Source organism: Ranitomeya imitator, chromosome 1, assembly GCF_032444005.1.
Source record: "Ranitomeya imitator isolate aRanImi1 chromosome 1, aRanImi1.pri, whole genome shotgun sequence".
NCBI classification, from domain to species: Eukaryota; Metazoa; Chordata; class Amphibia; order Anura; family Dendrobatidae; genus Ranitomeya; species Ranitomeya imitator.
The window spans coordinates 598341094-598485272 of NC_091282.1; the positions used below are offsets into that span (position 1 = coordinate 598341094).

The window sequence follows — 144179 nt, forward strand, 5'->3', positions numbered from 1 at the left end:
GGGGTCTACTGTGCTGTAGTACCTCTTTCAGCACCCCCCGTGTTTCAGGAGGTCCATTCTGCTTTTGCTGGATTCTGAATGAAGGACGCTGGCTAGAATTTCTTCATTACATGGGAGCATATAAAAGCTGACTGCTACTCCAGGTATTTCCAGTCTAAAAGAACACTCTTTATTTTCAGCACACAGAATATATAACACAGATACACAGGACAGGCCAATAAGAAAACAGCTGGCCAGACATACATTACAATAGCCGCAGGGGGCCGGAGCCTGCCGCTATTTACTGTGGGAATTACAAAGGTGGGGGGAGGTCAGAAAGAGAATATCTTGTCCAGGGGCGCAGCCTGTGGACTTATGCATTTCACATGGAACCTATTATACATATGTATAGCATAACATTCTTGGTGCTGGGGGGTTCTGTAACAGCCTGTAACAGAGTGGACTTGTGAGATTTGACAGACTTCCAGGTGCAGCAAGAGTGGCTGTCCTGTGTGAGTTTGAGAAGCCACGAACATACCGAGAAAGGGATTTACAGTTTCCAGGAGCACCTCCAGGACCCAGAAGCAAGGAGAAGACCACGCTTCACGGAGCTGGCAGAAAGCCGTGCGCACCATCGTACTGGACTGTTGGGGGACCCCCGGGACTGGATCTGAGTCCCCAACATCACCGTGAGTTTATTCCTGTTTTGTGCACATGTTAGGGCCTGGTGTAGGCTTCAATAGCCAGAACACGGCAGCCGTGAGGCCTGCTTAGTAAAGGCCAGGGAGGTTATATGTAGAGTAGCATCATTATTTGTTTATTGTTTGCATTTACTTGTGTGACGTATGTTGATTCTGTAAGTTGGAGCACCGTACTATTTTACGGATAAGCTAAAGAATATAACTATTGTAAATTATGTTTTGCCATTGCATACCCTTGTTTGGATCTTCCTCATCCACTTCATTCCTTGCCTTCCAATACATCTACCCTTTGTTATTTGCACCCCATCTTGTGTTCGGTAGTCTTCCTGCACCATGGTGGTCCCCCGGCCATCGCTTCACATACATATATACATAGCTTCACATACATATATACATACAGTACATACAACATACTCACCATCACTTTGATCCACCTGTAAAAAATATTAAACAAATAACACTCCCTGATCCGCAGATATCCAATTAAAACGAGTGTCCCACAACGATCTCCCGTAGAGAGCTGCCACATCAGATGATGCGACTGCTCTCCAGGGGCTCCAGCAATACAATGACAGAGGGTATCCTTCCGCAATGTATTCCTCTGCCGCTGTGTGAAAATTCCGACGCAGCTTTGCCATAAAGTGAGACCCTGAACTCAGGTAACCTCTTCTGTGATGCACTACAGGAGCCATTGTCTCCTGTCAGTGTGTCACTGAAGGTCTATAGAGCAGTAACATCACCTGATGTCACTGTTCTATAGGGGAGATCATCATGGGATACTCGTTATTAATTGGACTACGGCAGAAAGGGAGTATATGGTTGGTTTATTATTTTTATTTTTTTTGCAGGCGATCGAGTATGGTAAGTATTGTGAAATTAGGAATATTAATATACTTTTTTCTTTGTCTTTTTTTTTTTTTTTTTTTTACTCTTTCACTACTATAGGATTAGTAATGGATAGGCGTCTTATTGACGCCTCTCCATTACTAACCGGGCTTAATGTCACCTTACATTAGCAAGGTGACATTAACCCCTTATTACCCTATATCCCACTGCTACAGGGGAGTGAGAAGAGAGGGGCTAAGTGCCAGAGTTGGCGCATCTTACAGATGCGCCATTTTTGGGGCAGCTGGTATTTGTAGCCAGGGGGCAAATATCCATGGCCCCTCTCTAGGCTATGAATATCAGCCCGCAGCTGTCTGCGTAGCCTTTCTGGCTATAAAATATAGGGGGACCCCCTGTCATTTTTTGAGTGGTCCCCCTATTTTAATAGCCAGTAAAGGCTACGCAGACAGCTGCGGGCGGATATTCATAGCCTGGGAAGGGGCCATGGGTATTACCCCCTTCCCAGGCTACAAATATTGGCCCCCGGCTGTCGGCTTTCCCCCTCTGGCGCAGAAAATAGCGCGGGAGCCCACGCCATTTTTTTTAAAAAATTAAATATGTTCATTAATCAACATGAGCCTTGCTATTATATATTTATGGATAAATCTATATATCTATGGATATGTCTATAGATATAACTATGGATATATCTATAGATATAACTATGGATATATCTATAGATATATTTATAGATAGGTATATCTATCCATATATCTATCCGGCTACTTTCACACATCAGGTTTTTGCCATCTGGCAAACTGATGGCCACACTTTTCATCCGTTTTTAGCCGGATCCGTCAAAAAAGCTGCTTCCGGCAGATGGAGAAAACGTACAGAGGAGCGTTTTTTCTGTCCAGCAAAAAAATGCCCAGGGGCTGATCCGGCGAAAAACGTATGAAAGTGAGATGTGAAATAATGAATCCAGCCTCCGAATCCGGTTTTTCATGCATTTTTCCATTCAAATAATGCACATTTTCCATTCACTCTCTCTCTCAAAAAACGGATCCACTACATCAGTTTTTCACCATTTGCAACGGATCCGTTTTTTCAAAAATTTGCCGGATCCTGCCTGACGGAAAAAACCTGATGTGTGAAAGTAGCCTAACTATCCATATATCTATCTACATCTATCCATAAATATATCTATCCATACATATATCTATAGATAGATACATATTCCCGCCCACCATTCCCAGGAGTAAGCTGCATTTGACATGGGTTCCTGAAATTTAAGCAATTTATACCTTGTAATGGGCAACCTGTAAGACGAAACTTGGAAAATACGTGATCCATGGAAGGCAAAAGCGAGCAGGACTAAAATACACCCAAGAAAGAAAAATATAAACCAGGATAAAAGAGGAATTTCGACGATAAGGAAGATCTACCCCCTGCACAGGATTCAAGCAGCAGAGCATATGAAAGCTGGAAGACCCCAGAGCTAAACACCAAGAGGTAAGGCCATCTCTCTGCATCTCAAACCCTTTAGCATTGAACTCTATAGAATCAAAACCTATAGAATCTCCCCAGAAAACAAGCACAATATAAAATAAGCAACATGGAAAGAAATAATATTTTGGATAATGAAAATCCCAGCACTATAGCTAAGCCCCCTATAGAGGTCAGTGCCTCAGCCCCAGCAGATGGCAGGGTCTCAGGCGTCAAGGAGATAACATATCCCAGAGATCACAGGAGCATGGGAGAAAAAAAGGCCATAAAACATTTCATCATCAAAGAGGAACCAGAAACTCTCTTTGCAGACTTTACTAAGAAAGAGAATAGAAAAACAAATTATCTCTTCTATAGTGAGCAGCCTGAGGCATGGCACACAGCCTTGTGCAAATACTATAAAAACATTCTAAAAAATGGCATCAACAGGGGCCGACAAATCAGAGTAAAAGACCCACAAAACGAGGATATCTCACTCACCATCAATCTATACCACTCTGGCATAATAGTCATACAGGGCAATGAGGACAACCTCGAGGCATTTGAGGAAATCTTCCCTCATATCAAACTCAAGGCTCAAAAATATAAAATAGTAAAGCCAGCACGTAGAAAGAGTGATGGGCCCACACGTACAGAAAAGACCACCAGGGACCCCCCTGCAGCCCAAAGCCCTAATAATGCACTCCCCTCATTGGACACCCTCAGAGAATGCCTATCCCAGCTGGAGAGGGACTTCATACTGCTTAAGGAACAGATCCAAAGACAGACAAATGACCCAACAGATGCAGAGATAACCAGACTGAAGTGTGCACTGGACTCAGCGGTGCAGGAAATCAAACATGAACTATATGAACTACGGCAAGAAAATGCTAAATTAAAAGGAGAAATAGAAAACCTAAAGAGCCAGACACCACCCCTAACACAGGAGGGGGACCCAGGGAAGGAGACAGGTGAAGACACAATGAGAGCTAACAGCCAAACCACCACTAACTTAAAGAACTGCCTAAATATTGAGGGCAAAAGAGAAAATAACCAAGAACCACAGGATGGGCCAGACCCAAGCACCAAACAAACCCCAAGTCTAGAACAAAAGCAGACCACAACAACAGGACAGAGCAACAAGAAGAACGTAAACAGAATCTCCCAGAGGAGCAGCCAACCAACATGTCCTGATATAGTCCTGATTATAGACTCCAACGGAAAATACCTCAATACAAGGCGACTCTTCCCAGGAAAAAAGGTCTCCAAAATCCGCTGCTCAACTATAGAACAAGCAAAGGCCGTAATTGACAATCCATATTTCACCAACCCAAACCACATCGTCATACATACTGGCACCAACAATCTCCATAACCAACACCAGCAGGTAGCAGGACAATTGTGTCAGCTGGCAGAGACCACACAACAGAAGTTCCCCAGCAGCAAGATCATCCTGTCATCTCTGCTGCCAAGAAAAGATTCCTTCCAATACATCACCCAAGACGTCAACAGAGAACTAATAGCCAAGATCAATACGATGCTAGACATCACCCTGGCACAACATCCCATCATAAACCTCCACCACCTGTATGATGACAAACATCTTAACAACCAAGGAGTCAGCCTTCTTGCCAAAGAACTTAAAGACATTATACTCAGAGTCCCTGGACCAAGAACCCATACAAACCGAAAACCTATAGGAAGAGCACCAACTAACAGACCTAAAATGGAATATGCTCAACGAACTGAAAACTGCAACCTGTATGGAAAACCAGTCTATGAGAGACACAAACCATGGAAGACACCACCCTCTCCACACAGAGTGAAACAGGGCAGTGAGCTGGCAGAAATAAAGACCATGATCAGCTCCATATGCAAGAAACTGACGCGACTGGACCAATTGCCTACAACAAGGTCACCAGTCAGCAACCCAAGATGTCCTATGCAGGACAGCCCATTACAAGGTATACAGCTACACAATGTCAACTCTAATCATTAGTAGCTGGAACATCCAGGGCCTGAACACCTCAGCCTTTGGATACAAGACAAATGACCCAGACTTTAACCAAAGACTGAAAGACATTGATATACAGATCCTCCTTGAAACATGGACTAAGGCCAATAATGAATCCTATGTCCCCATCGGATACAGGGAATTCTCTGTCTCCGCCCTGAAAAACAAAAACATCAAACAGGGCCGGAGCTCAGGAGGAATATTAGTATGGTACAAAGAAGAGCTCCATGAACATATCAGAGCAGTGAAGAGAGGAGACAGCCATATCTGGATAAGAATAAGCCGCTCCATCCTCACATCCGTGGCCGACATCTACCTCTGTGCAGTGTACGTAGCTCCTCCAGAGTCTCCATACTTCAACCCAGACAGCTTTGAGACCCTAAAGACTGAAGCTGCCCATTTCCAGACTCTTGGGAACGTTCTCATCTACGGAGACCTCAACGCAAGAACGGGAAGAGAAAGAGACTACCTGACCACTGATGGAAACATCCTTCTCAAAAAATTAGCATATAGTGTTAAATTTCATTATTTACCATAATGTAATGATTACAATTAAACTTTCATATATTATAGATTCATTATCCACCAACTGAAATTTGTCAGGTCTTTTATTGTTTTAATACTGTTGATTTTGGCATACAACTCCTGATAACCCAAAAAACCTGTCTCAATAAATTAGCATATTTCACCCATCCAATCAAATAAAAGTGTTTTTTAATAACAAACAAAAAAAACATCAAATAATAATGTTCAGTTATGCACTCAATACTTGGTCGGGAATCCTTTGGCAGAAATGACTGCTTCAATGCGGCGTGGCATGGAGGCAATCAGCCTGTGACACTGCTGAGATGTTATGGAGGCCCAGGATGCTTCAATAGCGGCCTTAAGCTCATCCAGAGTGTTGGGTCTTGCGTCTCTCAACTTTCTCTTCACAATATCCCACAGATTCTCTATGGGGTTCAGGTCAGGAGAGTTGGCAGGCCAATTGAGCACAGTAATACCATGGTCAGTAAACCATTTACCAGTGGTTTTGGCACTGTGAGCAGGTGCCAGGTCGTGCTGAAAAATGAAATCTTCATCTCCATAAAGCATTTCAGCCGATGGAAGCATGAAGTGCTCCAAAATCTCCTGATAGCTAGCTGCATTGACCCTGCCCTTGATGAAACACAGTGGACCAACACCAGCAGCTGACATGGCACCCCACACCATCACTGACTGTGGGTACTTGACACTGGACTTCAGGCATTTTGGCATTTCCTTCTCCCCAGTCTTCCTCCAGACTCTGGCACCTTGATTTCCGAATGACATGCAAAATTTGCTTTCATCAGAAAAAAGTACTTGGGACCACTTAGCAACAGTCCAGTGCTGCTTCTCTGTAGCCCAGGTCAGGCGCCTCTGCCGCTGTTTATGGTTCAAAAGTGGCTTTACCTGGGGAATGCGGCACCTGTAGCCCATTTCCTGCACACGCCTGTGCACGGTGGCTCTGGATGTTTCCACACCAGACTCAGTCCACTGCTTCCTCAGGTTCCCCAAGGTCTGGAATCGGTCCTTCTCCACAATCTTCCTCAGGGTCCGGTCTCCTCTTCTCGTTGTACAGCGTTTTCTGCCACATTGTTTCCTTCCAACAGACTTACCATTGAGGTGCCTTGATACAGCACTCTGGGAACAGCCTATTTGTTGAGAAATTTCTTTCTGGGTCTTAGGGTACCGTCACACTATAACATTTCGATCGCTACGACGGTACGATTCGTGACGTTCCAGCGATATCGTTACAATATCGCTGTGTCTGACACGCAGCAGCGATCAGGGATCCTGCTGAGAATCGTACGTCGTAGCAGATCGTTTAGAACTTTCTTTCATCGCTGGATCTCCCGCTGTCATCGCTAGATCGGTGTGTGTGACACCGATCTAGCGATGTGATCCAGCGATGCGTTCGCTTGTAACCAGGGTAAACATCGGGTAACTAAGCGCAGGACCGCGCTTAGTTACCCGATGTTTACCCTGGTTACAAGCGTTAAACTAAAAAAAAAAAAAACAGCACATACTTACATTCTGATGTCCGTCAGGTCCCTTGCCGTCTGCTTCCCGCACTGTGACTGCCGGCCGTAAAGTGAAAGCAGAGCACAGCGGCTGTGCTTTCACTTTCACTTTACGGCCGGTTGTCACTGAGTGCGGGAACCAGACTGCAAGGGACCTGACGGACACCAGAATGTAAGTATGTGCTGTTTTTTTTTTTTTAGTTTAACGCTTGTAACCAGGGTAAACATCGGGTAACTAAGCGCGGTCCTGCGCTTAGTTACCCGATGTTTACCCTGGTTACCCAGGGACCTCGGCATCGTTGGTCGCTGGAGAGCTGTTTGTGTGACAGCTCCCCAGCGACCACACTACGATTTACCTACGATCACGGCCAGGTCATATCGCTGGTCGTGATCGTAGGTAAATCGTATAGTGTGACGGTACCCTTACCCTCTTGCTTGAGGGTGTCAATGATGGCCTTCTTGACATCTGTCAGGTCGCTAGTCTTACCCATGATGGGGGTTTTGAGTAATGAACCAGGCAGGGAGTTTATAAAAGCCTCAGGTATCTTTTGCATGTGTTTAGAGTTAATTAGTTAATTCAGAAGATTAGGGTAATAGGTCGTTTAGAGAACCTTTTCTTGATATGCTAATTTATTGAGACAGGTTTTTTGGGTTATCAGGAGTTGTATGCCAAAATCATCAGTATTAAAACAATAAAAGACCTGACAAATTTCAGTTGGTGGATAATGAATCTATAATATATGAAAGTTTAATTGTAATCATTACATTATGGTAAATAATGAAATTTAACACTATATGCTAATTTTTTGAGAAGGACCTGTACTTGGAGCAGATACCGACTGTGACAACCCAGTGCACACCGACAGGAACAGCTATGATTGCACAGTTAATAAAAGTGGCAGAACGCTGTTGAACCTACGCCGAAGCCTTGGACTTCGTATCCTCAATGGCCGCACCAAGGGAGACTCACTGGGAAGACATACCCTAAACTCCCATGTGGGCAGCAGTGTGATAGACTATGCCATCACAGATATGGACCCTACAAATATTGGCGCCCTTAAAGTCACCCCACAAACACATCTGTCAGACCATAACCAACTGCTCCTATACATCAAATCCACAAAGAAATCACCCTCACAAACCCCGCAAAAGACCGGCCTCTTTAGCCTGCCACCATCCTTCAAATGGTCCAAGATGTCGGCCCCAAAATACAAAGATGCCATCAACAGACCAGAGATCAAAGAGAAGCTCCAATGTTTCCATAATAACGTGTATGAACTCAACCCAGAAGTAGTACACCTAGCGGTAAGAGACCTTAACGACATTCTATATGCCATGGCAGAAATGTCTGACCTGAAAAGAAGCATCAACAAGAGACCGAGTAAACAAAATCCCAACAACTGGTTTGACAAAGAATGCAAGACCATACGGAAGGCCCTAAGAATGGCCTCAAATAAAAAACACAGAGACCCCAATAACCCCACTCTGAGAGAAGCCTACCACACCGTACAACGAAATTACAAAGCCATCCTCAGAAAGAAAAAGCAAAACGACATCTCTACCAAACTCCTCCAACTCCAAGATGCCCTTGAAGACAACAAATTTTGGGAACTGTGGAATCACCTTGGATCCAACCAGAAAAGCAACAGCCTCCACATCCAGAGTGGCAACATCTGGCTCCAGTACTTCAAGGACCTCTACAATGACATCCCAAGTGAAGACCTGAACCTGGCACAAAAAGAGCTTGTGAATAAACTGAAAGATATGGAGGAAAAGTTCAAAGATTTCCAAAATCCTCTGGATACACCAATCACACTGACAGAAATAACAGAAAGGATCACACAGATAAAAGGTAAAAAAGCCAGTGGTCCAGATGGGATCCTCCCAGAAATGCTGAAATACAGCCCTCCAGACATCCAGGCTGCAATAACAAAACTATTTAATATTGTACTGCAGGCCGGCTGCTTCCCCAAAAACTGGAACCAAGGCCTCATAACCCCTATACACAAAAATGGGGACAAGTACGACCCAGCAAACTACCGAGGGATATGTGTCAGCAGCAACCTGGGTAAACTCTTCAACTGCATCCTGAACAAGAGGATCCTCACCTTCCTCACCGAGCACAACGTCCTCAGCAAGAGCCAAGCAGGGTTCATGCCAAACCACCGCACCACTGACCACATCTACACTCTGCACAGCCTCATCAAGAGCCACGTCCACAATACAAAGAACGGGAAGATATACGCTTGTTTTGTGGACTTCAAGAAGGCCTTCGACTCAGTGTGGCACCCAGGACTATTCCTAAAATTGCTGGGGAGCGGAATAGGAGGCAAAACATATGTCATCCGAAGCTCCTACACAGAGAACAGTTGCAGTGTGAAGGTCAACGGAAGGAGGACAGCCTATTTCCAACAAAGTCGAGGAGTGAGACAGGGCTGCAGCCTCAGTCCAACGCTCTAACATCTACATCAATGAGCTGGCAGTGGCCCTAGAGTCCTCCTCAGCACCAGGACTCACCCTCCATGACACCCAGGTGAAATTTCTGCTGTATGCAGATGACCTCGTGCTGTTATCACCAACTGAGAAAAGCCTCCAAGATCATCTGAAAATCCTAGAGACCTTCAGCAGCACATGGGCACTGCCAATCAACGAGAAAAAAACTAATATCATGGTGTTCCAGAAAAGAAAGCAGAAACCCACTGGCAATCCTACCTTTATGATAGACAACCGTCCACTTACTGAAACCAACAGGTACACCTACCTGGGCCTAGAACTCAGACAGTCAGGGAGCTTCAAGTAAGCCATAGAGTCACTAAAAGACAAGGCATCCAAAGCCTTCTATGCCATCAGAAGGCGTCTGTACCACCTCAAGGCACCAGTAACCGTATGGCTAAAATTTTTTGACTCCATCATTGCCCCAATTCTTCTATACGGTAGTGAGGTCTGGGGCCCAGTCTCATACCCAAACTGGTCAAAGTGGGACGCTGGGCCGACAGAAATATTCCACCTAGAGTTCTGCAAGCATCTTCTCCAAGTCCATCGGAGCACATCAAATAGCGCCTGCCGAGCAGAGCTGGGCAGATTCCCACTACACATCGCAATAAAGAAGGCGCTGTCATTCAAGGCTCATCTACAAAGTAGCAGTCCCAGCTCCTACCATCACAAAGCCTTCCTACACCAGGAAGCCTCAGGAAGCCTCCCAAGTAAAAGTACCCAAAGCCAGTCTGACCAAGCCATCAACCTCCATGGCCTGACAAAAGGTGAAATCCAGAAAATGGTACACAAAGTCAAAGAGGAATATCTCAGCATCTGGAGGAACGACATAAACAAATCCCAGAAACTGACAATATACCGGAATCTACAGAGGGAGTACAAACTGGCCCCATATCTAGAGAAACTAGAAAACCCCAAAGATCGACAGATCCTGAGCCGGTACAGACTGAGCGCCCACAGCCTACTCATCGAATCCGGGCGGCACCGACAGAACTACAAGCCTCGAGAGAACAGACTCTGCCAGCAGTGCCCCCAGGAGGCCGTGGAGGATGAGGCCCACTTCCTGCTAAGGTGCCCCAAATACTCCGCAGTGAGGGACACTCACTTCAAGAGGCTGTCTGATCTCCTCCCAGATTTCACCTCAAAGGAGGAGGAAGAGAAACTGCCGATAATACTGGGGGAAGAGGAAAGTGCAGTGGCCGTAGCAGCGGAATATGTCAGTGCCTGCCACAGACTAAGAGGAGCCTGATATGTCATGGACTCCCGTACCCCAACACTTGACATATCCCTATCCCCCGACTAAAGAGCCCGATATGTCATGGACTCCTATACCCCACCCTGGAAACATCCCCTATCCTCTAAAAGGAATTTGATATTCCCTGGACCTCTATATGCCCCCCTCCCCCACCCCCGTATTTTTACCATATGCTTTGGCAATGCTAACATGTACTTAGTCATGCCAATAAAGCTCATTTGAATTTGAAATACATATATCTATCTATTCATATATCTATAGATCTATCTATATGTAGATCTATTATCTATCTATCTATCTATCTATCTCATTCCTTCTATACATAGATAGATATGGGATATAAAGATATGGGATAGAGATAGATAGATAGATAGATAGATAGATAGATATAGATAGATATAGATAGATATAGATAGATAGAAAAAAAAAATAAGGCAGCACTATTTTCTTTGGGTGAAAAACCTGTGATTTACTTCAAACCCACATGGCAAGCGACGTTTTGGCTCCTGTGGAGCCTTTCTCAAGCCACAGGAGCCGAAGCGCCGCTTGCCATGTGGGTCTGAAGTAAATCACAGATTTTTCACCCAAAGAAAGGAGTGCTGCCTTATTTTTCTAATGTTATTGGAATTTTTGCATAGTGGATAGATTGCAGTAAAGGCCTGTGCACCCGACAGTATATATTGTGCTGTTCCGCTTTATTTCTTTTAGATAGAAGGAATGTGATAGATATTTCTATTCATATATCTATCTACAGATATACTGTATCTATGGATAGATGTAGATAGATATATGGATAGTTAGATAGATCTATGGATAGATATATCTATCCATAGATCTATCTACATCTATCCATAGATATATCTATAGATAGATATATGAATAGAAATATCTATCTATCTCATTCCTTCTATCTATCGAAGGAATGAGATACACTGTGTGCAGAATTATTAGGCAAGTTGTATTTTGATCACATGATACTTTTTATACATGTTGTCCTACTCCAAGCTGTTTAGGAGCTTGGACAAGAAATGACATCACAAATTTTTTTTTTTGTTCAATAATACATCTTTATTTAGCTTTCAAAAACGTATACAAAAACGCATAAAAAAACGCATCAATAAACGCATCAAAAACCGCATCAAAAACGCGTAAAGAGCTGCGGATTTAGTGCAGAAAAATCTGCATGCAAATCTGCAACGTGTGCACATACCCTAAGTACTTTTAATCGTTAATCCCTTTTATTTTGTAATCGTTCTGTACATACTATAATTGTCTCCTCTTGCAATATCGTTTTTTATACCTTTTGTAAACACTGCCTAATCTTTTTGGAGTAAAAGTTATAATTTTTACTAGCTTCGTTTTCCTTGCTCTAAAACGTACCTCCAGTGTCCTCTGAAGTAAATTATGCTACTGATTGGGTTGGTTCCTGACCCACTATTAATCAAAGTAATAGGAGCTGGTGGCAGCGGAGCGTACTGAGCTTTTCGGGTATAGCTGGCAGTGACGGAAAGGAGTTTATAAAAGTATTGCCCAGCTGCGGCGGGTAATAGGTATATCGCCCTCACTGCAGCATGACCAATAGCCAATACACGACCGGGCAGCCTTTCTGGGACAAATTACTCTAGGAGCAGTTTGCTGACTGACCTGAGGGTAAGGGGGGTGACAGAGAGCTGCCAGTTCCAAACCGGAACTGGGAAGTGGGATATAAATAAATCCCTGAAGAAAAAACTGGGGCAACCAAACACCCCCGGTTCATGACACTTTCCTTGTATAACTAGGCGTTACTCTGCACTTCCCTTATGCGTACATTAGGTGCACTAATAACTGCCAGCTTTGCCTGCAGTTTGCTTTATTTCATGTATGATGCAATCATGGTCGCCTTTTATTCTTGACATATATAATTTGAAATGTTATCTTTCTTGGTGCATTGTTTGCATACTTATTGCACATAGATCCAATGAAGATAAAGAAAGGCAGCACTCACCGATCCTTCCAAGACAGGTATCTTTATTGATTCAGGGTAAAAGTCTTCACGGACGGGGGTACAGGTATAGAGTGTGGCAGGCCTGATGACGGCCGCTTCGCGCCCTCCTGGCGCTTCTTCGGGTCAGTGAATGAGCGCTCGCCATGCCGGGTGAAAAAGGCGATTGGAGGCAAAACACCTCCTCTCGCCGCTTCCTCCCACCACCCCCCTTCACGTGCAAGACAGTTAAAATCAAGTTAAAAAAACAACTTTGTAATCAAATCGCTAATACAAACGTTCTGAAACCAACTGCATCGGTCTGCATGAGAGATAATTACAATAAATGTTACAATGACCTGATAATAGTTCATGATTATACAAATAGACATAACGCCTTCTTGACTGGTGACCATATCGAAAAATCTCCCATATTTTTGCTCCACTGACGGTGGAAACTAGTTCACCCCTCATCTATCATCCGCACATCTTTTCTATGTTTTATTGCAATTTTCACCTAATGATCTTACCAATAGGGACAGTTTAAACAAAACAGACTAAAGATTGTCATCCAGCATAATTTTCCGCGTCATCATGTTCCTCAACTTTTAAAGAAAAATGGACATATCTACTCGGTCGTTTAGCCCCAAGGGGCCCATAGCTCTTGCCTCCATTATCCATCTGGCTTCTTTTCTTAACAATAAATTGTACAGGTCACCTCCCCTTGCTGCCAGACTAACTCTCTCTACCCCTGCAAATCTCATGACATTTGGGTCCCCTCCATGAGTATCGTGAATATGGGTGATCAGTCTGGGCACTCCCTTACCTGAGGCTATTGATTTAAAATGTTCTCGAAACCGCACGTAAAGGCACCGTATAGTTTTGCCTATGTAAAACCGCCCGCAAGGACAGTATACTACGTAAACTACGTACTTAGTCTTACAGGATATGAAATCGTTGACTGTGTGTTTAATGGGGCCTATATTGAGGACTTGACCTGTGATATGATATTTACAATAAGCGCAATGTCCGCACCTATGATTACCCTTCGGGGCACTTTGTTCTAACAAATTGTTTTTATCTGTTGATATTCGATTGCGAACCAATATGTCCCTCAACCTTGTGCAACGTCTGTTGGATATTAATGGACCTTTTTCGACTATCTCTGCTAAATCCCTATCCTTCTCTAAAAGATGCCAGTTTTTCCGTATAGCTGCTCGTATGTGATGGTCCATAGGACTATACTTAAAACAAAACGTGAATCTTTTGCCTATGGAGTTACCAGCTTCCCGTCCTACACTACTATCGCAAGCTCTGTTATTAGCCTCCTGTAAGACTCTTTGTGGGTAGCCTCTTCTTTTTAATCTCTGGCACAATTCCACTGATTGAGATTCTACTCCCTCTTGGGTGCTATTAGCCCTACGTACTCTAAGGAGTTGACTATATGGTAACGACTGTTTCGTATGGGGTGGGTGGTAACTGTTATAATGCAGCATTGAATTGGATGCTATTGGTTTACGGTATAAGGTCGTACATAATAATTCCTCCTTAACGTCTAGAAAATTGAGTCATGAACCCCCAAATTCCGATGTAAATGCCATGTTCAGTGTATTGTCATTAAGATATGTGACAAACTCAGTAAAGCTGTCCTCTGATCCGTCCCACACAAAGAACATGTCGTCCACATAACGACAATATAATTTTATGTGTTTTAAAAACGCATTGTTGGTGGCATATACATATTTTTCCTCGAATAGGCCTAAGAATAAATTGGCGAAAGTGCATGTTGCCAGAGTCCCCATAGCAGTCCCGGTTGTCTGAATATACCACTGATCCATAAACGTAAACGCGTTGTGCGTCAAAATGAATTTTAGTCCATCACAGACAAAATCAATGAAGATCTTGCTGCGTTTTGTGGTATTTAATATATATCGAATTGCCTCTACTCCAACCTCTTGTGGTATGCGCGTATATAGACTGGCTACATCAACTGATGCCAGTGCAAACCCTGGTTGCCACTGAAACTGTCTGATATTTTTTAGAAATGCATCAGTGTCCTTCGTATACTACGGAATACTTGTTAACCCCTTAAGCCCTAAGGGTGGTTTGCACGTTAATGACCGTGCCAATTTTTACAATTCTGTCCACTGTCCCTTTATGAGGTTATAACTCTGGAATGCTTCAACGGATCCCAGTGATTCTGACATTGTTTTCTCGGGACATATTGTACTTCATGATAGTGGTAAAATTTATTTGATATTACCTGCGTTTATTTGTGAAAAAAACGGAAATTTGGCGAAAATTTTGAAAATTTCGCAATTTTCCAACTTTGAATTTTTATGCAATTAAATCACAGAGATATGTCACACAAAATACTTAATAAGTAACATTTCCCACATGTCTACTTTACATCAGCACAATTTTGGAACCAAAATTTTTTTTTGTTAGGGAGTTATAAGGGTTAAAATTTGACCAGCAATTTCTCATTTTTACAACACCATTTTTTTTAGCGACCACATCTCATTTGAAGTCATTTTGAGGGGTCTATATGATAGAAAATACCCAAGTGTGACACCATTCTAAAAACTGCACCCCTCAAGGTGCTCAAAACCATATTCAAGAAGTTTATTAACCCTTCTGGTGCGTCACAGGAATTTTTGGAATGTTTAAATAAAAATGAACATTTAACTTTTTTTCACAAAAAATTTAATTCAGCTCCAATTTGTTTTATTTTACCAAGGGTAACAGGAGAAAATGGACCCCAAAAGTTGTTGTACAATTTGTCCTGAGTACGCCGATACCCCATATGTGGGGGTAAACCACTGTTTGGGCGCATGACAGAGCTCGGAAGCGAAGGAGCGCCATTTGACTTTTCAATGCAAAATTGACTGGAATTGAGATGGGACGCCATGTTGCGTTTGGGGAGCCCCTGATGTGCCTAAACATTGAAACCCCCCACAAGTGACACCATTTTGGAAAGTAGACCCCCTAAGGAACTTATCTAGAGGTGTGATGAGCACTTTGACCCACCAAGTGCTTCACAGAAGTTTATAATGCAGAACCGTAAAAATAAAAAATCATATTTTTTCACAAAAATTATCCTTTCACCCCCAATTTTTTATTTTCCCAAGGGTAAGAGAAGAAATTGGACCCCAAAAGTTGTTGTACAATTTGTCCTGAGTACGCTGATACCCCATTTGTGGGAGTAAACCACTGTTTGGGCGCATGGGAGAGCTCGGAAGGGAAGTAGCGCCGTTTGACTTTTCAATGCAAAATTGACAGGAATTGAGATGGGACCCCATGTTGCGTATGGAGAGCCACTGATGTGCCTAAACATTGAAACCCCCCACAAGTGACACCATTTTGGAAAGTAGACCCCCTAAGGAACTTATCTAGATGTGTTTTGAGCGCTTTGACCCACCAAGGGCTTCACAGAAGTTTATAATGCAGAGCCATAAAAATAAAACAAAAATTTTTTCCCACAAAAATTATTTTTTTAGCCCCCAGTTTTGTATTTTCCCGAGGGTAGCAGGAGAAATTGGACCCCAAAAGTTGTTGTCCAATTTGTCCTGAGTGCGCTGATACCCCATATGTGGAGGGGAACCACCGTTTGGACGCATGGAAGGGCTCGGAAGGGAAGGAGCGCCATTTGGAATGCAGACTTAGATGGAATGGTCTGCAGGCGTCACATTGCGTTTGCAGAGCCCCTAATGTACCTAAACAGTAGAAGCCCCCCACAAGTGACCCCATTTTGGAAACTAGACCCCCCAAGGAACTTATCTAGATGTGTTGTAAGAACTTTGAACTCCCAAGTGTTTCACTACAGTTTATAACGCAGAGCCGTGAAAATAAAAAAATCTTTTTTTTTCCCACAAAAATTATTTTTTAGCCCCCAGTTTTGTATTTTCCCAAGGGTAACAGGAGAAATTGGACCCCAAAGGTTGTTGTCCTATTTGTCCTGAGTACGCTGATACCCCATATGTTGGGGTAAACCCCTGTTTGGGCATATGGAAGAGCTCGGAAGGGAAGGAGCACTGTTTTACTTTTTCAACGCAGAATTGGCTGGAATTGAGATCGGACGCCATGTCGCGTTTGGAGAGCCCCTGATGTGCCTAAACAGTGGAAACCCCCCAATTATAACTGAAACCCTAATCCAAACACACCCCTAACCCTAATCCCAACAGTAACCCTAACCACACCTCTAACCCTGACACACCCCTAACCCCAATCCCAACCCTATTCCCAACCGTAAATGTAATCTAAACCCTAATCGTAACTTTAGCCCTAATCCTAACCCTAACTTTAGCCCCAACCCTAACGGTAGCCTTAACCCTAGCCCCAACCCTAGCGCTAACCCTAGCCCTAACCCTAGCCCCAGCCCTAACTGTAGACCTAACCCTAGCCCCAACCCTAACCCTAGCCCCAACCCTAACCCTAACCCTAGCCCTAACCCTAGCCCTAACTCTAGCCCTAACCCTAATGGGAAAATGGAAATAAATACATTTTTTTTATTTTTCCCTAACTAAGGGGGTGATGAGGGGGGGTTTGATTTACTTTTATAGCGGGTTTTTTTAGCGGATTTTTATGATTGGCAGCCGCCACACACTGAAAGACGCTTTTTATTATTGTTTTTTGCGGGACGAGTTGACGTTTTTATTGGTAACATTTTTGGGCACGGCACATTTTTTGATCGCTTTTTATTCCGATTTTTGTGAGGCAGAATGACCAAAAACCAGCTATTCATGAATTTCTTTTGGGGGAGGCGTTTATACCGTTCCGCGTTTGGTAAAATTGATAAAGCAATTTTATTCTTCGGGTCAGTACGATTACAGCGATACCTCATTTATATTATTTTTTTATGTTTTGGCGCTTTTATACGATAAAAACTATTTTATAGAAAAAATAATTATTTTTGCATCGCTTTATTCTGAGGACTATAACTTTTTTATTTTTTTGCTGATCATGATGTATGGCGGCTCGTTTTTTGCGGGATAAGATGACGCTTTCAGCGGTACCATGGTTATTTATATCTGTCTTTTTGATCGCGTGTTATTCCACTTTTTGTTCGGCGGTATGATAATAAAGCGTTGTTTTTGGCCTCGTTTTTTTTTTTTTTCTTACGGTGTTTACTGAAGGGGTTAACTAGTGGGCCAGTTTTATAGGTCGGGTCGTTACGGACGCGGCGATACTAAAATATGTGTACTTTTATTGTTTGTTTGTTTTTATTTAGATAAAGAAATGTATTTATGGGAATAATATTTTTTTTTTTTTCATTATTTTGGAATATTTTTTTTTTACACATTTGGAAATTTTTTTTTTTACTTTTTTACTTTGCCCCAGGGGGGGACATCACAGATCAGTGATCTGACAGTGTGCACAGCACTCTGTCAGATCACCGATCTGATAGAAGTGCAGGCTGCTTCACAGTGCCTGCTCTGAGCAGGCTTCTGTGAAGCCACCTCCCTCCCTGCAGGACCCGGATCCGCGGCCATCTTGGATCCGGGCCTGGAAGATGCAGGAAGGGAGGTAAAACCCTCGCAGCAACGCGATCACATCGCGTTGCTGCGGGGGTCTCAGGGAAGCCCGCAGGGAGCCCCCTCCCTGCGGGAAGCTTCCCTATACCGCTGGCACATCGCGATCATCTTTGATCGCGGTGTGCCGGGGGTTAATGTGCCGGGGGCGGTCCGTGACCGCTCCTGGCACATAGTGCCGGATGTCAGCTGCGATAGGCAGCTGACACCCGCCCGCGCTCCCCCCGTGAGCGCGGCCGATCGCATATGACGTACTATCCCGTCACTGGGAATTAAGTCCCAGGGCACCTCGACGGGATAGTACGTCATATGGGATAAAGGGGTAATATCGGATGTAGTAGCCAATCTATATAACGTGACAGTGGTTCAGTCACTGATCCAACCCCCGACACAATGGGCCGTCCAGGTGGGTCAGTTGTAGATTTCTGGATCTTTGGGACGTGATACCAGTTGGGGAACTCCAGCAGCAATTTAATGGCCTTATTCTGGGTGATAACGTGATCCTCTACTGTTTGTTTTAGAAAGGACCACAAATCTCCCTTGAACCTTTGTGTGTGATCTTTCAATAATTTCTTATACGTGTCTGTATCTGACAATTGCCTCATGGCTTCTCTGACGTACATGGTTCTAGGAATCAAAACCGTCTTGCCTCCTTTATCTGCCTGTGTTACTATTGTGTCAGACCAATGAGAGATTTTACCAAGTGCCTTCTTTTCTAACACTGACAGATTTGGTGGAGCCTTACGGTAGACCAGTGCCTCTACCTCTTTAATTACTTGTAGCTCGAAAAGGTCTATCACGTTCCCAGGTGACACGGGGGGCATGTATCTAGAAGGTATTCCTCCCATGAAGGCTCCTGTCGATTCTGTGGAATCATCACTTAAACTCGAACTCTCATCCGCTATACTTAATAGCAATTTAGCGTCATCCCTGTAATCAGCCAATGCTTGTGCCCCCGCTCCCGCTAAGAACCCAAGTGGGCCGATAGTTACCGGTCTCCCCCTCCTTTACTGCTGGTACATTCTGGTTGGATGCAAAGGCTTTGTGCAAATGCATTTTCCCAACCGCTTGAAAGAGGTCAATTTTGAAATTTGTTAGGTTGAACTCATCTGGAATGCAATAGGAAAGTCCTTTATTTAACAAAGAAATATGTACCGGGCCCAATTGGTGGTCAGTCAAATTCAGTACATTCTGGTCCACTGCGGTTTCTACCATCTCTGCCTCCAAGATACGCTCTATGTCGCGTCCTCCTCCTAAAGGGAACCCCGGTTCTATATTATCTGTTTGGGGTGTCCCTTCCAGTGAACCCAATGAGGCAGCCGCCCCCTCACTTAAACTCGAGTCCTACTCTGTTGTCAGGTAATCTTTCCTGCGGTACTGTCTGTGTTTCTTATATCTATTGTTTGTCCGCGATGTTCTATCAGTCCCTCGGTTTTCACCTGTGGCCTATTCCATGTAAATATTCGACCTGTTTCGAAATCACTTTTGTCGCGGTAAATTTATCCCGCTTGCGTTGTTTTATTTCTGCCTGTATTGGGGTCATTCTAGTGTCCAATTTTTTGTTCAGCTGTGTCCACTGATTTTCTGTCAGCCTGCTCTTTAGTTCATCCTGCGTTTTCCGCATCTCCATATTTACTTGTTCATAATTCTGTATGTTGGATTTAAGTACTAGCTGCAACAGATCTTGTGAACATTTAAGCATTATTTTTTCCCATTCAACTTTAAATGTGGGATCATCAGTGAAGTGTGCAACTTCCTTCCAGACTCTTAAGCCCCGAGGGACTCTGTCCGTGTCTGAATCTCGTTCGCCTGCTCGCACTCTTTAAAATAATGCCCAACATCCTCCCGGCCGGCTTGTAAACCTGATCTCAGAATCCAGTACAAAACTACTACCCTCATCCACAAAGCACTCCATGGCTCAGCACCACCCTACATCTCCTCCCTGGTATCAGTCTACCACCCTACCCGTGCCCTCCGCTCCGCTAATGACCTCAGGTTAGCATCCTCAATAATCAGAACCTCCCACTCCCGTCTGCAAGACTTTACACGTGCTGCGCCGATTCTTTGGAATGCACTACCTAGGTTAATACGATTAATCCCCAATCCCCACAGTTTTAAGCGTACCCTGAAAACTCATTTGTTCAGACTGGCCTACCGCCTCAATGCATTAACCTAACGATCCCTGTGTGGCCTATTTATAAAAAAAAAAAAAAACAATCAGGTTCCTCGCATCATGTTCTCATACATTTTTTTTAGCCCTCTGTGTCTGTACAGCTACATACTTAGGTAGTTAACTGGTTCATGCAGCTTTACATGAACACCCGAGCCTTACACTATGGCTGGTCCGAATAACTAAAGCAATTGTTACCATCCACCTCTCGTGTCTCCCCTTTTCCCCATAGTTTGTAAGCTTGCGAGCAGGGCCCTCATTCCTCCTGGTATCTGTTTTGAACTGTATTTCTGTTATGCTGTAATGTCTATTGTTTGTACAAGTCCCCTCTATAATTTGTAAAGCGCTGCGGAATATGTTGGCGCTTTATAAAAATTATTATTATTATCTCACGGCCATATCTTCTGTCTCCATATGCTCAATGGATATCCGCCAGAATATTAAGAATGAATGGCTACAATGGCTGATGGCAAACAGCTAAGGGTCGGTGTGCTAGGTCATAGACAATACGGGAAAATCAGTCTCTGAGAAACGCAGTAGACCGCACCACCTCCTGTAATCACAGCTGAGCCTTCACGCCTGCAACGGAGATACAGCCGCCGGATCTCGGGTGCTCCTGCCGACAACACATGCCAATAGATCCAATGAAGATAAAGAAAGGCAGCACTCACCGATCCTTCCAAGACAGGTATCTTTATTGATGCAGGGTAAAAGTCTTCACAGCCGGGGGTACAGGTATAAATATATATATAATATAAATATAAAAGTATAAAGATATTAAGCATGCGCTTTGCCTGGCTCTTCCCACTTGCCCTGCAGCGGTGGCAAGTGGGGTTCATATTTTTGGGATTGATGTCACCTTTGTATTGTCAGGTGGCAACAAACCCATGGCTTAGTACTGGAGAGGGGTCTATAAAGACACCTATCCATTACTAATCATATAGTTGTTATGTAAATAAAGACACAGCCAGACTAAAGTCCTTTATTACAAATAAAACAAAACACGCTTTTCCATTTTTATTTAAAAAGAAACTCATCTAACGCCTAATTCCACCGAAGCCCTCGTTCTCCTGTGAGAAAACAAAAATAACACTGTAGTTTACCTAAATAGTTTTTAACCTGGACGGTGCCAAGATGAGACAGTCCTGACTGAGAACCACTGGTGAATGAGCTGCTGCGAGCGCAGCTTCAGTGGCTAGCGGTGACATCATCGAGGTCACTGAGGCTGCATCCCCAGCAGGGCTAAACTGCTGTGACCACAGCACCGTGGGAAAAAAAAAATCAGCCATGAGGTCACAGCAGTTCAGCTCAGTGAGTTTTTACAGCAGATCACTTTTAGAATTTCTCATGGTGATTTGCGGTGAACTCGGCGACTTTTTCCCATGATGCTGAGGTCACCAGTTCATTGGTCCTGCTGGGAAAGCAGCCTCAATGACCTGCAGTAACCTCAATGACGTCACTGCTGCTCTTATAGATGTGCCTTTTCTGGACAGCTGCAGGCTGATATTTTTAGGCTGGGGGGGGAAACAGCCCTCAGCTGTGAGTTTTGCCTGGCTGGTTACAGAAAATACAGGGGAACTCACGCCAGAATTTTTATTTATCTTTAGAGCAGGTGGCGGGTGATGAATAATTCCGATCAGCCACTGCCTGCTGTCACTGGTATTCGTGGCAGCAGGTGTACGCTGATGGGAGTAATAGTCCAATCAGTCACCTGCTGTCGCTGTTATCAGTTGAATACAACTCTCAACATTCTGCCCTGATTGCCAGCAGAGCAGGGGAGAATGATGAGAGCAGTCTTCAAAACCCAGCGGCGGGGAACAGGGCTAACTGTACCGCTACATCTTAGGCACCGATACATGTCACACAGATGACATCCCTGTGTGTCATCTGTGTGTGGGACGTTTTACAGCCCATGCTGCTGATAAAAAAAAAAATGGGTATGTCAGCGTATTTTGCCTACGGACACAGGGTTCGCAGAAACACATTGGTAGAGTTCCTGCTCTAGGCCAGAATGACCCTCGTAGCCCATTGGCCAGGCAGAGCTCCTCCTCTAGGTCAAACGGATCCTCATAGACCATTGGCCAGGCAGAGCTCTTCCTCGAGGCTAGACTGACCCTCTTAGACCATTAGCCAGGCACAGCTCCTCTTCTAGACGAGACTGACCCTTGTAGACCACTAGCCAGGCTTTGCTCCTCTTCTAGGCCACAAGGACCCTCCTAAACCAAAACCAGACAAGACTAACTCTCAGACTATTCCATGCTTCTTCTCCTCCTCTAGGTCAGACTTACATTTGTAGATTATTTTTCTGGCTCCAATCCTCTTTTAGGCCAGACTAACCTTGATAGACCATTCCACCAGCTTTGGTCTTCTTACAGGCCAGACTGACCCCCATAGTCCATTTCTACGCCTCTGCTCCTCTAGGCCAGATAGACTCTCGTAGACGATTAGCCAGGCTCTCCTCTAGGCCAGATTGACTCTCACAGACCACTGGCCAGGCTCTACTACTAAACCAGACTAGAATTACCATTGTAGACCATTCCTAGTCTCTAGTAGACTGGAATGACCCTAACTGACCATTGCCTCAGCTCTGCTGCACCCCTAGGCCAAACTGACTTTCCTGAAACAAGACTAGTTTGACTCAGACTATTCCTCGACTCTGTTCCTCCTCTAGGCCAGAATGACCTCTGTAGTACAAAGCCCTGGCTCTGCTCCTACTCTAGGCCAGAGTGATTCTCGTGGACCATAACCCTGGTTCTGCTCCTTTTCTCTAGGCCAGAGTGACCCTCGTAGACCATAGCCCTGGCTCTGCGTCTCCTCTAGGCCAGAGTGTCCCTCGTAGAACATAGCCCTGGCTCTGCTTCTCCTCTGGGCCAGAGTGATTCTCGTAGACCATAGCCTGGCTGTCACGATAATGGGAATATGCCATGTTTGGGATCTACCTAAAAGTTCCATGGCTTTCAGACACACGCTGTGAACCTTTTCGACCCCTTTCCCCCCCTCTTCCCACTCTGCCTGAGTGTGTAACCCAAAACCCTTCATTACCCTCCTCCCTCAAGATTTTATGCGGCTATGCTGCAGGCAGACAAGTCTCCCTTCCCCATTCATTCCCCCTCCCACCTTGTACTGGTTAAAACTGGTATAGAAAGTCTGAGCTTCTATTGTTCATTTAAGGTTATATATATTGGCACCGATCAGGGTTAGAGATATAAGAATTATATATTCCGGATGTCCATCTAGGGTTCTATAACTCCCTGAAATCGCTAGAAGCTAAACCCAATGAGTGCAAAGTGTGGGTTTTTCCGTAAGCGGGTCATGTAAGTACGCAGTGTTTACACTTAAAAAAATCGTCCTGACGTGGTGCACCTCTTGATCATGGTGTCTTTCGTATAAGAGATTTATACAGCGAGCTAGGTAGAAAAATGGTTGCCATAACGCCAAGTAAAAGGGGAGGTTTCAGCCTCTAAGTGAGGTCACCACGGGGGGAGTGCCTTGTGTTTAGGCTAGGAAATAAGTGAGTGAAGCAAACAGTCTACACGTTTCTTTGGGGTCTAGCTGCTATACAGGGGTGATGCATCTGGATATATACTCGTCCTTCCCCACAGCACACGGTCAGCGAAAAGATGACATAACGAAATGTAAGTGATTTTTCAACGCTAATCCCATTTTATTTGTAATTGTATTGTACATACGATATTTGTCTTCTTTCTAATATCTTTTATACCTTTGTAAACCCTGACTACCTTTTTTTGGAGTAAAATATAAAATTACTAGCTTGTCTTTCCTTGCTCTATAACGTACGGTCGCGTCCTCTCAAGTGAATTACACTACGAATCTGGGTTGGTTCCAGACCCGTTAATAATTATGAAATCGGAGCTGGTGGCAGCAGAACTTGTCCTGTGCAATTGGGAGGCTTTGTAGCGACCGGCGGTGTTAATTATTTTTCCCGCCTGAATGGGAGTAGTTATATCGCCCTCGCTGCAGTGTGCCCATTAGCCAGTACAAAGTAAGGCAGCCTTTCTGGCGACTAATTATCCTAAGTGCAGTACCCTGACTGACCTGAGGGTAAGGGGACGCCAGTGAGCTGCAAGTTCCAAACCGGAACTGGGAAGTGGGATATAGATAAATCCCCTTCACAAAAAACCAGGGGCAACCCAACAACCCCGGTTCATGACAAATTGGTGTGATTGGTGGGGATTGTAAAGGTATCATCCCCATGAATCGTGACATATTGGTGGCAGCGCGGTGGGATTCCTGACACTGGCTCTGCTCCTTCTCCAGGTCAGAGTGACCCTCATACACCATAGCCCTGACTCTGTGTCTCCTCTAGGCTAGACTGACCCACATAGACCATAGCCCTGGCTCTGCTCCTCCTCTAGGTCAGAGTGACCCTCATAGACCATACCCCTGGCTCTGCTTCTCCTCTAGACTAGAGTGACCTTGTAGACCATAGCCCTGGCGCGGCTCCTCCTCTAGGACAGTGACCGCCATAGACCACAGCCCTGGCTCTGCTCCTCCTCTAAGTCAGAGTGACCCTCGTAGACCACAGCCCTGGCTCTGCTTCTCCTCTGGCTAGAGTGATTCTCGTGGACCATAGCCCTGGCTCTGCTTTTCCTATAGGCCAGAGTGACCCTCATAGACTATACCCCTAGCTCTGCTTCTCCTCTAGGCTAGAGTGACTTCGTAGACCATAGCCCTGGCTCTGCTCCTCCTCTAGGACAGAGTGACCGCCGTAGACCACAGCCCAGGCTCTGCTTCTCCTCTAGGCTAGAGTGACCCTCATAGACCATAGCCTTGGCTCTGCTCCTCCTCTAGGACAGAGTGACCCTCGTAGACCATAGCCCTAGCTCTGCTTCTCCTCTGGCCAGAGTGATTCTTGTAGACCATAGCGCTGGCTCTGCTCTTCCTCTAGGCCAGAGTGACCCTCGTAGACCATAGCCCTGGCTCTGCTTCTCCTCTGGGCTACAGTGATTCTCATGCATCATAGCCCTGGCTCTGCTCCTTTTCTAGGCCAGAGTGACCCTCATAGACCGTAGCCGTTGCCCTGTTTCTCCTCTAGGTTAGACAGACCCTCGTACACCATTGGTCAGGATCTGCTTCTCCTCCAGGCCAGACTGACCCCCAAAGACCACTGACCGGTTCTGCTTTTTTATGTTGACAGACACTATACTCGAGGTTACAGGTATCATTATGACCCACATTTTTAGAGTGTCGGATATTTTATTAACCTTCTATTTCCTCATTGAATATTGCTAAAAACGGCACTAAGTTCCTTCAGTGAATGAAGTAAACACTTTTATTTCCAGTATCCCTAGCCCCGTCCTGCATACAAATGTATACTGAGCTCTATGGGTGATAGTAATGATGTCGAATGGCCTCCCCTGCCACTAGGGGGTACAGTGGGATTAAAAACAGCAAAAAAAAAAAAAAAACTAAAATAGAAACAATAAAAAATGATATAATCTATACATCACCCTGGTTATAAAAGAATGGTCGGAAATAATTAGAAAATGCTACAGATGCAGAGGTCTCCACAGCGCAGTCATGTGACATAATACAGGATGCCTCAACACTGTACGGTAAACACAAGGACCCCGGGGGCCCACAATAATAAATAACAAAATATAAACCTCTGTAACACTGATGGCATCCTGCGGGTGGTGCTGCTCCCCCCCATCCAGAAACGTAAAACACAGTTGACCTAGGCTGCAACGGGTTTCCTGCCCTGCCCAGTATCTTTGGAAGACAGACCCTTGGCAGTAATGGGAAGTGGGAAAAAGAAAAATCTTTGGCGCTTGAGATTAACGCCCTCTTGGACCTAAGCAGGAAAAAGCAGGGAGGGCTATCAGCATGGGTCGTGGCTCCAGAAAACTGAGCTCACAGCATTAAAAATGGTGAAGAGTCCAGTGGAGCGTCCTGGCGGCGAGCACTGGTTGGCACGCGTCTGATGAGATGCAGGAAAGGGCTGGCAGCTGTCACTCTGCTCAGCCGGTGAGAGGGTGGAGAGCGAGGACAGGAGGGGGTGGCAGGCGTACAATGCTGGCATGGTGCCCGTGACAAGATTACAGTGCTGCCTACCCACCCCAGCTCTCTGTGCGCACAGTCTCCGACTAGAACAGAGACGACGCTCCATATTACACTTTCCACGTAGCGAGGAGGCCTAGCATTCCAGGTTTGCGCCAAAAGTCTTGCGGCAGTCCAAGGCTTTGGTGCTGGGGAGCTGAGCCCGCCGTTTGCGCAGTTCCTCCTTTCCCAGTGAGTTGCTCAGTTTCTTACACGCCATCTTGTATCGGCTGTCGAATGCGGCTGCGGGTTATAAAGGGGATCTATAGATTAAGGGCACATACGGTTCCACATGTATCCCAACCTCAGATGTGACCAGTCACTCACCTACATCCATGTGCTCCCTCCCCAGGGCAGCCATTGTCAGCAGCAGCATCTCGCGGTAGATCCCCCTGTAGGAGGTCAGGGCACGGGTTGGAGGCAGGGTGCTGTGAGGTGGACCCCCATTAATAATCACCTACCTCTGGATGATCTGCGGTGGGGAGTTCTGCTCCTGGAGGACATTTAATAGCAGCTGAATTGCTTTATGGACCTCAAAGAGTCCAATGAAATTCAGGATCTTTTCCAGGAACTCCAGGGTAAAAGGATGAGAGTGGGAGCGCCAGCCGTGCAGGTGATTTGGGAGGTTTCCTGTGCAGGACAGAACGCACGAGTTTATGGAACCTGCCCACCAGGTGGCACTGCTCCATTGCATGCTAAAGGAGCCAATAACTTACGGTGAAGCTTCCATAGGGAGTACATGGGCGGCCATCGGTCAGGGTCCTGCAGCAAGACATCCCATAATAAACGGACTCTGACGTGTGGATGGTCCATAACCTGCAGGGCATGAAGAGGCTGTCAGGGATACCTCAGTGCCCCTCCTTAGTAATGCGCCACCACTCGGCCTGATTCCCACCTGTGCAGACAGCTGTACATGCTTTGACGCCAAAACTAGCTGCGGTAGGTTACTGGGCAGAGCCAGGCGCTGGAAATACCAAACCAGATTCCAGTAGATAATGGGATGACTGTCCACCAGTTCCGGTTGGGACAGGAAGTCGCCGCCCTCGTTCTCCAGAAGGCTCTCCATCTCTTTGCGGAGGACCAATGGGCAGAGATACGCCACCGTCACCATCTCTGAGTTCACATCGCTGGCGCTGTGCTGAAAGGAGGGAAACAGAATGAGAAAAAGGGACTGATGTCCACTCTGCCAGTAGGGATGCCCAGCACAGTACCTGGATCTGAGGGTAGCCATTACTCGGGACATGAGACCCGTCCTCGTCCAGCACCAGACATTGGTAGCGGTCGCTTAATACAGGGCCGTGGCTCACAGCGCCTCCTTTTGTGGCTGCTTCACAGGAGTCATCAGTGCTGCCAACACAGAGGGCAACATAATGAGCAGCTGCGGGTAATTTGAATATTGGGGCTTTGCTCCCTATATCCTAGCACACACATTGGGTGTAGTATAGCATAGTAAGTGACGGGACTTTATGTCCCGCTATCTAGCATTTAGGCACTTTATCTCCTAATACAAGTAAGGCCCCTGATGATTCAGCTTGGAAGAAACGAGTTGGAACAATCCATGAGGGAGAGTGCAGGTCATGCTTAATACAGGGGTAGATGTGGACTGCCCTTGTAAGGGCGGGAGTCTTGGGGATAGATTACCGCTAGCCACATAGGGATTGACAGGGTATTGTCTTCCCCACGCATTGTTCCATGGATCATCCCTAAACCCAGGAATATCCATTTCTCCCGTGCCTGATCTTGGTGAGATCGTTCCTCTTTATGATTTAATCTCACAGGTTGCATATTTTATATCATGTCATTGTTTGTGACATTTATGTGATAACTGATATTTATTTATGCAGCCAAGGGTATAAGAACTATTGCTGTCACCTGCATGAGTGATTTGCATGTGCAGTAACGCTCTTGACACCATACCTTGGTCCAAATTGATTTCGCTATAGCCACTGCAAGAGAAATCTTTTTATCCTAAAGGGGTTTTCGTTTCTGTATTGGCTTGGTTTTACATGATTGAAACTTTACTCCCCCCCCCCCGTTTTACTCCACTTAGGGTGACACTTTTTTTTGTGATATCTTTTAAGCTCACATTAAAAGTTATGTTTTAATTTTCACCTATGCTGTATTATATTTATCGTTAGATGGGATCATTCTAATCACTGGTAGTTATTCTACATTTTTTGCTTTTTTCAGTGCAGCCAAGTATGCAGTGCAGTCACCTCTACTGGCCTCCAATAGTCCGCTGGGTTGTGCCTGTGGGTACAGATCATGTGCGCTGCATTCCTGTTATATGACTGCAGGATACAGAGAGTTAAAAGACAGGAAACTGCGGTAGCGCATCACAGTTGTGGACACGGTGCCCACATAGGTCAACACGGGTCATCAGGAGACCACGAGCCCTGGATCACTGCAGTACCCCACAGAGGGGTGCGCCAGCCCTCACCTATGCGGTCTCTGCAGGTCAGTGATCTTGACGTTCAGGAAGGGCACAAAGTGTTGTCCGCAGAACGTACACGTAGTCTTGAGGTTGGAGTCATCGGACGTCCAGCCAGCCATGATGTCCTCATCATAGATCAGGGAGTGACAGGCATGACATAGGGAGCAGCTGGACAGCAGGACCTAAGGAGCGGGAAAGGAGCAGTCACATGCCGAGGTCAGCAACAGCTGGCATCCTTATAGATATGACGCCCACCTCCACAGTGGCCACATCCTGGTAGCCATCCAACAGACGCTCCATGGACTTATGGATCGCAAAGTTACAGACTGAGGCATCGGAGCAGTCGGCCTCACTTCCCAGGGACACCGAGCTCTGGAAGAAGAGTGAACAGGACTAATAACCACCATCAGAACATGAGACCCCCCTACAACTACTGCAGCAGCTGCCCACCTCAGAGGCCGTGGACTCAGGTCTCCTGTGGACCCTCCATCCAGAATTGTGCTCCAACATTAGAGAAGGTGTCTCGGACACTCTGCCGGCCTTCCGCAGTAGCGAGGTCCTGGGCAGCTTCCTGGAGGGAGTAAGCAGCTGCTGGATTTTCCCGGCCAGGCTCCGTCTATGCAGCCCATCCCTGTAGCTGCCACTGCTGCCCAAGTCATCCCGGCTCCTGCTGACAGTGGAGCTCTCTGTCAGGAGCAGCTCAGAGTCATCGGATGTGACCGTCCCACTGCCTGTGCCGTCTGTGACAAAGCTGACATTGGATAAGCTCCCATTTTCTGAGGGTCCGAGAATCAGCGGCACCTCACCAGGTCTGGTGTCTGGATCTATGGGAACCGATTCCACTTCCAGATCCTCCATCACTACGGGAAAAAAAACACATGGTGGTTAAAAAACAGCTCAAAGGGATTCTCCATCCAAACTGAGACTCCCAAAATGCACTGTGCTCTGCATGTCACTTACGGTTCGTCACCCGTTCCAGCATACACGCGTCACTCCGTGTACAGCTGACGCTCCAGCTTTTCACCAGTTTCCCCGTAGTGATGCCCTTAGGAACCCGACTTGGGGGCCCGGACCAAGAGGTCTGTCGCAGTAGGCTGAGCTGTGGGGGGAAGTCTCCCGAGCAGCTGCTGTCTGTCCAGGTATCTGCAGAGCAACACAAAGAACAGATACATTATCAGGTGGCCACTATCGGGAAGCAGCGACGTCCCCTCCATACGTTACACTCCACTATCGAGGGGGCAGTGAGGTCCCCTCCCTACGTTACACCCCACAGTCAGGAGGGCAGCGATGTCCCCTCCGTACGTTACACACCACAGTGGGGGGCAGTGACATCGCCTCCGTACGTTACACACCACAGTAGGGGGCAGGGACGTCCCCTCCGTACGTTACACCACACTGTCGGGGGGCAGGGACGTCCCCTCTGTACGTTACACTCCACAATCGGTGGGGGGGGGGGGGCTTGATTGGGTCAGTGATGGCCCCGCCATACGTTACACCCCATAATAAGGGGGGCAGCAACGTCCCTTCCATACGTTACACCCCACAATAAGGGGGGCAGCGACATACCCTCCGTACGTTACACCCACAATAAGGGGGCAGCAACATCCCCTCCATATGTTAAACCCCACAGTCGGTGGGGGGCAGAGACATCCCCTCCATACGTTACACCCCACAATAAGGGGGGCAGCAATGTCCCTTCCATACATTACTGAGATTCTGGTGCTCCAGGGCAGCCTGTAGGGGAGGGGGGTTGCGGGCGGCCTGTGGAGGGGGCTTTAGGTAGTGCTTTGCTTACATATGCATCCTTATGGTTATGAGAGGTCACTTATCACTCAGTCACCTGCCTCCTATTTTACATAGTGCACTTGCACAGTTCATATTGTGGTCTTTGTTAAAAAAAATAATGTATGTACAGCAAAATGGAGCAGTTGACTAGCTATGTGCAGTAGCACCCATCGGCAACAGATGCTGAAAAGACAGCATTTGATCTTAACCCCTTTTACCCCCAAGGGTGGTTTGCACGTCAATGACCAGGCCAATTTTTACAATTCTGACCACTGTCCCTTTATGAGGTTATAACTCTGGAACGCTTCAACGGATCCTGGTGATTCTGACATTGTTTTCTCGTGACATATTGTACTTCATGATAGTGGTAAAATTTCTTTGATATTATCTGCGTTTATTTGTGGAAAAAAAACGGAAAATTTTGAAAATTTCGCAATTTTCCAACTTTGAATTTTTATGCAATTAAATCACAGAGATATGTCACACAAAATACTTAATAAGTAACATATCCCACATGTCTACTTTACATCAGCACAATTTTGGAACCAACATTTTTTTTTGTTAGGGAGTTATAAGGGTTAAAAGTTGACCAGCAATTTCTCATTTTTACACCATTTTTTTTTTAGGGACCACATCTCATTTGAAGTCATTTTGAGGGGTCTGTATGATAGAAAATACCCAAGTGTGACACCATTCTAAAAACTGCACCCCTCAAGGTGCTCAAAACCACATTCAAGAAGTTTATTAACCCTTCAGGCGTTTCACAGGAATTTTTGGAATGTTTAAATAAAAATGAACATTTAACTTTTTTTTCACAAAAAATTTACTTCAGCTCCAATTTGTTTTATTTTACCAAGGGTAACAGGAGAAAATGTTGTTGTACAATTTCTCCTGAGTACGCTGATACCCCATATGTGGGGGTAAACCACTGTTTGCGCGCATGGGAGAGCTCGGAATGGAAGGAGCGCCGTTTGACTTTTCAATGCAAAATTGACAGGAATTGAGATGGGACGCCATGTTGCATTTGGAGAGCCACTGATGTGCCTAAACATTGAAACCCCCACAAGTGACACCATTTTGGAAAGTAGGAACTTATCTGGATGTGTGGTGAGCACTTTGACCCACCAAGGGCTTCACAGAAGTTTATAATGCAGAGCCATAAAAGTAAAACAAAAATTTTTTCCCACAAAAATTATTTTTTAGCCCCCAGTTTTGTATTTTCCCGAGGGTAACAGGTGAAATTGGACCCCAAAAGTTGTTGTCCAATTTGTTCTGAGTATGCTGATACCTGATATGTGGGGGGGAACCACCGTTTGAGCGCATGGCAGAGCTCGTAAGAGAAGTAGCATCATTTGGAATGCAGACTTAGATGGATTGGTCTGCAGGCGTCACATTGCGTTTGCAGAGCCCCTAATGTACCTAAACAGTAGAAACCCCCCACAAGTGACCCCATATTGGAAACTAGACCCCCCAAGGAACTTATCTAGATGTGTTGTGAGAACTTTGAACCCCCAAGTGTTTCACTACAGTTTATAACGCAGAGCCGAGAAAATAAAAAATCCTTTTTTTCCCACAAAAATTATTTTTTAGCCCCCAGTTTTGTATTTTCCCAAGGGTAACAGGAGAAATTGGACCCCAAAAGTTGTTGTCCAATTTGTCCTGAGTTCGCTGATACCCTATATGTTGGGGTAAACCCCTGTTTGGGCACACGGGAGAGCTCAGAAGGGAAGGAGCACTGTTTTACTTTTTCAACGCAGAATGGGCTGGAATTGAGATCGGACGCCATGTCGCGTTTGGAGAGCCCCTGATGTGCCTAAACAGTGGAAACCCCACAATTATAACTGAAACCCTAATCCAAACACACCCCTAACCCTAATCCCAACGTTAACCCTAACCACACCCCTAACCCTAATCCCAACCCTATTCCCAATCGTAAATGTAATCCAAACCCTAACTTTAGCCCCAACCCTAACCCTAACTTTAGCCCCAACCCTAACTGTAGCCTTAACCCTAACCCTAGCCCTAGGCCTAACCCTAATGGGAAAATGGAAATAAATACATTTTTTAATTTTTTTTATTTTTCCCCAACTAAGGGGGTGATGAAGGGGGGTTTGATTTACTTTTATAGCGGGTTTTTTAGTGGATTTTTATGATTGGCAGCCGTCACACACTGAAAGACGCTTTTTATTGCAAAAAATATTTTTTGCATTACCACATTTTGAGAGCTATAATTTTTCCGTATTTGAGTCCACAGAATCATGTGAGGTCTTGTTTTTTGCGGGACGAGTTGACGTTTTTATTGGTAACATTTTCGGGCACGTGACATTTTTTGATCGCTTTTTATTCCGATTTTTGTGAGGCAGAATGACCGAAAATAAGCTATTCATGAACTTCTTTTGGGGGAGGCGTTTATACCGTTCCGCGTTTGGTAAAATGGATAAAGCAGTTTTATTCTTCGGGTCAGTGCGATTACAGCGATACCTCATTTATATCATTTTTCTATGTTTTGGCGCTTTTATATGATAAAAACTATTTTACAGAAAAAATAATTATTTTTGCATCGTTTTATTTAGAGAACTATAACTTTTTTATTTTTTCGCTGATGATGCTGTGTGGCAGCTCGTTTTTTGCGGGACAAGATGAGGTTTTCAGCGGTACCATGGTTATTTATATCCGTCTTTTTGATCACGTGTTATTCCACTTTTTGTTTGGCGGTATGAGAATAAAGCGTCGTTTTTTGCCTCTTTTTTTTACGGTGTTCACTGAAGGGGTTAACTAGTGATATAGTTTTATAGGTGGGGTCGTTACGGACGCGGCGATACTAATCGTGTACTTTTATTGTTTGTTTTTTTAATTTAGATAAAGAAATGTATTTATGGGAATAATATTTTTTTTTTTTCATTATTTAGTAATTTTTTTGTTTATTTTATTTTTTTTTTTACACATTTGGAAAAAATTTTTTTTACTTTTTTACTTTGTCCCAGGGGGGGGACATCACAGATCGATGATCTGACAGTTTGCACAGCACCGATCTTACTTACAACACTGCAGGCTTACCAAGCGCCTGCTCTGAGCAGGCACTTGGTAAGCCACCTCCCTCCCTGCAGGACCCGGATGCCGCGGCCATCTTGGATCCGGGCCTGGAGCAGGGAGGGAGGTAGGGAGACCCTTGCAGCAACGCGATCACATCGCGTTGCTGCGGGGGTCTCAGGGAAGCCCGCAGGGAGCCCCCTCCCTGCGCGACGCTTCCCTATACCGCCGGCTCACCGCGATCATTTTTGATCGCGGTGTGCCGGGGGTTAATATGCCGGGGGCGGTCCGTGACCGCTCCTGGCACAAAGCGCCGGATGTCAGCTGCGATATCGATCGGCCGCGCTCCCCCCGTGAGCCTATGACGTACTCTCCCGTCGAGGGTCAGATAGGCCCAGGGCACCTCGACGGGATAGTACGTCATAAGGTCAGAGAGGGGTTAATAAACCAGATGCCCATTTTCAGGAAGACAGGAGGAATACACTAATCTATATGTTGACTTTTGAATGTGTTTCTTTCTAGTTGGTCAAAAAAACTGACTTTTGTTCGTGTAAGCCAATAATATTGGCTTGTAAGTTGATAATTTGTTGTAACATATTGTGCTTTTATCCTGGATGACTAGTGATACAGAGTCATGGAACAATGATGTTTGCTGATAAGTTGAATTCACATTGTTCAGGCCAGCCAGCTTGTTGAATTGCAAAGTAGAGGAGGAAAAACTGTGCAAATAAATTAACATTGTAAAACAATGACAGTTCACTACATCACATCTTTCTCCTGACCTCTGGATGCTGGTTTGAAGGTCAGTTGTTTACTATAAAAAAGGAGACGCTTCTCTGTAACAATTATACCTCCAGTCAACCAAAGTATAGAGATCCAAAGAACCAGAGACTCTTTATAGGACAGCAGCCAAGACATCGTGGCTTCATTACGAGGGGACGCAGATTAGTCATTCTACAGGATGCCGGCTTAGGCTACTTTCACACTAGCGTCGCACTGCGACGGGCCGAGGTTCCGATGCTAGCAGTGAAACGGAGGCACAACGGAGGCAGCGGATGCATTTTTCCTGCGCATCCGCTGCCCCATTGTAAGGTGCGGGGATGTGGGGGAAAAAGCGGTCCGTCGGCAGCAAAAAACGTTACATGTACTGGGCTGGAATAATACAGATCTGCTCCACTAATTATCACAAATCCATGGATATGTTAGAGGTAGTCAGGATTTGTATCCATGGGGCTCAGGCAACCGGTGGGTCCATTTGTAGTGGCCAGGAATGGCCTGGCTTCATGGAGATGTTCGGAGAAGCGAGGTTGTGAGCCTCCGGTTATCTGGCCTTGTACCTGAATGAACTGTCCGCTTCTTAAGCTTCTTGTTACCTCCTCTTTGTGCATGCCACATGTGGGTTAGTCGGCTCTGGAAGTCCCAGCTGTTCCCCGGCGAGTCAGCAGACGGATGAGACTCTGTAATTTTACACCATTTTGGATATTTTGCTGGGACTGTTCCATGTGTTATTTTCCCTTGTGTATCCACAGATGCTACTGCACATACGCTGCCGCCAGTTCCAGTTTGCTGTACATACATTTTTTGTAGATACTTTTTTATTTTTAACAAAGTCCACAATATAAACTGTGTAAGTGCAGTATGTAAAATAGGAGGCAGGTGACTGAGGGATCAGTGACCTGTCATAAGCCTATAAGGATGTGTATGTAAGCAGAGCACCACATAAAGCCCCGCCCATAGCCAGTTCCAAAAAAGGAGGTGGCGGCAAGGGGAGGAATTAGGGAAAATATCTGATCTAAAACCAAAATGTTAAAGTGGAAGGGTAATGGGGGAATAGGTAAATGGGACACACAAAACAAAGGAAGCTGTGAACACACAGTATGTGGCCAAGAAGTGGCCACTGTACCCACAGTAAACGTAGTTTCCGTTGCATTTGAGAATGAGTGAGCTTACCATGTATTACACCAAGTTACTGCTGCTGACAGATGGGACAGGCCCATAAACGCTACTGGAAAGGGCTTAACACAAAGAAGTGGCAAATTTCTTGTTCCAAAGACACCAAGCGTTTTCAAAGCCTGATTATGCTAGGATTGTGCGGCTACTCGTTCCGGGATATCCTCGGGGTGATCCTCGACTCTGCCCTCTCCTTCAAGCCACATATCCAAGCCCTTGCCTCCTCCTGCCGTCTCAAACTCAAAAATATTTCCCGGATCCGTGCTTTCCTTGACCGCGACACCGCAAAAACTCTAGTGCATGCCCTTATCATCTCCCGCCTCGACTACTGCAACCTCCTACTCTCTGGACTCCCCTCTAGCACTCTGGCACCGCTCCAATCCATCCTACACGCTGCTGCCCGACTAATCTACCTGTCTCCCCGCTATTCCCCAGCCTCTCCCCTATGTCAAGCCCTTCACTGGCTTCCTATCGCCCAGAGACTCCAGTTCAAAACCCTCACAATGACATACAAAGCCATCCACAACCTTTCTCCTCCATACATCTGTGACATGGTCTCCCGGTACCTACCTACACGCAACCTCCGATCCTCTCAAGACCTCCTTCTCTACTCCCCTCTCATCTCTTCTTCCCACAACCGCATCCAAGACTTCTCCCGTGCTTGCCCCATACTCTGGAACTCTCTACCCCAACACATCAGACTCTCGCCTACCATAGAAACCTTCAAAAAGAACCTGAAGACCCACCTCTTCCGACAAGCCTACAGCCTGCAGTGATCCTGAAGTTACTGAACCGCCGCGCAACCTGCCCTACCCTCTCCTAGTGTTTCATCACCCCTCCCCTGCAGACTGTGAGCCCTCGCGGGCAGGGTCCTCCCTCCTTATGTACCCGTGTGCCTGTTATCTGCTCATGTTTAATGTATTTGTCTATATTTGCCTCGTATTCACATGTAAAGCGCCATGGAATAAATGGCGCTATAAAAATGTATAATAATAATAATAATAATAATAATAATATCCTCGATAGGAGGGTCTGTACAGCCCCACAATATAGATATTGCTAGTAATTAGGGTACGGGAGACAATGTATTGCTTCTCTTAACAGTTTGGCGATGCCCAAAGATAGAATTGCTAGGGAAGGGGCGAGTGAGGTTTAATTACCTATGACTTTAGTAATAAGAGATTTAACCTTTTTCCAAAGTACCCGGATACTGCAGCAATCCCAAAACAAAAGGTTAAATGTCCTCTGTGTCCACTTGGTGTCCAACAAAGGTGAGACTGGGATGAAGAGAACTCAATCTTTCAGGTGTCATGTAAGTGATGCAAGGCTTGATTTGTAGGAGATTTTCAGAGTCCTCTCCCACTCCTTATTATAATCTTTTTCCTAGTTGTGAACACTAGTGGGTTTAGTAAAGTTAATTGTAGTGCTACATGTAGAGGAGCTGTGCGGCTCCTGAGTGAGGCGGCCAGAGATCACTGCTGGTGAAAGGATTCTTGGCAAATGTTTCCTGAGATTTGTAGTGCTCCATGTATAGGAGCTGTGCGGCTCCCGAGTGAGGCGGCCGGAGATCACTGCTGGTGAAAGGATTCTTGGCAAATGTTTCCTGAGATTTGTAGTGCTCCACGTAGAGGAACTGCAGGGCTTTCGAGTGAGGCGGAGATCACTGCTGGTGAAGGGATTCTTGGCAAATGTTTCCTGAGATTTGTAGTGCTCCATGTATAGGAGCTGTGCGGCTCCCGAGTGAGGCGGAGATCACTGTTGGTGAAAGGATTCTTGGCAAATGTTTCCTGAGATTTGTAGTGCTCCACGTAGAGGAACTGCAGGGCTCCTGATTGAGGTGGCCGGAGATCACTGCTGGTGAAAGGATTCTTAACAAATGTTTTCTGAGATTTGTAGTGCTCCACGTAGAGGAACTGCGGGGCTCCTGAGGGAGACAGAGATCACTATTGGTGAAAGGATTCTTGGCAAATGTTTCCTGAGATTTGTAGTGCTCCACGTAGAGGAACTGCGGGGCTCCTGAGTGAGGCGGAGATCACTATTGGTGAAAGGATTCTTGGCAAATGTTTCCTGAGATTTGTAGTGCTCCACGTAGAGGAACTGAGGGGCTCCTGAGTGAGGCAGAGATCACTAATGGTGAAAGGATTCTTGGCAAATGTTTCCTGAGATTTGTAGTGCTCCACGTAGAGGAACTGAGGGGCTCCTGAGTGAGGCAGAGATCACTAATGGTGAAAGGATTCTTGGCAAATGTTTCCTGAGATTTGTAGTGCTCCACGTAGAGGAACTGAGGGGCTCCTGAGTGAGGCAGAGATCACTAATGGTGAAAGGATTCTTGGCAAATCTTTCTTTTTTGGTGAAGGTCTCTCTTTCTAGCTAAGTAAGGGACAAAGTCATCAAATTTGAATTTTTCTTACAAGAGATAAAAGGGAAAAAAGTGTTTAGAATCTAGAAATAAATCTATAACTAATATATGTCACCTTTCTTTTTCCAGTTTTCCATATTTATATGCAAGATGATTACCGCTAACATTTCACTTGGCATTTCAGTTTCAAATCCTATCGGAGACCATCTTAGTGATTTATATAGGGATTTCCCAGCATTCCTACTCCCTGGCATCGTCAGATATCTTGGGGATGGTAACTTATTGTCGCACAGATGGGCAAAGGTCAGGGTTTTTAACCAGACATTTTTCTAATAATGACCAACTGGAGAAATTACTGGCCGTTATCCATTGAAAGCTCAGGGATGTTACAGATGGGAAGAAATATTCCACACTCACAGACCCATATTTTTTTTCCTTTTTTGAAGGGTTTTGTTAGCAACACATAGATTTTATATTCCTCCACACAAATATCAATAACTGAGCTTGAAATGTAGAGATCTATTCCTGACTAATTAGCAGAGGGATCCCTTTTGTGAGTTGTGGTTCTTCCCAACCATGACATTTAGGGAATGTGCACACGTTAGGATTTCATGCAGAAATTTTCCTGACAAAAAACGGACATTTGTGCCAGAAATCTGCATGCGTTTTTTCATGCGTTTGACGTGTTTTTTTTGTACATTTTTTCCCAAATGCATAGAATAACTGGAAAAACGCTGAAAATCCGCAAAATTAATGAACATGCTGCTTTTTTACCGTGATGCGTTTTTTTCACAGAAAAAAACGCATCATGTGCACAAAACATGCAGAATGCATTCTAAATGATAGGATGCATAATGTATGCGTTTTTAATGAGTTTTTATAGCGTTTTTACCACGAAAAAACGCAAAAAAAACGCAAAAAAACCTGAACGTGTGCACATAGCCTCATGGTTGGATATTTTCAATAAATCTTCTTGAATAGTTTACAGTCATTTCTAGGTTTTCTCTATCAATTTGTTGGTAATGTAAGGAGGTGGCAGTGACCCTCGTGTGCTTCCTCTCTCCTGAACAGTTATTCATGTTAACTAATGCTAATGTAATGTGCGGTTCCCTAATGTTCATTAATGCGTGTCATGTATTGTAATGTGATGCATTTGTGTATATATATATATATATATATATATATATTGTAGCATGGCTAAAGGGTTTGTGGTCGATGGGAGGTATGTGCCACATAAGTGCCTGATTGCTGTAATGTAGCCCGGAGTATTCCTTTCTTGCACATAATCTTGTATATGTGTTTCAGGACCTGTGGTAATGTCAGACCACATGGCTAATCATGTGATGGGTTACTGGGTGGGGTTAGCTCTTTATAAGACTGGCTAATCCTTTACACAGCAGATATGTGTGGAGGTGAAACCCTCCTGAGTGTGTTACGGCTTCAGGACTGAGCCGGATGAACTGGACATTTGCTTTTCTTTGCCTGAACCAAAGGCCCATTTTGCTTTCTGTTATTTGCCACATGGTTTATGAAGCAATAAACCCAGTGAACTTTAAAGGAACACGTCTCCTGAGTGTCAGCCGTCGCAGCTGAGTGAGTGAAATCCTTACAATTGGTGGTAGACGTGCGAGCAGCGTTCCCAGCGGAGACGTGAGTTTATTTTTGAATGTCCTGGGTCAAGGCTGTTGCAAGCCAGCAAGCATTGCCGGAGAAAATGGAGGACTTGCTGAAACACTTGGTCCAGCAGGAGCAAAGGCAGCAAGAGACCAACAGGCTGTTGATGCAGCAGATACAACAGAGCCAGCAGGAGCAACGGCAGAGTCAGCAGGAGCAACGGCAGAGTCAGCAGGAGCAACGGCAGCAGATGCAGCAGAGCCAGCAGGAGCATCAGCAGCAGATGCAGCTTCTGGCAACCGCCATCCAGGGCAAGGCGAGCGCCCCAACCCCAGGTTTGGCTGATGACACCCACGTCCGGAAGACGGTAAGACGCGCATTGCAGAAAATGACTCCCGGGGATGATGTTGAGGCCTTCCTGACGGTGTTTGAGAGGGTCACTGAGAGGGAAAAACTTCCGCCAGAGCAGTGGGCAGAGGTACTTGCGCCATACCTGACGGGAGAACCCCAGAAGGCGTACTATGATTTGACCTTGCAGGATGCCAAAGAGTATCACAAATTGAAAGCCGAGATTCTCGCACGTTTGGGGGTGACACTGACTGTCAGGGAACAGCGAGTTCACTCCTGGGGCTATCACCGGGACAAACCACCTCGTTCCCAAATGTTTGATCTGTTGCACCTGGTCCAGAAATGGCTGCAGCCAGAATCCTCTGCGCCTGCACAGATGGTAGAACGGGTGATGATGGATCGGTTTGTCCATTCCCTCCCGAGGCCTATACAGTCTTGGGTTGCCCAGGGTGATCCCCAGAATGCCGACGAGCTGATCGGACTGGTTGAGAGATACCAAGGGTTGGAAGGCTCCTTCGGGAGGCAGCCCATGCCGTACTGGGGGTCCCAGAAGGCAGCTGAGTCCCAAAAAGGGGTGGTGCGTCCAAGGTCACAAAGGGCGGGGGAGGTGGTGCCCAAGGTCCCCACGGGTGATATTATTTGTTGGAGGTGCCACAAGCCAGGACATATAGCTGCCCGTTGTTCCCAAACCACTGAGCAGATGGACTGCAGCATGGGACGCCGTTGTTCATACTATGCGTATCCAGCCTGTAGTGTGAACTCTCCATCCAACGAGGGACCTCAAGCGTGTCCCGTAAAGGTGAACGGTCGAGCAGTAACGGCACTGTTAGACTCGGGGAGCCTAGTGACCCTGGTGAGGGCCACTTTTCCTCTCCACCTGCTCCCAGGAAAGAAGGTCGGAGTGCGGTGCATACATGGTGATGCAAAGGACTACCCTATGGCCAGGGTGGACATTGAAACGGCATGTGGCACTGAGTCCCACATAGTCGGCGTGGTTCAGGACTTGTTGCACCCTATAATTATTGGCCGGGATTTCTGTTTGTTTTGGGATTTGTGGGGAAATGGTTCTAAGCTCCCTGGCAGGGAACCAGTGAACCCTGGAAGGGTATCGCCACACCCAGAGGCAGACAGTTTTCCTTTTTGTGTTCTGGTTGGGGATGAGGAGGAAGTATCCCCTACATCTGACATTCTGGAGTTAGAAGTTACCGGTGAAAATTTTGGGACTGCCCAACATAGGGACCCCACTCTGAGGGAAGCCTTTAATAATGTCACAGTTATTGACGGGGTGGTACAGGAGCCGGGGGCAGACACAAGATTTCCCCATTTTCTGTTGAGGGGGGAGTTGTTGTACCGTGTCACGAAAATACGGGAGGAGTTGGTAGAGCAGTTGATAGTGCCGGGTCCGTATAGACGGAAAGTGTTGGACATGGCCCATTCACACATCTTGGGTGGACACCTGGGGGTGGAAAAAACGCAGGAACGGGTTGTGCAGAGGTTCTATTGGCCTGGGTGTCACCGGGAAATAGTGAACTATTGCAGGTCCTGCCCTACATGTCAGCTAACTGCTCCTACTCCTCATTTCCGGAACCCCCTTGTGCCACTGCCCATTATTGAGGTACCGTTCGAGAGAATTGCCATGGACTTGGTCGGTCCCTTAGTTAAATCAGCTCGGGGCCATCAGTATATATTAGTCATCCTGGACTATGCCACACGCTATCCTGAGGCCATTCCCTTGAGAAATTCTTCCTCAAAAAGCATAGCCCGCGAGTTGGTCCATGTCTTTTCCCGGACAGGTCTGCCAAAGGAGATCCTGACTGACCAGGGTACACCTTTCATGAGCAAGGTGATGAGGGAGTTATGCAAAGCCCTGAAGATCTCCCAGTTGAGGACCTCGGTGTACCATCCCCAGTCAGATGGCCTTGTTGAGAGGTTTAACAAGACCCTAAAGAGCATGCTGAGAAAAGCTATAGAGAAAGACGGTAGAGACTGGGATTGTCTCTTACCCTATCTGATGTTTTCCATTCGTGAAGTTCCACAGGCCTCCACAGGGTTCTCACCGTTTGAGCTTCTATATGGCTGACATCCACGAGGACTCCTGGATATAGCCAAGGAAACCTGGGAGGCCGAAGTCACACCCCACAGAAGCGTCATTGAGCATGTGGCCCTGATGCAGCAGAGGATTGCAAAGGTGATGCCTATCGTGAAAGAACACCTTCTCCAAGCACAAGAAGCTCAAGCCAGGGTCTACAACCGGTCTGCAAGAGTGAGGCAGTTCAATCCGGGAGACCGAGTTCTTGTGTTAGTTCCAACGGTGGAAAGCAAGTTCTTGGCCAAATGGCAAGGGCCATATGAGGTTGTCGAGAAACTTGGTGAGGTAAATTATAAAATTCACCAACCAGGAAGACGGAAACCATTCCAAGTTTACCATGTCAACCTCATCAAGCCATGGCAAGATAGAGAGCCAACAGCAACTCCATCATTGTTAAGCAACCCAGAAGGTGAGGTTGGAGCGGTTACTATAGCAGAGACGCTATCAAAGACCCAGAAACAGCAGTGCCGGGAGTTACTCCAGAAAAACAGGGACCTGTTTTCAGAATTGCCAGGATACACGAAGGTCATAGAGCACGAGGTCCTAACAGAGCCACATGTGCGGGTGAATGTGAAACCTTATCGTATTCCTGAGGCTCGTCGAGAAGTTATCTCCAAGGAAGTGGAGCGTATGTTGAGGCTTGGGGTCATTGAGGAATCCAAGAGCGGTTGGTCGAGCCCAATTGTCCTGGTCCCAAAACCTGATGGAGAGTGGAGGTTTTGCAACGACTATCGGAAGTTGAATGAAGTCTCCAAGTTCGACGCTTATCCCATGCCCCGTATTGATGAGCTCATCGAAAGGCTTGGGCATGCCAGATATATATCCACCTTGGATTTGACAAAGGGGTATTGGCAGATCCCCATGGCACAGGAAGCCAAGGAGAAGACGGCCTTTTCGACACCTGATGGATGCTTCCAATATGCCCGGATGCCGTTTGGCCTACAGGGAGCTCCGGCGACCTTCCAGAGGGCTATGGATAGAGTCCTTGCACCCCATAAGGCCTACGCTGCTGCGTACCTAGATGATATCGTCATCTTTAGCCCGGACTGGGAGAGTCATCTGGAGAAAGTCCAAGCGGTGTTGGATGCTATAAGAGAGGCCGGATTTACTATAAACCCGAAGAAGTGCGCCTTGGGTAAAGAAGAAGCTAAGTACCTTGGATACATAGTGGGTCATGGAGAAATAAAACCCCAAATCAATAAAGTGGAGGCAATCCAAACATGGCCAAAACCAGTTTCCAAGAAACAAGTTAAAGCCTTCCTGGGAATCGTGGGATATTACAGGAGGTTCATCCCAAACTTCGCCACGATGGCTGCGCCTCTGACTGACCTGCTAAAAGGGACAAAATCAGTAATGGTTAAGTGGTCCGAAGAAACAGAGTCAGCCTTCCAAGAAATGAAAAACGCTTTGTGTAAGCAACCCGTTCTGATGGCCCCAAACTTCAAGAAAGAGTTTATTCTTCAGACAGATGCCTCAGATGTTGGGGTGGGAGCAGTCCTTTCCCAAGAACTACATGGGGAGGAGCATCCTGTTCTCTATCTGAGTAGGAAGCTGTCCTCATCTGAAAAGAACTACTCAGTAGTTGAGAAGGAGTGCTTGGCCATAAAATGGGCAGTGGACACATTGCGGTACTATCTGCTGGGACGTAAATTTAGACTGGTATCTGACCATGCCCCGCTTAGGTGGATGAGAGAAACGAAAGGAAGAAATGCTAGAGTCACCCGTTGGTTCTTAGCCCTGCAGGACTTCAGTTTCCATGTGGAACATAGGGCCGGAAAGCTGCACGGTAATGCGGATGCCCTATCGAGAATCCCTTGTTTAGTGGGGGAAAGTGCCAAGCCCCACGGCTTTAGGCAGAGGGGGGAGGTATGTAGCATGGCTAAAGGGTTTGTGGTCGATGGGAGGTATGTGCCACATAAGTGCCTGATTGCTGTAATGTAGCCCGGAGTATTCCTTTCTTGCACATAATCTTGTATATGTGTTTCAGGACCTGTGGTAATGTCAGACCACATGGCTAATCATGTGATGGGTTACTGGGTGGGGTTAGCTCTTTATAAGACTGGCTAATCCTTTACACAGCAGATATGTGTGGAGGTGAAACCCTCCTGAGTGTGTTACGGCTTCAGGACTGAGCCGGATGAACTGGACATTTGCTTTTCTTTGCCTGAACCAAAGGCCCATTTTGCTTTCTGTTATTTGCCACATGGTTTATGAAGCAATAAACCCAGTGAACTTTAAAGGAACACGTCTCCTGAGTGTCAGCCGTCGCAGCTGAGTGAGTGAAATCCTTACAATATATACATACATACATATACATATACACACACACACACACTGTGTGTAAGCTTAGGGACCGTATAGGTCCATAGGGGGACAGTAGAGGAGGCACATTAGAGATCGAGAATAGGATAGATAAGAGTAATAGTTTAGGCAAAGGCAGCAAGGAGTTAAGTAGATGGGAGGGGCACAGAGCAGAGCAGCACAGAGCAGGGAGATATAGGACAGAGACTTCCTGGTTCTGTCAGACACCAGAGTAGTCTGCCCGAGGGGCAGAACGCATACAGTGAGACATTTAAAGGCTGTGGGGGATAAGTTGGCAGATGGCAGCAAGCCCCCCCCCCCCCCCCCCCCCCCAGCTGAAGAATAGTGCAGTCGAGCATCAGCTCAACAGGACTAGAGATGAGCGTGTTCGTGTCGAACTGTTCGCCAATCTCAAATTCGAGCTGTTTTGGGTGGTGTCTGAGTCGTTCGACGAACCCGAACAATTTGCTTAAAATTTGGCTGTTCGAGTTTCTGCTCGATAACTTTTCGTTCAGCAAAAGCCTCGCTTGATTTGCACATTAACACTGTTTATCATTGTTAATAGACTGTTTCAGTGTATAGTGGGCGGGGGATAGATCTGTGCTGAAATAACGCTGATCTTTTTTTATTTCTTTCCCGCATTTACAGTGGGGCGGTGCAGTTTCTCAGCCTATCAGCAGTGCGCATGCACACAGCAATGTGCATGTGATGCACGCAAGCAAGGGCATGTGTCATTGGCTGTGTATGTCACATGTCCTTGCCCTATAAGAACCAGCCATTTGCCCCGTCGCCACCATTTCCTCACTGCTGCAGCTTAGTGTTAGACGGCACCGCTGCTGCTGAGGCCGCTATACAGACAAAGAGTGTTTTTTTGGAGGGAATTGTCAGAGAGATAGGTTTAGGGAGTCGGGAGGCGTCGGGACTAGTTGTAATATCAGCCCTTTTCAGGGTAGGTTACAGCAGTTCATAGCACTGTTTGCCAGGCAGGTCTGTGCCAGTGCTGTGCAAGTGTTTGTCACAGCATTTGGTGTAATCTAGCTCAGCCAATCCTTTTGGGCTAGTAGCATTGTCTGATAGTCATCTGAGTAGCCCGCCTGTGAAACTAACTACACCGCCTGTGTATCTCTATTTTCACTGCATCTAATCCAGTTATTGGTTTAGAGCCTAGGAGCAGTGTCTGCACGTCAGCAGAGTAGTCCGCCTGTGAAACAAACTATACCGCCTGTGTATCTCTATTTTCACTGCATCAAATCCAGTTATTAGTTTTGGGCCTAGTACCACAGTTTGGCCACTCCGTTCTGCTCGGTTTTCATCCATCGGTTGTTGTGCCAACAACTACAGATACAGAGTTGCCAATTAGTTAAGCACTAAAATGAGTGGCAAAAGGCCTGCTGCTGGTGGAAAGGGGAATAGGCGTGTTAGAAAGGGAAAAAAAGGTTGTGTCCGTGGGGTAGGTGGTAAAGCAACAGTAACATCTGCAGAAGAAAGACCATCTTCCAGCCAAAGTAAGATGTCTAGTTCTTTTCGTGGACAATCTGATATGATCCCTTTCTTACGACCATCGCTACAAGCATCGCCAAAAATTCCAGATGAGGCACAAAAACAGCAGGTGCTTGAACGGATATCAAGTGCTCGTTCAAGTGGGCTCTCCTCCATGTCAACTTCAACATCACAACTACTCCAGTCCTCAGAGTTGTCTCCCCAATCGCACTTTCTTCCTCACAGCTCCCAAGTCTCCAGCTGCCCATCTGAGCATGGGGTAACACACATGGTTGAGTCTGTAGAGCTGTTTACGCATTCTACAGCCTGGGAATCAGAGGTCAGCTCCAGAGCTTCTGTGAATCCAGACGAGGAAATGATCTGCACTGATGCCCAGAATCTTTGAGTCGGATCCAGGCCCAGATGAAGAAGGTTCTGAGCATAATGTAGACCCTCGTTCCCAAACTGTAACTCCTGTTGGTGGAGACAAAGAGGAAGATGATGATGAGACAGATACCTGATTGGAACGAAAACTTGACTTTTCGGTCGGGGCAGGAAGAGGTTGGCTCTGAGGACGACAGGTGTGAGAACACACAGGATGATGATGACGAGGTTGTAGACCCCACTTTCTGTCAACCCCCAGTCCATGAGGTCAGCAGAGGAGGTGGTGGAGGATGCTAGTGACGAGTCTGACGACGAGGTAACGGTGCGCCTTCCTGGACAAAGACGGAGTACTGGAAGCATGTCAACAACTGCATCCTCAACTCCAACTGTGCCTCAGACCAGAAGTCGTGGTGGCTCTTCAGGTCGCACGGGCTCTAAGCCTTGCATAGCCTGGGCATTTTTTGACATCACAAAGGATGACCCAACTCATGTTGTCTGTAAGATTTGTCAACAAAATCTCAGTAGAGGCCAAAAAATCACTAGCTTGAGTACTTCATGCATGAACCGTCACATGGATATGAGGCATAAGTTGCAGTGGGAAGCTCACTGTGCTACAATGCGGCCTAGTGGGCCGGGTCAACCACCGTCTGCCCCATCAAGTGCATCCGCGTCCTCTTCATCCTCTGTGACTGTGGGGACAGCAGTCGCACATGGTTTTGGATGCAGACCTTCCACCTCTTTACCCGCAACAGCCAGTGTGATTGGCAGGTCGTCAGGACATTTGCAAGTGGAAACACCTGCTGGTGTTGAGCGCTCTCCGACATCGACACCACATTTTGATCAAGGCAACATAACATCTCCGCCTGCACCTTCCTCACAGACCAGCAGTTTGCCGGGGACACCCTACTCAACTCCGTCTAAGCACGGCAGCCAGCCCTCAGTCCCTCAGATGTGGACAAGTAAAAGACCATTTCCTCCTAGCCATGACAAAGCTAAGAGGTTGAATTTCTCAATCAGCAAGCTGTTGGCTACAGAAATGCTGCCTTTCCGCCTGGTGGACACAGAGGATTTTCGGGACCTTATGTCCGTCGCAGTGCCCCAGTACCAGATGCCCAGTCGCCGCTACTTCTCAAAGAAAGCTGTGCCTGCGCTACACCAGTATGTCGCACACAACATCACCACTTCCTTGAGAAACTCTGTGTGACAGGGTGCATTTCACCACAGACACTTGGACGACTAGACATGGACAGGGGCGTTACATGTCGGTGACTGGGCACTGGGTAACTACGGCGACATCAGGAGAAAGGGCTGCTGTCCAAGTCTTGCCGTCGCCACGAGTTGCTCGTCGATCCTCTGTATCTAGAAGTTCCTCCACTGCTTCTGCCACCTCAACCTCCTCTCGGTCCTCCACCTGCACCCAAAGCCTCTCTGGTAATGCCACCCGCGTTGTAACTGAGCAGAAAGAATCCTGCACACCTCCTCACTATGCTGTCACCAGGGCTCAACGGCATCAGGCAGTGTTTACATTGAAATGTCTGAAAAATGTGAGTCTCACAGCAGAGGAGTTGTGGTCAGCTCTGGAGACCGAGTTCCATCAATGGTTGTCTCCACTCAACCTGCAGCCAGGGAAGGCTGTGTGCGATAATGCTGGTGCAATATGTTATGACGTATAGCCTGGGCCAACGAGATCAAGAGGTGGGGCAAATCACGTTGCAGGAGTGGTCTCAGATCAGAGACCTATGCACCCTTCTGCACAGTTTTGAAATAGCAACGAAGATGTTTAGTGCTGACGATGCCACTATCAGCATGACCATTCTGGTGATTTACTGACAGTGTTCGGAGTCAGGTGGTGGAACAAGAGGAGGAGGTGGAGGAGGAACAGGAGGAGTTTATGCGGAAGGGATCATATCTCCAAGGTCAAGAAAGTTGGCAGCACCAAGGCGGCTGGCATTGGAGGCTGGGGGAGAGGGGTTACAGAGGGCGCATGGTAGCAGCCAAACTGTTGAGGAAGGTGCAGGAGGCGAGGAAGAAGTGGAGGACGAACTGGCGCTGGGCATGGAAGACTCATCAGATGAGGGAGACCTTGATCAAATTTCTGTTGTGCGAGGTTGGGGGGAGAGGGCAGACGAAGGAAGCATGATTCTCACCACGCCACCACCAAGACAACAAGGACTTGGTCCTCCTGGATGTGCAAGACACGAGTGCCTTCTTGCTGCACTACCTGCAACATGACCCTCGGATTGTCAGAATCCGAAGTAATGCTGACTAGTGGGTTGCCACACTCTTAGATCCCCGGTACAAAAGCAAATTTGGCTAAATAATTCCTGCCATAGAAAGGGATTCACGCATGCAGGAGTATCAGCAGAGACTGTTACAGAATCTAACATCTGCTTTTCCACAAAACACCAGTGGTGCACGTAGTCAATCTCTGAGTTCTAACTTGCCAACCGTGGGACTATCGAGTCATCACTCAAACCGTAACAGTAACATCGTATCGTAATTGCTTTTTGGAAGTGCATTTGGACAGCAAGGTGGATTGCTGTTAAGGGAACTAAAGAAAAAAAAAATCTATAAATCTTCAGCAGAGCGAGTGTGAGCGAGCTGAGTGTGATCTGAGCGTAAGTGTGAACGGCGGTAAGTATGACTTGTGATTCAGTGAAGAGGTATTTGGAAAGCCTTTAAAAGATACCTGTGTGAATTGGTGCGAGTTGCTGAATTGGGGGTAGCTATATTCATAAGGGGTTAACTTAGGGTGGGGGCTCATAATTAAGGGTTTATAAGGGGCAGCTGTTTGGGGCTCCAGTCCTTTTTGGAAGTGCATTTGGACAGCAAGGTGGATTGCTGTTAAGGGAACTAGAGAAGAAAAAAAATCTATAAATCTTCAGCAGAGCGAGTGTGAGCGAGCTGAGTGTGAGCTGAGCATAAGTGTGAACGGCGGTAAGTGTGACTTGTGATTCAGTGACTTTGGATTCAGGGAGTTTCCAAGGGAGGAATTACTGAATTGCTGTCTTTTTTTTTTTTTTTAATTAATACTTTGTATTTATTTTATTTATTTTTTTTATTTAACTTTTCTGTCTGGTGCAATCCCCATTAGGAAATGTGCTCCACTCTTGTTAATGCCATCCAGTGCACATCTTGCCACATGTATGCAATCCTTGAGCAGCAAGTCGAGGGTGCATACTGCTGTGCGAGATGTGAGCACGTTGTGCATTTGGAAAACCAGATTCTGGATCTAAATGTGCAGCTGGCAACACTGAGATCCATAGAAAATATGGAGAGGAGTCTTCTGCTCACTGAGCAGACATTCAATGGGACAGATGAGGGGGGGATGGTGGGATGGAGCTACAGGACGATGAAGTAGCAAGCTGGGTGACTGTTAGGAAGCGGGGTAGAGGGAAGAGTGCCAGGGAGGCTAGTCCTGATCTGGAACACCCCAATAAGTTTGCTAAGTTGGCAGATGAGGGGGGTGCCAGTACAGGGGTAGCACTGCTGCAGCCAGGCATGTCCTCTGAAAGCCGGAGGAGTGACTGCTCCAGTAAGGAGGGAAATAGGAGAGCAGGGCAGGCCAGACAGGTGCTGGTAGTGGGCGACTCAATTATTAGGGGAACATATAGGGCAATCTGTCACAAAGACAGGGATCGTTGAACGGTGTGCTGCCTTCCTGGCGCTCGAGTCCGACACATCGCTGATCGGGTGGACAGATTACTGGGAGGGGCTGGTGAGGACCCAGCAGTCATGGTGCACATTGGCACAAATGACAAAGTTAGAGGTAGGTGGAAGGTCCTTAAAGATGATTTCAGGGAATTAGGCCGCAAGCTGAAAGCAAGGACCTCCAACGTGGTATTTTCCGAAATACTGCCTGTACCACGTGCCACGCCAGAGAGGCAACGGGAGATTAGGGAGGTTAATAAGTGGCTCAAGAATTGGTGTAGGAAGGAGGGGATTAGGTTCCTACAGAACTGGGCCGACTTCTCAGTTGGCTACAGGCTCTACGCTAGGGACGGGCTGCACCTCAATGGGGAGGGTGCAGCTGTGTTGGGGGAGAAAATGGCTAGAAGGTTGGAGGAGTGTTTAAACTAGGGATTGGGGGGAGGGTATTCATTTTATAGGAGGGGAAGATAGTGCAGATAGAGACCTGGGCACAAATAAGGAAGTTGGGGGTGGCGGTGGCATGGGGTTAGAACAGTTAATAATTTAAGAAAGAATAGAGGTGCAGAGAGATGCATAAAATGTATGCATACTAATGCCAGAAGCCTCGCCAACAAAATGGACGAATTAGAACTAATGTTGTTGGAACATAATTATGACATGTTAAATCACGATTGTCCCATTTATATCACTGGCACTTCCTAATAGACATCAAAACACTTTTCGGACTGACAATCAGTCAGCCGAATAAATTGAAGAGATCCAGAATTTAAATTTTAAAATAAGGCTTTATTCATGGACAACATATCCCGTGCCATAGTGCACAAGCACCAAAACTGAAGATGGGGGGGTCACATAAGTATAACAAGCTAAAAGCGTATAGTGCCACATAGCAGAAAATAGTGCTGCATATAAACTTATTCCATCACACTTTAGCTGCCTAAGCATACACACAGTGGATCCAATTAAAATGAAAATATAGAGAACAGTAACAATAGCTACCTGTGGCTGACCCAGCGCCCCACCTCACCTGAGTCACAGGTCAGCCACAGGTAGCTATTGTTACTGTTCTCTATATTTTCATTTTAATTGGATCCACTGTGTGTATGCTTAGGCAGCTAAAGTGTGATGGAATAAGTTTATATGCAGCACTATTTTCTGCTATGTGGCACTATACGCTTTTAGCTTGTTATACTTATGTGACCCCCCCATCTTCAGTTTTGGTGCTTGTGCACTATGGCACGGGATATGTTGTCCATGAATAAAGCCTTATTTTAAAATTTTAATTCTGGATCTCTTCAATTTATTCGGCTGACTGATTGTCAGTCCGAAAAGTGTTTTGATAATTATGACATGGTGGGGATATCTGAGACATGGCTGGATGAGAGCCATGACTGGGCTGTTAACTTGCAGGGCTATAGCCTGTTCAGAAATGACCATACAGGTAAGCGAGGGGGAGGGGTGTGTCTATATGTAAAATCATCCTTAAAACCCATCCTGTGTGATAATATAGGTGAATTTAATGAACATGTAGAATCCCTGTAGGTGGAGATAAGGGGAGGGGGAAAAATAATAAATTACTGATAGGGGTTTGTTATAAGTCTCCAAAAATAATGGAAGCAATGGAGAATATCATCGTTCCCTCTCCTAGTATATCCTCACCCACCCCCTGCAGACTGTGAGCCCTTGCGGGCAGGGTCCTCCCTCCTTATGTACTCGTGTGCCTTGTTATCTGCTCATGTTTAATGTATTTGTCTATATTTGCCCCGTATTCACATGTAAAGCGCCATGGAATAAATGGTGCTATAAAAATGTATAATAATAATAATAATAATAATAGTAAAGCAAATAGATGAAGCTGCGACTCAAGGAGAAGTCATTATTATGCTATACTGGAGTATCTGAAGAGGCATAACCTCATGACCCAGTATCAGCACGGGTTTACTAAGGACCGTTCATGTCAGACTAATTTGATCAGCTTCTATGAAGAGGTAAGTTCCGGACTGGACCAAGGGAACCCAGTGGACGTAGTGTATATGGACTTTTCAAAAGCTTTTGATACGGTGCCACACAAAAGGTTGATACATAAAATGAGAATAATGGGGATAGGGGAAAATATGTGCAAGTGGGTTGAGAGCTGGCTCAGGGATAGGAAACAAAGGGTGGTTATTAATGGAGCACACTCGGACTGTGTAGCAGTGGGGTACCACAGGGGTCAGTATTGGGCCCTCTTCTTTTTAACATTTATTAATGACCTTGTAGGGGGCATTCAGAGTAGAATTTCAATATTTGCAGATGACACTAAACTCTGCAGGGTAATCAATACAGAGGAGGACAATTTTATATTACAGGATGATTTATGTAAACTAGAAGCTTGGGCTGATAAATGGCAAATGAGCTTTAATGGGGATAAATGTAAGGTCATGCACTTGGGTAGAAGTAATAAGATGTATAATTATGTGCTTAATTCTAAAACTCTGGGCAAAACCGTCAATGAAAAAGACCTGGGTGTATGGGTGGATGACAAACTCATATTCAGCGGCCAGTGTCATGCAGCTGCTACAAAGGCAAGTAAAATAAAGGGATGCATTAAAAGAGGCATAGATGCTCATGAGGAGAACATAATTTTACCTCTATACAAGTCACTAGTTCGACCACACTTAGAATACTGTGCACAGTTCTGGTCTCCGGTGTATAAGAAAGACATAGCTGAATTAGAGCGGGTGCAGAGAAGAGCGACCAAGGTTATTAGAGGACTGGGGGGTCTGCAATACCAAGATAGGTTATTACACTTGGGGCTATTTAGTTTGGAAAAACGAAGACTAAGGGGTGATCTTATGTTAATGTATAAATATATGAGGGGACAGTACAAAGACCTTTCTGATGACCTTTTTAATCATAGACCTGAAACCGGGACACGGGGGCATCCTCTGCATTTGGAGGAAAAAAGGTTTAAGCATAATAACAGAAGCGGATTCTTTACTGTAAGAGCATTTAGACTATGGAACTCTCTGCCGTATGATGTTGTAATGAGTGATTCATTACTTAAATTTAAGAGGGGACTGGATACCTTTCTGGAAAAGTATAATGTTACAGGGTACATACACTAGATTCCTTGATAGGGCGTTGATCCAGGGAACTAGTCTGATTGCCGTATGTGGAGTCGGGAAGGAATTTTTTTCCCCAATGTGGAGCTTACTCTTGCCACATGGGTTTTTTTTTGCCTTCCTCTGGATCAACATGTTAGGGCATGTTAGGTTAGGCTATGGGTTGAACTAGATGGATTTATAGTCTTCCTTCAACCTTAATAACTATGCAACTATGTAACAGCAATTTTTTCCAATCATTTCAAGATTTTTTTAGACCTTCCTTTGCAAGGCCACAGGAGACAAGAAGTCTGACGCACAGCCAATGCCTAGAGAGGATGGTACAAGAGTATCTTCAAGTTAACATCGATGCCATGACTGTGGAACTGGACCCTTGCTCATTTTGGGCTTCCAATCTTGAAAAATGGCCTGAGCTCGCCACTCACGCCTTGGAGATCTTGTCGTGCCCCGCAGCCAGCGTTCTCTCTGAACGTGTGTTCAGCGCTGCTGGTGGTGTGCTGACAATGTAGACAGACTAACGTTCATCAAGATGAACAAATCCTGGATCCGCAAGGACTTTTCTACCACTGTGTCTTCTTGGGGAGACTAAAAGCTTGATGATTTTTGAAAATCACCTCACCAACCGTTTTAAAAAAACTCTTAAGTGGTGTCTATGGCCGAAGTTTTGGAAAAAATGGAGACTCTCTTATTTAGTCCCCTTGCTGAGTTTTACATGACGTTGCCATCGTCAAATCCAGGTGGGTGGGGTCATCTGCAGAGTTGTTTCCTCATACTATGGCCTGGGATTCAGAGGTCTGCTCCAAAGCTTCAGTGTCTGCTAGACAGCAGAGTAGCCCAACCATCCACCAACTGTTTACCTAAGTACTATTTTTAACGGCATGTAGCCCAGGAAATCCTTATGGGCCTAATAGAATTTGGTGCTACTTAGCAGCATACTTCACCCATGAAGCAAGCTACACCGCCTGTTTACCTATCTACTATTTTTAACGGCATCTAGCCCAGGAAATCCGTTTGGGCCTAGTAGAATTTAGTGATACTCAGCAGTGTACCTCACCCATGAAGCAAGCTACACCGCCTGTTTACCTAAATACTATTTTGTAACGGCACCTAGCTCAGGAAATCCTTTTGGGCCTAGTAGAATTTAGTGATACTCAGCAGCGTACCCCACCCATGAAGCAAGCTACACCGCCTGTTTACCTAAATACTATTTTGTAACGGCACCTAGCTCAGGAAATCCTTTTGGGCCTAGTAGAATTTAGTGATACTCAGCAGCGTACCCCACCCATGAAGCAAGCTACACCGCCTGTTTACCTAACTACTATTTTGTAACGGCATCTAGCCCAGAAAATTCAAAAAGCTTCAGTGTCTGCTAGACAGCAGAGTAGCCCAGCCACCCACCGCCTGTTTACCTAAGTACTATTTTTAACGGCATGTAGCCCAGGAAATCCTTTTGGGCCTAATAGAATTTGGTGCTAAATTAGCAGCGTACTTCACCCATGAAGAAAGCTACACCGCCTGTTTACCTAAATACTATTTTGTAACGGCATCTAGCTCAGGAAATCCTTTTGGGCCTAGTAGCAATTTCTGCTACTCAGCAGAGTACCCCACCCATGAAGCAAGCTACACCGCCTTCTTTCTTTCTCAATCTAACCCCTCGGCTCTGGGGTGTCCACTCTCCCTCCAGCTCTCTCCTTCTCACAGGTGGACTACCGTGTGTTTTCACACTGTGGCGAATCTTTTGGGCGAGGTAATGGATAATATGTGCCGCCTTACAAAAGGTCCATGACGACACATTCGAGGAAGCAACTAAAAGCCTCAAATAGTGAGCAGGATATGGAGCACCCCATGGGCAAACAGCGATCTATGTAGTATGCGCCTTCACAGAAGCAGCCCAATGGGAGGACACTATTCGGAGGCACAGGTAGTAACTGGAACGCCCCTTCAATGTCTGTTTTGGCCATTAGGGTGCCCCTTACCAACTTCTTGACCCGCCTGATTGCCTCGTCAAAGGAGGTATAGTACATAGTACTGTACTTGGTTCCGCGCCGATGTTGTCGTTTACTGACCTGCCCCTTGGATATGACAAATAGTGGATTAGTCTGAATGTACTGGGTTCATTTTTTGGCACAACTCCCAATAGGGGTACCACTACGTCTTCTAAGGAAAGTGTTTTGAATGGACCCGACGCCATTCTACCTAAAGATATTTATTTTTTTATTTTTTTTTGTCAAGACGTCTGGGTGTTGGTAGAGTGAGTTTAGATTTTTACTCCAGCCTTTCTTGATTTTAGAAGGGCATGACATGCCTATATCTGTGTCTCCTCCTCCTTTTACTCCTCCACCTCTTTTCTTTTCGCATGACTATATGTAGTTGTGACTTTTCCATGTGTTTGTTGTGTCTTCTGAGCAGTTTGCCAGCTTTTGGACACCTTTTAAGGTGTTTTCTATGTGTTTGTATGTGTTTGTGTTTGCCGGCCATTTCAATGGGGTTCGACGGTGTTCGTCGAACGTTTGACGAACAGTTCGGCGAACACCTCCCTGATCGACGAACCGAACCTGAACACTAGGGAGGTGGCTCAACACTATCTACGACCGGGGAGGGAGCAGCCAAGATGGAGTTACAGAACCTATCCCTATTGGAACCAGACAAAGGGCTGACAAGGAGCTGGTGATGCTGAAGGTACAGATGGGACACGAACTGTCCAAAGATGCTGCCCGCATGGCAGAGGAAAGCGCAGACAGGACAGAGTCTGGCTAGAGGTATGGCCATAAATGCTGAGAGTACAGAGAGAGAAATGACAGATACTAGAGTCTGCCCGTATGGCAGAGGAAGGGGAAGTACAGGAAACATTGCTCTGTGTGAACTGTGTTGCTGATGTGAAAAATGCAGATGAGAAGATGTCTCTGTGTTTGACCTGTGCTGTCTGTGAAATGAATACGCTGCTGTCTAGTAAAGTTAAGCTGTTGGAACAAGGCCTCATCTCTGAAGTGATATGTGGGGCTCATGAATGTGGAGTCAGCATGGCACCCGCTGAGGGGAATCTAACAGAGCTTGTGAGTGTGCTGTGGTGCAGGTTGCACATGCAGCACAAGGGACATTATTCATCTTTTCATGTACAAGGTGTCGGGGCGCTCACTGACTGTTGCTTAGTGAAAGCAAAGCAAAAATAAACTTGGCACTCAAATTGATGAAAGATGAGGAAATTTCATTTATTTTGCATCCAGACAAAAAACAGAAGAAATAACTGAACGTATCATGCTGAATGCTATTTAAGGAGGCAAGATTGAATGTGGCTAAATTAAATGTAGCGAGTCCATAAATGGCGACTGCCATCGCTGTAGTAGAGTACTGGATGCTGCGTGGGGAATCAGAATTCAGTTAAGCATGTCCATTATAGGTAATCACTATCGTTGTGACCAAGTGCTGGTTGCTGTATATGTAGATTAGATTATGGACGCGCTACATTTAATTTAGTCACATTCAATCTTGCCTCCTTAAATAGCATTCAGCAAGATACTCTGATGAAGGTCCAATGTGAGACCGAAAACATTCAGTTATTACTTCTGTTTTTTGTCTGGATGCAAAATAAATGAAATTTCCTTATCTTTCATCAATTTGAGTGCCTAGTTTATTTTTGCTTAGATTACGGGTTGGATACCTTACTTGAGCACCATCCACAAGTCATTTTTGTTGAGTGCCTTGTTGTTTTCTACTTGTTGCTTAGTGAACTCGCCCACGACTACCACCCCGTACCACCTTGTTACAGTAACTCTTGTAATTTCCATTCTCACATATGGGAAAGTCCCATTCAGAGTCAAACTCATCCTGAATTATTTCTTTTAGCTCACTGTTTGTTTAAGTCTAAAATTTCGGATTTCGATAAAAAAAAATTATAATACAAGACTTTCGCAAATTCCTCAAATTCTTTAGAAATTTCTCTCAAGGATGATGGTGGATTTGTCACTGAAAGAATAAACTGATTTTATAAATTTCTAATTTCAGTAGGCACCCCATTAATAATGAGACTATTTCTTATTATTTCAGCAAATGGCTCCAGAATTAAAACAAAAGGAATAGGGGATTATGGAGAAGGGCCTTGTCTGGTTACATGAGAAGAAATAAATGATTACGGAGGACAGTCTCGTCTGGTGCGGTCATGAAATATGACGTAAGCCTCATTGTGCCATGACTCATACAGAGCTCTGCTACATCTTTTAGGTTCACTGGTCCAAACGCACAGCTGCATAGCCCCCTCAGTCTGCCTCTGTATTTCTAAACCACTCATTCCTCCTCCCTCCTGTGCAGCTGTGAAACTGGCTGAAAGCAGTTCTACTAGCCATGTGCTTCTTTATGTTAGAGAGAGTTATTCCAGATGAAATAACTAAACCCCAAGTTGCGATATAGGGGTGAAGCTGACATTTTTGGACTGTGCATTAATAGACCGACACACCAGTGCGTTTTCTAATTTTCCGAACCAGCAGAATTCGAGAAATGTATTACTGCTTAACCGAGGCACATAGCCAAAACGTTCATTTGATGCTGAGAAACATGATAATTTTGTCAGCCTTCTTCGGGCTTCTCCCCAGGAGTTATGGCTAATAGCCGTATTTCATAACTTTTGGTAAGGGGAGTGGAGTCCATGGCGCAGCCCTCTCAGTGATGTCATGACCAGAAGGGTATAAGATAGCGGGACCTCATTTTGCACTAGTCTTGGCCCAGGGAACTAGCCAAGAGAAGCTCTGCGATGCATTTTGATATCACCTCTCCCCCATGCCGCATGGTCAGCCATGATATGAGACCTGTAAGTGTTTTTTCACCTTTAATCCCTTTTATTTTGTAATTGTCTGTACATACTAGATTGTCTCATTTTGGTAATATCTTTTTATATACTTTTGTAAACACTGCCTAATCCTTTTATAGTAAAAGTTATAATATTTACTAGTCTCGTCCTCCTTGATCTAAAACGTACTTCCAGCGTCCTCTGAAGTAAATTTTGCTACTGATTGGATTGGCTCTTGACCCGCTATTAGTTATAAAAATAGAAGCTGGTGGCAGCAGATCGTAGGGAGCTTGTTGGGTAACGCTGGCAGTGACAGAACGGGGTTTATAAATGTACTAGATGGTAGCCCGATTCTAACACATCGGGTATTCTAGAATATGTATGTCCACGTAGTATATTGCCCAGCCACGTAGTATACTGCCCAGTCACGTAGTATACTGCCCAGTCACGTAGTATACTGCCCAGTCACGTAGTATACTGCCCAGTCACGTAGTATACTGCCCAGTCACGTAGTATACTGCCCAGTCACGTAGTATACTGCCCAGTCACGTAGTATACTGCCCAGTCACGTAGTATACTGCCCAGTCACGTAGTATACTGCCCAGTCACGTAGTATACTGCCCAGTCACGTAGTATACTGCCCAGTCACGTAGTATACTGCCCAGTCACGTAGTATACTGCCCAGTCACGTAGTATACTGCCCAGTCACGTAGTATACTGCCCAGTCACGTAGTATACTGCCCAGTCACGTAGTATACTGCCCAGTCACGTAGTATACTGCCCAGTCACGTAGTATACTGCCCAGTCACGTAGTATACTGCCCAGTCACGTAGTATACTGCCCAGTCACGTAGTATACTGCCCAGTCACGTAGTATACTGCCCAGTCACGTAGTATACTGCCCAGTCACGTAGTATACTGCCCAGTCACGTAGTATACTGCCCAGTCACGTAGTATACTGCCCAGTCACGTAGTATACTGCCCAGTCACGTAGTATACTGCCCAGTCACGTAGTATACTGCCCAGTCACGTAGTATACTGCCCAGTCACGTAGTATACTGCCCAGTCACGTAGTATACTGCCCAGTCACGTAGTATACTGCCCAGTCACGTAGTATACTGCCCAGTCACGTAGTATACTGCCCAGTCACGTAGTATACTGCCCAGTCACGTAGTATACTGCCCAGTCACGTAGTATACTGCCCAGTCACGTAGTATACTGCCCAGTCACGTAGTATACTGCCCAGTCACGTAGTATACTGCCCAGTCACGTAGTATACTGCCCAGTCACGTAGTATACTGCCCAGTCACGTAGTATACTGCCCAGTCACGTAGTATACTGCCCAGTCACGTAGTATACTGCCCAGTCACGTAGTATACTGCCCAGTCACGTAGTATACTGCCCAGTCACGTAGTATACTGCCCAGTCACGTAGTATACTGCCCAGTCACGTAGTATACTGCCCAGTCACGTAGTATACTGCCCAGTCACGTAGTATACTGCCCAGTCACGTAGTATACTGCCCAGTCACGTAGTATACTGCCCAGTCACGTAGTATACTGCCCAGTCACGTAGTATACTGCCCAGTCACGTAGTATACTGCCCAGTCACGTAGTATACTGCCCAGTCACGTAGTATACTGCCCAGTCACGTAGTATACTGCCCAGTCACGTAGTATACTGCCCAGTCACGTAGTATACTGCCCAGTCACGTAGTATACTGCCCAGCCACGTAGTATACTGCCCAGCCACGTAGTATACTGCCCAGCCACGTAGTATACTGCCCAGCCACGTAGTATATTGCCCAGCGACGTAGTATATTGTCCAGCCACGTATGTCACAGGTTAAAAAATAAACATACTCACCTTTGAATCCGAGGGCCCCTTGTAGCGCGCGGCTGCCGCCATCTTCCCTTCCCAGGATGCATTGCGAAATTACCCAGATGACTTAGCAGTCTCGCGAGGCCGCTAAGTCTTCTGGGTAATTTCGCAATGCATCGCAGGGAACGGAAGATGGCGGCCGGCTCTACGGACAACGGAGGGTGAGTATAGCAGGTTTTTTGTTTTTTTTATTATTTTTAACATTACATTTTTTACTATTGATGCTGCATAGGCAGCATCAATAGTAAAAAGTTGGGGACACACAGGGTTAATAGCGGCGGTAACGTGGTCCGTTACCGCCGGCATTAACCCTGTGTTAGCGGTGGCTGGAGGGGAGTATGCGGGCGCCGGGCAGTGACTGCGGGGAGTAAGGAGCGGCCATTTTCTTCCGGACTGTGCCCGTCACTGATTGGTCGTGGCTGTTTTGCCACGACCAATCAGCGACTTGGACTTCCTTGACAGACAGAGGCCGCGACCAATGAAAATCCGTGACAGAAAGAAGGAAAGACAGAAAGACAGAAGTAACCCTTAGACAATTATATAATAGATTGCTCAGCTGAGGCTGGGAATAATTCTATAACCTTCACTGCAGTGTGCGCCCAATAGCCAGTACATAGCAGGCAGCCTTTCTGGCGACTGATTATCCTAGGTGCAGTTCCCTGACCGAGGGTAAGCGGGCGTCAGAGAGCTGCAAGTTTCAAACCGGAACTGGGAAGTGGGATATAAATAATTCCCTGCAGAACGAATTGGGGGCAACCAAACACATCAAGTTCATGACAGGTGCCATGAGAAGGAATAGAGGATTACGCAGGACAGCCTCGTCTGGTGACATAAGAAGGAATAGGGGATTACGGAGGACAGCCTTGTCTGGTGCCATGAGAAGGAATAGGGGATTACGGAGGACAGCTTTGTCTGGTGCCATGAGAACGAATAGGGAATTACGGATGACAGCCTCGTCTGGTGCTATGAGAAGTAATAGGGGATAACGGAGGACAGCCTGGTCTGATGCCAATGAGAAGAAATTGGGAATTAAGGATTACAGCCTGGTCTGGTGTCATGAGAAGGAATAGGGTATTATAGAGGACAGCCTCTGGTGCCACTAGAAATTTTAAAAGTATCTGATGTGTGTTGGAGACCACTCGAGCAGATGGATTGTTATATAGAGCCAAATTCCTTTCAATATTGGGCAGTTAAAAGTATTTTTTGGAAAAAAAACCATCATGGATTCTGTCAATGGCCTTTTCCGCATCCAATGACAGGAGCAGGGAAGGTACTTTGTCAGAATCAATAACTTTTGAAAGATTAATTAATCTACGAGTGGCATCTGAATCTTGCCTGTTGGTTATGAAAGCCACCTGATCCTGGTGGACCAAACTGGGGATTATTCAGGCTAGTTTCACACTAGCGTTTAGCCGGGCTGCGGACTTCCTCCGTGAAGCCCAGCCCCCTACCGTACCTCTTTATTCAGCTCCACCTACGGCTGCATGCGCACCCTATCTTTAACATTGGGTGTGCAGGCCATGCCGCTGTATGCGGATGCCCCCGCATGCGTCGTTTTGACGGTGCAGCATCTGCACAAAATTGCAACTCGTTGCGTTCGGCACAGGTCGTCACACCATCAAAACGACGCATGCGGATGCATCCGCATACAGCAGCATGACCTGCATACCTGCTAAAGATGGGGTGCGCATGCCGCATGCAGCCGTAGGCAAGGCTGAATGAAGAGGTGCGGCAGTGGGCGGAGCCTCACAGAGGAAATCCGCATCCCTCCGCAGCCTGGCTAAACGCTAGTGTGAAACTAGTCTAACTTTACTCTAATAGCAATGGCCTTTGAGTAGATTGTTAGATCAGAATTCAAGATGGAAATCTGCCGATAGCTTTTGGTAGAGGATGGATCGCCTCTAAAAGGGTGGAATAATACTTGTTATTGAAACCATCTGGTGATTTACCTTTTACCAGATTCCTAATAATGTCACTAATTTCTTCAATGGAGAACGGTTTGTTGAGATAGTCAGTTTGGTCTAAAAAACAGAATTATTCTTACCGTTAATTCGGTTTCTAGGAACCTTCCACGACGGCATATGGAGGTTGTCTCTTTGCCCTAATGGGGAACAGGAAGTACAGAGAGGTTAAAAGGACCTCCCACCTACCAGTGACTTACAACTGAGACCATAGCACCGGTTTACCTTCTGAATCCCAGAACTAGTCCAGGAATATGTATCGGGTGGGAAATTAGCGCCGTCGTGGAAGTTCCTAGAAACCGAATTAACGGTAAGAATAATTCTGTTTTCTCTAGTCACCTTCCACGACGGCATATGGAGGAATACCAACTAATTTTGGCACTAGGGATGGACAACGGCCTGGAGAACTTTACGGTCGAAGTCCTTATTGGACAATACATCTAATCTATAATGTTTAGAGAAGGTATGGAGCGAAGACCACGTTGCTGCCCTGCAGATCTGCTCCGGAGATGCGCCTGCTCTTTCTGCCCAGGAAACTGATGTAGATCTGGTTGAATAGGCCTTGATCCCTACTGGAGGTACTTTGTTTTGAGCAAGATAGGCTTCCGTGATAGCCTTTTTGATCCATGTAGTAATAATACTTTTAGCTACTTTTTTCCCCTTATTTTGTCCTGAGAGATGGACAAAGAGGTTATGATCGATTCTGAGAGCACGGGTCTGATCTAAGTATTGTAACAGAATGCGCCGGACATCTAGCGTGCTGAATCTTCTTTCTTCCAAGTTTGCAGGTTTATGGCAAAAGGTCGGAAGAACGATCTCTTGGGAACGATGAAATTCAGAGACCACTTTCGGAAGCAAAGAAGGATCCAGGCGAAGAACTATTGAATCATCTCTCACTAGAAGATAAGGCTCTCATAGATAAGGCCTGCAGTTCACCCACTCTTCTAGCGAAGTTATGGCTACCAAAAACATAGTTTTATAGGCAAGATTTTGTGGAGAACAGGAAGATAAAGGTTCAAAAGGTGGACCTGTAAGACCTTGGAGCACCACTTTGAGATCCCATGGGGGAACTATGATCTGTTTTCTAGGATTCATTCTAGTTGCTGATGTCATAAACCTTCTGATCCAGCGATGACCTGCTAGAACTTGATCAAAAATAGAGCTAAGTGAAGAGACTTGGACTTTGAGAGTACTGGGTCTAAGACCCATCTCCAAGCCTTTTTGCAAAAAATCTAATATGTTAGGTATATTTGGCTTGAGAGGGTCTGGAAGGTTAGGCAGACAAAACGATGAAAACTTTTTCCAGATTTTATTATAGATGGCGTTGGTTACTGGCTTTCTCGATTTTTGGAGAGTAGCTATGACAGGGTTCGATAACCCTTTTGCTTTCAATACCTGGGCTTCAGTAACCACGCCGCTAAGTTCCATCTCTGAGGGTCTGAGTGGAGAATGGGACCCTGAGAGAAGAGATTGTCTTTTAGTGGTAACATTACCGGCCCGTCCACTTGTAGTTGGATGATCAAGTTGAACCAACTTCTTTTGGGCCATAAAGGAGCTGTCAGAATAGTTGGGAGTCCTTTCTATCCGTATCTTCCGTAGAACCTTTGCAAGAATTGGAATTGGTGGCAATGCGTAGGCTAGCTGAAAATGCCAATCTTGGACTAGGGCATCCACTCCTCTGGGATTGCCTCTTGGGTTCAAGGAAAAAAAGGTTTCGACTTTTGCGTTCTGGTGAGAGGCAAAGAGGTCGACATCTGGAAGACCCCACTTTTGTACTAGTATCTTGAACATTTGAAGATCCAGGCTCCATTCGCCAGGATGAATGTCCTGGCGACTCAGGTAATTTGCCTGAGTATTTGCAGCACCCTTTAGGTGAATTGCCGTCAGGGACAGTAAGTGTTTTTCGGCCCAATAAAAAATTTGAGCGGAGATCTTTTTTAAACTGAGGAATTTTGTACTGCCCTGGTGCTTGATGTGAGCTACCGTGGTCATGTTGTCTGAATATATCTGGACATGTTGACCAGAAATCTGCCGACTTGCTGCTAACAGGGCCTCTTCCACAGCTTTGAGCTTTCTGAAATTTGACGATTTCTCGCTGATCGACTGGTTCCAAAGACCTTGGTAAGGAACATGGTTTATTATGGCTCCCCAGCCCCTCTTGCTGGCATCTGACTTGATCGTGGTTAGTGGAAGCTGAATCCAGCTCACGCCCTTCAGGAGGTTTCTGGAATTCATCCACCATGTTAAGGATGCTTTCACTCGCCCGGGTGTGTGGATCCTTTTTGTTAGAGTGCCAGGTCGACCATCCCATTAGTCTAGAATGTGGGCTTGGAGAATTCTTGAGTGAGCTTGAGCCCAAGCCACCGACTGTATGCAGGCTGTCATGGAGCCTAAGAGAGACATTCCTTTTCGAAGAGTAGGAGATCTCATCTCTGAATTTCCTGATTTTTGCTACTAATGGTAGCCTGTGATCGTCTGGGAGAAAGGACATCTGTTTTGCAGAGTCCAGAACCACACCCAAGAACTTCCTGGTTGAGGGTTGAAGCTGAGATTTTTTCATATTTGGAATCCAACCCAGAGACCTCAATATCTCTAAAGTAGTTGAAACCTGGGATATCAGGGTCATCTCGGTGGGAGCTACTATCAGGAGATCGTACAGATAGGGCACTATACAGACACTTTGTTTCCGGATAAATGACACCGCCTCTGCCATTATCTTGGAGAAGGCCCTCGGTGCTGAGGAAATGCCGAAGGGAAGGACTCCAAACTGATAGTGCTCCACTTGATGACTCCCCTGTATCGCAAACCTGAGATATTTTCTGTGTCTCGGGTGAATAGGAATGTGAAAATATGCATCCTTTAGGTCGATGGTTGCCATAAATGAAATACAAAAGAAAACCAGAGCAGCACAACGTCCCACACACAGAGAAACTTACAATAGGCTCATTTGTTTTGATCTAGCAGTCTGGGAAAGAGAGGGAGGTGCTATTTGCATGAAAAAAGTCTGTGTAAATCCAACATAGTAAGAAAGGATTGCAAATGCACTCACCGACTGCAGTTCAAAGTGTTTATTCCAACAACAAGTGAAACATCTTCACGGCACGGGGGAAAGGAAATTAGCCAGGGAGAGTGCGGCAGACGAGACGACGGCCGTTTCGCGCTGCACAAGAGCGCTTCTACGGGACCCGTAGAAGCGCTCTTGTGCAGCGCGAAACGGCCGTCGTCTCGTCTGCCGCACTCTCCCTGGCTAATTTCCTTTCCCCCGTGCCGTGAAGATGTTTCACTTGTTGTTGGAATAAACACTTTGAACTGCAGTCGGTGAGTGCATTTGCAATCCTTTCTTACTATGTTGCCATAAATGAGTGATGTCCTATCAGAGGAATTGCAGATTTTACAGACTCCATCTTGAACTTGCGATATTTCACATGCTGATTTAGACCTTTCAGGTTTATAATAATACGGATGTCCCCTGAGGGTTTGGGTACCAAAAACAGTCGGGAATAATGTCCTTTTCCCTGTTCCGATTGTGGAACTGGGGAGATCACGTTTGATTTCATAAGATCTCTGAGACCCAATGTCAACAAACTGTGATCTCTTGATGTCGGAAGGGTAGTAATTTTTAGACCCTGAGGGGGGGGGAAGAAATTAACTCTATTAATAGGCCCTCTTTGATAACATTGAGAACCCAGTGGGAACTGGTGATATTTTCCCACTGACCCACATATTTTGAGAGTCTTCCCCCCCAACGGGTCAGAGTCATTGTTTGTCCTGTTGGGACTACTGCTGCTGTTGCTGTGGGACAAAAATATTTTTCCCTCTACCCTTTGCGTAACTCCACCTGCCGGTTTTGCCTTTACCTCTGGCTTGAGAGGGCTCAGACTGTGGGGCACGAAAAAAACGTTTCCTAGGTGGTTTTTGCTCCGGGAGTGCCTTTTTCTTGTCGATAGCCTTGTCAAGAATGTCATCTAAGGCCGGACCGAAAACATAATCTCCCTTAAAGGGTATGGCACACAACTTGGCTTTAGAGGTGATATCACCGCTCCATATTTTAAGCCAGAGGGCTCTTCTGGCAGAGTTGGAAAGCACAAGGGATCTGGCGGCCACTCTAACAGATTCTAGAGAAGTGTCCGCCAGAAACCCAGTAGCCTTATGGAGATGAGGGAGTGAATCTAATATCTCGCCTCTTGAGGTACCTTGAGATATGTGAGTTTCCAATTTTTCTAGCCAGCAGGAGAGGGCCCTAGCTACACAAGTAGAGGCGACGTTGGCCTTAAGGACAGACGTAGAAGTTTCCCATGATTTCTTCAGGAGACTTTCAATCTTCCTATCCATAGGATCCTTCAATTGTGAAGAATCCTCAAAGGGGAGTGCTCTTCTTTTGGCAACTCTAGCCACCTGCACATCAACCTTTGGAATGTCCAATTTAATAAATTCACCCTCTAGAGGAAATCTATGTTTCATTTCTGAAGGGGTACTGAGACGTTTTTCAGGCAGTTCCCATTCCTGATCAATCATACTAACAATGTTAGCGTGTACTGGGAACGCCATTCTCTTCTCCGATCTAAGCCCACCAAACATCTGATCCTGTATGGTCTGTGGTTCAGGTTCCTCTTCTAGTCCCATAGTGTTACGGACAGCCGACAATAGATCCTCAATGTAATCTGAGGAAAAGAGGTATTTTCTGACCTCAGCCTTAGGCGATACTGGATCTTCCCAGCCCACAGATGAAGTATGAGAGAGGTCTGAATCCGAATCAGATTCAACGGCCTGAATTTTTCTCTTTTTAGCTGGGGAATGTGGTGGCGGTGGTGGAGGAGTAAAAGCTGCCAATGAAGATTGTACCTCCTGTTTTACAAGCGAGCGAATTTCATCCAGCAAAGATGGTTGCTCAGCTTTTAGTATCCTGTCAGTGCATGGCTGGCAGAGTTTTTTATCCCAGTTAAGAGGGAATTTAACAGAACAGACTGGGCACTTCTTTTTAAAGGCGGCTTTAGGGGCAGACTTTTCTCCCTGAAATATAAAGGGAGAGAGGGGGTGAGGACAACTAACCCCCTAAGGGTACTACCTCCCGGATCCCATCCCTGCAAACACTCACTGTAGCAGGGGTAGCGCTGGGCTCCGCAGACGCAGGGCACAAATAACCATCCATACTGAGGAAATAGCCTTACCTCAGTGGTGGTTCAGCAGGATTTTATAGACCTCTGTCCCAGCACCTGCCTCCAGCAATCAGACGCTCCCCCTCCCCCTCCAGGATCCATACGAGGGACGCCATGAGGTCCGACACGCCGCCCGGCGAACCCGGAAGTACTGGCTTCAGGGTGCATGAAAAACCGGAAGTGACGCGCGCGCGACCGCTGACATCACTTCCGGAACGCCGAGCCGCCAGAACGGAGGGGGAGAACGCCGGGAAGCTCATGGAGGAACCCGGCTGGGGATCCCAGGCCTGCTTTGCCCTCGTGGGGGCGCGGGAAGGCCGGGAGGGGGTCCCGAGGTACCTGCACGCAGGACGACGGGAGCAGCACCGGAGGAGGCACAAAACGACCGCCAGCTGCCCGGCTCCAACAGGCAAAGCCTGTATAAGGTACTGCAGTCGCCGGCCACTACAGCACATGGAAGCACCTCTCCCTGTCCCATGGGGAACAGGAAAGACACTGGTAGGTGGGAGGTCCTTTTAACCTCTCTGTACTTCCTGTTCCCCATTAGGGCAAAGAGACAACCTCCATATGCCGTCGTGGAAGGTGAGTCAATTTGCGCAGATGATTTTCCTGACATCTTCAGGTCAAACAGTTGACAACACAGGAAAGGATCTCATTGTGAAAACAATGCAGTCAGGAGAAAATACAAAGACATTTCACTGGCATCAGGTCGATAATGGACACTGAAGACGCCATCAAGATGAGGCCTAAATGTAGCACAATACTGACATTACCGAGAACAGGATGTCCCTCAAACATTGGTGAAAAGACAATAAAAGGCTGCCATAAATTCACAGGGGACTACAATAAAGTAGTCGTGGAGATTCATGCAACCACATTAGTTTACATCTTTTCCGCCCAAAATAATTTCCATTTGTGTCTATATTGATTTGTACAAATTATGGCCAACATTTAAGTGGAAAAAAATCCTGAAATATTTACACAGGGGCATGTAGACTTTTTATATCCCCCTATATCAGGACAGGAGTGATGTCACGCGGCAGTGGTCAGTTCTCAACTGCCTCCATCCAGCGCTCGCACCACTACCACTATTATCTTTGGACTTGGGGGTCATTGTTCTGGGAAGGCCCCTCACCTCTTGATCTGTTTTTTGATAAGTCCTCACTTGGCAGGGGAGTCTTCGACCCCGGCGAACGCCGACAGAGGGGCTGACGAAACTGGGCGGCTCCCAGGACAACGTTCCGCAATTTAGCCCAGCGCAGCCGGCCGCTCTGGCTGCTTGACGGCCATTTACTCTCCAGCACAGCCTGCGGATGACACAGAGCGGTGAGTAAATAGGTCAGAGTACTTCTCCAAATCACATTGACCCCCACAATCATACTAGGGTCTCCTAACCATCACATCACATGGCTCCCACACCACATAGGGGTCCCCCCACATCACAATGCCCCCCACAATCACACTGGGTTTCCCCCCTTCCCCAACCACCAAATCACGATGCTCTCTTCAATCACACTGGGGTTCCCCAACCACATCATGCTGCTCACCCACCACATCGCGGTCACCACATCACGCTGCTCCAGTACCACAACAGGCTGCTCACCCAACACATCGGGGTCACCACCACATAACGCTGCTCCAGTACCACATCAGGGTCACCACCAGATCATGCTGCTCACCCACATTGTGGTCGCCGCCCTATCATGCTGGTCACCCACCACATCAGGGTCATCACCATATCATGCTGCTCATTCACCACATCAGACTGCTCCATTACCACATCAGGGTCAATACCATATCATGGTCACCACCATATCATGCTGCTCACCACCACATCACGCTGCTCCAGTAACACATCAAGGTGACCACCATATAATAATAATAATTTCATTTATATAGCGCCAACATATTCCGCAGCGCTTTACAAATTATAGATGGGACTTGTACAGACAATAGACATTACAGCATAACAGAAATCACAGTTCAAAATAGATACCAAGAGGAATGGGGGCCCTGCTCGCAAGCTTACAAACTATGAGGAAAAGGGGAGACAGGAGAGGTGGATGGTAACAATTGCTTTAGTTAGTCGGACCAGCCATAGTGTAGGGCTCGGGTGTTCATGTAAAGCTGCATGAACCAGTTCACCGCCTAAGTATGTAGCAGTACAGACACAGAGGGCTATTAACTGTATACAGTGTATGAGAACATGATGCGAGGAACCTGATTATGGTTTAAGGTTTTGTTTTTTTGTGTGTTTTTTTGTAATGGGCCACACAGGGATAGTTAGGTTAATGCGTTGTGGCGGTAGGCCAATCTGAACAAATGAGTTTTTAGGGCACGTTTAAAACTGTGGGGATTGATCGTATTAACCTGGGTAGTGCATTCCAAAGAATCGGCGCAGCACATGTAAAGTCTTGGAGACGGAGTGGGAGATTCTGATCATTGAGGATGCTAAACTGAGGTCATTAGTGGAGCGGAGGGCACAGGTAGGGTGGTAGACTGAGACCAGAGAGGAGATGTAGGGTGGTGCTGAGCCATGAAGACCTTTGTGGATGAGGGTAGTTGTTTTGTACTGGATTCTGGAGTGGATGGGTAGCCAGTGTAATGAATGGCACAAGGTAGAGGCATTGGTGTTAACGGTGAGGAATGTGATCCTGGCAGCAGCATTCAGGACAGATTGGAGCGGGGAGAGTTTGGTAAGGGTTCCGTCACACTATACGATTTACCTACGATCACGACCAGCGATATGACCTGGCCGTGATCGTAGGTAAATCGTAGTGTGGTCGCTGGGGAGCTGTCACACAGACCAACGATGCCGAGGTCCCTGGGTAACCAGGGTAAACATCGGGTAACTAAGCGCAGGACCGCAAGCGTTAAACTAAAAAAAAAACAAACAGCACATACTTACATTCTGGTGTCCGTCAGGTCCCTTGCAGTCTGCTTCTCGCACTCAGTGACTGCCGGCCGTAAAGTGAAAGTGAAAGCACAGCCGCTGTGCTCTGCTTTCACTTTACGGCCGGCAGTCACAGTGCGGGAAGCAGACGGCAAGGGACCTGACGGACACCAGAATGTAAGTATGTGCTGTTTGTTTTTTTTTTAGTTTAACGCTTGTAACCAGGGTAAACATCGGGTTACTAAGCGCGGTCCTGCGCTTAGTTACCCGATGTTTACCCTGGTTACAAGCGAACGCATCGCTGGATCGCATCGCTAGATCGGTGTCACACACACCGATATAGCGATGACAGCGGGAGATCCAGCGATGAAAGAAAGTTCCATACGATCTGCTACGACGTACGATTCTCAGCAGGATCCCTGATCGCTGCTGCGTGTCAGACACAGCGATATCGTAACGATATCGCTGGAACGTCACGAATCGTACCGTCGTAGCGATCGAAATGTTATAGTGTGACGGTACCCTTAGAGGGAGGCCGATTAGTAAGACAGTTACAATAGTCCAGACGAGAATGAATAAGTGAAACAGAGCTTTTGCAGAGTCGAAAGTAAGAAAAGGGCAAATTCTAGAAATGTTTTTGAGATGCAGATAAGAGCGAGCGAGTGATCGGATGTGGGAGGTTAATGAAAGCTCGGAATCAAGTATGACCCCAAGGCAGCGGGCATGTTGCTTTGGAGTAATGGTGGAGCCGCACACGGAGATGGCAATGTCAGGCAAAGGTAGGTTAACCCCTTCCCGACCTGTGACACAGCGTATGCGTCATGAAAGTCGGTGCCAATCCGATCTGTGACGTATATGCTGTGTCACAGAATGATCGCGTCCCTGTAGATCCGGTGAAAGGGTTAACTCCCATTTCACCCGATCTGCAGGGACAGGGGGAGTGGTAGTTTAGCCCAGGGGGGGTGGCTTCACCCCCCCCGTGGCTACGATCGCTCTGATTGGCTGTTGAAACTGAAACTGCCAATCAGAGCGATTTGTAATATTTCACCTATTATAACTGGTGAAATATTACAATCCAGCCATGGCCGATGCTGCAATATCATCGGCCATGGCTGGAAACACTGATGTGCCCCCACCCCAACCCACTGATCGCCCCCCCAGCCCTCCGATCTGTCCTTTACACTGCTCCGCTCCCATCCGTCCTCCTGTCCGCTCCCCCCCGTGCTCTTGTCCGCTCCTCCCCGTGCTCCAATCCCACCCCCGTGCTCCAACCACCCCCCCTGCACTCCGATCCACCCCCCCTGCAGTCCGATCCACCCCCCCTGCAGTCCGATCCACCCCCCCTGCAGTCCGATCCACCCCCCGATGCTCCAATGCACCCCCCCTGCTCCGATTTACCCCCCCATGCTCCGATTTACCCCCCCATGCTCCGATCCACCCCCCCCCCCCCCCGTGCAACCAACCCCCACCCCATCATACTTACCGAGCCTCCCGTGGTCCGTCCGTCTTCTTTCCTGGGCGCCGCCATCTTCCAAAATGGCGGGCGCATGCGCAGTGCGCCCGCTGAATCTGCCGGCTGGCAGATTCGTTTCAAGTACATTTTGATCACTGCGATAAAACCTATCGCAATGATCAAAATAAAAAAAATACTGAATGACCCCCCCCTTTGTCACCCCCATAGGTAGGGACAATAATAAAATAAAGATTTTTTTTTTTTTTTTTTTCTTCCACTAAGGTTGGGGTAAGAACTAGGGTTAGGGTTTCGGTATGTGCACACGTATTCTGGTCCTCTGCGGATTTTTCCGCTGCGGATTTGATAAATCCCGCTGCGGATTTATGGCAGATTTACCGCGGTTTTTCTGCGCATTTCACTGCAGTTTTACAACTGCGATTTTCTATTGGAGCAGTTGTAAAACAGGTGTGGAATCCGCAGAAAGAAGCGACATGCTGCGGAATGTAAACCGCTGCGTTTCCGTGCAGTTTTTCTGCAGCATGTGTACAGCGATTTTTGTTTTCCATAGGTTTACATTGAACTGTAAACTCATGGGAAACTGCTGCGGATCCGCAGCGTTTTCCGCAGTGTGTGCACATACCTTTACAATTAGGCCATGTGCACACGGTGCGGATTTGGCTGCGGATCCGCAGCGGATTGGCCCCTGCAGATTCGCAGCAGTGTTTCATCAGGTTTACAGTACCATGTAAACCTATGGAAAACCAAATCCGCTGTGCCCATGGTGCGGAAAATACCACGCGGAAACGCTGCGTTGTATTTTCCGCATCATGTCAATTCTTTGTGCGGATTCCGCGGCGTTTTACACCTGTTCCTCAATAGGAATCCGCAGGTGAAATCCGCACAAAAAAACACTGGAAATCCACGGTAAATCCGCAGGTAAAACGCAGTGCCTTTTACCTGCGGATTTTTCAAAAATGATGCTGAAAAATCTCACACGAAACCGCAACGTGGGCACATAGCCTAGGGTTAGGGTTGGAATTAGGGTTGTGGTTAGGGTTATGTCTACAGTTGGGATAAGGGTTAGGGGTGTGTTGGGGTTAGTGTTGGAGGTAGAATTGAGGGGTTTCCACTGTTTAGGCACATCAGGGGTCTCCAAACGCAACATGGCGCCACCATTGATTCCAGCAAATCTTGTATTCAAAAAGTCAAATGGTGCTCCCTCACTTCCGAGCCCCGACGTGTGCCCAAACAGTGGTTTACCCCCACATATGGGGTACCAGCATACTCAGGACAAACTGCGCAACAATTACTGGGGTCCAATTTCTCCTGTTACCCTTGTTAAAATAAAAAAATGCTTGCTAAAACATCATTTTTGAGGAAAGAAAAATGATTTTTTATTTTCACGGCTCTGCGTTGTAAACGTCTGTGAAGCACTTGGGGGTTTAAAGTGCTCACCCAATATCTAGATAAGTTCCTTGGGGGTCTAGTTTCTAAAATGGGGTCACTTGTGGGGGGTTTCTACTGTTTAGGCACACCAGGGGCTCTGCAAACGCAACGTGACACCCGCAGACCATTCCATCAAAGTCTGCATTTCAAAACGTCACTACTTCACTTCCGAGCCCCGGCATGTGCCCAAACAGTAGTTTACTCCCACATATGGGGTATCACCGTACTCAGGAGAAACTGGACAACAACTTTTGGGGTCAAATTTCTCCTGTTACCCTTGGGAAAATAAAAAATTGCAGGTTTAAAAGATCATTTTTGAGAAAAAAAATTTTTTAATTTTCATGGCTCTGCGTTATAAACTTCTGTGAAGCACTTGGGGGTTCAAAGTCCTCACCACACATCTAGATTAGTTCCTTTGGGGGTCTAGTTTCCAAAATGGGGTCATTTGTGGGGGATCTCCAATGTTTAGGCACACAAGGGCTCTCCAAACGTGACATGGTGTCCGCTAATGATTGGAGCTAATTTTCCATTTAAAAAGCCAAATGGCGTGCCTTCCCTTCCGAGCCCTGCCGTGCGCCCAAACAGTGGTTTACCCCCACATATGGGGTATCAGCGTACTCAGGACAAACTGGACAACAACATTTGGGGTCCAATTTCTCCTAATACCCTTGGCAAAATAGGAAATTCCAGGCTAAAAAATCATTTTTGAGGAAAGAAAAGTTATTTTTTATTTTCATGGCTCTGCGTTATAAACTTCTGTGAAGCACCTGGGGGTTTAAAGTGCTCAATATGCATCTAGATAAGTTCCTTGGGGCGTCTAGTTTCCAAAATGGGGTCACTTTTGGGGGAGCTCCAATGTTTAGGCACACAGGGGCTCTCCAAACGCGACATGGTGTCCGCTAACGATGGAGATAATTTTTCATTCAAAAAGTCAAATGGCACTCCTTCCCTACCGAGCCTTACCATGTGCCCAAACAGTGGTTTACCCCCACATGTGAGGTATCGGTGTACTCAGGAGAAATTGCCCAACAAATTTTAGGATCCATTTTATCCTATTGCCCATGTGAAAATGAAAAAAATGAGGCTAAAAGAATTTTTTTGTGAAAAAAAAGTACTTTTTCATTTTTACGGATCAATTTCTGAAGCACCTGGGGGTTCAAAGTGCTCACTATGCATCTAGATAAGTTCCTTGGGGCGTCTAGTTTCCAAAATGGGGTCACTTGTGGGGGAGCTCCAATTTTTAGGCACACGGGGGCTCTCCAAACATGACATGGTGTCCGCTAAAGAGTGGAGCCAATTTTTCATTCAAAAAGTCAAATGGCGCTCCTTCCCTTCCAAGCCCTGCCGTGCGCCCAAACAGTGGTTTACCCATACATATGAGGTATCAGCGTACTCAGGACAAATTGGACAACAACTTTCGTGGTTCAGTTTCTCCTTTTACCATTGTGAAATCAAAAAAATTGTTGCTAAAAGATAATTTTTGTGACTAAAAAGTTAAATGTTCATTTTTTCCTTCCATGTTGCTTCTGCTGCTGTGAAGCACCTGAAGGGTTAATAAACTTCTTGAATGTGGTTTTGTGCACCTTGAGGGGTGCAGTTTTTAGAATGGTGTCACTTTTGGGTATATTCAGCCATATAGACCCCGTAAACTGACTTCAAATGTGAGGTGGTCCCTAAAAAAATGGTTTTGTAAATTTCGTTGTAAAAATGAGAAATCGCTGGTCAAATTTTAACCCTTATAACTTCCTAGCAAAAAAAAATTTTGTTTCCAAACGCATAATTTATTGACCTAAATTTACCACTAACATGAAGCCCAATATGTCACGAAAAAACAATCTCAGAACCGCTAGGATCCGTTGAAGCGTTCCTGAGTTATTACCTCATAAAGGGACACTGGTCAGAATTGCAAAAAATGGCCAGGTCATTAAGGTCAAAATAGGCTGGGTCATGAAGGGGTTAATAGAGGGAGAAAACACGAGGAGTTCAGTTTTTGACAGGTTCAGTTTTAGATAGAGGGAGGACATGATGATAGAGACAGCAGTAAGCCAATCACTGGTGTTTTCTAAAAAGGTTGGCGTGATATCAGGAGAAGAAGTGTATAATTAGGTGTCGTCAGCATAGAGATGGTACTGGAAACCAAATCTACTGATTGTTTGTCCAATAGGGGCAGTATAGAAAGAGAAGAGGAGGGGGCCTAGGACTGATCCTTAAGGAACCCCTACAGTAAGGGGAAGGTGAGAGGAGGAGGAACCAGCAAAAGATACAGTGAAGGATCGGTCAGAGAGATAGGAGAACCAGAAGAGAACGGTGTCCTTGAGGCCAATGGAGCGGAGCATAGTGAGGAGAAGCTGATGATCCATAGTGTCGAATGCTGCGGAGAGATCCAAGAGAATTAGCATGGAGTAGTGACCATTAGATTTAGCCGTTAGTAGATCATTAGAAACTTTAGTGAGGGCAGTTTCAGTAGAGTGTAAAGAGCGGAAACCAGATTGAAGAGGGTCGAGAAGAGTTATCTGAGAGATCGCGGATAAGACGGGAGTGGACCAGGCGTTCGAGGAGTTTAGAGATGAAGGGAAGATTAGAGACAGGTCTATAAATAGCAGCACAGTTTTGGTCGAGGGATGGTTTTTTTAAGTAATGGATGTATGATGGCATGCTTAAATGAGGAGGGAAAAATACCGGAAGTGAGAGAAAGGTTGAATATTTTTGTTAGGCGAGAGGTGACAGCCGGGGAAAGGGACTGGAAGAGATGAGACGGAATGGGGTCACTGGTGCAAGTGGTTGGGCGAGAAGATGCAAGGAGCCTGATTACTACTTCTTCTGTAACTGGTTCAAAGTCAGAGAGTGAACTAGATGCAGTGGGGGAGGGAGGACAGTGCATGGTATGAAGGGATTGGGAGATAATTTCCTGTCGAATGTGGTCAATTTTTTCTTTGAAGTAATTGGCCAGATCGTCAGCACAGAGATCCGTGGTTGGGGCCTGCACTCTTGGGTTGAGTAGGGACTGGAAAGTATCAAAGAGACGTTTAGGGTTATTGGACAGCGAGGTGATGAGGGTGTTGAAATAGGTTTGTTCGGACAGGTGAAGGGCAGAGTTGTATGTTTTTAGCATGAACTTATAATGGATGAAATCTTCGGGTAGATTAGATTTTCTCCACTGACGTGGATATCACGCTGCTCACCCACCACATAGGGGTCACCACCACATCACGCTGCTCCAGTACCACATCAGGGTCACTACCACATCATGCTGATTACCCACCACATCGGGCTCACCACCACATCAAGGTCACCACCATATCACGCTGCTCCAGTACCACATCAGGGTCATCACCATATCATGCTGTTCACCCACATTGGGGTCACCACCATATCATGCTGCTCCCCCGCCACATCAGACTGTTCCAGTACCACATTGGGCTCACTACCACATCACGCTGCTCCAGTACCACATCACAGTCACCACCATATCATGCTGCTCACCCACAACATCCGGCTAACCACCATATCACGCTGCTCCAGTACCACATCAGGGTCACTACCACATCATGCTGCTCACCCACCACATCAGGGTCACCACCATATCACGCTGCTCACCCACATCAGGGTCACCACCATATCATGCTGCTCAACCATCACATCAGGGTCACCACCATATCATGCTGCTCACCCTCCACATCAAGGTCACCACCATATCATGCTGCTCACCCACCATATTGGGGTCACCACCACATCACGCTCCTCCAGTACCACACCAGGGTCGCCACCATATCACGCTGCTCACCCTCCACATCACGGTCACCAACATATCATGCTGCTTACCCACCACATAATGCTGCTCCAGTACCACATCAGGCTCATCACCACATCACTCTGCTCCAGTACCATATCAGGGACACCACATCACGCTGCTCCAGTACCACATCAAGGTCACCACCATATCACGCTGCTCCAGTACCACATCAGGGTTATCACCATATCATGCTGCTCATCCACCACATCAGACTGCTCCAGTACCACAATGGGGTCACCACCACATCACGCTGCTCACCCACCACAGCAGTCTCACCACATGATGCTGCTCAAGTACCACATCAGGCTCACCACCACATCACGCTGCCCCAGTACTACATCATGATCACTACCACATCATGCTGCTCACCCACCACATCAGACTGCTCCAGTACCACAATGAGGTCACCATCACATCACGCTGCTCCAGTACACCAGGGTCACCACGATATCACGCTGGTCACCCACCACATCAGTGTCACCACACCATATCATGCTGCTCACCCACCACATCCGGGTCACCCCAACATCACGCTGCCCCAGTACCACATCAGGGTCACCACAATATCATGCTGCTCACCCACCACATCAGGGTCACTACCACATCATGCTGATCAGCCACCACATAACGCTGCTCCAGTACCACATCAAGGTCACCACCATATCACGCTGCTCACCCACCACATCACGCTGGTCCAGTACCACACCAGGGTCACCACCATATCATGCTGCTCACCCACATTGGGGTCACCAACATATCATGCTGTTCACCCACCACCTCAAGGGTCACCACCATATCATGCTGCTCACCCACCACCTCAGGGTCACCACCATATCATGCTGCTCACCCACCACATCAGGGTCACCACCATATCATGCTGCTTACCCACCACATCAGACTGCTCCAGTACCACAATGGGGTCACCATCACATCACGCTGCTCCAGTACACCAGGGTCACCACCATATCACGCTGTTCACCCACCACATCAGTGTCACCACACCAAAGAATGCTGCTCACCCACCACATCCGGGTCACCCCAACATCACGCTGCCCCAGTACCACACCAGGGTCACCACCATATCACACTGCTCGCCCATAACATCAGGCTCACCATCACATTACACTGCTTCAGTATCACATCAGGGTCACCACAATATCATGCTGCTCACCCACCACATCAGGGTCACTACCACATCATGCTGATCAGCCACCACATAACGCTGCTCTAGTACCACATCAAGGTCACCACCATATCACGCTGCTCACCCACCACATCACGCTGGTCCAGTACCACACCAGGGTCACCACCATATCATGCTGCTCACCTACATCGGGGTTACCACCATATCATGCTGCTCACCCACCACATCAGGGTCACCACCATATCATTCTGCTTACCCACCACATCAGACTGCTCCAGAACGACGTCGGGCTCACCACCCCATCATGCTGCTCACCCACCACATCAGGGTCACCACCATATCATGCTGCTTACCCACATCGGGGTCACCACCACATAACGCTGCTCCAGTACCACATCAGGGTCACCACCATATCATGCTGCTCACCCACATTGGGGTCACCACCCTATCATCATACTGCTCACCCACCACATCAGGGTCACCACCATATCATGCTGCTTACCCACATTGGGGTCACAACCCTATAATGCTGCTCATTCACCACATCAAGATCACCACCATATCACGCTGCTCTAGTAGCACATCAGGGTCACCACCATATTATCCTGCTCACCCACCACATCAGGGTCACCACCATATCATGCTGCTCATCCACCACATCAGACTGCTCCAGTATCACATCACAGTCACAACCATATCATGCTGCTCACCCACAACATCGGGCTAACCACCACAACACGCTGCTCCAGTACCACATCAGGGTCACTACCACATCATGCTGATCACTCACCACATCAGGTTCACCACCATATCATGCTGCTCACCCACCACATCATGGTCACCACCAAATCATGCTGCTCACCCACCACATCAGGGTCACCACCATATCACGATGGTCACCCACCACATCAGGATCAACACCATATCATGCTGTCCACCCAGCACATCGGGGTCACCACCATATCACGCTGGTCCAGTACCACACCAGGGTCACCACCATATCATGCTGCTCACCCACATCGGGGTCACCAACATATCATGCTGTTCACCCACCACCTCAAGGGTCACCACCATATCATGCTGCTCACCCACCACATCAGGGTCACCACCATATCACGCTGGTCACCCACCACATCAGGATCAACACCATATCATGCTGTCCACCCAGCACATCGGGGTCACCACCACATCACGCTGGTCCAGTACCACACCAGGGTCACCACCATAACATGTTGCTCACCCACATCGGGGTCACCAACATATCATGCTGTTCACCCACCACCTCAAGGGTCACCACCATATCATGCTGTTCACCCACCACATCAGGGTCACCACCATATCACGCTGGTCACCCACCACATCAGGATCAACACCATATCATGCTGTCCACCCAGCACATCGGGGTCACCACCATATCACGCTGCTCCAGTACCACATCACGCTGCTCCAGTAACACATGAAGGTCACCACCATATCATGCTGCTCACCCACATCGGGGGTCACCACCATATCATGCTGCTCACCCACCACATCAGGGTCACCACCATATCATGCTGCTCACCCACCACATCAGTCACCACCAAATCATTCTGCTCACCCACCACATCGGGGTCCCCACCACATAATAATAATCTTTATTTATATAGCGCCAACATATTCCGCAGCGCTTTACAGTTTAACAGTTTCAAACACAACAGTCATAGGTAACAACGTTAACAATACAATAAAGCAAAATAAGACGACCCTGCTCGTGAGAGCTTACAATCTACAATGAGGTGGGGGAGGTACAAAGCACAGGTGTGTATTTACAATGATGTATTTACAATGATGGTCCAGCGATCTTCAGGGGGTGGGGGGTAGATGGAGATAGTGAATGGGCTACACACACACAAACATAAAATGACTTTGATTAGTTAACGTGGTAGGCCGCTCTGAACAAATGTGTTTTGAGCGAGTGCCTAAAACTATGCGAGTTGTGGATGGTCCTATATCTTGGGGTAGAGCATTCCAGAGGATTGGTACAGCGCGGGAGAAGTCTTGGAGTCGGGAGTGGGAGGTACGGATTAGCGCAGAGGTTAGTTGAAAGTAATTTGCAGAGCGCAGCGGTCAGCTAGGCCGATAGACCGAAATGAGGGAGGAGATGTATGGGGGTGCCGCACTGTGGAGAGCTTTGTGGGTGAGAACAAGTACTTTGAATTGTATCCTGTAATGAATGGGCAGCCAGTGTAATGACTGGCGAAGAGCGGATGCATCTGAGTAACGATTAGTCAGATGGACAACCCTGGGGTCACCACCCTATCATGCTACTCATTCACCACATCAGACTGCTCCATTACCACATCGGGATCACCACCATATCACGCTGGTCCAGTACCACATCAGGGGCACCACCATATCATGCTGCTCACCCACCACATCAGGGTCACCACCATATCATGCTGCTTACCCACATTGGGGGTCACCACCCTATCATGCTGCTCATTCACCACATCAGACTGCTCCATTACCACTTCGGGATCACCACCATATCACGCTGCTCACCCACCACATCAGGGTCACCACCATATCATGCTGATCACCCACCTCATTAGGCGCACCACCACACTGCTCCAGAACCACATCAGGCTCAACACCATATCACGCTGCTCACCACGTCGGGGGTCACTCCCACATCATGCACCTTATTGTAATAGCCATAGGTGATGGCGTTTGGGACGATCCCCGCTTTCCTCATCTCCAGCATGACCCGCACCGCCAGCACCGGCTCCCCGTACTGACCACACAGCTGCATCAAGATACGGTAACAGACCTGCAGGGGGTGATATGGTGTTAGGACAGACCGTAGGGGGCGCCACAATGTAGCAGCAGCCTTAGGTACCCACTGCGGATGATGGTGGTGTAGCTCCTGTGCCCGCACTTTATTGGGGTCTTACCACCAACCATCACCTCCCTGCTCACCTCATCGGGTAAAACCACGTTCTTAGTCTCCATCTGTTTCAGGGCGTCGTATGCCGTCTGCAGAGCTCGCACCTTGCAGACTGTCACCCTGACAAACGTGGGCAGATAGATGAACCACAGGCCGTAGCAGTGCCCCAGGAGGCACTTGGCCCACATCTCGGGCATGGAGGAGTAGATATGGGCAACACGCTGAGCAGACTTGATCTCCTGAAAGACAGAAGGCAGCCGGTCAGGAACAGAGAGGATGACGAGATTACCTGCATTAACCAGTTTCTTCACCTGCTTGGTTCGTCGCGGGGCCGGACTGCTAGGGGCACTGGTTTTGAGTTGGCTCAGTGGCGCCATGAGGGAGTCCTGCTGCAGCTCACACAAATCTCTTTGGAGAGCAGGGAAACTCTCGTACCTGTGAGGGGAGACATACGGAGTTGTCTCAGCAGTGGAGTGCTGTACATGGGGAATACGAAGCAAAAACAAAGGGCTGACTTGTATCGCGCCAGAGGCTCTGATCCGTTTAGGTCCATTGGCTCCTCTGCCGGCATGATAAAGACGGTGTGCTCACTGCGATGGGACTCATCCAGCTCAACCAGGTGGAGATCCTCCATCTTCTCCCCCTCAACCTGCACCTAAGGCCCACAATTTGGAAGAGAGTGGGTGAGAGGGGGACAGAGAAGCCACCAGGGGAAGCAAGAGCCGGAGGCAGAGAGGACAAGGAGCCGGGGACGGAGAAGGATCCAGGGACGGAAAGGAGAAGGAGCCACGCATGAGAAGGAACCGGGGATGCGAAGGGGGAAGGAGCAGGTGATGGAGAGGACAAAGAGACAGGTATGGAGGGAGGCCGGGTTGCGGAGGGGGAGCAAGGGACGGAGAGGAGCAGGAGTCGGGACGCCGAGGCCTGGGGTGGGAGAGGAGCAGGAGTTGGGACGCCGAGGCCTGGGGTGGGAGAGGAGCAGGAGTTGTGGATGCAGAGGCCAGGGGCAGGAGAGGAGCAGGAGTCAGGGACAAGGAGGCCGGGGGTACAAGAGAAGTGGACGGAGAGGAGCAGGAGTCGGGTACAAGAATGCCAGGGGAAAAAAGAGCAAGGGACGGAGAGGAGCAGGAACGAGGAGGCCGGTGGAACAAGAACAGTGGACGGAGAGGAGCAGGAGTCAGGGACGAGGAGGCCAGGGAGACAAAAACAGTGGACGGAAAGGAGCAGGAGTCGGGTACACGAATATCAGGGGGAAAAGAGCAAGGGACGGAGAGGAGCATGAGTAAGGGACGAGGCCGGTCGGACAAGAGCAGAGGACGGAGAGGAGCAGGAGTCAGGGACAAGGAGGCCGGAGGGACAAAAGCAGCGGATGAAGAAGAGCAGGAGTTGGGTACATGGATGCCAGGGGGTGAAAGAGCAAGGGACGGAGACGAGCAGGTGTCAGAGGAGAAGGAGTCAGGGACACGGAGGCCAATGGGGCAGGAACAGTGAAAGGAAAGGAGTCAGGAATGTGGAGAGGCCAGGGGGCAAGAGCAAGGAATGGAAAGGAGCAGGAGTAGGGGACAGAGAGGAGTGGGAGTTATGGATGTGGAAGCCAGGAGAAAAAAAAAAAGAAGGGCACAGGGGGTGCTCACCTTCTCTACGCAATTGTCAAAAAACTCCAGTGAAGCTTGGCGGTCGCTGACAAAAGAGCAGTCCTCAATAAACTGCATGAACATCTGTGTCTTCACCATCTGTGCAGAGAACTTCTGATGAGCGCGGTCCCGGGATTTCCTGAATCCTGCAGTAATGATTTAGGTCAGATGATCTCACTTCCAGTACTTCTCCCTGTTATCAGCCACTACTGTGACCCTACCCTCCAGGTTGAACAGGTTGCTGGAGTCGCGCGTACACTCTGACGGTGCCTGTGTAATCGGCAGCAGGTAGGAGCGGTAGCCTTTAAAGAGACAGGCCATGAAGCGCAGGAAGGAGGCGCGCACATCCAGCTCCAGCTGCGTCCGGCGCCCATATATCAGGTCGTAGTCTTTGAGTAGAAATTCTAGAGATGCTTCTTCCATGGGCTTGTTGTACACTGGTGGAAAAGGTGAAGGTCAGTTGCAGCAGAAGATACAGCGGGGGACAGGACGAGGAGACAGGGGCAGACTTACTCTCGTCCAGCTGCTTGTGCAGGTCGCTCAGGCAGCTGCGCAGCACTTTGCAGGGTTTCCGAGGTAGCACCTGGTACGAAGGGATCTTCTTCTCTTCACTCCTGGAGAAGGCGACGGTCACTGATCAGCAGCGGTCAGTGAGGCCCTTCATGCTCGTCCCCCAGATTACAAGTGTACTCACTGGAACAGGGTGTTGGTGTCCAGGTCCACACAGAGGACATCTGGTGGCGGATCATGGAGGTCGAAGTAGCTGGAATGGATCCCTACAATGAAGGGCACAGGGGCACAGAGGACGTCGGAGAGACTGAGCGGACACAGGGGGATGTAGGGGCACTGCCATCGGAGTGGGAAGATAATCTGCAGACACAAGGCGTGAAGGGGGTCCAATCAAAACTACATCTTGTCAGTCTCCCACCATGCCCAGGAATGATGCTACTCACCGACACCAGGGCTTCTCCAACACTGGTCAGCACGTCCGGCCGCTGCGAATGGATCAGCAGCTTTTGCTCCGTCAGGACAGCTAGAAGTAAGGTGACTGAGTTCTCCGGGCCCAGGTTCTGCAGGAACGTCACGTAACTGGCCCCGCTGCAGTGCCACAGCCAGGTCACAAGGGGGCGACAAATATCATTACGACATTATATTTGGGCAGGGAAATGAGGGTGAAGCAAATATTGGGGACTTAAAACGAACCTGTGATCAGGATTGTGCTCAGTAACAACAGACAGTGTCAGGACAGCGCCGTTATACTGATTACACTGATACCAGGGGATGAAACCCGTCTTGTGGTTGTTGTGTAATCTGTATTTTCAGTTTATGATATGCTCGTGCTCTGGGGCGGCCTGTGGGGGGGTCGTCATGTGGTGCTCTGATTAGGTATTCACCTGTATGGCATCTGACAGGTCACTGATCCCTCACTGACCTGCCCTGTAGTTTACATAATGAATATTATGTATATTAAAAAAAAAAAAATCAGCTTCAGAATGCAGGCGCCGTCGGCGATGCAGCACGATCACACGTGTAATGTGCATTTAATTATTTTATTTCATGCTATAAATATATTCATAAAAAAAAACCTCTGGCAAAATGGCGCTGGCCGTGCCTGCACAGTAGCATCCATCGGATCGCAGATATATGCTACTGTGTAGGCACCGGAAGTGCCATCTTACCAATATATTTTTTTTTTTTATAAATGTATATCAAATACAATAATTGAATGTACACATTATACATGCGATCATGCTGCAGCACTGCCGCCACCTGCTGGAGGTGATTTTTTTTTTTATAATATATATAAATATATATATTAAAAAAAAATCACCTTCAGCAGGTGGCGGCAGTGCTGCAGCATCATCACATGTGTAATGTGCATTTAATTATTTTATTTGATGCTATAAATATATTCATACAAAAAAAAATCTGTGGCAAAATGGCACATTACACATGTGATCATGCTGCATAGTCGACAGCTCTTGCCTTCTGATGCTGATTTTTTTTTTTTTTTTAAATATACATAATATTCATTATGTATACTAGAGGGCACGTCAGTGAGGGATCAGTGACCTGTCAGATGCCATACTGGTGAATACCTAATCAGAGCACCACATGAAGATCCCCCAAAGGCTGCCCTGGGGCACGAGCTTATCATTAACTAAAAACTGAAAATACAGATTACTCAACAACCACAAGACGGATTTCATCACTAGTGTAATCAGTATAAAGGTACCTTCACACATAACGATATCGTTAACGATATCGTTGCTTTTTGTGACGTAGCAATGATATCGTTAAGGAAATCGTTATGTGTGACAGCAACCAACAATCAGGCCCCTGCTGGGAGATCGTTGGTCGCTGAGGAAAGTCTAGAACTTTATTTCGTCGCTGGACTCCCTGCAGACATCGCTGGATCGGCGTGTGTGACACCGATCCAGCGATGTCTTCACTGGTAACCAGGGTAAACATCGGGTTACTAAGCGCAGGGCCGCGCTTAGTAACCCGATGTTTACCCTGGTTACCAGCGTAAAAGTAAAAAAACAAACACTACATACTTACCTACCGCTGTCTGTCCCCGGCGCTCTGCTTCTCTGCACTCCTCCTGCACTGGCTGTGAGCGTCGGTCAGCTGTGCTCACAGCCAGTGCAGGAGGAGTGCAGAGAAGCAGAGCGCCGGGGACAGACAGCGGTAGGTAAGTATGTAGTGTTTGTTTTTTTACTTTTACGCTGGTAACCAGGGTAAACATCGGGTTACTAAGCGCGGCCCTGCGCTTAGTAACCCGATGTTTACCCTGGTTACCGGGGACCTCGGGATCGTTGGTCGCTGGAGAGCTGTCTGTGTGACAGCTCTCCAGCGACCAAACAGCAACGCTGCAGCGATCGACATCGTTGTCGGTATCGCTGCAGCGTCGTTGAGTGTGAAGGTACCTTAACAGTGCCGACCTAACACTGTAGTTACTGTGCACAATCCTGATAACAGGGGCACGTTAATGAACCCCATACACTGGATGAGCATACTGCCCTCTGTGCTGGGGGCTTTGCACTGTCGAGTGCACCTCATCTTACCTGAGGGGCAGGGGCGAGGACACCGGCTGGCAGAGCAGAACGTTATCATACGGAGACATCTGGAGAGAGAGAGAGATGGAGGGTGAAGTTGGGCAGGGAGAGGAACCATACACCCTTGCTCAAATACCCACCTGGATTAGGATGCGAGGTCTCTGCGGGGACGGGAAAGGGACATTGAACATGAAATTGGATATGTGTCTGTGAAAAGAAAAAAGTGAGTCCATGAAAAAGCTACAGCCCCCCCAGCCGGATATGCGGGGCCGTAGCTATGGAAGTCAGTGAACCGCCCCCTAAGAAGACCTGGCAGCCATGCTGGATACCACTCACTTCTATTTTTTGGAAATAATGTGGTCAATTTAACCCCTTAATGACAGCCAATACGTCTTTTAACGGACCTGAGATATAAGAGAATAGCCTCCCCATACAGGCGACAATCCAGCAGCTGTTAGCTGTACACTATAGCTGACAACTTTCTGCATCAGCCACGATCAGTGTTTGCACCGTCCAACTCTGTTTAACCCCTTAGATGCTGTAATCAATAGTGACTACATCATTATAAATGGTTAACAGAGTGTGGGGGCTTCCTATTTAACCAAAATGGTGCCCTCAGATCTTGATTTTGTGGTCCTGATGTTTGCCATGGCAATTCATGACCAAATAGCGGCCTTAGAGTCTGACAGCTATAGTAATCTATTCAGAAGTTAGAGACATTTAGGTGGTAAAAATACACATTTTCATTCCTATCATGCCACTTTGCATTAATTCCTGTAAAGCACCTGAAGAGTTAAACTACCTGACTGCAGTTTTCAATATGTCTGGGGGTATTGTCTTTAACCCCTTTCTGCCATTAGACGTACTATTCCGTCCATGTGGGGTGGGCCCTACTTCCCAAGGACGGAATAGTACTTCCTAGGCGATCGGCCTCGCTCACGGGGGGAGCGCGGCCGATCGCGGCCGGGTGTCAGCTGCTTATCGCAGCGGACATCCGGCACTATGTGCCAGGATCGGTCACGGACCGCCCCCGGCACATTAACCCCCGGCACACCGCGATCAAACATGATCGCGATGTGCCGGCGGTGCAGGGAAGCATCGCGCAGGGAGGGGGCTCCCTGCGGGCTTCCCTGAGACCCCCGCAGCAACACGATGTGATCGCGTTGCTCCGGGGGTCTCCTACCTTCCTCCCTGCAGCAAGTCCCGGATCCAAGATGGCCGCGGATCCGGGTCCTGCAGGGAGGGAGGTGGCTTACCAAGTGCCTGCTCAGAGCAGGCACTTGGTAACGCTGCAGCGCTCTGAGACAGATCGGTGATCTGTCAGAGTGCTGTGCAAACTGGCAGATCACCGATCTGTATTGTCCCCCCCTAGGACAAAGTAAAAAAGTGAAAAAAATTTTTTACAAGTGTGTAAAAAAAAATTTAAAAAAAAAAATCCTAAATAATGAAAAAAAAAAATTTTTATTCCCATAAATACATTTCTTTATCTAAATAAAAAAAACAAAACAATAAAAGTACACATATTTAGTATCGCCGCGTCCGTAACGACCCGACCTATAAAACTGTCCCACTAGTTAACTCCTTCAGTAAACACCGTAAGAAAAAAAAAAACGAGACAAAAAACAACGCTTTATTATCATACCGCCGAACAAAAAGTGGAATAACACGCGATCAAAAAGACAGATATAAATAACCATGGTACCGCTGAAAGCGTCATCTTGTCCTGCAAAAAACGAGCCGCCATCCAGCAACATCAGCAAAAAAATAAAAAAAGTTATAGTCCTCAGAATAAAGCGATGCAAAAATAATTATTTTTTCTATAAAATAGTTTTTATCGTATAAAAGCGCCAAAACATAAAAAAATGATATAAATGAGGTATCGCTGTAATCGTACTGACCCGAAGAATAAAACTGCTTTATCCATTTTACCAAACGCGGAACGGTATAAACGCCTCCCCCAAAAGAAATTCATGAATAGCTGGTTTTTGGTAATTCTGCCTCACAAAAATCGGAATAAAAAGCGATCAAAAAATGTCACGTGCCCGAAAATGTTACCAATAAAAACGTCAACTCGTCCCGCAAAAAACAAGACCTCACATGATTCTGTGGACTCAAATATGGAAAAATTATAGCTCTCAAAATGTGGTAACGCAAAAAAATATTTTTTGCAATAAAAAGCGTCTTTCAGTGTGTGACGGCTGCCAATCATAAAAATCCGCTAAAAAACCCGCTATAGAAGTAAATCAAACCCCCCTTCATCACCCCCTTAGTTAGGGAAAAAAATTAACAAATTAAAAAAATGTATTTATTTCCATTTTCCCATTAGGGTTAGGGCTAGGGTTAGGGTTAAGGCTACAGTTAGGGTTAAGGCTACAGTTAGGGTTAAGGCTACAGTTAGGGTTAAGGCTACAGTTAGGGTTAAGGCTACAGTTAGGGTTAAGGCTACAGTTAGGGTTAAGGCTACAGTTAGGGTTAAGGCTACAGTTAGGGTTAAGGCTACAGTTAGGGTTAAGGCTACAGTTAGGGTTAAGGCTACAGTTAGGGTTAAGGCTACAGTTAGGGTTAAGGCTACAGTTAGGGTTAAGGCTACAGTTAGGGTTAAGGCTACAGTTAGGGTTAAGGCTACAGTTAGGGTTAAGGCTACAGTTAGGGTTAAGGCTACAGTTAGGGTTAAGGCTACAGTTAGGGTTGGGGCTAAAGTTAGGGTTAGGGTTTGGATTACATTTGCGGTTGGGAATAGGGTTGGGATTAGGGTTAGGGGTGTGTCTGGGTTAGAGGTGTGGTTAGGGTTACCATTGGAATTAGGGTTAGGGGTGTGTTTGGATTAGGGTTTCAGTTATAATTGGGGGGTTTCCACTGTTTAGACACATCAGGGGCTCTCCAAACGCGACATGGCGTCCGATCTCAATTCCAGCCAATTCTGCGTTGAAAAGTCAAATGGCACACATCTAGATAAGTTCCTTAGGGGGTCTACTTTCCAACATGGTGTCACTTATGGGGGGTTTCTACTGTTTAGGTACATTAGGGGCTCTGCAAACGCAATGTGACGCCTGCAGACCATTCCATCTAAGTCTGCATTCCAAATGGCGCTCCTTCCCTTCCGAGCCCTCCCATGCGCCCAAACGGTGGTTCCCCCCCACATATGGGGCATCAGCGCACTCAGGACAAATTGCACAACAACTTTTGGGGTCCAATTTCTCCTGTTACCCTCGGGAAAATACAAAACTGGGGACTAAAAAATAATTTTTGTGGGAAAAAATTTTTGTTTTATTTTTACGGCTCTGCATTATAAACTTCTGTGAAGCTCTTGGTTGGTCAAAGTGCTCACCACACATCTAGATAAGTTCCTTAGGGGGTCTACTTTCCAAAATGGTGTCACTTGTGGGGGGTTTCAATGTTTAGGCACATCAGTGGCTCTTCAAACGCAACATGGCGTCTCATCTCAATTCCTGTGAATTTTGCATTGAAAAGTCAAACGGCGCTCCTTCCCTTCCGAGCTCTCCCATGCGCCCAAACAGTGGTTTACCCCCACATATGGGGTATCAGCGTACTCAGGACAAATTGTACAACAACTTTTTGGTTCCAATTTCTTCTCTTACCACTGGGAAAATAAAAAATTGGGGGCGAAAATATAATTTTTGTGAAAAAAATGATTATTTTTACGGTTCTGCATTATAAACTTCTGTGAAGCACTTGGTGGGTCAAAGTGCTCACCACACATCTAGATAAGTTCCTTAGGGGGTCTACTTTCCAAAATGGTGTCACATGTGGGGGGTTTCAATGTTTAGGCACATCAGTGGCTCTCCAAAAGCAACATGGCGTCCCATCTCAATTCCAGTCAATTTTGCATTAAAAAGTCAAATGGCGCTCCTTCGCTTCCAAGCTCTGTCATGCGCCCAAACAGTGGTTTACCTCCACTTATGGGGTATCGGCGTACTCAGGACAAATTGTACAACAAGGTTTGGGGTCCATTTTCTCCTGTAACCCTTGGTAAAATAAAACAAATTGGAGCTGAAGTAAATTTTTTGTGAAAAAACGTTAAATGTTAATTTTTATTTAAACATTCCAGAAATTCCTGTGAAACACCTGAAGGGTTAATAAACTTCTTGAATGTGGTTTTGAGAACCTTGAGGGGTGCAGTTTTTAGAATGGTGTCACACTTGGGTATTTTCTTTCATATAGACCCCTCAAAATGACTTCAAATGAGATGTGGTCCCTAAAATAAAATGGTGTTGTAAAAATGAGAAATTGCTGGTCAACTTTTAACCCTTATAACTCCCTAACAAAAAAAAAATTTTGGTTCCAAAATTGTGCTGATGTAAAGTAGACATGTGGGAAATGTTACTTATTAAGTATTTTGTGTGACATATCTCTGTGATTTAATTGCATAAAAATTCAAAGTTGGAAAATTTTCACAAATAAACGCAGGTAATATCAAAGAAATTTTACCACTATCATGAAGTACAATATGTCACGAGAAAACAATGTCAGAATCACCGGGATCCGTTGAAGCGTTCCAGAGTTATGACCTCATAAAGGGACAGTGGTCAGAATTGTAAAAATTGGCCCGGTCCATAACGTGCAAACCACCCTTGGGGGCAAAGGGGTTAAAATGGTATCACGTTTGGGGGTTTCCCAATATATGAGACCCCTAAAGTCACTTCAAACATGGATAAGTCCCTAAAAAAATAAATGTTGTACATTTCCTTGAAAAAATGAAAAATTGCAGCTACATTTTTAAGCCTCCTAAAATGCTAACAAAATAAAATAACATTTTACACATGGTGCTGATGTAAAGCCGACATGTGGGAAATGTTATTTATTAATGGTTTGCTGTAGTATGGCCATCTGGACTAAAGGGATAATCATTCAAAGTTGGAAAATTGTTATTTTTTTAACATTTTCTCAAATTTCTGATATTTTTTATAAATAAACACAAAACATATTGACCTAAATTTACCATTATCAGAAAGTATAATGTGTCACGAAAAAACAATCTCAAAATCACTGGGATTTGTTGAAGCGTTGCAGAGTTATTACCACATAAAGTGACACTGGTCAGATTTCAAAAATTTGGCTCCGTCACTAAGGGGTTAAGGAGCGTTATGGCTATAGAGCACACTGCAATGTATTAGTGGTAAGCAAACCTTTTATTGAACCAGTACGCATTTTGGCAGCGGACTGCTACCTTCCACCTGGACCCACGTGATCAGACCATGAAGCCCAGCACATGACCGGTCCCAGAGCAACAGCGCAGGAGTGCACGGAGACGTCCGATACCGGTGTTATGCAGGGGTGCACAACCCTTCCAGGTGAGAGGCTAATCCCCCCAACTTCCATTGAAACATCTCAATCAAACCACCTGGTGCTTCTCATGCTGCATTCTTCCATGTTTATTGTCTTACTCACTTCTCTATGGGAAGCACATGGGGTCCCGAGATGGAGTAACGATAGATGAAAGTCAGGAACTTCTGGAACACGTCGAACATCGGCCAGCGGGACAGGACGCAGATGCTCTTCTTGGTCTGGACGGACTTGCTGCTCACCGGACGCTTGTCCACCACACTGAGGAGGCCGAGGCGCTGGCACTGCTTTTCAGAAAGCTCCTCCCGGGGGTACGGCTCATAAAACTGGATCGCAGCCCCATAAACCTGCAGGAAGCAGATGATCAGCTGATCTGGCAAGCGACATTCATACCAGGCCACACCAGCGCTCACCTTGTCTCCAGACGCTCCAGTCAGCACAAAGGTGGAGAAGACAGGCAGGTGGTACTTGGTGCTCAGCGACCAGCTCTCGATGGTGGCTCCCATCGGAAGACAGAAGATTGGGACCAACTCCGGAAAAGAGAACATTTCACTGTCCGTTTCCGGAAACCGGCTAATCACCCCTGGAGACAACACAGGGTTACACCCAATTTATTGACCCTCCATTACCGGAGGCGCTAGATGTGGACTGACCTGCTTCATACACCAGGCTGTGCACCTTGGCCGTCGCCTTTTTGTAGCAGAGAAACAGAGCCGGCCCAAACTGAAGGAGAGGGAACAGCAGATGTCAGAAAAAGGGGCCGCCCTGACAACCAGGCAGACAACATAGAGAGCAATAGAGCCGGCCCCGACTGAGGGAGAACGGCAGATGTCAGAAAAAGGGCCGCCCTGACAACCAGCCCGCACCACAGAGAGCGAGAGAGCCAGCCTCAACTGAGGGAGAATGGCAGATGTGAGAAAAAGGGGCCGCCCTGACAACCAGCCCGCACCACAGAGAGCGACAGAGCCGGCCTCAACTGAGGGAGAGAGAATGGCAGCTGTGAGAAAAAGGGGCCGCCCTGACAACCAGCCCACACCACAGAGAGCGTCAGAGCCGGCCTCAACTGAGGGAGAGAGAATGGCAGATGTGAGAAAAAGAGGCCGCCCTGACAACCAGCCCACACCACAGAGAGCGACAGAGCCGGCCTCAACTGAGGGAGAGAGAATGGCAGCTGTGAGAAAAAGAGGCCACCCTGACAACCAGCCCGCACCACAGACAGCGACAGAGGCGGCCTCAACTGAGGGAGAGAGAATGGCAGATGTGAGAAAAAGGGCCATCCTGACAACCAGCCCGCACCACAGAGAGCGAAAGAGGCGGCCTCAACTGAGGGAGAGAGAATGGCAGATGTGAGAAAAAGGGCCATCCTGACAACCAGCCCGCACCACAGAGAGCGACAGAGGCAGCCTCAACTGAGGGAGAGAGAATGGCAGATGTGAGAAAAAGGGCCACCCTGACAACCAGCCCGCACCACAGAGAGCTACAGAAACAGCCCCAACTGAGGGAGAGAGAGAAGGCAGATGTGAGAGAAAGGGCCACCCTGACAACCAGCCCGCACCACAGATAGACCAACAGAGCTGGCCCGAACAAACGGCAGAAGTGATTAACAGTCACCTCCAGAGCTGCAGTCACTATTCTGCAGTCACAACGTGTCTTATCCTCCAGTCACCTCCATAGCTGCAGTCATTATTCTGCTGTTTTATCCTCCAGGTCTTTTATTAAATAAAATGAAATACTTTACATGACAATAACTGTGATACATTACAAAATAAAACACAACAGAACAGAACATAAGAACAAAGCTCCAATCAGACGACAACAAACGACAAAAGCCACAAAGTAATAAACCGGAAATGGAACAAAAATGGAGAAAGTTCATGACCTACAAATCAAGGACGTGAAAGAAAAATTCCAATAACATAAAAAAAACAAAACTAAAAGACAACAAACAAAATACTCATAACTTACGTGAATACCTGTAAAAAATTATAAATAATAAATAGTATAAAATCATGTAAGACCCCCGGCCCAGCTTCATTCATACTACTATACACAACACCAACTACATTCACACCGTCCTATATACAATATTATATACAATATATACACTATAAACACATTACACTAAACCAAACACTATACAACACCGCAAACACAACAAAACCCTGCTGGTCCCACTGCCTTACCCTTACAGCCCCCCTTACACCACCACATTCACCCTACAACAAACTAAACAACACAGTGTACAACATAACATTTGTTTTTGTTTTTTGTTTTTTTTTTTAATTTTTTTATTTTTTTTTAAATATATATACACACACCTACTCTAACTATCCCGCCACCCCTGATCCAGCTCTGGCCATAAAGTTCAGGAATCATCCGAGCTAGGATCAGGCCCCAAAGTTTTTCCCCAGGCGGGGCCTGGGCCAGGCCAGATCAGTCTCTTATCACCGCCGTTGAACCCCCCAATCCCCCCACCCAACCTAACTAAGACTCTCTATTATACACACAATACAATACACTATATACAATATATACATAAACCAACATCACACAACACAACCTACATTCTCACCACCCGAGGCTCAAGTTCGATGCCTGCAAACCTTCTATTCAGGGAACAGAAATACAAAACAAAAATCTAGGGTGTAAAGACATCAGCCCACCACCAGGATATAGGAGCGCTAACGGACTAAGGCACCCTGAAGGAGAAACCCCTCCAGAGATGGGCTGCCCTCCGGGCACCCAGTCTTTCGCACTCCAGAGAACGCACCTTCACCAGGGCACCTAGGATGCTGCTACAAACTTCATCTACATGGAGGATTTTACTCTGCGTCGAAACTAAAACTCGTGCGTTCCACGTGAAATACCTGACCACTGCGCTGACTAAGAATAAAGTGGCTCGGTCCCTTCTCCCGAGGTCTCTGAACGCTCCATAGGCCCACTCGGCATAGGACAGAGTGGCCAGCCGCAGCCAACCAATGGAAGCGCCCACCCTGTTGTACACCTCTGTATTAAAGGGACAATGAAGCAGGAAGCGCTCCATGCTTTCCAGCATGGTAGCGCAAGCCTCACGGGGACAATTCCTGTCCGCGGAGCTCCTGTGCTTCAAATTGTCCCTCACATACAACTTACCTTGGAAGCAGCGCCAAGTCAAGTCCCAATACTTCTTGGGGATCCTGCTAGAATTTAACTAACTCAACCCAACCTCTAGATCCCGACTCGGGCAGTCCTTGAGGACCAATGGTCTCTGAAAATGCGAAAGCAAGACCCGCATGTCGAGGAGTTTCCTCGGGAGGGACCTCACTTCCCACATTCCCAGACCCCACCGGCGCATCATTTTCAGAACCGGGGTAACATAAGCCGGGAGATGCCCATGGGGTGTGCGAAGATCCTTCAATCTTCTCCCTGTCTCCCATTCCTGGAAGAAAGGCTGAAACCATCCTTTGCAGGAGAATACCCATGGAGGAGCCCTCTCTTTCCAGAGGTTTGCCACGTTAACTTTCAAAAAGGTGTTCACTAGAAACACCACGGGGTTCACCATATTCAACCCCCCTAGTCTCCTCGTGCGATAAGTGACCTCCCGTTTGACTAGGTTTAGTCTATTCACCCATAATATATGGAAGAACAGACTGTAGACCCGTGTCCAGAGAGGCTCCGGCAAGACACAGATGCTGCCCAGGTAGATTAGCAAGGGGAGCAGGAAAGCTTTGCACAGGTCAACCCTTTCCCTCAGGGTCAAAGACCAACCCTTCCATTGGTCCACTCTTTGGGCGACACCTTTGATTCTGCCTTCCCAGTTTTTCGTGGGGTAATCACCCTGGCCAAATTCGATGCCTAGGACTTTGGCATGTTCTTGGGGTTCGGGGAGGGTGTCCGGAAGATCAAACGTGGGATCCCCGCCTCCCAGCCAGAGACTCTCACACTTGTCCTGGTTGACCTTGGACCCGGATGCCTCCGAGTAGCTCTCCACTTCTGACATCACCACCATCGCCTCCTCTTGCGAAGAAACAAAGACGGTAACGTCGTCGGCGTAGGCCACTACCCTCAGGATTGCCTCTGGCGCCAACCCGCCCATCCTCACCCCCGCCAACGGTCCACAATCAACCCTTCTGAGGAAGGGATCGATCGCAAACGCGTAAAGCAAAGGGCTAAGAGGGCAGCCCTGGCGGACACCAGATCCCACCCCAAAAGGTTGTCCAATCCACCCGTTTACCAGAGGGAAAGTCTCAGCCCCTGCATATAAGGTCTTAAGCCAGTCCACAAACCCTCCAGGCAGATCATACCTCAAAAGAGTGGACCAGAGGTACTCGTGGTTGACCCGATCAAAGGCTTTTGCCTGATCCAGGGTCAGCAAGAACCCCTTCCAAAGGCCTGCCCTGCCCCGCTCCACGGCCTCTCGGACACCTAGAACAGCACTGAAAGTGCTACGGCCAGGAACGCAACAGTGCTGGACCTCCGAAAGGAGCCGCGGTGCAAACTTCACCAGCCTGTTGAAGAGTATCTTAGCCAAAACCTTCCTGTCCACATTGAGAAGTGATATGGGACGCCAATTCTCAATGCGTGACGGATCCTTACCCTTTGACAAAATGATCAAAGCCGACCTCCTTAATGATCTCGGCAGAGTGCCCGAGGAGAGACACTCATTAAACACCTGAGTCAAGAGGGGGACCAAGGAGTCCCTAAAGGTCTTAAAGAACTCGGATGTTAAGCCATCCGGACCTGGCGATTTTTTGGGCCGGAGCCCATCGATCGCCAGTCTCACTTCCTCTTCCTTGATCGCTTCTGTCAAACCGCCCAGCGAGAGGTCAGCCCCTGGCTCTGGAACAGCTTCAGCCAGGAAAGCCGACATCCTGTCACGATCCAGTTCCTTCCTTCCCAAGAGGTGCGAGTAGTATGAACTGACGACCTCCAAGATCCCGGATCTGGACCTTCTCAGGGATCCCGTACTGTCCATCAGCCCTGTCACTATCTTACTATTCACTGACATCTTGCAGCTTCTGTAAGGGTCGGGTGAGTAGTACTTCCAGTAGTCCCTCTCAAAAACCAAAGATGCGTGCCTATCGTACTGACACCTCTTTAGCAAGGATTTCACACTGGAGATCGCCTCGCGGCTACCCCCAGTCGAGACAAGATGCTCGAGTTTCCTCCTCAGGCTCTGATACAGGCGATCCCTGTTCAGGCTTCTGAGGTTCGAGAGTTGCCGGAAGAATCTCACCACCCGATGTTTGAACATCTCCCACCACTCAGACTTAGTGTTACTTAGGCCCAGCAGCGGTACCTGGCTCTGAGGAAATTCCTCAAAGGACCGTCTTACAGCTTCTTCCTCAAGGAGTGACGAATTCAGCTTCCAATAACCTCTTCCCATCCGAGGGGTCTCTGTAATGCTCAGAGAAAACAATCAGTGATCGGAGAATTCCACCTCCACAACCGACAACGGCGAGGAGACGGCCTCCTCCTTCAAATAAAACCTGTCTATCCTAGACCTGCACTGACTACCTCTAAAAAAGGTGAACCCCGCGTGGCCTGTGTTGTGCCGGATGTGGACATCCACCAGGCGTGCCTCACTTACTATCCTATTTAGCGCGACGCAATCGTAAGCCAGCCGGTCTCCGGAACCTCCTCTATCACAGGGTCTCGTGACGTTGTTGAAATCCCCTCCAAAGACCACCTGCCGGCTCGAAAATAAGAAAGGTTTGATCTTCATGAAGAGACACTTGCGGTCCCACTTGGACTGGGGACCGTAGATGTTAATGAGCCGAAGCTCCTGTCCCCCCATGGAGACATCTAGGATCAAGCATCTCCCCATTTCTAACTCGATCAATCGTCTGCATTCAACCGCTGCGGTCTTAAAAAGGACCGCCACCCCGCTATACGGCTCGGCCGCAAGAGACCAGTAGGAGGGCCCGTGCCTCCACTCCCGCCTTGCCTTATGCATGGTTGATAGGTCGGTCAACCTGGTCTCCTGCAAAAACAAAATGTCGGCATCAAGTTGGCCGAGAAAATGAAAGGCCATGTACCTTGCCGCTTCTGACTTTATGCTGGCAACATTAATGGTTGCCAGCGTCAACGGGGTGGGTGCCGCCATCATGATTGATTGAATTAGACAGCCTTTTTCTTCCCACCCCCAACAGTTTCACCCTCTTCCTCTGACATTGATGAGTTTTTAGTGCATTTAAGACAAACAGACTCATCCATTCTCTCCTTACATACACTCTGGCCCTCGTCTGGTAGTCCTGAGGTAGTCCCCCCCCAGAAGGCTTTGTGTTTGCCCCCTGAGAAGAAGACCCAGCGACCTCCTGAGCCCCAACAACCTTGTCCGCAACCTCCGGCCCCGGGTCCCCATCGCCCCCCTCTGGAGGGGAGTCCTGGAGGGCCCGGAACCGGTTAGAGAGATCCACCAGAGGGGGGGCGGCTGGACCTTCCAATGGCACCTGGATCAGGGCTACGGAGTCAGAGGGGTCGCACTCCAAGGAGGAGGCTCGAGGCCCGGACCCCCTCTTATCCTTAGTTGTTTTCCTGTTACCCTTTTTCTTTTGCTGTGACCACTCGCCCTCTCCCTCATCCAGACTGTCACCGGATGAAGGTTCCTGGGCAGACATGGCGTCCTTTTGCTCCTCCCTTTCAAGTCTCTTGACTTCCTCGCTCAATTCGCTGTCTTTAGGATCCTCAGCTGCAAGTGAAGCACCCGGGTCAGAGTTTAGGGTCATTACTCCCTGCCCCCTGTTCCCATGGCGCTGCTCCTGCCGCCTGATATTGGATGGCGGCAGCCTGCTCCTCACCGGTTCCCTGCCTCCTCCGCCTCTGCTGGTCCCTTCACCGCCGAGATTGGTCCCGGCTTTCGCCTGTCCCGCACTCGCCGCTTTCAGGACCGCATTGGCGAAGGAACGCGGACAGCGACTGAACGGGTGACCGAGGTCACCACACAAGTTACACCTAATCCTGCCACAGGTAGCAGCAAGATGGCCGAGGTCCCCACACAGTGCGCATTTCTGGGTGGTACACTGCGCACTGAAGTGTGTGGGGCTGCCGCACCTGTGACAGACCTTAGGCTGCCCCCAGTAGAAAATCAAGATCCTGTCCCTCCCCAAAAATGTTGAGGAAGGGATATGGGTAACAGTGTTTCCTGAAACCTTCAATTTCACCATGAAGGTCCAGGCTCCTGACCAGATACCATGCTCATCGAGGGTCTTCTCAGGAATACCGACGATGTCGCCGTATCGTCCAACCCAGGTGGAGATGTCGACACAGGAAAGTGACTCGTTACTGGTCAAAACGGTCACCTTCCTGACCGAGTTCTGGCGGGATATTGCTACAGCGAGGAAACCCCGCCATTCGGGGCAACCCCGAGCCAGCTCATGGCGAGACCAGAAAAGCTCAAGGCCCTCCGGTCTCACGAAGCTGACATCGAAGTAGGAGGTCCCATAGGGATGGATCAAGGCAAAGATGTCATATGCCGCGAAGCCCATCCCCAGCAGGAGCTCAGCAACCCTTGACCGATCAGGACAGGCATCCTTGCTTACCCACTGGAGACGGGCCACGTTCCTACGGTTACTCCTCTGCCCCGGTGTCGGCAGAGACCAGACAGTCTCTGCCCCTCTATCTCGGAAGGCGGAAAGACCGTGTCTCTCTATCCAGAAAGACAGATCAACCTCCCTCCCCTCTACATTGATGGAACTCTCCCCTCTCCTCAGGGCGTCCAGGAAGCGCTGCTGCAAGTCACCATCCTCAGGGTCACCAGACAAGGGCGCACTACTACCCCCAGCAGTGACAGCTCCTGAATAGCTTGGGGCTGAAGCCCCCGCCACCGCTGGGGGGGGCAGCGGGACCACTACCTGCTTCCCCTCCACCAACACCAGTAATGCTCTCCTCATTCACTCCACCACTACTCCCATCATTTGCAACACCACTACTCCCATCATTCACTCCACCACTACTCCCACCATTCACTCCACCACTACTCCCATCATTTGCAACACCACTACCATTCACTCCACCACTACTCCCATCATTCACTCCACCACTACTCCCATCATTCACTCCACTACTACTCCCATCATTCCCCTTACCATTGCCACCACTTCCCGTCACTTTATTACCAGTATTCTCACCACCATTTGTCCCAGTATTCTCTGCACCTTCCACAGTAACATCCATTCCTTCCTCACTTGTGTCTGGCTTCTCTTCACTCACACCTGCCGGACCGGGGGAGGGGTGCAGCACCACACCCGGTTTCCCTTGATTGGTGCTGTGTTGTGTCTCTGGAGCTCCTTGCCCCCCCCACTGCAGCAGTTTGCATTTTATTATCCTGGGCCTGCTGCTTGTTGGGGGGCGCCGCCTGCCCCACACCCACAGACTTCGTGGTCCTGGTGTCACGTTTGGGCGCTGGAGCACTCTGTCCTCCTGTCACTGCAGGGCGCCCAGTGTTCCCTGCAGATGATTTTTCCTGCTTTTTTTTCCTTTTTGGACTCGCTGCTCCCCTGTCGCAGCCGCATGCCTCTTCTCTACTGAGGTGCACTGCGCCCCTGTCACAACAGTGCGCCCCCCTTTCGCCGCACCAAGTCTCTCGGACCTGCCCCCCACAGTCCTGGCGTCGGCCGGCTCAGCCGTAGTGAGCAGAGATGGAGTCTGCCCAAACCGTCCCCCTTTCGCAACAGCGTGGACATCCCCCTCGCCCCCCTCAGCCACGGTGAGAACCGGCTTAGCTGCAGAGGGCAGGGAGGGAAACTCCTCGGGGTCCCCTATGTCCGGCGCCGTGAGTACCTCCACAGCCTCGCTCCCTGCACTGTTCCCCGCACAGACGGCAGCACCGCCGGACGTCCTCCTCCTCTCCCCACCTTGTCTATGCCCCGGACCCACTGCAGAGCCCGTGCCTTTAGGTTTGGTGGGGTTTACACAGGAGGCGGTAGGTGTAACATCATCCATCAGTACATATCTGTAACTCACCACCTCCCGTGCGGTCTCCTTCCTTGTCTTCTTCCTCTTCTTGGATTCCTCTGCTGGCTCGTCCTCACCAAAGGAAAAGCGGTCCAGGTTCACTGGAGACTCCAGCTGTCGGATCTCCTCTAGCAGACCACCCTCCTCCTCTTCCTCCGCTGACACTCCAGCCTGTGCTGTCGGAGTCCTCTGCCGTGCCGGGAGGCCACTCCGCTGCTGTCGGCTCTGCGACTCACTCTCCCGGCTGGTTTCAGCTTGTAGGACTCCAGTCACAGCCACGTCGTCGTCCTCCTCCTCGTCGCTTAGGACGCCGGCTGGCGGCTCTCCTGAGGTATTTAACCCCTTCATTTCTGAGAACCGCCGCTGGTTCTTAAACCTCTCCAGGAAGGGACCTGCGCTTTTCTCAATCCCCTCCCGGAGGAGCACTAACCGGACCATCTCATCTTTGAGGGCTCTGAGCCTCTGGGAGGTCACGGGTTTCTCTTTGCTAGAGGCTTGGGTGTTCAGGACCCGAGCCTCCCGCAGCTTCTCCTTCAGCCCGGTCAGTGCTTTGCCGGCGTCCTCGTACTCACGTAGCATGGCGACCACTCGGGAGGAGAAGGTACTCGAGGACTCGCCAGAGCTCGTCTCCCCCCAGGATGTTCCTGGGCTCTCCTTCCTGGGGCCTGGGGTGCCCCTGTCTCCCTCTCTGGGCGGACGATGAGCCGTCTCAGGGTTGGTGGAGGTGGGTATGGTTCTTCTCACCCGTCCCGACCTCCTCAGTCCCTCTTGGGCCGGTTGCTGCTGCTGCTGCTCTCTGTCCCCCGCCGGCACAGACCGGGGAACAGAAGCCTGGGAAGCCATGCCGGCCCCCCAGGAAGCCTGCCTCTCCCTGGGGAGAAGAGAGGCAGACTCTGGGCCTCCTGCTGGAAGTGCTGGAGCTCACGAGACAGGTGCTGCTCCTAGCAGGGTGTGGCTGATTGTGAGCACCTATCCTCCAGTCACCTCCAGAGCTGCGGTCACTATTCTGCTGTTACATCGTGTCTTATCCTCCAGTCACCTCAAGAGCTGCAGTCACTACTCTGCCGTTACATCGTGTCTTATCCTCCACTCACCTCAAGAGCTGCAGTCACTATTATGCTGTTATTGTCCAGTCACCCCCAGAGCTGCAGTCACTATTCTGCAGTTAGATTGTGTCTTATCCTCTTGCCACCTCCAGAGCTGTAGTCACTATTCTGGGGTCAGCGGAGGGTGGTCAGCACTCACCATGCTGGTGTTCAGGTTCCGGTCCACCTTGCAGAATGTATGCGGAGTGCTGTCCCCCTTGCTGGGATTGATGATGCAAATGTCCATGACGCCCAGCGTGTTCAGCCCCAGGGATTCGGGTGCCCGCTTGTAGGTGAGGAAGGTCTTTGGATGGCTGGGGGCCCCGGAGCTCAGATTGGCAGAGTGACTGTAGGGGGTGGTGTCGATGACCTGGAAGCTGGGGCGCAGCATCTCTTTTCCTTCGTAGTGGACGCTGTGAAGAGGACACACAGTTTATTACCTGCTGGGACATGGTGTCCACGCTCCTCGGGGTGCACCCTCACCCCAGCTCTGTGATGGGCGTCTTATCCCGGCTGCGGCGGTAGCACAGGTACATCTGCTGGTTGCTGATGAAGCTGGAGCTGAGATCAGCCGTATGGCCCCCTGGGGTCTTCTCGATGCAGGTGAATCCATGTGGCACCTCCTCGGCCTGAGAGCGGATGATGACGGCCACATCAGTGATTAGCTCTGCCGGCCGCGCTGGTCTCTGTCGATTCTCCTCCTCCAGTGGGCGAGATGTGCTCGTCAACCCTGCCACCACAAAGTAATCCACCAGCTTGGGTGGCCGCTCCTCCATCATGGCTGCATCTCATGGGCGCTGGGGGGACACAACAGACTCATTCATGGCGGAACACAACTCCCATCAAATTATTAGTGGAAACTGGAGTAGTTAAACTATACAGACAATCCGAGTCACAAGCCAGTGGAGCAGCAACTCACCCTGAAATGTGGCAGGGCGGCTGCTGAAGGTCCCTCTGGCCTCAGATCAGTGAGCAGAAGATGATGTGGTCAGGGCCGGGGACGCTGGGGATGGTGCCAACTGGTAAAGTTATGGTCAGAGCCAGGGACACTGTGGGCAGAGCTGGGGTTGGTGCCGACTGGTAAAGTTATGGTCAGGGCCAGGGACACTGCGGGCAGAGCTGGGGATGGTGCCAACCGGTAAAGTTATGGCCAGAGCCGGGGATGCTGGGGATGGTTCCAACTGGTAAAGTTATGGTCAGGGCTTGGACACTGGGGGCAGAGCTGGGGTTGGTGCCGACTGGTAAAGTTATGGTCAGGGCCGGGAACACTGGGGATGGAGCTGACTGGTAAAGTTATGGTCAGGGCCGGGAACGCTGGGGGCAGAGCTGGGGATGGTTCCAACTGGTAAAGTTATGGTCAGGGCCGGGGACGCTGGGGGTGGTGCCGACTGATAAAGCTATGGTCAGGGCCGGGGACACTGGGGGCAGAGCTGGGGATGGTTCCAACTGGTAAAGTTCTGGTCAGGGCCGGGGACGCTGGGGGTGGTTCCAACTGGTAAAGTTATGGTCAGGGCTAGGAACGCTGGGGGCAGAGCAGGGGATGGTGCCGACTGGTAAAGTTATGGTCAGGGCCGGGGACGCTGGGGGTGGTGCCGACTGGTAAAGTTATGGTCAGGGCCAGGGATGGTGCTGACTGGTAAAGATATGGTCAGGGCCAAGAACGCTGGGGGCAGAGCAGGGGATGGTGCCGACTGGTAAAGTTATGGTCAGGGCCGGGGACGCTCGGGGTGGTGCCGACTGGTAAAGTTATGGTCAGGGCTGGTGAAACGTCTGGCAGAGCTGGGGATGGTGCCGATTGGTAAAGTTATAGTCAGGGACACTGCGGGCAGAGCTTGGGATGGTGCGGTGGCAGCGACACCGGATGAGATGCAGCTGGTGAATGTGAGCGAGAACACATAAAAAGAGGAAGTGTGTTACTTCCTGACCCCACAGCAGAATCTGCACAATCAGGGGATTCTGGGAAATAACAGTCAGGGAAGCCCCTATTGCCGAACCCACACAGAGCAGCGTTCAGAAGCTGCCAACAACGGGCACAAACAGGCACCTGCACTACAGTGACCCTCGGAGGCTGGCAGGCCAGGGACAGCACACGGGGGCTAATTGTCTGTACTGGGCACAAAGGCACATCTGAAAGAATGAGAACAGGTGTCAGTGCAAGGGCAGAGAGCTGACGGTGCAATATAGTGCCAAGCTGACTCTACAGGGGCAAAGGGGGCACATTAGTACATTTCAGAAATGATACACACCGTGGCATGAATGGGGCCCGCACCTGTCACTGTCCATAAGACCCTTCTAGGAAGTGATCTCTAAAAATAGCCCTCAGCTAAAAATACACCCAGAGACAGAGGAACAGTACAACCCCACTGCAAGGAACCTGCTACAAGTACCCCAAACATACAGCGCACCCGGGGATACCGCCACCCACACATACAGAGCACCCAAGGATTTCGCTCCTCCACACCCTAAACATACAGTGCACCAGAAGAAGATACCGCCCCCCCCCCCGCACCCCAACTTTACAGAGCACCCGCGGATACCATCACCAACACCCCCAAATATACAGCGCACCCTGTGATACCATCACCCCAAATATACAGCGCACCTGAGGATACTGCATTCCACACCCCAAATATACAGCGCACCCGGGGATACCGTCCACCCCACACCCCAAACATACAGTGCACCCGGGGATACCACCCCCATACCCAAAACATACAGCGCACCAAAGGATACAGCGCACCAAAGGATACCCCGCCCCACACCCCAAACATACAGTGCACCCAAGGTGGCCCAGGGAAACCGCCCCCCCCACATCCCAAACATACAGCGCACCCAGGGAAACCGCCCCCCCCCCCCACACCCCAAACATACAGCGCACCCGGGGATACCGCCCCCCACTCACACAGCGCACCCAAAGATTCCGCTCCTCCACACCCCAAACATACAACGCACCACAAGATACCGCACCACCACACCCCAAATTTACAGAGCACCCGGGGATACCATCACCCCAAATATACAGTGCACCTGAAGATACTGCTTTCCACACCCCAAATATACAGCGCACCCGGGGATACCGTCCACCCCACACATACAGAGCATCCGAGGATACCGCCTTCCACACCCCAAAATATACAGCTCACCTGAGGATACCGCCCACTCCACACCCCAAAAATACTGCGAACTCGGGGATACCACCCCCCATACCCCAAACATACAGCGCCTCACACCCCAAACATACAGTGCACCCAAGGAAACCGCCCCACCACACCCCAAACATACAGCACACCCAATGATGCCTCCCCCCACGCCCCAAAAATACAGAACACCCAAGGATATCACCCCTATACCCAAGATACCACCCCCACACCCCAAATATACAGTGCACCTGAGGATCCCGCCCCTCCACACCCCAAACATAGAGCACCCAAGGATCCCGCCCCTCCACACCCCAAACATACAGAGCACCCGAGGTTACCGCCCCCCACACCCCAAATATACAGTGCACATGAGGATCCCGCCCCTCCACACCCCAAACATACAGAGCACCCGAGGTTACCGCCCCCCACACCCCAAATATACAGTGCACATGAGGATCCCACCCCTCCACACCCCAAACATACAGAGCACCCGAGGATACCGCCCCCCACACCCCAAATATACAGTGCACATGAGGATCCCGCCCCTCCACACCCCAAACATACAGAGCACCCGAAGATACCATCCCCCACACCCCAAACATACAGTGCACCCGAGGATACCATCCCCCACACCCCAAACATACAGCGCACCCGAGGATAAAAACATACAGCGCACCTGAGGATACCACCCCCCCACCCCAAACATACAGCGCACCCGAGGATAAAAACATACACCGCACCTGAGGATACCACCCCCCCACCCCAAACATACAGCGCACCCGAGGATAAAAACATACAGCGCACCTGAGGATACCACCCCCCACCCCAAACATACAGCGCACCTGAGGATACCGCACCCCACACATCCCATACATTAAGAGCACCCGAGGATACCCCAAACATCTCATACCCCAAACACACAGCGCTCCCGAGGGTACCACCCCTCACACACACAGCGCACCCGATGATACCTCCCCCCACACATACAGTGCACCTGAAGATTAAGTCCCTCCACACCCCAATCATACAGCATACCCAAAGATACCGCCCCCACACCTCAAATATACAGCGCACCTGAGGATACTGCCTCCCCACCCCCCAAATACACAGCGCCACCGAGGATACTGCCTCCCCACCCCCCAAATACACAGCGCCACTGAGGATACCACCCCTCAAACCTCAAATATACAGCACACCTGAGGATACCGCTCCCCATACACCCGAAACATACAGGGCACCTGAGGATCCCTCCCACACCCTAAACATACAGCACTCAAGGATACCACCTGCCAAATATACAGCACACCAGAGGATACTGCACCCCCACACACAAATAGCGCACCAGAGGATACCACCCCAAACATACAGCGCACCCGAGGATACCGCCCTCCCCAGACCCCAAACATATAGCGCACCCGAGGATACCGCCCTCCCCAGACCCCAAACATACAGCGCACCCGAGGATACCGCCCTCCCCAGACCCCAAACATACAGCGCACCCGAGGATACCGCCTCCCCAGACCTCAAACATACAGCGCACCCGAGGATACCGCCTCCCCAGACCCCAAACATACAGCGCACCCGAGGATACCGCCCTCCCCAGACCCCAAACATACAGCGCACCTGGGGATACCGCCCTCCCCAGACCCCAAACATATAGCGCACCCGAGGATACCACCTCTCACACCCCAAACATACAGTGCACCCGAGGATACCGCCTCCCCAGACCCCAAACATACAGCGCACCTGGGGATACCGCCCTCCCCAGACCCCAAACATATAGCGCACCCGAGGATACCACCTCTCACACCCCAAACATACAGTGCACCCGAGGATACCGCCTCCCCAGACCCCAAACATACAGCGCACCCGAGGATACCGCCCTCCCCAGACCCCAAACATACAGCGCACCCGAGGATACCACCCTCCCCAGACCTCAAACATATAGCGCACCCGAGGATACCACCTCTCACACCCCAAACATACAGCGCACCCGAGGATACCGCCTCCCCAGACCCCAAACATACAGCGCACCTGGGGATACCGCCCTCCCCAGACCCCAAACATATAGCGCACCCGAGGATACCAGCTCTCACACCCCAAACATACAGTGCACCCGAGGATACCGCCTCCCCAGACCCCAAACATACAGCGCACCCGGGGATACCGCCTCCCCAGACCCCAAACATACAGTGCACCCGAGGATACCGCCTCCCCAGACCCCAAACATACAGCGCACCTGGGGATACCGCCCTCCCCAGACCCCAAACATATAGCGCACCCGAGGATACCAGCTCTCACACCCCAAACATACAGCGCACCCGAGGATACCGCCTCCCCAGACCCCAAACATACAGTGCACCCGAGGATACCGCCTCCCCAGACCCCAAACATACAGCGCACCTGGGGATACCGCCCTCCCCAGACCCCAAACATATAGCGCACCCGAGGATACCAGCTCTCACACCCCAAACATACAGCGCACCCGAGGATACCGCCTCCCCAGACCCCAAACATACAGCGCACCCGAGGATACCACCTCTCACACCCCAAACATACAGCGCACCCGAGGATACCACCTCTCACACCCCAAACATACAGCGCACCCGAGGATACCACCTCTCACACCCCAAACATACAGCGCACCTGGGGATACCGCCCTCCCCAGACCCCAAACATACAGCGCACCCGAGGATACCACCTCTCACACCCCAAACATACAGCGCACCTGGGGATACCGCCCTCCCCAGACCCCAAACATACAGCGCACCCGAGGATACCACCTCTCACACCCCAAACATACAGCGCACCCGAGGATACCACCTCTCACACCCCAAACATACAGTGCACCCGAGGATACCGCCTCCCCAGACCCCAAACATACAGCGCACCTGGGGATACCGCCCTCCCCAGACCCCAAACATATAGCGCACCCGAGGATACCACCTCTCACACCCCAAACATACAGCGCACCCGAGGATACCACCTCCCCAGACCCCAAACATACAGCGCACCTGGGGATACCGCCCTCCCCAGACCCCAAACATATAGCGCACCCGAGGATACCACCTCTCACACCCCAAACATACAGCGCACCTGGGGATACCGCCCTCCCCAGACCCCAAACATACAGCGCACCCGAGGATACCACCTCTCACACCCCAAACATACAGCGCACCTGGGGATACCGCCTCCCCAGACCCCAAACATACAGTGCACCCGAGGATACCGCCTCCCCAGACCCCAAACATACAGCGCACCTGGGGATACCACCTCTCACACCCCAAACATACAGCGCACCCGAGGATACCGCCTCCCCAGACCCCAAACATACAGCGCACCCGAGGATACCACCTCTCACACCCCAAACATACAGCGCACCCGAGGATACCACCTCCCCAGACCCCAAACATACAGCGCACCCGAGGATACCACCTCTCACACCCCAAACATACAGCGCACCCGAGGATACCACCTCCCCAGACCCCAAACATACAGCGCACCTGGGGATACCGCCTCCCCAGACCCCAAACATACAGTGCACCCGAGGATACCGCCTCCCCAGACCCCAAACATACAGCGCACCCGAGGATACCACCCCCATATCGTCACTGCAGGAAAGTGTCTCACCAAACCCCTCATCCCAGTGAAGAAGTCTCCCCAGTACAGCGCCCACCACAGACACCTCCACTCCGCACACTCACCCCTCTGTCCGGCGCTTCTCTCTGTTCTCTCCTCACATTTCCCTGGTTGACAGCACCCAGTCTTCGTCGCTGTCACTCAGCCTACAATAGAGAATCTATTGATCTGTATAGAGAGACTTTGAGCCACCATAAAGACGAATAAACTAGACTAGAACGTCTATAATCACCATGGAGATTGGCGGCTTTAATGATAGATGTACAACAATATGCAAAGAGCGGCGACTCCGACTGGTCTGACCTCTAGAGACAGAGCTGTGTTACTGCACCATTTAGGAGACCGCGGAAACGTACAGTAACGAGCAACGCCCTCTACAGGCAGATCAGTGACTTTACACTACAGAACGAAGTGAACTGGGATCTACTGGTGGATTACCAGGATAATAAAATATTACAAAAACCTGTGTTTTTATTTCATTAAAATACTTTGCAATATTGTGTGTGTGTTTTTTAACCCTTTATTACAATTGGATTAATAATGGATAGGTGTCATAATTGACGCCTCTCCATTATTAATCTGGCTTAATGTCACCTTACAATAGCAAGGTGGCATTAACCCTTCATTACCCCATATCCCACCGCTACACGGGAATGGGAAGAGAGTGGCCAAGTGCCAGAATAGGAGCATCTTCCAGATGTGCCTTTTCTGGGGTGGCTGGGGGCAGATGTTTTTAGCCAGGGGGGGCAATAACCATGGACCCTCTCCAGGCTATTAATATCTGCCCTCAGTCACTGGCTTTACTACTCTGGCGGAAAAAATTGCGCGGGAGCCCACGCCAATTTTTTCCGCCATTTAACACTTTCGTTTAATAGCTAGAGCACCCAAATTTTGCATATACACGCTACTAACATTAGTAGTGTGGAATATGCAAAAAAATGGTGATATGAGATGGTTTACTGTATGTAAACCATGTCTCATATCATGTCGGGTTTAGGAAGGAGATAGCAAAAGCCGGCAATTGAATTACCGGCTTTCTGCTATATCGCGCTGGATGAAATATTAATATATATATATATGTATATGTGTCTCACTAACAGTATAGGGGTGTATGTATGTGTGTATATATATATACATATATATATATATATACCTATACTATGTGTAGACATTTATCTTAGCTATTCTACTGTAACCTGTCAGTGTGATTTTACTGTACACCGCACTGAATTGCCGGCTTTTCTCTCTAACACCGCTGCGTATTTCTCGCAAGTCACACTGCTGGTCCGTGTGTAATCCGTATTTTTCTCGCCCCATAGACTTTCATTGGCGTATTTTTTGCGCAATACGGTGACAAACACAGCATGCTGCGTTTTTCTACGGCCGTAGAACACCGTATAATACGGATCAGTAAAATACGGCTGATAGGAGCTGGGCCATAGAGAATCATTGTACCGTATGCAATCCGTATTTTCAGCACCTCTCTTACATCCGTAAAACACGCTAGTGTGAGGCCGGCCTTAATCTGACTTGATAGCAAAATGACTATAGTTGCCCATAGGATGTGTCCTCCACTTGCCCAAGTAAGTCACACTAACATGTATGGGTATAACATCCTTTTCTTATAAGCACCACTTATTTGTACCATATAAATGAGATCACGTATATACTATTCATCCTATGGGCAAATATAGTCATTTTGCTATCGGGTCAGATTAATATTGAGGATCTGAGAGGCCAGTAGTACCTTTTTAACACCCTCACCCCCTTTTTCTGTTCGTTGGTTATAGGGAAAGGAAGCACAGAGAGAGAAAGAAAGAAAGAAAGAAAGAAAGGAGAGAGAAAGAACAAAGAGAGAGAGAGTAAGTGGGTTAAAGAAGGAACAGAGAGAAAGAAAGAAAACAGAGAAAGAAGGAGAGGGGAAAGAAAGAACAGAGAGAGAGAAAGAGGGGAAAGAAAGAAATAACAGAGAAAAAGAAAGAAAAAGAAAGAACAGAGAGATAAAGAAAGAGGGGAAACAAAAAACAACAGAGAGAAAGACAGAACAGAGAGAGAGAAAAAAAGAAAGGAGAGAGGGAAAGAACAGAGAGAAGGAGAGGAAAGAAAGAACAGAGAGAGAAAGAAAAAGAAAGAGAGGGGAAAGAAAGAACAGAGAAAGAAAGAGGGAAAGAGAACAGAGAGAAATAAAGAAAGAACAGAGAGTGAAAGAAAGAGGGGAAGAAAGAAAGAACATAGAGAGAGAAAAAGAACAGAGAGAGAAAGAAAGGGAAAAGAAAGAGAGAACAGAGAAAGAAAAGAGAAAAAGAAAGAAAGAACAGAGAGAGAAAGAAAGTGGGGAAATAAAGAAACATCAGAGAAAGGAGAGAGAGAAACAACAGAGAGAAAGAAAGAAAGAAAGAACGAACAGAGAGAGAGTAAGAGGGGAAAGAAAGAAAGGGGAAAAGAAAGAACAGAGAAAGAAAGAGAGGGGAAAGAAAGAACAGAGAGAGAAAGAGAAAAAGAAAGAAAGAAAGAAAGAACAGAGAGCGAGAGAAAGAAAGAGGGGAAAGAAAGAAACAAAGAAAGAAAGTACAGAGAAAAATAAGCTACCGGCCGGGACAGCAGGGCAGACTCTCAAAATCAGAACTGTCCTGCTGGATACGGGACGGTTGGGAGGTATGAAATTTGATCCCAAACATACACCGACTTCATGCACGCGCGGCTCCACACACCTCATGCACACACGTTTCCGCTTTGCATGCCTCGTACACAGACGGCTCCACTCAGTACACACATGGCTCAACTCCATAAACCTTGTCCACATGCAGCTCTGCTCCGAACACCTTGTATACACACGGCCACGCTATGTACACCTCATACACACATGGCTCCACTCTGTAAACCTTGCACACATGCGGCTCTGCTCCATACACCTTGTCCTCATGTGGCTCCGCGCCGTACACCCCGTACACACAAAGCTCTGCTCCGCTCTGTACACACACAGCTCAGCTCCGTACACTTCGGCTCCATTTCGTACACCCCGTACACATGTGGCTCCGCTCCGTTCACCCCGTACACACACGGTTCCGCTCCATACACCTCGTACACACACGGCTCAGCCTTGCACACCTCGTACACACACAGCTCCGCTCCGCACACCTCGTACACACACGGCTCCCCTCTGTACACATCGTACACACACGGCTCCGCTCCACACACTTCGGACACACATATGGCTCCGCTCCATACACCTCGTACATACACGGCTCCGCTCCCCACACCTCGTACATACACGGCTCCGCTCCCCACACCTCGTACACACACGGCTCCGCTCCGTACACCTCATACACACACAGCTCCGCTCTATACACCTCGTACACACGGGGCTCCGCTCCATACACGAAATACTCACACAGCTCCGCTCCATACACCTTGTACACACACGGCTCCGCTCTGTACACATCGTACACACACGGCTCTGCTCCACACACTTCATACACATGCGGCTCTGCTCCGTACACATATGGCTCTGCTCCATACACCTCGTACATACATGGCTCCACTCCCCACACCTCGTACACGCACGGCTCCGCTCCGTACACCTCATACACACACAGCTCCGCTCTATACACCTCGTACACACGGGGCTCTGCTCCGTACACGAAATACTCACACAGCTCCGCTCCATACACCTCATACACACACAGCACTGCTACATCCACCCTGCAAACCCCTCCTGACCCCACACATAAACTTACCCTCATCCAGCACCATGACAACCAGCACAGCAGAGTCCTGCATACACTGAGGCCACTGATCATGTGACCTCTGACTCCTCTCCTCTTGTGACCTCATCACAGGTCCTGTGTGCACAGAACAGCCTTATATGAGCAGCGCGAGCAGATGCATGAGAGGAGCGACTTCAGGTTCAGGACCTGTGATAATGTCACGATCACGTGACCGGTCACATGAGCTGGATGAGGGGATTCGGGACGGTTGGGAGTGAACTGTGTAATAGAGTAGTAACTGAGCCTTCGTCTCCGACGCAAATTCAGTTACTACACCGGTAGAATCTGCTGCCCCCTCTCTTCATCAACGCCAGTGCCACCTGAGACAAAGTACTGTTCAACTTGCCACATGGTAGGTGCGCCCCTGAGTGGGCCCCCCGTCTCACCAGGGCCCCGGCACTTGCCCGGGTGCGTCGGGTGCTTTACTTCTATATACCGCCACCTGCAGGAAGCTTTGGGTAATACCGGGAATTACCTCTATATACCACCATCTACAGGAGGCTACTGATAATATCGGAAATTACCGTATATACTGGAGTATAAGCCGAGATTTTCAGCCCAAATTTTTGGGCTGAAAGTGCCCCTCTCGGCTTATACTCGAGTCACGGTCTGTGGCAGGGTTGGCGGGTGAGGGGGAGAGGGCGCTGAGGCATACTTACCTAGTCCCGGCACTCCTGACGCTCCCCCTGCCCGTCACACTGTCTTCGGGTGCTGCAGTTCTTCCCCTGTACGGCGGTCACGTGGGACCGCTCATTAAACTTATGAATATGGACTCCACTCCCATTGGGGGGAGCCGCATATTCATTTCTCTAATCAGCGGTAACAGTGACCACTGATAGAGGAAGAAGCTGCGGCACCCGAAGACAGTGTGACGGGCAGGGGGAGCGTCAGGATCGCCGGGACTAGGTAAGTATGTCATATTCACCTGTCCATGTTCCACACGCCAGGCGCCGCTCCGTCTTCCCGGTGTCTCTCCGCTCTGACTGTGCAGGTCAGAGGGCGCGATGACGTACTAGTGTGCACGCCGCCGTCTGCCTGATCAGTCAGTGCGGAGAGACGCCGGGACCGGACGCTGGGAGCTGCAAGCAAGAAAGGTGAGTATGTGTTTTTTGTTTTTTTTTATTGCAGCAGCAGCGTTATATATGGCACAGATTTATATGGAGCATCTATAGGGCCATAATGAACGGTGCAGAGCATTATATATGGCACAGCTTTATATGGGGCCATACTGAACGGTGTAGAGCATTATATGTGGCACAGCTTTCTATGGAGCATCTATGGGGCCAAACTGAACGGTGCAGAGCATTGTATATGGGGCACAGCTTTATATGGAGCATCTATGGGGCCATAATGAACGGTGCAGAGCATTCTATATGGCACAGCTATATATGGATAATCTATGGGGCAATAATCAATGGTATGGAGCATTATACTGTATGTGGCACAGCTTTATATGGAGCATCTATAGGGCAATAATGAACGGTATGGAGCACCTATTTTTATTTTTGAAATTCACCGGTAGCTGCTGCATTTTCCACCCTAGGCTTATACTCGAGTCAATACGTTTTCCCAGTTTTTTGTGGCAAAATTAGGGTGGTTGGCTTATACTCGGGTCGGCTTATACTCGAGTATATACGGTACCTCTATATACTGCCACCTACAAGAGGTTCGGGTAATACCAGGATTTACCTCTATATACCGCCACCTACAGGAGGCTCCGGGTAATACCAGGATTTACCTCTATATACTGCCACCTACAGGAGGCTCTGGGTGATACCAGGATTTACCTCTATATACTGCCACCTACAGGAGGCTCTGGGTAATACCAGGATTTACCTCTATATATCGCCACCTACAGGAGGCTCTGGGTAATATCAGGATTTATTTCTCCATGCCGCCACGTACACGAGGCTTCGGGTAATACAGGGATTTACCTCTATATACTGCCACCTACAGGAGGTTCCATGAAATACCGGGAATTACCTCTATATACCGCCACTTACAGGAGGCTCTGGGAAATACCGGGATTTACTTCTATATACTGCCCCCTACCGGAGGCTCAGGGTAATACTGTGATTTACCTTTATATACCACCACCTACAGGAGTCTCTGAGTTAGGGAAGAGACAGACTGCCGTATTTCTTGTGCGAAAATCACATCGCACTGCACGGACTGGCCTGGCACCTCCTGAACTGAGCAAGACAGCATGATGGATTACTATGCAGCTGTCAAGCTCAGGTCAGGAGAGCCGACAGCCAATACAAGGTTTACGATGCGATTCTCGCACAAAAAATACGGCAGTTTGTCTGTGCCCTAATACCGGAAATTACCTCTATATATCGCCACCTACAGAAGACTGTGAAATACCTCTATACACAGCCACCCACAAGAAGCTACAGATAATCCCCGAATTTACTTATATACCGCCACCTATAGGGGGCTCCGGGTAATACGGGGAATTACCTCTATTATATATATAATATTATATATATATATATATATATATATATATATATATATATCGCTATCTACAGGAGGCTTCGGGTAATACAGGGATCTACTCATTTTCTTATATACCGCCACCTACAGGAGGCTCAGGGTAATACCAGAAATTACCCCTATATATAACGCCAGTTACAGTAGGCTCTGGGTAATGGCGGGAATTACCTCTATATACCGCCAGTTACAGTAGGCTCTGGGTAAGGCCGAGATCACACACAGTGAGGTATGGCCGAGTCTCGCAGGTTAAAACCCAGCTCTGGCACCGGCACTCCAGAGCGGAGCAATACATGGAGCCGCACGCTCCGCTCCGGAGTGCCGGTGCCAGAGCTTGTTTTTAACCTGCGAGACTCGGCCGTATCTCGCTGGAGTATGACTCCGGCCTTATAGCGGGAATTAAATCTATATACCGCCACCTACAGGAGGCTCTGGGTAATAGAGAAAAAAAAAGGTCTTTGTTCCAGCTCCTTAGATATAATCTTCAAAATTTATTTCATCAATTAAAAATGACAAAAGTCATGCTCCAAGGCCACATGATAAAGATCGCTCTTGCGATCGAAACGCGTCACCTGCTGTTTCTGTGTGCACATCGTGCGGTCTTGGAGCATGCCTTTTGTCATTTTTAATTGATGAAATAAATTTTGAAGATATTATCTAAGGAGCTGGAACAAAGACCTTTTTTTTCTCTGCTACATATGCTCTCACCAGGACGGGGCTCCCGTGCACCTGGAAGGTGGTGAGCTGGCTTTACTTGTTGACTTCAGGCTCTGGGTAATACCAGTAATTACCTCTATATACCGCCAGTTACAGTAGGCTCTGGGTAATAGTGGGAATTACCTCTATATACTGCCATCTACAGGAGGTTCCGGGTGTGAGGGATGAGGGAGTCTCCATTTTGATTTATTCATTTCAGGGCCAATATATTATCCAGAGACCTCCCTCCTCTTATTAACTGTGACCCCACGCATGAGATACAGGTGCATCTCACAAAATTAGAATGTCATCAAAAAGTTTATTTCAGTTCTTCAATACAAGAAGTGAAACTCATATATTATACTAGTTATTGAACCCGTTCTACGCCCGGGTGGCGAGAATTTATATTTTTATATGGTCTCCATCCTGGTATGTGCTGCTTCCATCCTGCACCCTCATCCTGTCATGTGCAGCCCCCATCCTGCGCCACCATTCTATAATGTGCTGCTCCCATCCTGCGCCCCCCGTTCTGTCATGTGCTGTTCCCATCCTGCGCCCCCATTCCGTCATGTGCTGCTTCCATCTTGCGCCCTCATCCTGTCATGTGCAGCCCCCATCCTACGCCCTCATCCTGTTTTGTGTGCCTCCATCTTGTCATGTGCTACTCTCTTCCTTCCTGAGCCCTCGTCCTGTCATGTGCTCCCATCCTGCACCCCAATCCTGTCATGTGGTGCTCCCATCTTGCACCCGTATGCTGTCATGTGCTGCTCCCATCCTGCACCCCCATTCTGTCATGTGGTGCTCCTATCCTGCACCCCCATGCTGTCATGTGCAGCTACCATCATGCGTCCCCATTCTGGTATGTGCTGCTCCCATCCTGCGCCTTCATCCTGTCATGTGCTGCTCCCATCCTGCGCCCCCATCCTGTCATGTGCTGCGCCCATCCTGCGCCCCCATCCTGTCAAGTGCTTCTCTCTTCCTAAGCCCTCATCCTGTTATGTGCTCCCATCCTGCGCCGCAATCCTGTCATGTGGTGCTCCCATCTGGCACCCCCATTCTGGAATGTGCTGCTCCCATCCTGCACACCCATCCTGTCATGTGCTACTCTTATCCTGCGCCCCCATCCTGTCATGTGCTGCTCCCATCCTGCGCCGCCATTCTGTAATGTGCTGCTCCCATCCTGCGCCCCCGTTCTGTCATGTTCTGCTCCTATCCTGCGCCCCCATTCTGTCATGTGCTGCTCCCATCCTGCGCCCCTGTTCTGTCATGTGCTGCTCCCGTCCTGTGCCCCTGTTCTGTCATGTGCTGCTCCCATCCTGCGCCCCTGTCCTGTCATGTGCTCCCATCCTGTGCCCCAATCCTGTCATGTGCCCCCATCCTGCGCTGCCATTCTGTAATGTGCTGCTTCCATCCTGCGCCCCTGGCCCTGGCCATCCCTTTTAAAGGGGTTAATGTTCAAAGTTTGTTGTGACGCCACCTGTGGTGTTCGGTCAATAGGGGGACCGACGCTGCACTAAAGGGGTCCCCTGGGGGATGTTGCGGCAGCCCAGATGTTACACTTCCCACAGGTGAAGCTGGGTCCCCAGGGGTCCTGTGGTGTGTGGCGTAGATGGTGTAGCCGGTGAATAAATGGAGGAGACAAGTGATAAGTCTTTACCTGGTTTACTTGTGGGTGACAGGCCACAGTCCAAGGTACCAGCAACAGGTTGGTTAGGAGTCCAGGCAGTCCAGAGACAAGCGGGTTCCTTGGGTAGGTCAGGTAGGGGCCTTCCACTCTGCGCTCACTGTCTCTGAAGTCCCAGCTGCCACTAAGTGTCTCAAACAAGGTCCTTATTCATTCTCCTGTCCTGAGACAATTACCTGTATGGCAGGCAGCTTGAGCCATGTGTTGTGAATTCCGCTCTTGGTTGTAAGTAGCATTTTTGTGAGTTCTGCTCTTTGGCTCCCTCCTGTGGTTTTGAGTGGTATGGCTGCTTCTTGGATTTAGCTTCAGCAGCTGTTTTCACTGATCGTCTTTCTGGCTCGGCTATATTAGTCTGGCCTTATCCCTCATTCAATTCCAGTTGTCAATTGTTCCTGCTTGGAGTCATTGCTCTTAGGACTTTCCTGACACTCTGACCAGTTCATCAAAGCTGAGTCCTTGCTTGTCCTTTTGCGGTTCTCTTGTTGTGGACTTGTTGTTCAGCACTTTCTTTGTTTTTGTTCATTTGTCCAGCTTTTCAGTATGGATCTATTCAGTTAAGCTGGAAGCTCTGTGCTGCAGAGTTTGCCCTCCACACCTTTAGTCAGGTGTGGAGATTTTTGCATTTCCCTGCGGTGGACTTTTTCTAGTTTTTTTTTTACTGACCGCACAGCGTTCTGTTCTGTACTATTTCTATTTAGCTAGAAGTGGCCTCCTGTGCTAAATCTTGTTTCATACTACGTATGTCATTTCCTTCTCTCACAGTCATTATTTGTGGGGGGCTAATCTATCCTTTGGGGATTTTCTCTGAGGCAAGATAGTTTTCCTGTTTCTATCTTTAGGAGTAGTTAGCTCTTAGGCTGTGACGAGATGCCTAGGCCGTGTTAGGAGCATTCCACGGCTGCTTCTAGTGTTGTGTTGAGTTTAGGGACTGCGGTCAGTATAGTTGCCACCTGCTCAGAGCTAGACGCATGTCGCTCCCTAATCACCAGATCATAACAGCCATGCCTACTGGGGTCCTTTCACGGTGACTCCAGGCTCCAAGGTGCTGCTGTGCCACAGGTAAATATGGGCAAATCCATTGCCCTCCGGTTCTGCTCTGTGTATTATAATCCGCATAAGCCTCGGGCTTCCGGTTCCCCGAATTTCTGCGCACTGACTCCCTGGGGCCTACTCGTGGCCTTCTGCAGTCCTGTTTCTCCACTGTGCTCCGTTCCTGTCTGTCCTCGCACACAGACTGTCTGCACTAACTGAACTCACTCCGCGTCCAAACCAGGATCTTTATCCAGGGAAGCTGCCCTAAAACAGGGTTTTGAGCACCCCCTCCTGGCCTGGATTTGGTGTTTGTTAAAACCTACCAAAGGGAATCTCACTTGTCTCCAGACATAGCACTACCCTCCCCGAGAGGAAGGCAGCACTACTATGGTACCTGAACTCCTGGGGTGCCACATTCCCCCCCCCCACCCCCCATTAAATCCAGTACTCCTGGACTGGGAAAAGAAACATCAACAACAGGTTAACAAAGACATTTTTGTAAATACATTGGAAACACATCAAAACAGGTTAAACTTTTCATCCCTTATGGGAAGCACGGTTCTTGAACATTGCAAACAATTTATAAATGTTTGTCTGGCCTTATACCAGGGTGTCCATGTCCATAAGTTAAACAGTACATCGGGTTCTGTCTTTGGTCCGAGGAAACAAAGGAAGGCTCTACCCACGCCAGAAAGTGGGCAGAACCAGGGTGCACCCTGAGGGTGCCAAACTATTTACAATGAAAGTTCTGGGTAATCAATGTCCATTACCTCAATGTCCATTTTTAACCTGTAACAGAATACATGCAAACATTTTAAACAGGTAACACCAATTATTCACAGTTCCTATAACGGGCTGGGATTTGACCCTTTGTTCTTCGAGTAGACCTATACGTACTTCCTGGTCCACCATGTCTGTTGTAGTGTACCCACTAGTGCATGTGCTATGTGTAGACCTGCATTGTGTAGGTATACTAGGTAATTGTCTGCGAGTTCTCAAATTCACCATAGGTCTAACAGTTTCACCAATAGCAGAGGGTGGATTTTCTGGTTCCACTGCTGGAGTGACATTGGCTGCTTGAACCTGCTGGTGTAGAGTCACTTCTGGTTCAGGATGGTTCTGAGTCACTTCTTCTTGTATTTCCAGCTGGGGAAAAGTTAAGACAGGTATCACTATGGCCTTATGTATCCGAGTCCAAGACTGGGGAAAATCTCCAAGAACAGTGTGAATTTTCTTTTCTTCTTCTTCCATGGGTGTAGATGTTCCTGAGTCTGTTTCTCTGTTCCTCAATTTATCAGGGCATACTTTAAGATGGTCTCTGGATACTGCAGTTGAAGTTTCTCCTCCATCTTTACTGATAAGGCAGACTTTCGTGTTGTCGAAGTTTGAAGGTAGGATAGTGTACGGTTCTGCTTCCCACTGGTCGTCAAGTTTCTGCAATCTCCTTTAACGTTTGAGCACTTGTTCACCTAGTGACAAGGGAATTGTAGGGGCACGTTGGTTATAGTCCTTCTCTTGCTTTTGTCTCGCTTGTGATAGACTTCTCTCTACACATTCTTGTACTTGACGGTATTTTTCTTGTCTCTCAGTATCCCAATCTGTATCTGGTGAGGTACTTTCTGGGGTTAGGACTCCCATGTCTAGATCAACTGGTAGTTTGCTAGATCTTCCTCTCATCAGGTATGCTGGATGTTATGATCAGGTAGCCTTGGAGCAGCATGAAAACCTTCACTGGAGTAGGTGGTAACTTCTACTGACCGCAAACCCTGATCTTATCACCGCAACTAGAAGTAGCCGTGGGGTGTCCCTAACAAAACCTAGACACCTCAACACAGCCGGAGGACTAAATACCCCTAAAGATGGAAATAGGAAAACTATCTTGCCTCAGAGTAGATCCCCAAAGGATAGGCAGCCCCCCACAAATATTGACTGTGAGTTGGAGAGGAAAAGACACACGCAGGCAGAAAACAGGCTTAGCAAAGGAGGCCACTTCTAGCTAAATAGAAAAGGACAGGACAGGATACTAAGCGGTCATCATAAAAATACTACAAAAATATCCACAGCAGAAAATACTCCACCACCTAACTAAAGATGTGGAGAGTATAACTGCAACTCCAGAGAGCCCAACCAGACTGAGAAAAACAACTGACACAGTCTAAGCTGGACAAATAGAAACAAAAGATCAGCACTGAAAATAAGCACACAGCAAGTGTGCTTCAGAAAAAGAAACAAACACTTATTTTTGCTGAACTGGCAGCTAAGCAGGTGAGGCCAGGCAGAGATCCAATACTTCCAAAGAAACATTGACAACTGGCAAGGGCTAATGAATCCTGCACACTAAATATCCCAGTCAGAACAGCAATTAGCAGATACACCTGGCCAGGACTGTGACTCAGAAACAACTGCATTCCCACCTACAACCACTGGAGGTAACCCAAGAGCAGAATTCACAACAGTACCCCCCTTTGAGGAGGGGTCACCGAACCCTCACCAGGACCTCCAGGACGATCAGGATGAGCCAGATGAAAGGCACGGACCAAATCAGCAGCATGGACATCAGAGGCAAAAACTCAAGAATTATCCTCCTGGCCATATCCTGTTATGATCTGGTGGCCTAGGAGCAGCATGAGACGGACTCTGGAGAAGGTGGTCCCTGTACTGACCGCAAACCCTGAACCTAGCAGCACAACTAAAAGTAGCCGTGGGGGGTACCTAACACTCCCTAGACCCCTCGGCACAGCCTAAGATCTAACTACCCCTAAAGACAGAAACAGGAAACCTATCTTGCCTCAGAGAAAATCCCCAAAGGATAGATAGCCCCCCACAAATATTGACTGTGAGAGGAGAGGGAAATAACATACACAGGAATGAAATCAGATTTTAGCATAGGAGGCCATACTAGCTAAAAAGAAAGAATAGAACAGAGTACTATGCGGTCAGTATAAAACACTAGAAAATATCCACCGCAGAAAATACGGATCACCACATCTGACTAAAGACATGGGGGGTATATCTGCATCTCCAGAGAAAAAGCTAGGCTGCAAAAAATCCTTCACTGACTAAGCTGGACAAGACAAAAACATGAAAATGCACATAACTTTAAGGTCCACAACAGGTAGACAGCAAAAACAAAGCCAGGACTTATCTTTGTAGAAAAGCACAGCAAACTGGAGAGACCAGCAGGAAGTGAATTCTTCAAGAACAATGGACAACTGGCACTGACTAAAGGATCCAGCAAAGCTATATACCCCAGTCAGTCCTGCAATTAGTAGATACACATGTCTACTCCTGCAATCCAGGCACAACTGCATTACCCTCTACAACCACCGGAGGGAGCCCAAAAGCTGAATTCACAACAGTACCCCCCCTTGAGGAGGGGTCACCGAACCCTCACCAGAGCCCCCAGGCCGATCAGGATGAGCCCGATGAAAGACACGAACCAAATCGACGGCATGGACATCAGAGGCAGAAACCCCAGAATTATCCTCCTGGCCATAACCCTTCCACTTGACAAGGTACTGAAGCTTCCGCCTCAAAAAACGAGAATCCAAAATCTTCTCAACAACATATTCCAACACCCCATCGACCAATACAGGGGCCGGAGGATCAACAGAGGGAACAACTGGCTTCACATATTTCCGCAACAAAGATTTATGGAAGACATTATGAATAGCAAACGAGGCCGGAAGTGCCATGCGAAAGGACACCGGATTAATAATCTCAGAAATCCTACAAGGACCAATAAATCGAGGCTTAAACTTAGGGGAAGAAACCTTCATAGGAACATGACGGGAAGATAACCAAACCAGATCCCCAATCCGAAGCCGGGAACCAACACACCGACGACGATTAGCAAAACGTTGAGCCTCCTCCTGAGACAGCACCAAATTGTCCACCACATAAGCCCAAATCTGCTGCAACCTGTCAACCACAGAATCCACACCAGGAAAGTCAGAAGGCTCAACCTGCCCAGAAGAAAAACGAGGATGAAAACCAAAATTACAAAAAAAAGGCGAAACCAAAGTAGCCGAACTAGCCCGATTATTAAGGGCAAACTCGGCCAATGGCAAAAAAGCCACCCAATCATCCTGATCAGCAGACACAAAGCATCTCAAATAGGTCTCCAAGGTCTGATTAGTTCGCTCAGTCTGGCCATTTGTCTGAGGATGAAATGCAGAAGAAAAAGACAAATCAATGCCCAGCTTGGCACAAAAGGCCCGCCAAAACCTAGAAACAAACTGGGAACCTCTGTCGGACACAATATTCTCCGGAATACCATGCAAATGCACCACATGCTGAAAAAACAACGGAAACAAATCAGAAGAAGAAGGCAATTTAGGCAAAGGCACCAAATGAACCATCTTAGAAAATCGGTCACAGACAACCCAGATAAACGACATTCTTTGGGAAACAGGAAGATCGGAAATAAAATCCATAGAAATATGTGTCCAGGGCCTCTCGGGGTCCGGCAATGGCAAAAGCAACCCACCAGCGCGGGAACAGCAAGGCTTAGCCCGCGCACAAATCCCACAGGACTGCACAAAAGAACGCACATCCCGCGACAAAGAAGGCCACCAAAAGGACCTACTAACCAAATCTCTGGTACCAAAAATCCCAGGATGGCCAGCCAACACAGAACAATGAACCTCAGAAATCACTTTAGTAGTCCATCTATCAGGAACAAATAGTTTCCCCACAGGACAGCAGTCAGGCTTATCAGCCTGAAATTCCTGAAGAACCTGTCGCAAATCAGGGGAGATGGCAGAAAGAATCACCCCCTCCTTCAAGAACCCCAGGGGAATCAGGAAAAAAACTCCTAGAGAGGGCATCCGCCTTAACATTCTTAGTACCAGGAATGTACGAGACCATAACATCAAAACGGGAGAAAAACAGGGACCTGTCTAGGATTCAGCCGTTTGGCAGACTCGAGGTAAATCAGATTCTTATGATCGGTCAGGACCACAATACGGTGCTTGGCCCCCTCAAGCCAATGTCGCCACTCCTCAAATGCCCACTTCATAGCCAACAACTCCCGATTGCCGACATCATAATTACGTTCCGCAGGCGAAAACTTCCGAGAAAAGAAGGCACACGGTTTCATCAAGAAACCATCAGAATTCCTCTGAGACAAAACGGCCCCTGCCCCAATCTCAGACGCGTCAACCTCAACCTGAAATGGAAGAGAAACATCTGGCTGACGCAACACAGGGGCAGAAGTAAATCGGCGTTTAAGCTCCTGAAAGGCAGAAACAGCCGCGGAGGACCAATTCGTCACATCAGCGCCGTTCTTGGTCAAATCGGTCAGAGATTTAACCACACTGGAGAAGTTGGCAATGAAACGACGATAAAAATTAGCAAAGCCCAAGAATTTCTGAAGGCTCTTCACAGATGTGGGCTGAATCCAATCATGAATGGCCTGAACCTGAACCAGATCCATTTCTATAGATGAGGGAGAAAAAATGAAGCCCAAAAAAGAAACCTTCTGCACTCCAAAGAGGCACTTTGACCCCTTCACAAATAAAGCATTATTACGGAGGATCTGAAATACCATCCTGACCTGTTTCACATGAGACTCCCAATCATTGGAAAAAATCAAAATATCATCCAAATATACAACCATGAATTTATCAAGATAACTCCGAAAGATATCATGCATGAAGGATTGGAACACAGATGGGGCATTAGAGAGTCCGAATGGAATCACAAGGTATTCAAAATGGCCTTCAGGCGTATTAAATGCAGTTTTCCATTCATCACCCTGCTTGATACGAATAAGATTATATGCCCCTCGAAAGTCAATCTTAGTAAACCAGCTAGCCCCGTTAATCCTAGCAAACAAATCAGTAAGCAAAGGCAAGGGGTATTGAAATTTAACCGTGATCTTATTCAAGAGGCGATAATCAATACAGGGTCTCAAGGATCCATCCTTCTTGGCAACAAAAAAGAACCCTGCTCCCAACGGTGAAGAAGATGGCCGAATATGCCCTTTCTCCAAAGACTCCTTAATATAGCTCCGCATGGCGGTATGTTCAGGCACAGACAGGTTGAAAAGTCGGCCCTTAGGGAACTTACAACCTGGAATCAAGTCAATAGCACAATCACAGTCCCTATGTGGTGGAAGGGAACTGGATTTGGGCTCATCGAATACATCCTGAAAGTCTGACAAAAACTCAGGAACTTCAGAAGAGGGGGAAGAGGAAATTGACATCAAAGGAACCTGATCATGAACCCCCTGATAACCCCAACTAGTCACAGACATGGATTTCCAGTCTAACACCGGATTATGTAGCAGTAACCATGGAAAACCCAGCACAATATCATCATGCAAATTATGCAACACCAGAAAACGACAATCTTCCTGATGGGCTGGCGCCATGCGCATGGTCAGCTGTGTCCAAAACTGAGGTTTATTTTTAGCCAACGGTGTAGCATCAATGCCCCTCAAAGGAATAGGGTTCTGCAAAGGCTGCAAGGGAAAACCACAACGTCTGGCAAATTCTAAGTCCATTAAGTTCAGAGCGGCGCCTGAATCCACAAATGCCATGACAGAAAATGATGATAATGAGCAAATCAAGGTCACAGATAACAGAAATTTAGGTTGTATAGTACTGATGGCAACAGAACTAGCGATTCTCTTAGTACGCTTAGGGCAATCAGAAATAACATGAGCAGAATCGCCGCAGTAAATACACAACCTATTCTGACGCCTGAATGTTTGACGTTCAGCTCTAGACAAAATCCTATCACACTGCATAGGCTCAGGGCTCCGCTTAGAGGACAACGCCACAGTGTGCACAACTCTGCGCTCGCGCAAGCGCCGATCAATCTGAATGGCCAGAGACATAGAATCACTCAGACCAGCAGGCGTGGGGAACCCCACCATAACATCTTTAAAGGATTCAGAAAGACCCTTTCTGAAAATTGCCGCCAAGGCATCCTCATTCCATTTAGTCAGTACAGACCATTTTCTAAATTTCTGGCAATACAATTCTGCCGCTTCTTGACCTTGACACAGGGCCAACAAGATTTTCTCAGCCTGATCCACAGAATTAGGCTCATCATACAACAAACCCAATGCCTGAAAGAACGAATCAACATTAAGCAAAGCAGGATTGCCAGATTCCAGGGAAAATGCCCAATCCTGTGGGTCACCATGCAGCAGAGATATGATGATTTTAACCTGCTGAATGGGATCACCAGAAGAACGAGGTCTCAAAGCAAAAAACAGTTTACAATTATTTTTGAAACTCAAAAATTTGGATCTGTCACCAAAAACTAAATCAGGAGTGGGAATCTTAGGTTTTAAGGCAGGAGTCTGAATAATAAAATCTGAAATACCCTGTACCCTAGCAGCAAGCTGATCCACCCGAGAAACTAACTCCTGAACATTCATGTTAATACTAGGTTCCGTAGCCACCCAGAGATTAAGAGGGAAGAGAACACAGAATAGACTGGAGAAAAAAAATGGCTCAAGAGCTTCCTTCCGTTCTTCTGAGATGCATTTAACTCATTGTTGGCCAGTTGTACTGTTATGATCTGGGGCCTAGGAGCAGCATGACACGTACTCTGGAGAAGGTGGTACCTTTACTGACCGCAAACCCTGAACTAGCAGCGCAACTAGAAGTAGCCGTGGGGGGTACCTAACACTCCCTAGACCCCTCGACACAGCCTAAGAACTAACTACCCCTAAAGACAGAAACGGGAAAACTCTCTTGCCTCAGAGAAAATCCCCAAAGGATAGACAGCCGCCCACAAATATTGACTGTGAAAGGAGAGGGAAATAACATACGCAGACATAAACTCAGGATTTAGCATAGGAGGCCATACTAGCTAAAAAGGAAGAATAGGACAGAGTACTATGCGGTCAGTATTAAAACACTAGAAAATATCCACCACAGAAAATACAAAACACCACATCTGACTAAAGACATGGAGGGTATATCTGCATCTCCAGAGACAAAGCTAGGCTGCAAAAAATCCTTCACAGACAAAGCTGGACAAAACAAAACAAGAAAATGCACAGACTATAAGGTCCACAGCAGGTGGACAGCAAAAACAAGGCCAGAACTTATCTTTGAAGAAATGAACAGCAGACCAGGAGAGACCAAGTATGGATTTGAATCCTCCAAAAACAATGGACAACTGGCACTGACTAAAGGATAAAGCAGGACTTAAATAGCCCAGCCCAAATTGCAAAAAATGGATACACCTGATAAATGCTGCGATCCAACTACCGCAGCACTACCACTCATAACCACCGGAGGGAGCCCAAGAGCAGAATTCACAACAAACATGACAGGAAGACAACCACAGCAGATCCCCAACCCGAAGTCGGGAACCAACACACCGACGACGGTTAGCAAAACGCTGAGCCTCCTCCTGAGACAACACCAAATTGTCCACCACATGAGCCCAAATCTGCTGCAACCTGTCAACCACAGAATCCACACCAGGACAGTCAGAAGGCTCAACCTGCCCAGAAGAAAAACGAGGATGAAAACCAAAATTACAAAAGAAAGGTGAAACCAAAGTAGCCGAACTAGCCCGATTATTAAGGGCAAACTCGGCCAATGGCAAAAAAGCCACCCAATCATCCTGATCAGCAGACACAAAGCATCTCAAATAAGTCTCCAAAGTTTGATTAGTTCGCTCGGTCTGGCCGTTTGTCTGAGGATGAAATGCAGAGGAAAAAGACAAATCAATGCCCAGCTTGGCACAAAAGGCCCGCCAAAACCTAGAAACAAACTGGGAACCTCTGTCGGACACAATATTCTCCGGAATATCATGCAAACGGACCACATGCTGAAAAAACAATGGAACCAAATCAGAAGAAGAAGGCAATTTAGGCAAAGGCACCAAATGAACCATCTTAGAGAATCGGTCACAAACAACCCAGATAACCGACATCCTCTGGGAAACAGGAAGATCGGAAATAAAATCCATAGAAATATGCGTCCAGGGCCTCTCAGGGACCGGCAATGGCAAAAGCAACCCACTAGCACGGGAGCAACAAGGCTTGGCCCGCGCACAGGTCTCACAGGACTGCACAAAAGAACGCACATCACGCGACAATGAAGGCCACCAAAAGGACCTACCAACCAAATCTCTGGTACCAAAAATGCCAGGATGACCAGCCAACACGGAACAGTGAACCTCAGAAATCACTCTACTAGTCCATCTGTCAGGAACAATCAGTTTCCCCACAGGACAGAGGTCAGGTTTGTCAGCCTGAAATTCCTGAAGAACCCGTCATAAATCAGGGGAAATGGCAGAAAGGACCACCCCCTCTTTCAGAATACCGACCGGCTCTAAGACCTCAGGAGAATCAGGCAAAAAACTCCTAGAGAGGGCATCAGCCTTAATATTCTTAGAACCCGGAAGGTACGAGACCACGAAATCAAAACGAGAAAAAAACAAGGACCATCGAGCCTGTCTAGGATTCAACCATTTGGCAGACTCGAGGTAAATCAGATTCTTATGATCGGTCAAGACCACAATACGGTGCTTAGCTCCCTCAAGCCAATGTCGCCACTCCTCAAACGCCCACTTCATAGCCAACAACTCCCGATTGCCGACATCATAATTGCGTTCAGCAGGCGAAAACTTACGGAAAAAAAAGGCACACGGTTTCATTAAGGAACCAACAGGATCCCTCTGAGACAAAACAGCCCCTGCCCCAATCTCAGAAGAGTCAACCTCAACCTGAAACGGAAGAGAAACATCCGGTTGACGCAACACTGGATCAGAAGTAAAACGACGCTTAAGCTCCTGAAAGGCAGAGACAGCCGCAGGGGACCAATTCGCCACATCAGCGCCCTTCTTCGTCAAATCAGTCAAGGGTTTAACCACGCTGGAAAAATTAGCAATAAAACGGTGATAAAAATTAGCAAAACCCAAAAATTTCTGAAGGCTCTTCACGGATGTGGGCTGAATCCAATCATGAATGGCCTGAACCTTAACCGGATCCATCTCTATAGACGAGGGAGAAAAAATAAAGCCCAAAAAGGAAACCTTCTGCACCCCAAAAAGACACTTAGACCCTTTCACAAACAAGGCATTGTCACGAAGGATCTGAAATACCATCCTGACCTGCTGCACATGAGACTCCCAATCATCGGAAAAAATCAAAATACCGTCCAAATATACAATCAAGAATTTATCAAGATAATCCCGGAAGATATCATGCATGAAGGACTGAAAAACAGATGGAGCATTAGAGAGTCCGAATGGCATCACAAGGTATTCAAAATGGCCTTCGGGCGTGTTAAACGCAGTTTTCCATTCATCACCCTGTTTAATACGAATAAGATTATAAGCCCCCCGAAGGTCAATCTTAGTAAACCAGCTAGCCCCCTTAATCCTAGCAAACAAATCAGTAAGCAAAGGCAAGGGGTATTGAAATTTGACCGTGATCTTATTCAAGAGGCGATAATCAATACAGGGTCTCAAGGATCCATCCTTCTTGGCAACAAAAAAGAACCCTGCTCCCAACGGTGAAGAAGATGGCCGAATATGCCCTTTCTCCAAAGGTTTATTTTTAGCCAACGGTGTAGCATCAATGCCCCTCAAAGGAATAGGGTTCTGCAAAGGCTGCAAGGGAAAACCACAACATCTGGCAAATTCTAAGTCCATTAAGTTCAGAGCGGCGCCTGAATCCACAAATGCCATGACAGAAAATGATGATAATGAGCAAATCAAGGTCACAGATAACAGAAATTTAGGTTGTATAGTACTGATGGCAACAGAACTAGCGATTCTCTTAGTACGCTTAGGGCAATCAGAAATAACATGAGCAGAATCACCGCAGTAAAAACACAACCTATTCTGACGCCTGAATGTTTGACGTTCAGCTCTAGACAAAATCCTATCACACTGTATAGGCTCAGGGCTCCGCTTAGAGGACAACGCCACAGTGTGCACAACTCTGCGCTCGCGCAAGCGCCGATCAATCTGAATGGCCAGAGACATAGAATCACTCAGACCAGCAGGCGTGGGGAACCCCACCATAACATTTTTAACGGATTCAGAAAGACCCTTTCTGAAAATTGCCGCCAAGGCATCCTCATTCCATTTATTCAGTACAGACCATTTTCTAAATTTCTGACAATACAATTCTGCCGCTTCTTGACCTTGACACAGGGCCAACAAGATTTTCTCAGCCTGATCCACAGAATTAGGCTCATCATACAACAAACTCAATGCCTGAAAGAACGAATCAACATTAAGCAAAGCAGGATTGCCAGATTCCAGGGAAAATGCCCAATCCTGTGGGTCACCATGCAGCAGAGATATGATGATTTTAACCTGCTGAATGGGATCACCAGAAGAACGAGGTCTCAAAGCAAAAAACAGTTTACAATTATTTTTGAAACTCAAAAATTTGGATCTGTCACCAAAAAATAAATCAGGAGTGGGAATCTTAGGTTCTAAGGCAGGAGTCTGAATAATAAAATCTGAAATACCCTGTACCCTAGCAGCAAGCTGATCCACCCGAGAAACTAACTCCTGAACATTCATGTTAATACTAGGTTCCGTAGCCACCCAGAGATTAAGAGGGAAGAGAACACAGAATAGACTGGAGAAAAAAAAATGGCTCAAGAGCTTCCTTCCCTTCTTCTGAGATGCATTTAACTCATTGTTGGCCAGTTGTACTGTTATGATCTGGTGGCCTAGGAGCAGCATGACACGTACTCTGGAGAAGGTGGTACCTTTACTGACCGCAAACCCTGAACTAGCAGCGCAACTAGAAGTAGCCGTGGGGGGTACCTAACACTCCCTAGACCCCTCGACACAGCCTAAGAACTATCTACCCCTAAAGACAGAAACGGGAAAACTCTCTTGCCTCAGAGAAAATCCCCAAAGGATAGACAGCCGCCCACAAATATTGACTGTGAAAGGAGAGGGAAATAACATACGCAGACATGAACTCAGGATTTAGCATAGGAGGCCATACTAGCTAAAAAGGAAGAATAGGACAGAGTACTATGCGGTCAGTATTAAAACACTAGAAAATATCCACCACAGAAAATACAAAACACCACATCTGACTAAAGACATGGAGGGTATATCTGCATCTCCAGAGACAAAGCTAGGCTGCAAAAAATCCTTCACAGACAAAGCTGGACAAAACAAAACAAGAAAATGCACAGACTATAAGGTCCACAGCAGGTGGACAGCAAAAACAAGGCCAGAACTTATCTTTGAAGAAATGAACAGCAGACCAGGAGAGACCAAGTATGGATGTGAATCCTCCAAAAACAATGGACAACTGGCACTGACTAAAGGATAAAGCAGGACTTAAATAGCCCAGCCCAAATTGCAAAAAATGGATACACCTGATAAATGCTGCGATCCAACTACCGCAGCACTACCACTCATAACCACCGCTGGAGTACAGTTGGTGGAATTCACTGGAATGTGGTTGTACAAGTCTACCAAGTCTGATAACATCTCTGGCCATAAGTTCCTTTCATGTAAAGGCAAGGTCTTTAACAGTTCAATTACCACCTTGTTCATCTTTTCACACATTCCGTTGGTTTTCGGGTGGTATGGTGTGGTTCTAATCTTTTTGAATCTGTACAGGTTGCAGAATTCTTGAAATACTTCCGCTTGAATGGCTGGCCTTTGGTCAGTAAGTACTTTTTCAGGATATCCATGTGGTCTACAGAAGTGCTGTTGGAAGGCTCTGGCTGCTGTCTTTGCTGTCTGATCCTTGACAGGTACAACTATCAAGGTGAAAATATATTTTCTTTATACTCTTTTGTACTTTTATATAAACAAAAAGTTTTTCCTTCATGCTTGCTAATGCATATGTAATTGTATTTAAGATGGCTGCCAGTATTCACCTTTGCCCCAGATTCGCCCTGCTGAAGAAGCAAGTTACACATTCCAGAAGGACAAGTATCATTTCTCTGGAAATGATACTTAAAGCGATGTGGACAAGATGTGGACAAAGGAAGATTCATCAGATGATGTCAGAGCCAACCAGAAGGACTGAATACTAGATACATTGCTTAACCCCTGCCTATCCCCGCGCTCTGCACACCTTCCCCCAATAGATCATGTAATGTTGTGTATCAGGAAATAAAGGTCAGTCGTTGCTGTGACGTTACACACGAGCATGCAATGAGTTTGAACCAGCATTGTGTCTGACTCATTCTTATCCGGTACCAACATGCTTTTATTCTGATTTGGAATGACTGGTGGATGAAGGGTATTGTCGTGACGACCCCGACAATTTGGCGCAACCAACGTGGGGCGTGGCCAGCGATCCGAGACCCCCTGGACCCATGCCTGGACGTCCGTGGACGACACCCGTAGTGGCTGACCTCGAGGACTGATCACCCTCCAAACACGGTAAGTGGAGATCGCATACTATGTATGTGTCACACTTGCTAGTGTTTCAGCCATTATTGGTTAGTCTGTGGTCTCCTTGGGTCTGGGGAGTGACCGGTCGAGTGGTGACACCGAGCGCGATCCCGTGCCATGCTTCGAACCAGCAACTGAGAGACGTCGCCCTCTGCGCGTCCTCGTGTACACCACACCTCCTCCACCGGTCATTGTACTCCATTCAACCACCCTACCCGTGACTGTTGCCTAGTAGTGATAGAGTGAAAGATTGAGAAGTTTGTGGATTGGGGGCGGCTTAGAGGAAGGGATAGGAGACGTGGCCTCTGTGATATTGCACGCACATACATCGGTAATTAAGACGTCCCAAGAGCGGGACCACCAGAAACACAGTGGAGGGGTCTCACTAGGAGACAGCCTCCCAACGTTTAGAATATCGTGACAGGACAGACTTTAATCACTGGTGTTCAGGTTAGGGAAAAATATTGAGCGCGAGGCTCTTTATTCATAGCACGTCGAGCGCGAGGCTCCGTGTTAGGACACAAGTGTTGCTGTCGCTGTCAGCGGCCTACTGCAGAAGGGCGTAGTATTCTGTGAGTCATGTTGCGTCTCTTATAGCAGAAGAAGTCCGTGACCCACGAGTTAAGTGAGGATGCTGTGGAAGTCAAGACAATAGTAGAGTCACGGGAGGGCAAGAAGGCAGTCAAGAATGTTGAGAGGTTGTATAAGCATGTAGGATTGCCCTCGACAGGGAGATTGCAGCCGTCTACATGGCACCATCTCATAGAGAACAAAAGGGGCATATTGAAAGATAAAGGACTGTTGGAACAAGCGCAAGCTCATCTGCGAGTTGCGCGAGGTTTAAAGAATGAGGGATGGAAAGAGGTTGATGGAGAGGGAGGATGAGAGGATGCAGAGCCCGTGTTTGGCTATAAAATACCTCAATCATTGGTTTTTCTAAGGTGTTTTGGTATATGAATTGTGTGAAGGTTTTGTAGAAATTAATTGAGTCTGAGAACTGCTGTAATCCGTTACTCTGTGTAGATCTGTGAAAACATCCGATGGGAGGGGGGAGTCAAATAGCTGCGTTGTTGTTTTTCTTCTTTTGTGTTGAGGAATGCTGTAAATTCTTATCTCTGTGTTTATAGCCGATGGGAGGGGTGAACCCCTGCGCAAATTGTTTTTTGATTTCTCCTCTTTGTGCTGCGGGCCAGAGAAAGGGGGTCCAGCTGCGCTGAAGAATATTGAGTTGTGTATATTCTGTCCGTGGTTCAGTACGCACTGAGTCCAGAAGAACTTAACCTATTCTGTATCAGCAGCTGCAGCGATCCTTGCTCGCTCTCTAGCCCCCCCCTGCAGCTTCAAGGACGCAGCTCGCTTCCTTATCAGTGGCCCAAGAGAAAGACTCCAGCCCCCCTCCCTTACACAAATCCAGTCTCATACTCCAATATTAATTTTAACCCTGTGTCTGGAAATCTCTCTCGCCATGTTAATTCTCAGACCAAGACAAGACAGATGGATTTGTAAATATTGCGGTCAGACAAACCCAGACTGGAGAAATACTTGTATAATCTGTGCTGCAACCCAACCTAAGTGAATTACACTGATTCCTGTCCAGATAAGATCACATGTAGTGACATAAGAAGCTGACACAGGATTGTGGGTAGTGGGGACATTAACTTTTGGGAGTAAGCTGACAGTAATCCTTTTGGGAAGGAGCTGTAGACCAGCATGTCATGTCACCCCCAACCTGTCATCTAGTCACCCCCACCACCAGAGAACCAACCACATCAGGTAGTGTAAGACAGATACAGGAGTATTATCCCTGGAAGCCCTCTGACTAGCTAGCTACGCTAAAATAATTGGCTGACCCTGAGAACAAACCTTTCCCATTAGACAGACAAAGACAATATGATGGACGTATAAGTGCACCTGAGCAGACCTAGAGAGTTGGTGAGCCAAGATGATGGTCAGATGGTCCTTACGTTATATAACCCCTATGTAGATGAGTATAATGAGATGTGTATCTTACACGCCCTTTCCCAATCAGTTTAAAAAAAAAAAAAAAGGGGGGGATAGTGTTGTTAACTCTGGCAGTTAGAATATCCTTATGTAATGCTGCTTCAGTATATGGGTAATTTTTTTTGTTTTGTTGTGTGCACAGACAGAGCAGGAAGCCATTGTTGCCACTGTTAGTTTTCGCAAGTATCTGGCAGATCTGAACTGTCGGGTTTCGGCCTCGAAACTTCGGTTCTGCCTTGGTCAAGTGATATTTTTGGGTCACTGTCTCCTTCAGGGTGCCAGACACCTCACAGAAGAAAGAAAAATAGCCGTCAGCTACAAAGGATGAGACTGAACTCCAGCGTTTTCTTGGACTATGTACTTATTGTTGTCAGTGGATACCGGACACATCCCGCATAATGCTACCTCTCTACAATGCCCTGAAAGACTGTTCAAGATATGGTGATGATTTTGGCAGATTCCACACCGGATAAGCTGTTACTACGGAAGACACTGTATTGCACGCAGCTGCACTCCCTCCCTCACTGTCAGGACAAGAAGCAGAACGTCAGGCTCTGTCTACTACATGTACTTTGGCCAAAAACAGGCGGGCTAATATATACACGGACTCACAGTATGCATTTGGTATTGCTCATGATTTCGGAGCCCTATGGACCAATCGAGGGTTTGTTACTACCGCCGGGACTCCAGTGAAGAATGTTGAAGCTGTTAAAGCCCTCATGGACTCAATCGAATTACCTACTCAGGTGGCCATTATCAAAGTTAAGGAGCACGGTACTATGGAACAGACCACAGACTGGTGGTAACGCCTTTGCGGATATGCAAGCAAAAGCCGCTGCTCTCCTACCCGTTGAACAGACCATATCAGCTATGGTGACCACACGCTCTCTTCGTAAACAATTACAAGAAACACTGACTCTACAGGAACCTGATGAATTCCGACAGACTGAGGTTTTCTGCCAGACCCCGCGAGACCGCTTAATGACGATGCAGAGAATGTCTCCAAAGGAAGAAGTGAAGCAGTGGAAAGCTGATGGAGCACGTATGGACAATGGTCGCTGGAAAAAGGACCAACTTGTGTGTCTCCCTAAGCGGATGTACCCTGCTATTGCCACGTGGGCGCATGGGCCCACACATCGAGGTATCTGTCAGACCTGCAAACCCGGTCAACTTCAACGTGTACCCCCGAAGCATCTTGCTAAGCCCGACTATCCTTTCCAAAAGCTCCAGGTGGACCACATCACGTTGCCAAAGTCTGGAAGGTATGAATATTGTCTGGTGGTTGTCGATATGTTCTCCAGTTGGCCAGAAGCATTCCCCGTTACCAACGTGACTGCAAAGATCACAGCAAAGAAACTGGTGATGGAAGTTATATGCAGATATGGTGTTCCAGAAGTTGCTGAACGTGACCAAGGCCCGGACTTTTCTTCTCATGTGTATCAGGAGGTTCTGACAATGCTTGGATCCACTGTAGCCCTCCATACCATCCACAATCCAGTGGGAAAGTTAAGAGGCTGAACGGCACATTGAAGGGACAATTGACCAAAATGATGCAGGAGACTACGGCTCCATGGCCAGGGCTCTTATACATTCGCACCACCCCTATTGCAAAACATGGCCTGTCCCTATATGAGATATTGTTTGGTGCTAGGTTCTCAGTTGTAAATTTTCAGTCTCAGTAGTTGTCAGAAGAAACTTACCGTGCTGTTCAATATGTTATTCAGCTTAGTAAAAATGTTGCTAACACCCATGTTTTAGTTTCTTCTTCCCTTCCAGATTCAGCAGAAACCGATATTTGTCACAATTTGAAGCCTGGTGGTCTTATGGTCGTGAAAAGCTATGTCAGTAAAACTTGAAGGAAAGAGCACCTGGATCTACGCTTCACACTGCAAAAGAGACCGAACCAGCGCTTACTCACAGTGATGATTAAAGAAAAATGTTGTTTTTGTTTTTGGTCCTAGGGCCAGGGGTCATCCTCACCCCTACCTCCTCGGCCCCTATTGTAAATAAGAATTCCGGTGCCACTATTCTCTCGGTAAACCTAACGGCCCCGGTAAATATCTGGTGATTTGATTTCTGCGATGTAGTCAAGTGCCCCGAGACTCAGCGGGTGGTAGAGGGAATTATCCAGTATTATATATGTGTTACCAGAGATAACAATTGTGCTGGGAAGATATTTTCATAATGTGTTTAATAGTGGATACTATGGGAATTTAGGCCATATACAGCTCCAGGATATTAGCTTCAGACCAACCAAGGTCCCCATTACCAGTACAGCTAAAACAGGCCCAGGTGAACGTTTGCAAAATATAGTTAACGAAGTAATCCCCATTCCAGGTCTCAGTTGGCAAGAAGTCTTCTCCATAGAAACACAAACAGCCCCAAGGAAAAATTTATGGTTAGAATGGGTAAGATACAATGTAAGAGTCCAGAATATCTCTGTAGGATGTATTGCTTGTGCTGCAGCGAATACACATCTATACACACATGCATTGTGTTTTCTTGATGACAATACTACTGCCTGTGTTATGAATCTGTTGAAGGGTTTAAAGTCCACTGATTGCTCAGATTATGTCCCACTAATTCATGAAGCACCTAAACTAAAGGTCCCAGGAGAAATAACTGTGTTAGCTGATAATTATACCTGCTATAATTCCCACGACACTACAGGTACACCAGTAGGGGTCTTCGAGACAGGTTTCTGCAAAGAGAACAGTTCCCTAGATACTGACTTGCTAGCTAATCATACACAGTATATGTACGACATTTATTGGTTATGTGGAGATGGTAAGCTCCATCTTAGGTTGCCTAATACCTGGACAGGTCAATGTACCCTTGTTAAGCTAGCTGTGCAGTTCAAGATTTTACCTTGGGATCCAGAGACACCTGATGAATATACCAGAAAGAAGAGAAGTCTCGATCAGCTCCACATGAGTTATGAAGAAGATCTATTGGTATATGTCGATGGCATTGGAGTGCCAAGGGGGGTGCCTGACCAATTTAAAGCCCAGAACCAGATCTATGCTAGCTTTGCTTCTTTAATCCACAAGTGCAGATTAATAAAAATGTTGATTGGATCAATTACATATATTACAGTGAACAAAGGTTTGTCAATTTTATCTGTGATGCTTTCCAGGGTATAGTTGAGGAATTGGGCCCTAACACTAGAATGACTCTCCAAAACCGACTAGCCCTTGATATGATCTTAGCTGAGAAAGGAGGAGTGTTGTACCTATATCTTTCAGAACTCTGGGGTAAATGGAAAGACCATGATAGCTCTTAAAAAGATAAATGGGTTAGCAGCAGAATTAAAATCTAATGCTGGAGTAGACACATCTTTCTTTTCCGGTTGGTTGGGTGGGCTCAAAGGATTCCTTCAACAAGCTTGTCTAGTACTGATTGCTCTCCTTGTAGTTGGATCGATAATCCTCTGTTGTGTTATTCCCCTGTATAAAAAGGTTATTGCTGAGGCAACTCCGACTGGCACCTTCCTCAACCAAGACGTAGACCCACTAGAGTACAATGGCACTGATCCAGGGGAAATCCCTAAGTAAGTCCCCCTCAAGTAGTTAGTCAATACCCTTTACTCTCAGATGATGCAAAGAGATTTAGTTTAGGGACAGTAGGAGAACTCCATGTGAAGCTAGTGAAGGGTTCAGCTGCCTGGAGGCCTCTCACAAGGGGTGAGCTTCTGAGGTGTCTGGATGAAGAAATCCACCTCCCCTTTCCCCATCACATGGACAGTCTCGAAGGATCTTTCTTCTTAGGGAAAAACTCAGTGTTTAGGGGGGATTGTCAAGGTGAAAATATATTTTCTTTATACTCTTTTGTACTTTTATATATTCTTATGCTGTGAAACAATAAGTTTTTCCTTCATGCTTGCTAATGCATATGTAATTGTATTTAAGATGGCTGCCAGTATTCACCTTTGCCCCAGATTCACCCTGCTGAAGAAGCAAGTTACACATTCCAGAAGGACAAGTATCATTTCTCTGGAAATGATACTTAAAGCGATGTGGACAAGATGTGGACAAAGGAAGATTCATCAGATGATGTCAGAGCCAACCAGAAGGACTGAATACTAGATACATTGCTTAACCCCTGCCTATCCCCGCCCTCTGCACACCTTCCCCCAATAGATCATGTAATGTTGTGTATCAGGAAATAAAGGTCAGTCGTTGCTGTGACGTTACACACGAGCATGCAATGAGTTTGAACCAGCATTGTGTCTGACTCATTCTTATCCGGTACCAACATGCTTTTATTCTGATTTGGAATGACTGGTGGATGAAGGGTATTGTCGTGACGACCCCGACACAACTACCAGGAATCTGGAGTAGTGATCCACAATAGTCAAAGCGTAGACATAACCTGACAGGCTTGGAGTTAGTTAGCTTCACATGATCTAAGGCCACCAGTTCAAGTGGCCGTTTGGTGACTATGGGCTGTAGGGGAGCTCTCTGACTTTCATGGTTCTTTCTGTGCAGGTTACATGGGCCACACTCTCAGCACCACTTTTCAATGGCTTTCCTCATGCCAATCCAGTAAAATCTTTTACGTAACGGGATCTCCAACTTCTTCCATCCGAAGTGTCCTGCTCCATCGTGGTATGCTCCCAGAACCATTGGCGCATCTTGTCTTGGTACCACTATTTGCCAGATTAACTCATGAGTGCATGGATCGATGTTTCTTCGGCACAGCTTACCGTCGTAGATGAATAGTTTGCCTTTCTCCTTCCACAGTTGTTGCATCTCCTGCGGATCATTTGGACCAGGGTGCGAATCTGCCTGTGTCAGCAGCTCTTTCACCAGACGGACCGCGGGGTCACCGTCCTGTGTTTCTGCCCATCCGTGGTGGGGCAATGGGTTCAGAGTGGCTTCTTGTTTGTTTCTGTGTCTGTCTCTCACATAATGTGAGTACTGAGTCGCTCCAGGGCAATGGAATGCTGGCAGCTCTACTTCCTCAAGTTCCTCTGAATCCTCTCCTACATCTGGTAGGTTGCGCACTCTAGATAACGCATCGGCGTTGGCATTCTTGTGCCCTGCACGGTACTTGATAGTGAAGTCGTAATTAGACAACCGGGCCATCTGTAGCTGCTCCTCCAAGGCACCAAGTTTTGCCGTCTCCAGGTGAGTCAGCGGATTGTTATCAGTATAGACTGTGAATTTTGCTGAGGCCAGGTAGTGCTTGAACCTTTCTGTCACTGCCCAGACAATGGCGAGGAACTCCAGCTTAAAGGAACTATAATTTTCAGGGTTCCTTTCTGTAAGGCGAAGCTTCCTGCTGGCATACGCAATTACCCTCTCTTTGCATTTTTTTTGTACCTGGGACAGTACTCCCAATCCCACGTTGCTGGCATCCGTGTACAGCACAAGCGGTTGGTCATATTCTTGGTAGACCAGTACCTTATCTCCTTTGAGAGCCAACTTCAACCGGGAGAAGGATCCTTCCAGCCCATCGTTCCAGTCAAAAGGGGTATTCTAACTCTTGGTTTTCTTAGATTGGCCCACTAACAGGCCTTGCAGTGGTGCGGCTACCTTGGTAAAGTAGCTGTCGGACTTCATGGAGGTTACTGGATTTTGGCCAGTTATTGATCACAATGACCTTGTCAGGGTCTGGGGCAACTCCTTCAGAGCTCACCACATGGCCCAGGTACTGTACTTTGGATTTCAACAGGTGACATTTAGATGGTTTCACCTTCAAGCCAAAGTTGGACAGGGCTTCAAACACTTCGGCCAGGTACTTCAGGTGATCTTCGTACATCTTGAAGAAGACAATAACGTCGTCCAGTGACAACAATGCATATAGAAAAGCCGCGGAGACACCATCACGTGTTTCTCAACGCAAGCAATAAATAGCCAGGTCTTTCATCGGGAAGGAACAACCACAGGAAGGGCAGCATCCAAAAAGGAAAACCACCTATGCCAAAACACTTCTTTAATCCATGTTATTTTTATAATTACCTTGTACATATTTTTCAATTGTCTCTTGTGTAACATCATTGTAATATTTTTCATAAACACTGCCTAATTTTAATGGAGTAAAATATTTAAAATACTAGATTCGTTCTTCCTGCTCTAAAACGTACCCTAAGTCTTCTGAAGGGAATTACGCTACTGTTTTGGGTTAGCTTCGGACCCGTTTAATCGAAGCTGGTGGCAGCATACTGTGTGCGGTGCCTTTGGGTGTCGTTGTAGCGACTGCGGCATTGGTAATTATTGTTCCTGCCTGAGCGGGAGTAGTTATATCGCGTCACTGCAGCGTGCCAAATAGCCAGTACATAGCAGGCAGACTTTCTGGCGACTAATTACCCTAGGTGCAGTACCTAATCTGACCTGAGGGTAAGGGGGGCGCCAGAGAGCTGCAAGTTCAAGCAGAACTGTAAAGCGGGATATACATAAATCCCTGCAGTACGTGGTATATTGAAGAGCAGTGGGATACCTAAAATAAGCCCCTGCTGTAAACTAAGAGGTCAATAGACTTGGTTGTGTTTTTTTTTCATCACATCGTAGCAGTGGAGGAATAACTAAGATAAGCCCCCCTGCACATGTGATAGCCGTCTGTTGACCTAAAGTCACCCAGATCCGTGACGTGGGGGTGACGGTCACGGTGTGAATCGTAACTTATTGGTGGCAAGGCGGTAAGATCTTAGAGCATTAGTGATTTGGTTTGAGCAATCATTCCTCTCACTAAAAACTTGTAAAGTTCTTGCAAGGACTCTGCGCAAATAAGTGTGGAGAATTAACTCAGTGTTTATTAGTTCTGAGACAATTGTGTGTACTGGTAATTATCCCTTCCCTTTCTCTTTGTTTTCTATCCTATCTTTTATTTGGCAACCATGGTTGTGCTGGGAGAAACCTTTTATAAGCAGCAGACCAAAGACACCCATATTGCCTTATGCAGGTCACAGCATATTGACTTTGCAGACAAAAACAAAGCCCAACTGGTCGCAGATCTGCTGCAATGGGAAGCCGCTCTAGACCAAGCCAGGCCACAGAGCCCAGTGGCCGCAGAAGCCAGCACAAGCGAACATGGTGCTGCAGCAGAGGTCCAACCATTGAATGCCGGCCCTATTAGCAATCAGGGCGAATTGGACCCCCACCTGCTGGCGGTCTTGGAACTACTCCCCACCAATGACCGTGATGGACGTCGGCAGCTGATCCAGCAATACCAGGAGAGCCGAGCGGCAAGCGGAGCAGGAGTACCAGCTGCAGATAGCCCGACTGCAAATGCAGGTGTCATCCTAGTTCAGCCGTGAGCCCAACAGCGCTCAGATACCGAAGCCTCGGCCCGATCACTTTCCTGTTATGGAAAAGGATGGAGACTTTGACACTTTTCTGCGGGCCTTTGAGAAAGCCTGCAGAGAGTACCAGCTGCCTGCAGATGAATGGGCACGATACCTGACACCAGGGCTGAGAGGCAAAGCTCTGGAGGCGTTTGCTGCCCTCCCTCAAGAACAAGATGGTGACTACAAGGCCATCAAGCAGGCCCTGGTAGCAAAGTACCAGCTTACACCTGAGGTTTGCCGTAGAAGGTTCCGGAACCTCCAACGTGGCCCACATGACAGTTACAGCGATGTGGCACATGGACTGGGGACCCACTTTGACCAGTGGACCCAAGGACTGTTGCAGCGCCCCAGAGATCTGGTCGTTGCAGTATGACACTGTCTGATGGCACTGAAGAAATTCTCCTGACCAGGTATCACCAGAACACATAACACTTCACACTCCGGCCACTAGGGGGAGAAAAAGGCTTTATTTATTGGGCCACTCCTCACACTGGTAAAACTAGGGGCTGGGGAGGAAGTTAGTCAGAAGCTGACTGGGTTGGATTCAGGCAACATCCCGTGGCAGGGGGTGTTGCAGGGAGAAGACACAGGGGGGTCCCTGTCAGGCGTGGGAACCTGGCAGGTGCCTAGTGAACAGAACAGAACGTTACGGAACCGCGCCTGCACTACCTTGCAGCAGTATCCTAAGAAAGAGATAAGAAGGGAAGGATATTGTGGAACAGTGTAAACGAGATCAAGCAAAAAGGAGTACCAGTAGGAGTCGTGCCGTGAGACCGAGGCAACATCCTACTGAGGCGTGTAGCCGGTGGCCGGAACACCGTGGGAGTAACTGACTTCAGGCCTTACTTCAAACTCCGCAGGACAGTTAATTATAGGTTGGCTGTCTACCTTAAATTTCCTAAGAAGACATAGGGGGCAACATTGGGAGAGGGGCGTCTCTAGGGTCCCGGAAGACCTCCAAGCTTTCCCGTCATACGGGTGAGTCCTAGCCAAAATATACCTGGGGGACGAGAAACTAGTAACATCTGGAACTAAAGAGAGAGAGAGAGCTGTAGAGAATGAACGAACGAGAACAGCAGTTGTGATGACTATTCCGAATGCTCAGCAGGGTAGGACTACAACACACAGGCGCTAGTGGTGGGCAAAGATTTCCATCTGCGAGGGAAACTCTGGAATTGCCCATCAGACCGGCCGGTCTCAGATAGCCCGGTTAAGCGTGCTCTGGATTGAGGATACTGAAGTCTTCAGTAAAGAGGTAAAGAGACTGCAACCTTGTGTCCTCGTTATTGACTGCACCTCACACCATCACCATCCACCTTACTGGGAAGCCCTGGGGACATACTTCACCTGTGGGAAGGTATACCATCCAGCTGCCATTCCAGCAGAGGTAAAGAGACTGCAACCTTGTGTCCTCTGTTGTGAATTCTGTTGTCGAACTCCCTCCTGTGGTCATGAATGGTACTTCGGCGAGTTCTGTCCATGGACTCCCTCTGGTGGCTGTGAGTGAAGCTGCTGCTTCTGAGGTTCCTTACACAGGTGACGTGGTTTATCCTTTGGTTGGCTGCTCTATTTAACTCCTCTCAGATAGTTACTCCATGCCAGCTGTCAATGTTCCTGCATTGGTTCAGTTCGCTCTTGGATCTTTCTGGTGGCCTGTCTTCTCCAGCAGAAGCTAAGTTCCTGATAGTTATTATTTGTTCATTGTTTCCTTGTCCAGCTGGTTATCATTATTTTGTCTTGCTAGCTGGAAGCTCTGGGATGCAGAGTGGCACCTCCGCACCGTGAGTCGGTGCAGAGGTCTTTTTGCACACTCTGCGTGGTCTTTTGTAGTTTTTTGTGCTGACCGCAAAGATACCTTTACTATCCTCTGTCTGTCTGGGAAGCCGTCAGGCGTGCGCACTCAGTCCTGGGCTCTTGTGCGATATAATGGGCAGGCTTGGGCTGACGCGTATGGAAGGCCGGTCGGTCATGTGACCTGAGTGGGGGCGGATGCAGATACAGAGTCTGGATTGTTTCCATTATGTGGGGCGTGTACCGGTTTGGGTGGGTGTGCCTCTCGGCTGCTTTCAGCGGCGCCGCATGTTTTTACATGCTTGGCGCTGCCGTGTGGCCGGCGGGCTTGCTCACTGTGATTGGATATCTTAAGGGGTGAGTGAAGTGAGCCTTGAATGCTATTATCTATGTTGCCATGGAGTATGATAATGATCAGCCTGGGGGGTGGTTCTATGTAAGCAGATACGGAGCCTGGATTGGCTACAATGCATGGACTTGATGTGTATCAGTGCCCTGGATTGGACCTTCACCAAAGGCTTAGATTGGTTAATCAGTAGTGATGTGATATAAGTTCAGTGATAGGCAGCTCACACTCACAATAGCCCCCATGAGTCCTCTGATAGGCTTATAAGCGACATGCGGCTTTGTTTGTTTACTTTCTACCATTGACATGTGCGGATTACTATGAATTTGAACACTATTGCCAACAACGAGGTCATGTGATATTAATGCAATGAGATTTTAATTATGTATGTCTCACTATGTATATGTTTTTTATGATTAATATGATCACCAGATATTATTTATGTAAATGTTGTGGGCAGACCTGTCAGGTGGTGGTGATCCACTTCCTATATAAGGCCGTCATTTTGATTATCATGTATGCTTGATAAAGACCCCTTTGGGGTTGAAACGTTGCACCTATGGCACAATAAAGTGTTTATTTCTTCACCTGGATTGGATGCTGTCCTTCACTTCTGAAACTTCTGTCTGTTTAGTAAGTCTGGCCTCCCTTTGCTGAAACCTGTTTCATTTCTGCGTTTGTGACTTTCATCTTTACTCACAGTCAATATATGTGGGGGGCTGCCTTTTCCTTTGGGGAATTTCTCTGAGGCAAGGTAGGCTTTATTTTCTATCTCTAGCGCTAGCTAGCTCTTAGGCTGTGAAGAGGCGTCTAGGGAGAGTCAGGAACGCTCCACAGCTATTTCTAGTTGTTGTGATAGGATTAGGGCCTGCGGTCAGCAGAGCTCCCACATCCCAGAGCTTGTCCTGTGTGAGATTAACTATCAGGTCGTGCCGGGTGCTCCTAACCACCAGCTCCATAACAGTACAGCTGGCCAAAAGTATTAATGCATCTCAATAGAGGGATAAGAGAAGTTTTGAGACCATTTTTTTTTCTTTGCACTGTGTTTTGTCTTTCTTTTCCCCTAAACCTTTGGGTGGTTCAGGACACAGGTGTAGATATGGACATTCAAGGTCTGTCCTCTTGTGTGGATCATCTCACTGCAAGGGTACAAAACATTCAAGATTTTGTGGTTCAGAATCCTATGTTAAAGCCTAGAATTCCTATTCCTGATTTATTTTCTGGATATAGATCTAAGTTCTTGAATTTCAAAAATAATTGTAAACTGTTTCTAGCTTTGAAACCCCGCTCCTCTGGTGACCCCGTTCAACAAGTAAAAATCATTATTTCTTTGTTGCGTGGTGACCCTCAAGACTGGGCATTTTCCCTTGCGCCAGGAGATCCTGCATTGCGTAATGTTGATGCGTTTTTTCTGGCGCTTGGATTGCTTTATGATGAACCAAATTCAGTGGATCAGGCAGAGAAAATCTTGCTGGCTTTGTGTCAGGGTCAGGATGAAGCGGAGGTGTACTGTCAGAAGTTTAGAAAGTGGTCTGTGCTTACTCAGTGGAATGAGTGTGCCCTGGCGGCAATTTTCAGAAAGGGTCTTTCTGAAGCCCTTAAGGATCTCATGGTGGGATTTCCCACGCCTGCTGGTCTGAATGACTCTATGTCCTTGGCCATTCAGATCGATCGGCGCTTGCGTGAGCGCAAAGCTGTGCACCATCTGGTGGTATTCTCTGAGCATAGGCCTGAGCCTATGCAGTGTGATAGGACTTTGACCAGAGCTGAACGGCAAGAACACAGACTTCGGAATGGGCTGTGTTTTTACTGTGGTGAATCCACTCATGCTATCTCCGATTGTCCTAAGCGCACTAAGCGGTTCGCTAGGTGTTATGACCTGGTGGTTAGGACAATAATGGACCTGGTGGTTAAGAGCACATGGAATGACCTGATAGTTACTAATAATATAGGACGAGCTCTGAGACGTGGGAACTCTGCTGACCGCAATCCCTAATCCTATCACACACACTAGAAATAGCCGTGGATTGCTCCTAACGCTCCCTATGCAACTCGTCACAGCCTAAGAAACTAGCTAGCCCTGAAGATAGAAAAATAAAGCCTACCTTGCCTCAGAGAAATTCCCCAAAGGAAAAGGCAGCCCCCCACATATAATGACTGTGAGTAAAGATGAAAATTACAAACACAGAGATGAAATAGATTTAGCAAAGTGAGGCCCGACTTACTGAACAGACCGAGGATAGGAAAGGCAACTTTGCGGTCAGCACAAAAAACTACAAAAAGACCACGCAGAGGGCGCAAAAAGACCCTCCGCACTGACTCACGGTGCGGAGGCGCTCCCTCTGCGTCCCAGAGCTTCCAGCAAGCAAGACAAAAATCAAAATAGCAAGCTGGACAGAAAACAGCAAACAAGAGAAAAACAAGCAGGAACTTAGCTTCTGCTGGG

General features: G+C 47.7%; 1 protein-coding gene across 3 annotated transcripts; it reads right to left on the reverse strand.

Annotated features, from left to right (window-relative positions):
- Positions 1 to 24092: 24092 nt before the first annotated feature.
- DENND4B (DENN domain containing 4B) lies at positions 24093 to 107465 on the reverse strand. Of its 3 annotated transcripts, none has more exons than XM_069768172.1 (28): positions 107330 to 107465; positions 100969 to 101282; positions 100646 to 100898; positions 91120 to 91189; positions 90880 to 91049; positions 90572 to 90813; positions 85303 to 85369; positions 85172 to 85230; positions 83057 to 83201; positions 82798 to 82973; positions 82617 to 82717; positions 82325 to 82540; positions 82104 to 82249; positions 80985 to 81124; positions 80781 to 80904; positions 80502 to 80708; positions 80224 to 80352; positions 67950 to 68121; positions 29907 to 30089; positions 29397 to 29806; positions 29202 to 29318; positions 28953 to 29128; positions 27724 to 27859; positions 27408 to 27650; positions 27229 to 27328; positions 26974 to 27142; positions 26840 to 26904; positions 24093 to 26755 (listed from the first exon to the last, which is right to left on the reverse strand). In XM_069768172.1, exons 2-28 carry the CDS (start codon positions 101262 to 101264, stop codon positions 26610 to 26612), a joined length of 4458 nt encoding a protein of 1485 aa, XP_069624273.1. In that variant the 5' UTR covers positions 101265 to 101282; positions 107330 to 107465; the 3' UTR covers positions 24093 to 26609. The 3 variants fall into 3 exon arrangements, with proteins under 3 accessions (XP_069624273.1, XP_069624266.1, XP_069624277.1); XM_069768165.1 differs by having other exon boundaries at positions 80194 to 80352; positions 107330 to 107424; XM_069768176.1 differs by lacking the exon at positions 91120 to 91189 and having other exon boundaries at positions 107330 to 107412.
- Between the last annotated feature and the right edge of the window lie 36714 nt (positions 107466 to 144179).

What these genes read in the sequence shown, in the direction of transcription:
- DENND4B (XM_069768165.1), bottom strand. Translation starts at nt 101,264, where the DNA reads ATGATGGAGGAGCGGCCACCCAAGCTGGTGGATTACTTTGTGGTGGCA. An exon ending in CATGTGCTTCCCATAGAGAA is followed by an intron (nt 85,370 to 90,571) that starts GTGAGTAAGACA and finishes TTCTTTTCACAG; the next exon opens with ACACATATCCAATTTCATGT. An exon ending in AGGATGTGGCCACTGTGGAG is followed by an intron (nt 29,129 to 29,201) that starts GTGGGCGTCATA and finishes CCCGCTCCTTAG; the next exon opens with GTCCTGCTGTCCAGCTGCTC.